At 45.4% G+C, this 121,896-nt stretch overlaps 5 protein-coding genes, 2 non-coding genes and 1 pseudogene across 13 annotated transcripts; 3 read left to right on the forward strand and 5 right to left on the reverse strand.

Annotated features, from left to right (window-relative positions):
• Window positions 1–34,954: 34,954 nt before the first annotated feature.
• LOC148683557 (DNA-directed RNA polymerases I and III subunit RPAC2 pseudogene) lies at window positions 34,955–38,014 on the reverse strand (annotated as a pseudogene). The gene has a single exon (XR_015947119.1). The product of XR_015947119.1 is annotated as a DNA-directed RNA polymerases I and III subunit RPAC2 pseudogene (transcript).
• A 7,992-nt stretch (window positions 38,015–46,006) lies between these two features.
• Window positions 46,007–53,849, forward strand: CHCHD2 (coiled-coil-helix-coiled-coil-helix domain containing 2). The gene is made up of 4 exons (XM_035139605.3): window positions 46,007–46,123; window positions 49,798–50,038; window positions 51,559–51,712; window positions 53,545–53,849. Exons 1-4 carry the CDS (start codon window positions 46,074–46,076, stop codon window positions 53,553–53,555), a joined length of 456 nt encoding a protein of 151 aa, XP_034995496.1. The 5' UTR covers window positions 46,007–46,073; the 3' UTR covers window positions 53,556–53,849.
• A 497-nt stretch (window positions 53,850–54,346) lies between these two features.
• Window positions 54,347–74,515, forward strand: PHKG1 (phosphorylase kinase catalytic subunit gamma 1). Of its 4 annotated transcripts, none has more exons than XM_088658237.1 (10): window positions 54,347–54,398; window positions 60,233–60,368; window positions 61,533–61,708; window positions 64,618–64,672; window positions 65,598–65,663; window positions 67,317–67,480; window positions 68,735–68,825; window positions 69,354–69,507; window positions 71,362–71,487; window positions 72,561–74,515. In XM_088658237.1, exons 2-10 carry the CDS (start codon window positions 60,286–60,288, stop codon window positions 72,810–72,812), a joined length of 1,167 nt encoding a protein of 388 aa, XP_088514363.1. In that variant the 5' UTR covers window positions 54,347–54,398; window positions 60,233–60,285; the 3' UTR covers window positions 72,813–74,515. The 4 variants fall into 4 exon arrangements, with proteins under 4 accessions (XP_088514363.1, XP_034995492.1, XP_088514361.1 ...); XM_035139601.3 differs by lacking the exon at window positions 54,347–54,398 and adding an exon at window positions 56,797–56,951; XM_088658235.1 differs by lacking the exon at window positions 54,347–54,398 and adding an exon at window positions 56,797–56,945.
• A 139-nt stretch (window positions 74,516–74,654) lies between these two features.
• SUMF2 (sulfatase modifying factor 2) lies at window positions 74,655–85,620 on the reverse strand. 2 transcript variants are annotated; one of them, XM_035139516.3, is made up of 9 exons: window positions 85,400–85,620; window positions 84,415–84,553; window positions 83,098–83,212; window positions 81,980–82,024; window positions 80,442–80,592; window positions 79,196–79,251; window positions 77,363–77,447; window positions 76,623–76,791; window positions 74,655–75,572 (listed from the first exon to the last, which is right to left on the reverse strand). In XM_035139516.3, the coding sequence occupies exons 1-9, from the start codon at window positions 85,497–85,499 to the stop codon at window positions 75,464–75,466; spliced, it is 969 nt and encodes a 322-aa protein (XP_034995407.1). In that variant the 5' UTR covers window positions 85,500–85,620; the 3' UTR covers window positions 74,655–75,463. The 2 variants fall into 2 exon arrangements, with proteins under 2 accessions (XP_034995407.1, XP_034995406.1); XM_035139515.3 differs by having other exon boundaries at window positions 84,415–84,556; window positions 85,400–85,610.
• A 3,026-nt stretch (window positions 85,621–88,646) lies between these two features.
• On the reverse strand, window positions 88,647–98,601 carry CCT6A (chaperonin containing TCP1 subunit 6A). The gene is made up of 14 exons (XM_035139514.3): window positions 98,452–98,601; window positions 97,031–97,094; window positions 96,190–96,324; window positions 94,937–95,110; window positions 94,471–94,574; window positions 93,477–93,587; window positions 93,151–93,310; window positions 92,935–93,017; window positions 91,816–91,912; window positions 91,340–91,487; window positions 90,825–90,958; window positions 90,427–90,529; window positions 89,365–89,437; window positions 88,647–88,984 (listed from the first exon to the last, which is right to left on the reverse strand). The coding sequence occupies exons 1-14, from the start codon at window positions 98,583–98,585 to the stop codon at window positions 88,912–88,914; spliced, it is 1,593 nt and encodes a 530-aa protein (XP_034995405.1). The 5' UTR covers window positions 98,586–98,601; the 3' UTR covers window positions 88,647–88,911.
• Window positions 94,059–94,196, reverse strand: LOC118097442 (small nucleolar RNA SNORA15). Its single transcript, XR_004694048.1, has one exon. It is a non-coding gene; the product is annotated as a small nucleolar RNA SNORA15 (small nucleolar RNA).
• On the reverse strand, window positions 95,502–95,633 carry LOC118097443 (small nucleolar RNA SNORA22). The gene has a single exon (XR_004694049.1). It is a non-coding gene; the product is annotated as a small nucleolar RNA SNORA22 (small nucleolar RNA).
• An 8,747-nt stretch (window positions 98,602–107,348) lies between the features above and the next one.
• PSPH (phosphoserine phosphatase) lies at window positions 107,349–119,845 on the forward strand. 2 transcript variants are annotated; one of them, XM_060283135.2, is made up of 6 exons: window positions 107,349–107,591; window positions 113,195–113,350; window positions 114,925–115,059; window positions 115,852–115,997; window positions 117,741–117,889; window positions 119,648–119,845. In XM_060283135.2, exons 2-6 carry the CDS (start codon window positions 113,211–113,213, stop codon window positions 119,756–119,758), a joined length of 681 nt encoding a protein of 226 aa, XP_060139118.1. In that variant the 5' UTR covers window positions 107,349–107,591; window positions 113,195–113,210; the 3' UTR covers window positions 119,759–119,845. The 2 variants fall into 2 exon arrangements, with proteins under 2 accessions (XP_060139118.1, XP_034995513.1); XM_035139622.3 differs by lacking the exon at window positions 107,349–107,591 and having other exon boundaries at window positions 113,089–113,350.
• The last annotated feature ends 2,051 nt before the right edge of the window (window positions 119,846–121,896 follow it).

Raw genomic sequence — 121,896 nt, forward strand, 5'->3', positions numbered from 1 at the left:
CCGCCTGTCATCAGCTGAGCTGTTGCTTACCATCCGGAGCTCCAAAACTGACCAGGCCAGCAGGGGCGCTGTCATGCATCTGCCCGCTACAGGGCAGTCAGGCCCCTGCCCAGTTAAGGATATGTCCAAGTTCTTGTCTGATAGGCCTGCTGGGGATGGCCCCCTGTTTTTGCATCAGGAGGAGATTGGCTTTCTTCCCCCCCCCCCGCGCCGCTCAGGGGCCGGATCAAAGTTATTGAGCTGGGGGGGGGGGCACTGACTTGTTGAGCTATTGGGGGGGGTGATGAAAAACACTCCAAAAAAATTCAATCCACCGTCACTCGCACGTAGCTTTCCACATTACATAACGTTCACTGCTGCTGCAGCACCAATGGAGGGACCAAGCACCGGGGGAGGAATAAGGGGACATTACTTGCCCGCGATCGACTACACTCGACCAGGATCATCCACGCGATCTACCTGTAAATCGCAGGCGATCGGTCGGACAACACTGCAATATAGCCAACATCTACCATGCATACATGTCCTTCGCATGAACACATTTTATTGCAAAAGCTATTATGCTTCTACCGGTATTGTGCTTTGTATTATGTGCACCGTGAACCTGCATGTATGTATAGCAACTTGTGTTCTTGAGTTTTACCTACTCTCTTCCCATGGGGGCTGCTACTTGCAAAGTGAAAGGCTTTCTCAGCCATTTAAATTCCCTTTTAACAGTCACTCCCAGGGGTCCACATTATCACAATTTTGGGGCCCCTTGGGGTACCCCTACACTGGGACCCTCATCCCCAGATTCCTCATCACTATCACTTTCAGCACGGTCTTTTTATCGTGGCTTTTCCTCCTCGGACCCCACAACTGGACCTGTATCATCTGAGGATGAAACGAACTTCAGAATTTTCATGCAGACAAGCCCAGCCATCTTGCTCACAGAACTCTGCATGTCCCGATACCACATCTCTACCACGTCCTAGTGAAAAACAATACCCTTTTTGACCTTTTATGGAGGTTCCAGACCCGTGGCAGTGATTAAGATACACGCGAGAGTTAACCCAGAGTCAAGACTGGAAGCTGTTCAGCGTTCTCAGGAGCGGGCTGCGAGACGCATCAGCAAAGGAGTGTCTGGGTAGACCAGGAGCCGAGCGAACTTCCAAGCCACGTTGTGTGAGTAACCCTGGGTGAAGGCTGAAAAGCTGGGAGATTGGAGCCATGGCTGGTGCTCAAGGTGGAGCGTCCCATTTTCCAGTGGAGTCCATCTTTCATGGAGTTTGCAATTGCAAACATTTCTTGAGAAAGAGCAGCGTGGTTCAACGCCGGGGGAGGGGGGTTTCCGCCGCCGCTTGCAAGTGGTCCCTGCAGCTATGATGGCTTCGCCGGACAGCGGCCTGGGCGGCAACAGCATCTCTTCCCTGCAGCAGCAGCAGGAGCTGCGCCAGCTGAGTGACCTAGCTGGCTCCATCGTGCCCGCCTGTGGCCTAGAAGCCACCAACACGCTGCTGCAGCTCTGCGAAGACAGTCACCACGAGGTGGGCGTCATACATAGCGCCTACGAGAGAGATCTGACCACGGTGCGCAAGACACGTGACAGGCAAGCCCTGGAGCGCGCCGCTCTGCAGGTTGAGCTGGAGAACCTGCGCAAAGAGCACCAGCAGCTTCTCGCCAGGAATTCTAAAAATGAGAATGATTTAAGCCTGGCATAATATTATCCCAGCTTCAAAAGGACTCCTGCTGCAGTGAGGCCTCAGACCATTGGCTGTGGTGAGGACTGCAGGGCCTGCTCACTTCCAAGGCCTTTTCCAGCTGGCCCAGGAGGCGGGGCCCAGGCCCTCACATTCCCAGCTTCAAAGGGACTCCTGCTGCAGGACTGTGAAGGACCTCGATGCTCAGCTCCACTAAAAAGAGGTCAAATTGGTGACATCCTTGAGTAGACAGCAAAGCCTGCAAAACTATCTTCAAGGGTCAGAGCATGAAATCGCCTCCCTCAAGGTGAATGGTTCCAAAAGCCATCTTCAAAATGATATGTTGAATAGAAAAGATCTAGAAAACCAAAGTGGTAAACCCTGAAGAAACAAGTGACATTTCCAAGGAACCTCCATGAAGATGAGCTAAATTTCCCCTGCCTTCTTGTTGTTGGCCTGTGGCCTCCCGCTGGATCGGGCCGCTTGCAAGTGGTCCCTGCAGCTATGATGGCTTCGCCGGACAGCGGCCTGGGTGGCAACAGCATCTCTTCCCTGTAGCAGCAGCAGGAGCTGCGCCAGCTGAGTGACCTAGCTGGCTCCATCGTGCCCGCCTGCGGCCTAGAAGCCACCAACACGCTGCTGCAGCTCTGCGAAGACAGTCGCCACGAGGTGGGCGTCATACATAGCGCCTACGAGAGAGATCTGACCGCGGTGCGCAAGATGCGTGACAGGCAAGCCCTGGAACGCGCCGCTCTGCAGGTTGAGCTGGAGAACCTGCGCAAAGAGCACCAGCAGCTGCTCGCCAGGAATTCTAAAAATGAGAATGATTTAAGCCTGGCATAATAATATTATCCCAGCTTCAAAAGGACTCCTGCTGCAGTGAGGCCTCAGACCATTGGCTGTGGTGAGGACTGCAGGGCCTGCTCACTTCCAAGGCCTTTTCCAGCTGGCCCAGGAGGCGGGGCCCAGGCCCTCACATTCCCAGCTTCAAAGGGACTCCTGCTGCAGGACTGTGAAGGACCTCGATGCTCAGCTCCACTAAAAAGAGGCCAAATTGGTGACATCCTTGAGTAGACAGCAAAGCCTGCAAAACCATCTTCAAGGGTCAGAGCATGAAATCGCCTCCCTCAAGGTGAATGGTTCCAAAAGCCATCTTCAAAATGAGATGTTGAATAGAAAAGATCTAGAAAACCAAAGTGGTAAACCCTGAAGAAACAAGTGACATTTCCAAGGAACCTCCATGAAGATGAGCTAAATTTCCCCTGCCTTCTTGTTGTTGGCCTGTGGCCTCCCGCTGGATCGGGCCCTCAGCTGAGTAACAGGTTAAGTCTGTGCGGGGGAGCGTGTGTGGCCGAGTTAACTCTGCATCTCCTGGCTGTGTTTATTTTGTACTGCCTGCCTCTTCATTGCCTGCTTCGTCTTGCTGCTTACGGTTGCTAGGGCAACCTGATAGCCGCCATTTTGTTGGTGTCACGTGCGCAGCGCCGTTTTGGACGCACCACCATGGCTCCCCCCCCCTAGTTTTGATCCTGGGTATGCCCATGCTAGGAGTCCTCAAAACAAAGCCAAGCATCTGAAAGCATTATCTACACAGTAAAGGAAGAAAATGGCATTGAGATGCACAGGGATGGTCACCTGTCTTATGGATCTCAACCAGGGCAATCGTCCCAGATGGCAGAGCAAGGATTTTGCTCCCACTGTTGATGCTAGGAAATGACTGGAACAAACAAAGCTCAAGCCTTTTAGCAGTAAGATACTTTACTTCACATTTAGCCTTCTTTTAATAAAAAATAAATTGGGGGAGGGAGGGAAGAAGGAATAACTGAGAGGGGAGAGACTTCATCAGGCAAGGCCTCCTTCCACCTGCCTTGCTCCACCCTCTAGACTCTGCTTCTCAATTTGTTATTATTTTATTTATTATGCCTTGTCGTTTTATTGATTATAGTTTAGAAATTATTATATCAATTATGTCTGTACTCCCCAAAACAAACTATTTTTTTCCAAAATTTACCAACATTGGGCGGGGCAAAATGCTTTAAAGATTGGGAGATTTATCTACATTTACTCAGAATGGCAGGAAGCCAAGAATTAAATATAAATTATTAATTGATCATAAAGGAAGAGGAGGATTTGAATTACCGGGTTTAAGCGTTGTACCACGATGTGGCGGGTTTGAATTGGATGAAGGAATGGCTGGAATTAAAAAATGACGAGGTATTGGATTTAGAGGGGGCAGGTCTGGGCTCCGGTTGGCATTGGTATCTAATGGAAGAAAATTTTAAAACCCAAAGTATTTTTATGAACAATATCATAAGGAAGTCCCTTTATAAAATATGGAGGGAACATCAAGGTATATTAGAACCCAAAATACTGGGATGGATATCACCCTTGGAAATTGTTGCTGTGAGAAGGCGGAATATGGGAACAAATTGGCCATCCTATAAAAATTTATTAGGAGAGGTGGATGGGAAATTAAAATTAAAGGAATATAATGTAATATAGTGTGGGGTCGCACTTTTTACCCAGAGCTTGCTGGTCAAGCTCGTGTGTCTGTCTTTCTTTCCCTGAACCCCATGCTTCTTTGTACTCACGCATCCCTATACCCCCCGGTTTCCCAGACTTTTCTACCTTTTTTTAGGGGTGGGACCCCAAAGTTGCTGGACCTTTTTAAGGAAAGGTTCCCCAGAGTTGTCAACCTTTTGGTCAATGTGGAAAGCACATATTCTGACCTCCTGCTCCACAAGGTCCAGTGGCTGTCCAGAGGCAAGGTGCTAAAACGCTTTGTCACATGTTTGGAAGAAGTAAAAACCTTCCTGGCCAGCAAAGAGCTCACCTTTGCTGAGCTGGAACAGCCAGAGTGGCTGGAAAAGTTACATTTTATGGTAGACATGACAGCCCATCTAAACACGCTAAATACAACCCTTCAGGGGAAAGGAGGCACAGCCCTGCACATGCTGGAGGAGGTTTTGGCATTCGAGCGCAAGTTGACAGTGTTTGTCAAAGATTTCCAGAGAGGTACACTGTCTCACTTTCCCTCTTTGAGAGAGTTCAAACAAAGTCATGATACGATAAATTTGGAATATTTCAAGTCTGCAATCACCGCAATGCAAAGCTCGTTTGGGAAACGATTCTGTGAGTTCAGAGAGGAAAAAACCACATTATCCTTCCCTGTCACTCCCCTGGCGACCGATCCACCCCTATTGAATATGACTGCATTTGCAGGTGTAAGTCAACCTGATCTTGAGATGGAACTGGCCGATATAGCCGACAAAGATATATGGGTGTCCAAGTTCAAATGCTTGACCGCTACTCTTGAGGATGTTGCCCGTCAGAAGGCCATTCTGGCTCAGAATCATAAATGGAGTGATATTGAAAACCTTCCCAAACAGGACAAACTTTTATTCGAAACATGGAATGCCATCCCCAACACTTATATAAACATGAAAAAGTATGCATTTGGAGTCCTGTCGATCTTCGGTTCCACATATGTATGTGAGCAGGTCTTCTCCAACATGAACTATATTAAAAACAAACATCAATCACACCTCGCAGATTTGCAAGCCTGTGTGAAAATGAAGGTGACGTCTTACAGCCCTGATGTGCAGACACTGAGCACTGAGGTTCAGGAGCAGAAGTCCCATTAACCAGGTAAATTAAATATTTTAATTAGCTATTAATTTGCAAAAATATATTTTGCATTGTTAAGTGAAAGTCCTTTTTTTCTTCAGATTGACAGCTGGCTGCACGATCCTGTATATATAGCATTAAGGTAAGAAACAACATATGCAGTGTTATATTTGTTTTAAATGTCGCAATGGTTTTGCGGCTCCGAGTTTTGTTTTTTTTCTTCGGAAACGGGTCCAAGTGGCTCTTTTTGTCTTAAAGGCTGCAGACCCCTGCTCTAGACTCTTCTTCTCAATTTGTTATTATTTTATTTATTGTGCCTTGTCGTTTTATTGATTATAGTTTAGAAATTATTATATCAATTATGTCTGTACTCCCAAAAACAAACTATTTTTTTCCAAAATTTACCAATATTGGGCGGGGCAAAATGCTTTAAAGATTGGGAGATTTATCTACATTTACTCAGAATGGCAGGAAGCCAAGAATTAAATATAAATTATTAATTGATCATAAAGGAAGAGGAGGATTTGAATTTCCGGGTTTAAGAGTTGTACCACGACGTGGCACGTTTGAATTGGATGAAGGAATGGCTGGAATTAAAAAAATGACGAGGTATTGGATTTAGAGGGGGCAGGTCTGGGCTCCGGTTGGCATTGGTATCTAATGGAAGAAAATTTAAAAACCCAAAGTATTTTTATGAACAATATCATAAGGAAGTCCCTTTATAAAATATGGAGGAAACATCAAGGTATATTAGAATCCAAAATACTGGGATGGGTATCACCCTTGGAAATTGGTGCTGTGAGAAGGCGGAATATGGGAACAAATTGGCCATCCTATAAAAATTTATTAGGAGAGGTGGATGGGAAATTAAAATTAAAGGAATATAATGTAATAGTGTGGGGGTCGCACTTTTTACCCAGAGCTTTCTGGTCAAGCTCGTGTGTCTGTCTTTCTTTCCCTGAACCCCATGCTTCTTTGTACTCACGCATCCCTATACCCCCCCCCCCCGGTTTCCCAGACTTTACTTTTTTTTAGGGGTGGGACCCCAAAGCTGCTGGACCTTTTCAAGGAAAGGTTCCCCTGAGTTGTCGACCTTTTGGTCAATGTGGAAAATGAATCAACCCACAAAAATGTCACTAAACATTTTCTCAATTGGAGCCACGGTTTGTTTGCTTTCATCTCATTAACACATACCGTATGCTTCAAATACCAGTTAAGAGACTTTGCGTACTATTGGTCAGATACAGCTCATTAACCCCATAAAGGGGAAGTGAGGGTTGCGGAAGGGCTGAAAGAAATCCTCTTTGTGTTTAAGGGGTGGGGTTAGGAGTGAGTGAGCCTGAGCAATTGGGGGCTGTGTGTTGCTGGGAGAAAAAGCATGTATCAACTTTTGATTGGCAGGTCGAGTCACTTAAAATCTTAGCGTCCCTCCATTTTAGTTTCACTCCTGCAACGTGTTCGAAAACCAAAAAAAAGGAGGTATTACGCGGGATTTAACGTTCCTGGAGTTTTTCCCAATTGCAGTAGCCGTTCACTTATGGGTAGAGGACTTCAAGGACCATCGGGTGTGTTTTTGGTCCGACAATCAGGCAGTGGTGGACGTGCTCGCAAAGCAGTCTTCGAGGTCTCCCAGGGTATCTGCCCTCCGGGCTTTTGTGTTGCAGTGCCTTCATTTTAATATAGTTTTTTCTGCACGTTTTATCCCAGGGATCTCTAATGATATATAGCTGACGCTCTGTCCCGTTTTCAGATGGAGCGGTTCAGGTCCCTGGTTCCAGACGCCCGGACACAACCAGTATTTTTCCCGGATCGTCTCTGGAACCTTGGCAGCTATTAGCAGCGTCCATTTCCCCCTCCACTTTGCGGGCTTATAAGAAGGCTTGGGCTGATTTTGAAATTTATCGTTTTTAGTCTTCTGCAGTTGAGGGGTCGGCACGTCCTTCCTCTTCCCAGGTGCTGCAGTATTTAGCGCACCTGTTCCAATTGGGGAGGGCGGCCAAGACGATCAAACTTCAATCTGTGGCCATTTCATTTTTTGGCAAATTATTCTTTGATAGGGACCCCTGCGCCAAGTTTGTGGTGTGAAAGGCCATGGAAGGTTGGGGCAGATTGTGCCCCCCTCTTGGTCCTAAGAGGAAACAAATTACTTTCGAGCTTTTGAGCCAGATGCGTTTGCAGTTGCGAGCAATATGCTGGTCCAAGTATGAGGTGCGTCTTTTTTCTGCTGCCTTTTCGGTCGCCTTTTTCGGGGCTTTAAGGATAGGCGAGGTGGTTCTGGAAGAAATCCATTCTGGAGTTTCTAGGGGCCTGCTTCTGCAAGATGTACGTTTATCGCCGGCTGAATTGTCGCTGGCCGTTAGAAGCTCCAAGACGTATCAAGGGGGCAGGGGCACCGTTATGCGCTTGCCTGCCACTGGGCAGAAGGGCCCGTCCTGTTAAAGATGTTTCTAAGTATCTAGCCGATAGGCCCCCTGGGGATGGCCCTTTTTAAAAACAGGTCGATGGGTCTCCTTTGATCAGACAACAATTCACTAGGGTGTTGAGGAAAGTGATAGCGGCCTGCGGTTGTACAGCCGCTGATTACGCTCCTCACTCCTTTCGGATTGGAGCTGCCCATTCTGGCCTGTCTGCCGATAAGATAAAGGACCTGGGCTGGTGGAAGTCGGATGCTTATAAGTTGTATGTGCGTAAACGTCGTTAATTCATTTTGTTCCTGCTGTTTCCTTCAGGATTAGCGGACATGCGGATTTGGATAGCGGGCCGTTCCATTGTCCATTGGGCAGGCATCCGGGCTGGCGAGTCGGAATTCGGTCTGCACTGGGGGGAACTCCTCCCATCGCTTAGACGCAGGGTTCTTGTGGAAGGTTCCCAGAATGCATTGGTGCTTCAGTTGGGAGAAAATGATCTGCCAGCTTGGGACTGTTTGTCGCTGCGCTTGACCATTCAGAATGATTTAATTGAGTTGCTGACTTTGATGCCGGGGGTGCAGTTGTTTTGGTCTCAGCTGCTGCAGCGTCGTGAGTGGCGGGGCAGCATTTGCCATGCTGCCACTGAATGAACTAGAAAACGCATTAATAGTGCAGTCTCTAAAAAGGTGATGGAACTTGGGGGGGGGGGGTCTTTGATTTTGCATGCCGAGATAAAAGTCTAAGGCCACCCCTCTCTATTGGGATGGTGGGGTTCATTTGTCACCGGCTGGGAATGACATCTGGTTGGGGGCTGTCGCTAGGGGTTTAAAAAGCTGGCTAGGGTTTTGAGTGTTGGCTGCGAGCCTGCAGCTTCGTATGGCGGTTAGGCTTTGGTTAATAAATTTGTTTGGTGGAGGGGTATGGCATGGACCTGCCTGCCCCTCAATGCTGCTCCTTATAAAGTATTCTGTTAAAGGAATCCTGGGGCTCCGGGGCTCTAGTCCATACACCCCCGCAATGGTGTGGGGCTGGGGCCATTACAGAGCACGAGCCTCAAGGGGAGACTGCCTGGGCACAGCTGTCTCCTCTCCCATGGGGTGTTTACTTGACTTCCCTATTTCGTTAGGGAAGTCGGAGCTGGTCCTGTCCCAAACGGGAGACAGAAGATTAACCAAAGCCTAAGCCAACACTCAAATTTAAATTCTAATTTAAATAAAGTTGTGGCCAAATTAATGCCAAAAACCCAAACCAAAATGATGTGTGTGGTGTGTTATTGGGGGGATTTCTGGTAGTCTCGGCACACAACGTTGTTAACAGCAATAGAATTCACAACAACAAAAATGCTTGCCCCTAGCACATTTCACAGCTTCAACTGCTACAGACTGTCACTGAAAACAATGCATTGGTCAGTCTGAACCATGTCAAGTAAACTATGGAAGTAGCATATCCACAACAAACTTTCTTTTCAAGTCTAATTCCATAGTAGGTACAATCTGAGGGAGCCACTACTCCCAGCCTGTGAAAAGTGGAACTTGGCTATCAGATATTTTGAAAATGTGAATTTACAGTACATTCTTGCAGCCCAACGCCAGGTTCTAGGCATTGCAGTGGGTTGGACTAGATGACCCTTGGGTCCATTCCAACTTCACAATTCTAAGATTTAATAAAAGGTCCCTACAACATAATGCAGTTTAGTCCCATATGATTAAGCAATTATAAACTAATCACACACCCCCGAGAATAATGCACTCAGATAAACTGGTTTGTGCAGATTTTTTTGGGTAAGATACTTCGGGTCATAGTAACAGGCTACGTCCAGCTTCTTAAATTGTTTTAAGATGCTGTACTTAAAAAGATGGAAAGTACTCTATTAATTGACAGCTTCTTTTTCTAGTGTAATGTTAATAAACTGACAGTGCAATGCCAAGCATGTCTACTCAGAAGTAAGCTCCGCTGTGTTCAACTTGACTTACTCCCAAGTAAGCAGGTGTAAGATTGCAGCCTCGTGTGCTGCTTCTCCTGCATTCTCACTGTTCCTTCTCACTTTCCTCAAAATGTGAAATCCTTGCATCTAATTGGGGGGGGGATCTACTGACAGGGTTAGGGTTAGGGAGGTCACGAAAAATCCAAGCAGCGAGTAGGAGGAATCTGGGCGGGGAAAAGCTCTTTGCAGCGACTCCATGCAGTAACGCTCGCCTTCCCCAGCCAACTGGTGAGAGGCAGCAGCCACAGTCGGTGCGCCCCCTCAGCAGGCGGCTGGGCAGAGCAGCTTGCCGCAGACCTCGGAGCTGACAGGTGGAGGGAGACGGGCGCAACCCTCAGCTCAGAGCCGCCGCCACCGTGGCTGCAGCCACAGCCACCATTCGGCCCAAGCCCTGCCCTGCTGCCTGTCGGGGTGCTCCTGGTCCTTCCCTCACCCTGACCATAGGAGAATGAAATATGGGAGAATCGTACATTGAAAATGTTTTCTATAAGAATAAAGGACGATGCTGTGACTGATCCACCCAAGATAGCGGCTTCGGAACAGGCTTCCCGATAGCTACATGAGGGCTGTTCCGCATTGGACATTTCTCAATTCAGCTTTCTCACTTTCTTTTTCGGTTCAGAACTCCGTGGTCCACAGTAGGAAGATTGAGTAGGAAGCATTCTGGCACTCTCAAGTCTCTCCCAGCTTCCCTCTTGCCTTCCTTTTCAGTTCAGCCTCACTTAGCTCCGGCAACAGCTCCTCAAAATCAGAGATTACTTCTAAGGTGACAGGCTTGTGACTGGCTTCTCCCGACTCGAAGCAAATCAACCCCCCTCATTTCCGAAACAGTCACGGGGTGCTTGATTGCAAAGACTCTTGTGGAAGCCACGCTCTCTCCGACTTTGCTGCATTTTTAAAGCCCTCATTTAAACACCCACCCAAGCTGGCAGCGCCCCCTGCTTTTGCCTGCCTCCACGGCAGGGGGCGCTGCAGGGAGGGATGAGACGGGCTTTGTTCTTTCTTTTCTCCCCCCCCCTTTTTTAGGCGGGCCCACGCTCAGCGTATTACCTGCCGCTCAGGAACCTGATCAAAGCAATTGAGATTTTTTGGGGGGTGGGGAGGGCACAGAGTTTTGAGCTGTTGGGGGGGGGGCATGAGAAAAAAAACCGACAAATAAAAGCCACTGCCACTCGCACGTAGCGATACAGCTAACTTTACTTTCGCTTTACAAGCCGCATGGTGTTACCCCACCCCACCCCCAGCATCCGGGAATACCCATTACTCTTCTAGTTTTTTCCATTCTGCAGTCCCAAAAGCTGAAAAGCCCTTTCCCTGAAGTGACAGCCTGACATTCGCCCATTTCATTTCAGCAACTGTCCTGGGGCGAGGCATTTCTCCATTGTCCCGGGCACCTGCTACGAGGACAAGGAAAGCCTTGCCTATTCAAAAGGGGTTGCTGTCCATGAGATTCTGGCAAGTGAGACGATTGGATAGAAATTCGGGAAACGCCCTGCAGATCTGACTGAGCTAATGGCTGTGAGGACATCTGATACGGACTTGCCAATGGTACTTGGAATCAAATAAGCCTGTCGTGTTGTGATGTCCAAGGAGAACGAACTTTCAGGGGTGTGGCAACGGGGGGCGATGGGGGCGGGCCGCCCTGGGTTCCGTGCAATCTGGAGTCCAGGCAAGGATTTGCAAACTTAATCCGAAAGCGTTATTTGTTCCGTGTACAAATCACTCTCTTAATCTGTGTGGAGTGCATTCTTTCGGAAGTGTTCTACAATGTGGAATTTTCTTTGGGAGCGTCTGTACTGCTTTTTCTCAGCTTCCACACACAGATGGAAGATCCTTCGAAATAAAGTTAGTGTTACAGTCAAGAGACTTGGGTGGCGGTATACACTCCAAATGGGAGTAAAGTCGCCTTATTTAAAAAGTTAGAAAAACAATTAATGAATTATTTCGGGGAGAAAATTGTGATATTGGGCAACTTGAATGGAGTTAGCAATCCAAATTTGGACAAATCAGGCACCTCACGGAAGAGGAAACAAAATAAACTTCCCAAAAATTTTGAAGATTTGACAGAAAATTTAAATTTGGTGGACTCCTGGAGACACAAGCATCCCTTCCAAAAAGATTTTACTTATTTTTCTTTTAGACATCAACTAGCATCCAGAATAGATGCTATTTGGATACCCAAGGAAGCTACGTTAAGGCTGGTAAAAGCGGAAATTGGACCACGCACAATATCGGATCATAGCCTGGTAACGTTAACACTGTCAAAAGAAGTTAAGGATAGAAGATGGAGATTAAACGTCTTCCTCTTGAAGAATTCAAAATTCAAGAAGCGTCAAAAAAAAAAAAGGATTATTTTGATTTAAATAGCAAAGGCGAGGTGGAACCGTTAAGAGTTTGGGATGCGGGAAAAGCCGTAATGCGCGGGTTCTTTATTCAACAAAATGCTAAATTAAGGAGAATTAGAGAGGGGAAAAAAGAAAATTTATTACAAGAAATTAGGAAAAAGGAAAAAAAATAATCAAAAAAGGAAATGAGGCCATAAAACAAGAGCTAAAAATCTTAAAGACGGAGTATGAGAAGTTAATTGATTATGAAATGGAACAATATATACAATTTTGGAAATATAAAATTTTTAAATGGGCTAATAAGCCAAGTAAATTATTAATTTGGCAATTAAAGAAAAGACAAAGGGAGAAAATAATTAATAAAATTGAATTTGAAGGTAGAACCCTAGTCGGAACAAGTGAAATTACGAAAGCTCTCCAAAAATATTATGATTCATTGTATCAGAAAGAGACAAATACCCAGAAAATAAATGAATATATCAAAAATCACAAATTACCACCAATATCATTAGAAAAATTGTCAGCTTTGAACAAAGAAATTACAGTCCCTGAAATAAAAGATATATTAAGAAAAATTGAAAAGTGCCAGGGCCAGATGGGCTTCCTATTGAATATTACAAAGCATTGGAAGACATAATGCTGGTACCACTTAAAAGATCTATTTAATGTAATATTAGAGAAAGGCATCATCCCACAAACCTGGGAGGAAGCACAAATTATATTAATATCAAAAACAAAAGCAGAAGTCGAAACACTTAGCAATTTCAGGCCAATTTCGCTTTTAAACAGCGATTATAAAATCTTTGCAAAACTTTTAGCAAATATATCAACCACAATATTAGAAAATATAATACATATCGACCAAGTGGGGTTCGTAAAAGGCAGACATGCTAAGGATAATATAAGAAACGTTATAAAAATCTTGGAATGTTTGGAAAATAGAAGACGCGGAAATAGCTTTCAATAGGGTGTCGTAGGATTTTATGTTAAAATTAATTGAAGATTTGAGATTGGGAGAAAAAATTGAAAGGGCAATCAAAGCTATTTATAGAACACAGAAAGCCAGTTTAATTATAAATGGAAGATTCACCAATAAAATTAGTATTAAGAGGGGCACGGGACAAGGATGCCCCTTGTCATCAATCCTCTTTATTATCACCCTTGAAATTTTGTTAAACACATTAGGAAGGAGGACAAAGTAAAAGGAATTGTGATTGGTAACAAAAGGTTCAAAGTCAAGGCCTTTGCTGATAACATCATCATCACAACAGAAGACCCAATCTCAAGCATTCCTAGTGCTATAAATAAAATAGAAGAGTATGGAGAGCTGGCAGGCTTAAAAATAAATTATAATAAAACAAAAATATTAGTAAAAAATTTGGAAGATGAGGAAGAAAAACAATTACAGGGTATTACAAAGTTGAAAATCAGTAAAAAGATGAAATATTTAGAAGTACAGATGTCAATAAAAGGAATATTTGATTCAAGATAATTATATTGAAATTTGGAAACAAATTAGGAAAAAATTAGAAGTATGGAAGAAATTGAAATTATCGTTCCTGGGCAAGATATCAGCGATCAAAATGTGTGTTGTCCCAAAGATGAATATCTCTTTCAAAATTTGCCATTGGTGGGAATGGAGAAGCATTTTAAAGATTGGAAGAAAGATATTGCTAACTTTATATGGAATGGGAAGAAACCCAGGATAAAGTATAAGATCTTAATAAACCACAGGGATAGAGGAGGATATGGGCTACCAGACCTTGAAATTTACCATGATGCGGCGGCACTAACATGGATTAAAGAATGGATATATAATTAGACTCGGGAGGGAGGGAGCGGGGGAGTCGAAGTCATGATCAAGATTTTAAAACATTGAGATTGTATTTTTCTTTTGTATTTTTTTCTTGGATTTTTCTCCAGTCTTTTTTTGTTTCTTTTTTCATTTTTATGTTTTTTTTTCTTTTTAAACAGAATTTAAGCAGGCTGGCTCCCTTGTGGATATTCTAAGGTCCCCCACTTTGAATGCTCAACAGGCTAAGGAGCTGTATGAGATTCTGTTACCATTTGAGTCTGTTTTTAGTTCAAAACCAGGTCGGACTCATTTGGCCCAGCACCACTTTGAAACTGGCACTGCTGCTCCCATCGCCTCACGGCCATATCGCATGAGTGAAGCCCATGCCCAGTGCATTGAGGCAGAGATTAAGGAAATGCTCGAGTTGGGAGTTATAGTTCATAGCACAAGCGCCTGGTGTTCCCCTGTGGTGTTGGTTCCGAAAGGGGAGGGGCAAATTAGGTTCTGTGTGGACTATAGGAAAATTAACATGGTGATGGTACCGGATGTCTTTCCCCTGCCTAGAGTGGACACTCTAATTGAAAAATTGGGTCTGGCTAAGTTCATCTCAGTCTTTGACCTGACGAAGGGGTACTGGCAGATTCCCTTATCACCTGAGGCTTCTGAGAAGTCAGCCTTTGTTACCCATATGGGTCTATACCAGTTCAAAGTCCTCCCTTTTGGACTTAAGAATGCCCCTGCCACGTTTCAGCGCTTGATTAACTCTCTGATTGCAGACATGAGCGCTTATTGTTGTGCCTACCTGGATGACGTATCGGTCTTTTCAGACACCTGGGAGGAGCACTTAGAGCATGTGCAGAGTGTGTTTGCTAGATTTAAAGAAGCCAACCTTACTGTGAAAATGGCGAAGTGTCAATTTGCCCAAGGAGAGGTGGTTTATTTGGGTTTTCAGGTTGGCTCAGGCTATATTAAAGCATTGGAAGCCAAAGTCCAGGGGATCCAGGACTGGCCCCGACCCCAGACCAAGCAGGATGTGTTATCCTTTCTGGGAGTGGCTAATTATTATCGTAGATTTATTGTACATTTTGCCACCATCGCTGCTCCTCTAACCAATCTTTGTAAAAAAGCGTTGCCTGTCAAAGTGACTTGGACGCCAGAATGTCAGCGAGCTTTTGTGTTGTTAAAACAAGCCCTGATTAGTTCCAATGTGATGCTAGCGCCGGACCAGCAGAAGCCCTTTGTGGTCCAAACGGATGCTAGTCATACAGGGCTGGGAGCAGTTCTGCTTCAGAAAGATCCCGAGGGGGAATTGAGACCAGTGGTCTACTTAAGTAAGAAGTTATTGCCCCGTGAACAAAACTACTCTACGGTGGAAAAAGAGTGTTATTCGCTCGTGTGGTCTCTCTCTAGATTAAAAGTTTATCTTTGGGGGGCGGAGTTTCGAGTGGAGATGGATCACTCGCCTTTATGTTGGCTATCACGTATGAAAAACTACAATCAGAAATTAAGGTGGAGTCTAGCCTTACAGGATTATAATTTCACAGTGGTTCATATCCCAGGAAAGCAAAATGTTGTGGCGGATGCCCTCAGTCGCTTGTACCAGTCTGTTGAGCAGCTGCTATATTTTCTGAAGGTACAATATTGTCCTGAAGTATTAAAACCCTCACAGGCTGGGTACCCCACCTCATCGGAGAGTGCGGGAATATGGGAAGCCTTGACCCCAGATTCCCGTTAGGGAAGGGGGTGTCATGGATCTGTGTATACTGTCTTTGGTCTGTACAGAGCACCATGGGAGTTGCAAAGCCTCATGGGACCCTGGCCATCGAGAGAGAGAATGGCCTGGGAATCTAAACTCTTGAACCCTGAGAAAGAGGATCTTTGACTCCTATTCTGTTCTTTGATCCCGTGTATAATTTCCCCAACCTGGCAGCTGTGAAATCTCCCATTCCTGCGTGATAAGAAATTAGGGAGGAAGGCTTGTCCGGTGTGCTCTGGGAACCGAAAGCGCTAATTGCCCTGCAGGTTGATTAATGGGTAAACACAAGACATCTGTGTAGCCTCTAATTGATTGACAAGACAAACGGTTGTGGAACTTTTGATTGGATTATTCAAACGCCAAACTAACCCAGATTGGATAGTGACCTATAAGCCCACGTGGAATACCTCAAGGCTCTGGGGGATTTAAGTCTGTAAGAAGTGGGCTCTATTGTCCTTTTGTCTTGCAAAATGGCCCAGCAAGGTACTGCTGTCCTGTTTCTCTTCAAAGAGCCTAAGAGAGACTGAGGTCTGCCGATGGCTCTTGACTGCAATTTGCCGAGATGGAGAAATGCAGTCTTGGTTCCAACTTTGCCTTAAGTTTGTATCCGTAAGTTAGTTATATTTTTCTTGTTTTATCTTTGTATTCCCTTTGCTTGAGAACTGTTGCATTTTACTTTGTTTAACTGTTTTACAATAAATAGTTGAAAGATATTTCTTTGTGGATCTTGGTCCTTTCTGGTTGCATTGCTAAACCCAGTCCTAGGCTGTTTTGCCCTCTACCAGGCTGAGCGTGTATTATTGGTCCCGGTGGCTTTAAGGAGACCCCGGGTGGTGGCAGCTTTACCACTTGAAGGAACTGTTTTTGAAACCCCGTTAGAGCCACTGAGTATAGCCAGACCCTTTCCCAGGTAACGTGGGGCAGCCCAGCGGACTCCGGAGGGAGAGCGGGCAGGCCAAGGGGGGAAAGAGGTTGAGGGTACTGCAGGGCTCTAACATCACAATTGGTACATGCAGAAGGAAAAAAATGAGGAAAAAGAATATTTTTATATTTAATATTATCAGAAAATCATTATTCAAAGTCTGGACGAAATACAGGAGGTTTTTGAGTCAAAAACCCCCTGGTGGCTTTCCCCAGTAGAATTATTAGCAGTGAAGAGACACAATATGGATGGAATCTGGCCGACCTATCGTATACTTTTAGAGGAGAAAGATGGAGTATTAAAATTAAAGGAGTATAAAGAAATTAAAAAATATATAAATAATTGGCTACAATATTTCCAAATTAATCAGATTCCAAATTGATAAAAAAAGTGGTGCTATGGTCCCAAGCAAACTTAAACGCCATCTCCAAACGAAACACCCTTCGCTTCAAAACAAGAACGCGGACTATTTTGTTCGCCTGCGTGAAAACACAGAGAAACAGGCAACTTTCATGAGAAATACCACAAAGGTAAATGAAAGAGCTCTTAAAGCTAGCTATCAAGTTGCTGAACTTATAGCCAAGACAAAAAAGTCGCACGCTGTGGCAGAGACATTAATACTTCCCACCTGCAAAGCTATTGTAGAAGAGATGCTCGGACCTGAAGCAGCTAAGGAAATAGCCGAATTCCCTCTCTGACAACACAATTTCCAGACGTATTAATGACATGTCTGCAGACATCGAAAGTGTGGTTTTGGAAAAGAACCGTATCAGTGAGAAATTTGCATTGCAACTTGACAAGTCTACTGATATCAGTGGACATGCTCAACTCTTGGCCAATGTGCGTTTTGTTGATGGTGATGCAATTAGAGAAAACTTTTTTTGCAAGGCATTGCCAGAAAAAACAACAGGAGAAGAAATTTTTCGGGTCACATCAGAATACCTTGAACAAGGAGGACTTAAGTGGGAAAACTGCACAAGTGTCTGCACCGATGGAGCTGCAGCCATGGTCGGGCGCACCAAAGGCTTTGTAAGCAGAGTGAAGGAAAGAAATCCAGATGTGATTGTTACGCATTGTTTTTTACACTGTGAGGCCCTCGTAGCCAAGACTTTACCAGCAGACCTAGTTCATGTGTTGGATGATGTTGTGCGCATGGTAAACTTTGTAAAGTCACGACCCGTGAAAAGTCGCATATTTGCAGCTTTGTGTGAGGAGATGGGAGCGAAGCATAAAACCTTGCTGTTTCATTTGGAGGTCCGGTGGTTGTCGCGTAGTAAGGTCTTGGCTTCGTGTGTATGAGCTGCGGGAGGAACTTAAAGTGTTTCTGACAAATGAGAGGTCAGATTACGCAAAGCTGCTTACAAGTGATGAGTGGTGTGCAAGGCTGGCATACCTGGCAGATATATTTCATCATCTGAATGAACTGAACACACGAATGCAAGGCCGAAATGAAAACCTGCTTACAAGTACAGATAAAATAAATGGATTCCGTTCAAAGGTGCAACTCTGGCATCAACACGTGGAAAGTGGCAATCTTGAAATGTTCACACTCACCAAGCAATGGCAAGGTGTTCACACTGCTGCACTGTGTGAGATAATAGTTAAACATTTAAAAACTCTCCAGAAGTTGTCATTTTATTTCTCTTCAGTCTCCACTGAATGCCTTGACTGGGTTAGGGACCCTTATAGCTCAGCATCAGTTGGTGGAAAGGACATGACTTTACAGGAGCAGGAGGAACTAACTGAACTGAGACAAAATCGTGGTTTCAAGCTAAGATTTGCTGATCTACCTTTGGACAGTTTTTGGTTGGATACTGCCAAGGAGTTCCCCCTTCTGGCAAACAAAGCTATTTTGACATTGCTCCCATTTTCCACTACATATCTGTGTGAGATGAGCTTCTCAAGCATGATTGCTATAAAAACTAAATACAGAGAGAGACTGAGAGCTGTTGGCGAAGAGCTACGTGTGTGTCTTTCTTCGATTCCAGCCAGAATATCAGCTTTGTGTTCAGCCAAACAGGCCCAGGTTGCGCACTGAATAAAGTATTTTATAATTTTTCATATTTCTGTTTACTTACTATTTCATAATAAAGTAATTATAAAATACTTTTTGTGTTTATTTGATTCCTATTCAAGAGAATTACTTTATATATAGTCAATATAGGCACAGTTAATTTTTTTAACATTTGCTAATGGTGGTGTGCCTCGTGATTTTTTTCATGAAACAAGTGTGCCTTTGCCCCAAAAAGGTTGAAAAACACTGTTCTAGTCAACCCTCAAAGTTTGCTGAGAGCCAGAAGGCCGATATAAGTTTACATTCTTGTTTTGAGGCAGATGCAAGTATTAAAGAATTAACCCCTGAGAGCCCTGAGCGTTTTGTGGTGAAAAGGGGATTGTTATACAGGGAAGTGTTTCTAAAACCAGAGAGGGGAAGAACTACACCAACAGCTAGTGGTACCCCAAGACTATAGGGGGGAAATAATGCAGCATGCTCATGGAAGTGTGTTTGGGGGACATATGGGCATAACCCGCACAAAAAAGATAGCCCAAAAATTTTATTGGCCCGGAATGGTAAGTCAAATCAAACAATTTTGTAAGGCCTGCCCACGTGTCAACTGCAAGGAAGTGGGCAAGATAAAAGAGCTAAACTTTGCCCCTTGCCGATAATATTGAACCCATTTCAGCGATTAGGGATCAATTTGGTAGGACCCCTTCCAAAAGCCACACGCAAAGGAAATCGATTTATTTTGACTATAGTGGATTACGCGACAAAATACCCTGAAGCTATAGCTTTTAGAAATATAGACACAGAGACAGTAGCCTCTGCCTTAATAAACTATATGTGCCGATTGGGTTTTGCCTCAGAAATTGTTACAGATCTGGGAGCCACATTCACATCCAGACTGATGCAGCAACTGTGGGAGAAATGTGGAATAAAAAACTTCCTCCGCTTACCATCCACAATGTAACGGTTTGACGGAAAATTTTAATGGAGTTGTGGTGAGGATAAGAGCATTATGTAGCAGAGCATCCTTACGATTGGGACGCTAACATTCAAGCACTATTATACGCATACAGAGCTGTTCCACAAGAAAGCACAGGCTTTAGCCCCTTTGAGTTGTTATTTGGAAGAAGAGTAAAGGGTCCCTTGGATTTATTGCGATTTAGTTGGGAAGAACAGGAGGATGACCCTGAGACTGCAGTAAATTATTTATTTAAGTTACAGAACACACTCCAAAGATCAATGCAATTAGCTGGGGAAAATTTCAAGCTAGCCCAGACTAAACAAAAGGTGTGGTACAATAAAAAGGCGCGCGTGAGAACGTTTGAACCAGGAAATGATGTGCTTTTACTTCAGCCCGTAAAAGGCAACAAGTTACAATTAACTTGGGAAGGCCCATATAAAATTATTGCCAAAATGAATGACATCAATTATATCATACAATATGGTGATGGAAGGAGAGTAGTTCATGTGAATATGATAAAACCTTATTTTAAGGCTGAAGGATGGACACTATATGCCATAAAGGAAGATCCCCAAGACATAAAAATACCATGTTGGGAAAGGGACACGGACGCCAATACAATAGCTGAAGTGAAATTAGATGCACAACTAACACAGTCACAACAAACGGAAATACAGCAGATTTTGTTTGAATTCAAGCAGTTATTCAGTAATAAACCAGGAGTAGCCAATGGAGTGTTGCATAGAATTGATACAGGAGATGCTAAGCCCATAGCAGTAAACCAAGAAATGCCAGTTGCTTCTGAAGCAAAAATTCCAAAGCCTAGATGCAGACTCAAAGTACTACCACCAGACTGTCCAGCTGAGGTTGATGTTATTCACGAGAGAGATAAAATTGACAGAGAGGGCAGCCTATTGCAGCCAAGCGCATCAGTCAGAGACGGAAACCGGTTTTACCGCGGAAGCAAGTCATCTCTAAACCATCATGGTCAAGTGCGTTATCATTTGGACCCGAAGAAAACTACAGCGAAACCAAAGACGTCTGAAAGCTGAATTGCATCCAAGTCAGTTGCGGCACATTATCCTGAGTGACAGCAGATATTTATTTTGTCGTTGGCGCATCATCAATAGACCGTAAAACATCCGGGGGTGCTGCGCAGGTCATGGTGACTGCGACAAAGTCCACCACATATGGTAAAAGGTCCCTTCCGATTTACATTTCCAACATTTGTTGTCCTTTTTATATATCTTCGCCAGTTTCACTGGCGTAAGATACCATCTATACATCATCTTATACAAATTTTCTTTTAGCACATTACAAGCAGTAAATTTCATATTACTCTTCCATAACCTTTCCCAATCTTCCATCATAATTTTATGTCCTATGTCTTTTGCCCATTCAATCATTACTCATTTTGTTTGTTCATCTTTATTTAGTATGCCATTCCAACAATAAATTATACATTCTTGAAAGATTTTTAATTTTTGGTTCTATTAATTCTGTTTCCAGCTTTGATTTTTCTAATTGAAAACCAATTTTTTTTGTCCATTTTATACATTTCATTAACTTGATAATATTGTAACCAATCGCTTAATTGGTTTTTCATCTGGTCATATGATTTCAACTTAATCTGCCCATTTTCTTCTGTCAATATATCATTATATGTCAGCCACTTGGCTTCCATGTTCAACTTTTTATTTCATTTTTTGTGCTTTTTGAGTTTCTGGAGTAAGGTCTTGGAGGAAGTTAACCAAACTCAAAAATACCTGCAGACTGCTGGGATCAGTTTAGAGAATTGTCTTCTAAAAATGAGAAGTTTGATTATCTTTTTGAAAGACAAGAGAGACGAGATCGTTGAAACAGCACTGCGGTTTGCAAACACTTGCAAAGAGCTGGACTAATGTTGCCTGGAGAAAAGGCTCAGAAGAGCCACTCACATTGCCAGAGGAACTGAAAAGATCAATGTTTGTCTGTATTGACAGGTTCTATCAAGAGATCAAAACCCAATGCAAAGATATGGAAAGCATAGCAGCTCGGTTTGCAGTTCTCAAGCCCGAGAACCTTATAACAACTTCCAACGACAAACTTCCTCAGCTAGTCCAAAACCTAGTTGTGACCTATGATGAACTATCTGAAGGTTACATGCTTAGAGAGATTCCAATACTAAGGATATATCTGCAAGCTGCGAAGATACCAAAAGAGGTTTCTCTGATGTGGTCTTCATTGAGATTTTTAGAGTTCCTTGTTCAATATGAACTCTTGGGAGATTTTGCCAAATCCGACTTTGGCCTTAAGAATGTTGTTAACAATTTGTATTGAAAATATAAGTTGCAAAGGGGATTGATTCTGAGGATGTAATTTGCAGTTGAAAGTTAGAAAGAAAGTTTAAAGAGCTTATGTTCACAATGTGAATAAAACAACGTAAATAAATAAAATAACTCTTTTAACTGTAAGTATCTTTCCTTTTTTTAGTAATTTCAATGGGGGAAGTGGCAAAAAAAAAAATGACCCCGGGTACCAAATTGCCTTCTTACACCCCCTGCTAACTTTTAATTTCTGCTCCTTGGTTCTCTCTGAACATCATGGAAAGAGGGCACATTTCAGAGAGCCCAAGATGATCTCGCAGAAGGCCTTGTGCCTTTGACATAAATAAGGACAATAGAGCTCTATGACACATCTTCACTGAGGGGCAGGGCCGTCTCTAGGCTGGGTGGCACAATGCGCCAGGGCACCAGGCCACCAGGGGCGCTGCTGCGCCCGCCAGACAGCTGATGCCTGAGCCCTATGGCTCCGCTGCCTCCTCCTCTCCTTCAGCCCGCAGGAATCCCCTCAGCCGCTGCCCGCCGAGCTGCTGTCACCTGCGGGAGCGGCTCCCGAGGGGCCTCCTCCACATCTGGTGCCCGCCGCCGCACCACCACCACTCCCGGGGCACAGGCGGTGGCATGGCAACCGCCTCCTGCTCCTCAGGCCTCTGGGAGTGCAGTGAGAGAGCGCAGGCAGAGGCAGTGGTGGACCAGTCAGCTGGCCGGGGAACAAGCGGCACACTGCAGGATCTGGAATTACCGCTCACGCTCATTTCCTCCGGTGCAGATGATAGTCGCTGGGCCACGCAGCCTCCGGGCTGGGAGGTGGCGGGAGTTGCCTGCGCCCTGGCTGGGGCAGAGAGGGGGCGGCGGCATGACCTGGGCTGACAGCGGGACACCGCACAGCAGGTGAGGGGCAGCAGGAAGCCTGGGCTGGTGGCGCTGGGGACCCTGAGCCAGGGCGAGAGAGAGCAGCTTGGGGAAAGGGAGGGGGCGCCGGAGGACCTTTGCGCCACGACGCTGGACGGCCCTGCTGAGGGGGTTTACCACAAGCTGTGCTGTGCCTCCTTGGTCCAGACCAACCGCGTGATTCTGATATGCTGCTTCCTCCCACAGAAGCTGAGATGTTACACTGCCTCTGAAAACACGAGACAGAAATCAGCTGACCAGCAGCATCCCTTTACAGCTAATCTATGCGAGGAAGATTCCCAAACCTGAACATAAGCATAAACTTTGTTTAATGATTTGGCATGCTAATATTCCACTTTATAGAGACCGTAGAGGCATGAAGAACCTTAGTCAACAAGTATGGCTGCCAGGGCAATTGTGGAGAGTGAGAAGCTGCATGAGATATCCAGGCGAGGTGGGCAGAAGAGGTCTAGGGCTATGATTTTGGGTGGAAGGAAAGCTTGTATGGGTATTTGACAGGGAATTGCCAATTCCTGTTGCAACTGTTTGGGGTTGGGGTTGGAGCAGTCCTCCTGATGTCCACAGGTTGACTGTTCTCCTATGCCCTCAAGCTGTCTTTCAGGTTATCCTTGAAAAGCTGGTCTCCTCTATGGAGCCCACAAATGTCCTCGACACCTAAGGCCTGTGATGGAAAAGTTTGTTCGCTGGCCAGTTTGGGTCACCAAGTAGTTTTTCCTGCCAGCAAATGATTGACTGGCAATAGCGTCTGATTGGCCAGAGTTCCTGGTGAGGGATATGATTGGTTTGGAGAGGTTAGACAGGTTTCTGGTTGGAAGAGTGGGTTAAGGGGTTCTGAGGGGGAAAGGAGATACACACTGAGGCGGCTGGGTTTAAAGCTATCTGAGGGGTCTTTTTGCTGCATTGTTTTATTGTGCCTCTTGCCAATCGTGGGGAATTGGCTCCTTTTGGCATTATTATAAGTTTTTTGAGTTATTGTCAATAATTAAATAGATAATTCAGTAAATAAAGAAATTTATCTAATTTTTCAGTTTAAATGGTCTAATTTCATTGGCTGAATTTAATTGCTTGTTGGCACCACTATTACCTTGCAATATTTGGTTTATTAAGCTTGGTTGTCAGCGTAAATAATACTGAACTAGGTGGCCATCCTACAGTACCTATAGTATAGGGGAACAGTAACAGTAACATGGCTTCAAAGAGGAAACATGTGCTGGCTCAGAATTGTCATCAGAGGATGAGGTGCAGGAGCAGCCAGGGGGTTCAGGACAACAGCCGGTGAGCAACGAAGGGCAGGAGAAGAAAAAGTTGAAGAAGCATTCCTCAAAGAAAAGCAAGAGAAGTAAGCCTTCGGATATGGAAGAGGAATCAGGTACTTCTTCCTCAGAATATGATAGTGATGCCCCTCCTTCATAGGCGTACCCAGCGAGGGGCAGGGGGGCAGCTGCCCCCCAGAAGCAAAAAAAAAAATTAAATGGTTATAAAGTGATGAAACAAAACAAAATTAGGTAGGGCGATGGCGAATAACCAGTTGTTTACCACACTGACATGGTGTAAAAACCGAGACGTATCTAGAGCCACCTAGCGACTGGTAGAGGAATCTATGTCAGCCAGCCATTGGGATTCAAGGGGAGAGGTCTCTAGCGGGCTAATATTGATATTAGTATAAGACATGTAACTAGAATAAAAAAAATTCAAGCAAATAATTGTAATAACTACCATAATAAAGCACTGCTATAATTATATATAACTTTCTTAAAATTTTTGTTTCATTCGCCTTTTCCGTGCTGAATTTCACAACCTGAACGACCATGGCTTGCCCCCCCCCTGTTTTGATCCAGGGTACACCCCTGGCCAGGGCCATCTCTAGGCCCGGGTCCGGTGGCGCGGGGCACCAGTTTGCCAGGCCACCAGGGCGCCAGGCCACCAGGGGCACCGCTGCACCCGCTGAGAGGCGCGGCGGAGACTGCCCTAGGCACGCATCTCGGCTGTTCAGGCTGCTTGGGCCTGGGGCCGCCTCCGCCGCGTGCGAGGGCATCGCAAGAGGGGCAGGTTGGATGGTGCTGGCCCTCCAGGCGGCAGCCACGCTGCGCGCTGCGCCCAACTGACCGTCGCGCCAGGGCGCCAGGCATATTTAAGACGGCCCTGCCCCTGGCCCCCTTAGAAGGGTATTGGGGAATTAGGGAGGATTTATCTGGGCTCCTCTTTTGGGGTCATAAGAGGATGGCAAACTCTCATTGTAAAACATTTAATAAGTCGCTTGAATGGAAGGGAGAAGCCTTGGTGGAGAATGTAAAGACCTTCACTTACCGGTATGTTTCCACGGATGTCATCCTTGGGAACCATCTTTCCAAAAGAAAAAGGGCTAAAATACTGAATGGGGATTATGTCAATATTTTCACCCTTCTTCCGGCAGCCAAGATCTCAGGAAAAGGGGAAAATAAGCACAAGAAAAGGGGAAAATAAGCAGTCACATGGGAGACGCAGGTACAGGGCTCCTTGGGCTGACAGGACATTTGAGAACTGGTTGGGCAGGTTCCAGGTTTTTAATGGGGGTTGTGGTTGCTGCTTACCCCAAGAGAGCTATGCATCTTTTGGCTGACATGTCTCACGTGAGGAGGGCCTTAATTTCTGGGTCCTGCTAGGGATCCTTGCTGTCGGGTATGCTGGGACTCAATGTGGTTACACACCATTGCGAAAATAATGCGCAGGTTCGGCCGGGGGGGCTCTACTGGCTAAGTGCGACATTGAGTCAGCCTTCCACCTCCTGCCAGTCCATCCAGAGGATTTTCGGTGGCTGGGGTTCATGAAATGGAAGTCCATCAACCTCACCAAGAAACTTGCACAGGTACAAACTGACATAATCTTTCTGACTAAATGCAAGAACCTGGACATTGTTCCTAAGGGTCTTAGAATTAAGAACCCTCTTCAATCAACTTATCCCACAGAATATGCTAGGAAACTTTGCCACACTTTATCCAAGAAGCTGCTCAAACATCTTATCGGCGTTCTCTATTCCAAACAGAAGCTTATAAAGGAGGAACTCTCTGCACTGGACAACTCTATCAGGGTATGCTGGGAGTTTAACAAGGGTTTGTGCCAGAGGTCAAATTAAGTATACGCACCATTGCGAAAATAATTCGCAGGTTCAGCCAGGGGGGCTCTATTGGCTAAGTGCGACATTGAGTCAGCCTTCCACCTCCTGCCAGTCCATCCAGAGGATTTTCGGTGGCTGGGGTTCAAAAAACAAACTTAAGCTTCAAAGTTAACGTACATGAATCAGCCATGATGGTTTGTACAGTATATTGGAATTTACAGAACTCCTTGAAGGCGTCATCCATCTGTGTCCTACAGTGATTGTTTTTGGGCCTACAGGATTTTTCATCTGAAATTGGGGAAGTAATATCACTGAAGCAGATATACCTATGCTTTTTTCATATGACACAACTTGGAGGCTTCTTCTACCTACTTTTATTATTTCAAAATGTGCTTTCCACTGAATCACCACTGGTTCCTGTAATGTTCATGATACATGACAACAGGCGAGAGGACAATCACAGGAGATTTTTGGAAACCTTTTCAAAGCAGTGTCCTTTGCTCAATTCAGATAAAGTTGTCATAGTGTCTGACAGAGAAAAAGGAATGGAAAAGGCTTTGGGATCATGTTTTGCTCAAGACACACAGTGTGCTACACTGGAGTTGCATCCACAGAGACATCGTGTTTTGGTTGAAAAAACATGGGGCCAGTTCATAAGATACCAAGGTATGCCTTGCTGGCTTTTTTGATCTTCTGAGGTCAAATTCTGAGCAAAGACTACACATGCAAATTAAATAAACTCAGTAGAAAGGTGGAGCACTTGGACTACTTTAATGAAGACCTGCACCAAGCAATAGTAACTCATGCTGGGACCTGGATTCTAAAGAGAATGAACATATATAATGAATAAAGTGGAATCACCACAAATGTCTCGAGTTTTCATGCAGCTCTAAAAAGACTTTCACAATGGAAAGAAATGAAGATGGAAGCAATGGTGTTATCCTTATATGCAATGCAAAAAATTTACTGGAGAAACTTTGAGTGGACTATGTAACACTGGAAACCTTCCATTTGCGGCCTCAGTTTATCAGGCACTCAAGATCACCAGAACATAGTCTTTCCTCACATAGCTTGTGATCCATCACAAATCATGGATCTTGTACAAAGGGGAGAACTTCCACAGCCTAAGAAAGATGAAAGCTATGATGTTTTAAGCAATGGAAAAAAGATTTAACAAAATTTATTTGGCAATACCTAAATATAAATTATTAAGAGATAGTAAAAGTAGGCGGATTGTCATTACCCGATTTAAATTTATATTTTGATGAAGCTTGCTTCATGTGGTTGAGAGAATGGCTAACACTAACTAAACAATGGAGATTTATTGGACCTAGAAGGGTTCGATAATCGTTTCAGCTGGCACACACACCTAGGGTATGAAAAAGTGAAGAGAAACAGGGGTTTTCTTAACCATATTATAAGAAAATTATTATATAAAGTATGGGGGAAATATAAATAACTTTTAGAACCCAAAGAACCTTTGTGGCTGTCTCCCATTGAAGCAGTAACAGGCATTTGCTATAGGAAAGGGGTCATAAATTAAAATTAAAGGATTACGAAGAAATAAAGGACCACCTGACAGGGTGGATTCAATACCACTAGTTATATGGTAAATTTAATGAAGACAAGATAAACAGGATTTGCGATAGAAGTCTCACTATTAGAGAAAAAGTTATTACAAGTAATGTTAAGGTAATTTCCAAAATGTATGGGATTATTATTACAAGGGGAAGTTAAGGACAAACTAATCAAGGAAGTAATGATTAAATGGGATATGATCTGGGCAAAAACATTCAAACAACACCATGGGAGAAGCTTTGGAGGGAAAATTGGAAATTCACAGCATGCAAAGCAATAAAAGAAAATATGATGGGGGGATGGTGACATAATCAACCAAGATGGTGCCTTAAATCGCTTTTGAGCTCCTTCCTGAGAACAATAACCAGCACAAACCGAGACAATGACGAGTAAGTATTTTAAAAATAATTCCCGCTATTAGGCTATGAGCTTTAAGTAAGCCTGGTTGCTAAAAAGGACCTGTGGATACCACAAGAGCTTTGTTCTGTGAAATATACCTTGTTTGACCAGGCAATAAAGCTAATTCGCAGGTTCGGCCGGGGGGCTCTATTGGCTAAGTAGAATGTGAATGTAAAAATACAACTAGCTTGGGGGAAATCATTGAAAGGAATAATTAGTCCAAGAAAAATATGAGCTAATATATTGGCCCCCTTCATGGATCAATGCCTTGTCGTGGCGAAGGGGCTTGAATAACTCGGAGAAGCTATGAGCTATGCCATGCAGGGCCACCCAAGATGGACAGGTCATAGTGGAGAGTTTTGACTAAACGTGATCCACCTGGAGAAGGAACTGGCAAGCCACTCCAGTATCCCTGCCAAGAAAACTCCATGGACAAAGACAACAGGCATATAAAAGTTATGACGCTGGAAGATGAGCCCCTCAGGTCGGAAGGCGTCCAACATGCTACTGAGGAAGAGCGGAGGACAAGTACAAGTAGATTCAGAGCTGATGAAGCGGCTGGGCCAAAGCCGAAAGGACGCTCAGTTGCGGATATGCCTGGAAGCGAAAGGAAAGTCCGATGCTGTAAAGAAAAATATTGCATAGGAACCTGGAATGTAAGAACCATGGATGGAGGTAAGCTGGATGTGGTCAAAAATGAGATGACAAGAATAAATATCGACATCCTGGGCATCAGTGAACTAAAATGGAAGGGAATGGGCGAATTCAGTTCGGGTGACTATCATATCTACTACTGTGGGCAAGAATCCTGTAGAAGAAATGGAGTGGCCCTCATAGTCAACAAAAGAGTGGCAAAAGCTGTATTGGGATGCAATCTCAAAAATGACAGAATGATCTCGATACGAATCCAAGGCAGACCTTTTAACATCACAGTAATCCAAGTTTATGCACCAACTACCGGTGCTGAAGAAAGTGAAATTGACCAATTCTATGAAGACCTACAACACCTTCTAGAAATGACACCAAAGAAGGATGTTCTTCTCATTACAGGGGATTGGAATGCTAAAGTAGGGAATCAAGAGATAAAAGGAATAACTGGCAAGTTTGGCCTTGGAGTTCAAAATGAAGCAGGGCAAAGGCTAATAGAGTTCTGTCAAGAGAACAAGCTGGTCATCACAAACACTCTCTTCCAACAACACAAGAGACGACTCTACACATGGATATCACCAAATGGGCAGCATCGAAATCAGATTGATTATATTCTCTGCAGCCAAAGATGGAGAAGCTCTATACAGTCAGCAAAAACAAGACCTGGAGCTGACTGTAACTCAGATCATCAGCTTCTTATAGCAAAATTCCAGCTTAAACTGAAGAAAGTAGGAAAAACCACTGGGCCAGTAAGATATAATCTGAATCAAATCCCTTATGAATACACAGTGGAAGTGAGGAACAGGTTTAAGGATTTAGATTTGGTGGACAGAGTGCCTGAAGAACTATGGATGGAGGCTCGTAACATTATACAGGAGGCAGCAACGAAAACCATCCCAAGGAAAAGGAAATGCAAGAAAGCAAAATGGCTGTCCAACGAGGCCTTACAAATAGCGGAGGAGAGGAGGCAAGCAAAATGCAAGGGAGATAGGGAAAGATACAGGAAACTGAATGCAGATTTCCAAAAAACAGCAAGGAGAGACAAGAGGGTCTTCTTAAATGATCAATGCAAAGAAATAGAGGAAAACAATAGAATGGGGAAAACCAGAGATCTGTTCAAGAAAATTGGAGATATGAAAGGAACATTTCGTACAAAGATTACCATAATCAAGGACAAAAGTGGTAAGGACCTAACAGAAGCAGAAGACATCAAGAAGAGGTGGCAAGAATACACAGAGGAATTATACCAGAAAGATATGGAGGTCTCGTACACCCCAGGTAGTGTGGTTGCTGACCTTGAGCCAGACATCTTGGAGAGTGAAGTCAAATGGGCCTTAGAAAGCACTGCTAATAACAAGGCCAGTGGAAGTGATGATATTCCAGCTGAACTATTTAAAATTTTAAAAGATGATGCTGTTAAGGTGCTACACCCAATATGCCAGCAAGTTTGGAAAACTCAGCAATGGCCAGAGGATTGGAGAAGATCAGTCTACATCCCAATTCCAAAGAAGGGCAGTGCCAAAGAATGCTCCAACTACCGCACAATTGCGCTCATTTCACACGCTAGCAAGGTTATGCTCAAAATTCTACAAGGCAGGCTTAGGCAGTATGTGGACCGAGAACTCCCAGAAGTGCAAGCTGGATTTCGAAAGGGCAGAGGAACCAGAGACCAAATAGCAAACATGCGCTGGATTATGGAGAAAGCTAGAGAGTTCCAGAAAAACGTCTACTTCTGCTTCATTGACTATGCAAAAGCCTTTGACTGTGTCGACCACAGCAAACTATGGCAAGTTCTTAAAGAAATGGGAGTGCCTGATCACCTCATCTGTCTCCTGAGAAATCTCTATGTGGGACAAGAAGCTACAGTTAGAACTGGATATGGAACAACTGATTGGTTCAAAATTGGGAAAGGAGTACGACAAGGTTGTATATTGTCTCCCTGCTTATTTAACTTATATGCAGAATTCATCATGCGAAAGGCTGGACTAGATGAATCCCAAGCCGGAATTAAGATTGCCGGAAGAAATATCAACAACCTCAGATATGCAGATGACACAACCTTGATGGCAGAAAGCGAGGAGGAATTAAAGAACCTTTTAATGAGGGTGAAAGAGGAGAGCGCAAAATATGGTCTGAAGCTCAACATCAAAAAAACCAAGATCATGGCCACTGGTCCCATCACCTCCTGGCAAATAGAAGGGGAAGAAATGGAGGCAGTGAGAGATTTTACTTTCTTGGGCTCCTTGATCACTGCAGATGGTGACAGCAGTCACGAAATTAAAAGACGCCTGCTTCTTGGGAGAAAAGCAATGACAAACCTAGACAGCATCTTAAAAAGCAGAGACATCACCTTGCCTACAAAGGTCCGTATAGTTAAAGCTATGGTTTTCCCAGTAGTGATGTATGGAAGTGAGAGCTGGACCATAAAGAAGGCTGATCGCCGAAGAATTGATGCTTTTGAATTGTGGTGCTGGAGGAGACTCTTGAGAGTCCCATGGACTGCAAGAAGATCAAACCTATCCATTCTTAAGGAAATCAGCCCTGAGTGCTCCCTGGAAGGACAGATCGTGAAGCTGAGGCTCCAATACTTTGGCCACCTCATGAGAAGAGAAGAATCCTTGGAAAAGACCCTGATGTTGGGAAAGATTGAGGGCACTAGGAGAAGGGGACGACAGAGGACAAGATGGTTGGACAGTGTTCTCGAAGCTACGAACATGAGTTTGACCAAACTGCGGGAGGCAGTGCAAGACAGGAGTGCCTGGCGTGCTATGGTCCATGGGGTCACGAAGAGTCGGACACGACTAAACGACTAAACAACAACAATATATTGGCATGAATTATTTAAAAACATTTAGAAAACTGGCGCAAATCAGAGTATTTGGATCATAATCTGGATCATTTTGCCGTCTCCTATGAGCATCTTTCCTTTTACCATCCTGGAGCCAGCCAGCCAGCCAGCCAATTTTATCATGTTCCCACGAAATCAGATTGCCATCTGCTCCTGCTCCTCCCTCCGTTAGTGCTTGGCTGATAATCAAAGCATCCAGGAGCTGCAAAAGATGCTAACTTATTCTTTATCTCAGGCAGGCCCAAGCAGAAGGTGGGCCATATGGGCCATTTGGCCCGGGCCTCTGATTCCGAAGGGGGCCTCCTCATCTCAGGGTCACTTGTCTTATCTCAGCCTATTGTACCACAGCTTCCTTTCTTGATTAGCTCCTGAACCCCAGAGACAAAGGCACAGGGCAGATTCATGTAAACAAATCCCCAAATCCCTTGTAGAATCCCAAAAAATTCCACTCCCACCACCACCACCGGTAGGTGGGCTTACCTGGCTCGTTGCCACCCATCTTTCTATAGCTGGGGGTGGGCAAAAGTTGGTAAAGGGCTTTTCGGCCCAAGCTCATCTTTGTTTTCTTAGCAGCTATACTGCTCTTGGTCTTCATTAGGTAAGTGTTTCTTACCTAATTCTGGGGCTGGGATGCGACCTGTTGGGCTTCCTGAGGATGCCGGGGGCTGGCTCCAGGCAGTTGTGAAGGCCTTGGAGGCCTCCCACGGCCTGGAGGCCGATCGCAGAGCCTCAGCAGGCCCAGGGGAGGTTGGGGCTTGCCTCTGGGAGGCTGCAAGGCTTCGGAGGCCGATCGCGGCCCACAGGCCCATCACAGAGCCTCCGCAGCTCTGGGGGAAGTCGCGCTAAACAACAAAATGCAGCTGTAAAACAATCAAAATCTATTACTGCATTTGTAGTCAGAAGTCAACAAGTCAATCCTGTTAATCATCTTGCTGAATCAGGAACTTCCATTATAGAGGTTAATAATATCGAAGAAACTGGCGATCAATCAACAGAGCGAGCCGTGGAACTACAAGCGCCTTCTCAACAATCTGAAGATAATACAGAATCTTCAGTTGAAATAATCCCTGCCCCAAAGCCACACATCAATATTGGATTAATTAATAAGAGGAATAGAAATGATACTGAGAGACTTTTAAAAGTTCAGGACTTTGAGGTACCAATGAATGTTCTGAGTGATAAGGACAATAATTCATTTCCAAGTCGTCTTTTTACTGTAATAATGAAAAATGGTGAAAAACATAAACGAGACTGGTTGTGTTGGAGCCAAGTTAAGCAATCGCTGTATTGTGTACCTTGTTTTTTGTTCTCTATAGGGGGAGTTACGACTAACAGATCATCCAGGATGGAGTATAGAGAAAGGATGGAGAAGATTAAAGGATCACATTCCTAGCCATGAAAATTCTAACTTACATAAAGAAAACTATATTGCGTGGAAAATGTCAAGTAGAGCTGCTCTGTGTGGTTCTGCAGTTCACAATTATGTTGTTGACCAGCTCAAGACTGAAAGTACTAAATGGAAGAAAATACTTCAACGCATCCTCAACATTATCCTGTTTTTATCTGAGAGAGTTCTCCCTTTCCTTGGTTCTTCTGAATGACCTGGTGATAGTCATAATGGTAACTTTTTGGGTTTAGTTGAGCTCCTTAGTAAATACGATTCATTATTAGCGGAACATGTTGCACAAGTACGAAATGCACAGGAGAATGGTGTAAGACTCCAGGTACACTACCTATCAAGTAGAATTCAAAATGAGTTTATTGAAATTTGTGGATCATTCATCCAGAGGAGTATCATTCAAGAAGTACTAGAAGCTAAGTATTTTGCGATTGCTGTTGATGCAACCCCTGATTGCGCTCACCAAGAACAGTTATCATTCATCATCAGATATGTGAGGAGGGAAGCTAAAAGTTTTGTAATTGAAGAGCGCTTTCTTGGTTTTCATGAATTTTCCATAAACACTGGAGAAGAAATTGCCACTGAAATATTAGAAGTCTTAGAGAGGCTCAATTTGAACTTTCAAGACTGTGTGGGTCAAGCATACGACAATGGGTCTAACATGGCTGGAAAGTACGCAGGTGTACAGGCTATCCTAAATGGAAAGAATGGGAACTGTATTTTCTCCGGTTGTGCCAATCATACTCTGAATCTCATTGGTACCAATTGCGCTGAGGCCTGTAACAAAGCTATTACCTTCTTTGGAACCATTCAGAAAATGTTCGATGTCTTCAGTGCAAGCCCTTCACGTTGGGAGGTACTAAGGAAAATGTTCCTGCCTCACTTCATGGAGTCTCGAAAACAATATGGTCAGCAAGAATTGATAGTGTAAAACCAATTGCAAACCATTTTGATGGTATTCGAACCGCAGTATCCGAGATCAGTGAATTAAAAATTTTAACTGCAGAATGTAAAGCTGATGTTCGTGGAATAAAAAAATACTTGAACACTTTTGAATGTGTTGTAATGTCAAGTATTTGGATCAGAGTCCTCACAATAATACATGAGATAAACTTGGTAATAGAATCACGCAATGCCACACTGGATGTTGAAAGGGACAACATAAATCAACTGCGTACAGACATTTCGAATTTTAGAGAGAAATGGAATAACATACTTCAAGAATGTCAACATGTATCAGTCAAACTAGGTGTTTCAGATACTTTTATTACTCGCAGGGGATGTCTAACTCAAGAGGATGCTGAAAAAGACTTCAGAGTGAATGTATTCTTCAAAATAATTGACTTTGTTATTGTTGGACTGACACGGCGATTTTCTGCTGTTAGGGAAATATGTGACCTTTCCAATTTTTTGTGGAAGTTCCAACACTTCAATAAGGACGAACAGATACAAAAATGCACTCGGTTTCACTTGCGATACTCAAAACATATTTCCCGTGATGAAATTCAGAGTGAAGTGCCCTTAAGCGGATTTTCGATACAAATTTCAAACTTATTTCTCCGTCACCGAAATAAATTGCCGATCAAATACTAAACTTGAATTTGGAAAACGTTTTTCCAAACCTTCTAATTGCATTACGCATTTTGCTATCATTACCAGCTACAGTGGACTCCAATGAGAAAGGTTTCAACATATTAAAACGGATTAAGTCTTTCTTTTGATCAACAATGGCTCAAGAACGCCTAAATGGTTTAGCAATGATAAACATAAACCACGATAAGGCGAAGTTGCTAGATTTTTCCTGTGTAATTCAAGAATTCGCAGAAAAGAAAGCATTTTTAAATGCAAATACTTAAAACAATCTTTTTCCCTATGTGTTTTGTTTTTTGGATTCCATCATCCAATGTTTATTAGGGGGGAGAAACCTTTAGTCCATAAAAAACAAGACCCTTTCTTTCACAACCCTACCCCCTCCGCACCGCTTGATTGTGATGCTGCAGCATTCTGCAATAACTGCAGCTTCCAGTTCAAAAGGCACCCTCCCAATATCACTCGGTCCTGAAGATGGGGTTGGAACCGCTGCCCCCGATTCACATTTGCTGGAGCCTGTCCAGGAGGATACCATGGTTAACGGCATCAAATGCCAATGAGATAACAAGAAGCAGGAGCAAGGTCACACTCCCCGTCCCACACTCTGCAAAGGCCATCCATCAGGACAACCAAAGCAGACAAAGTTCTGTGGCCAGGACTGAACAGCAGATTGGAACTCAAGACTATGCTTCCTCCATAGTCACATTCTTCTTGGCATTGTACTCTTCCACGCTTGCCTCAAATTTGCTGAGTATGCGCTGGCAAACACCCATGAGATCCTCCAGCCCCTTCTGGAACATTATCAACAGCCGGCAGGCCTCCTTTGGTCTGGATGCGGAGGTTTATTTTTCTTTCAGAAGGATGGGTGATGCTATATCCACAGAACTATATCTATATAGCTATATCTTCAGGGTTTTTCATGATCATGTTCAAGGGAGTTGCCATGGGTGTGGTCCTCATTGTGGAGCACAAACGTAAAACAGTTCCTATCTGTCCCATCTGCAGCACTCGCAGCTTCTTCCCGTCCTCCTCATCCCCCATCCTCTTCCTCGCAAGGCCGCCAAGCACAGAGGACCTAAAAAGCACTGTTGTATATCTATATTTTCCGTTTTGTCTTTATATGCAGATACGGTTCAAGCCTTGAAATAAAAGTATTTGTCAGCATAACTTTTGTAAAAATTATTTATAGACTTATTTATAAGACTTCAGTGATCCCCAGGGGGGGGGAAAGGGGGGACCACATTATCTACCTGGCCCGGGCCTCTGCCTGGCTCTGCAAGGGCCTGATCTCAGGAGAAAGATTTGTTTCTCTGCTGGGCGTTCCAGACACATTGTTCTGGGAAGGTTTAGATGCCTTTTCCTGCACTGGTTTAGGAGAGACTTTAATGGGGCGCGCTTTACTTTCTTTCCTAGGTCAGCCTCTGATTCAGAAGCCTGTCACCAACTCCAACGCTATTTTCATCACTGCTAAGCTTCATCAGGTTTAAACTCCATGTCTGAATACTTGTGTTCGTTATTGGAATCCATGATCTTTCTCTTTTTGGATTTCCCAACATGTTGCTTTCTTCCAATTTGCCTTTTTCTACGTTTCACTCCCCATTCCGTGGCCTGTTCTGACACATAACGCAAGGTTTCAGCAATTCCTTACTACTCTCTCTCAAGGGACTTTTCTTTGTGCTTAACCAAACTGCAACAAAGGCTCTTTGCCTTCATTTCACCCACTGAATGTGTGAGGTTATGTCAGGCTTGTGGAGTCGCCTTTTTTGTCAACTGTGGCTTTTTTCAGAAATGAAGTACAGTTCATGATGTACAGGATTCCTTCATAGTAATATCTCATATAACATACAAGGTTGCCCCCCCCCCCAGCGCACTATAAAGCATAATTACCACATTTCCTGCCTTCTTTCTTGGTGTTTTCTTTTAGTCTCTTGCCTACTAGGCCACAGGACCCATTGAGATTCTCTAGGGCAAAGAATTGGGGCCAAGCAGATAGAACTCACACAGACCCATGATGGGAGGAAAGTCTTCCCTGCCTTGGATCTGCTTCCATGTTCTTCTTTACCCATTATTTGTGGATGCTTTTCCAAAAGGCATCTGATCCAGCAATGGCAGACTGGCCAGGATGTCAGCTTCCTGATGGCACGTGGGGCCCCTTAATTAGACTATGTTAAAAATTTAAAAATGCAACAGCTTTAATGAAACAAAGTGCAGTGCGGGTTTACTTAGGTGGTTTAAGTAGGTTTAAATGCCACCCCTTAAACATACAACCTAGGTGCAAAGTGGACTCCTGGATATTGTGGTCAGACAGAGTGTGACAGTCTTCCAGCTGCTTGCCAAGATCAGCCTCTGCTGGTCCGGCGAAATGCCTTCTTTGTCCTGAATCTTGGCTCCTCATGAGGCCGGAGAAACATCGCCTGGCTCCGAGGCATGAAGGCCATTTCCCTGCAAGGCCCTTTCCACCTGGCATAGGGGGCTGGGCCTAGACTCACCAGCCCTACTGAAGAGGCTTCTCATGAGGCTGGAGGAACATCGCCCGGCTAGTTTTATTTATTTTGTTGCAGAATTTGTCCTAGTCAATATTATGAAAATGGAATGACAAATCAGAGTAAAAATTGCTTTCAGCTCATATTACAGTGTGCACAAGAAACTAAGCTGGACTTCAGTGTAGTCAGGACCTGGGTTGGCAACAAAAGAAGGAAGATGAGCAGCAAGAATGTAGTGGATTCTGGAGGCACCCCACCAGGGACTGCTGCCAGCACGTTGAACGTACCCCCAGTACCGAATGTCCGAAGCCTAGCCAAACTTGCTTCCCCCCAAACCCAACAGGCATCTTGGACGTCCTTCATCAATGATGTCATGGTGAATGGTGTATACACCCCAGCCAGATCTTCTCACAGGCTGGTGTCCACTAAGCAGTCCAATGCATCGGTGAGTGATCTGCATAAAAATTCTCTTCCAAGGCCACAAACAAAAAGTGAGCCTGAGTTTCAGCAGCAGCAGATTGCAGTGGCACAGCAAGCCCCCCTTCGAGCCACCACCACATACCCCGAGGTTGTGCCAATGTACCACCTGGGGAATGGAGAATACGTCACTGTCGATTATGTGAGGCAATGATTGGTTGTTACACAACAATATTGCCTCAGAGAGGGGACTGTTATAAAATCATATTGGGGGTGGGGGTTGCAGGACACCATTACTAATGAACAGAGAGGGGTGACCAAATCTGACAGCTGCAGTTACCCAGAATCCCTCGCAACACCACCTTCGCCTCTGCTCCCCTCCAGAGACCCGCACCCCTCCCGCTCGGATGCAACCCTGCCCTAAGGATCAGCATATGCAAACATCTCCCAACGATGCCATAAACTCACACATTTCCCCTCTCCACCTCCCCTCCGCCCAGACAGTTAAAGGACAGTTAAAACTTAAACCATATGAAGAATTAAAGGTATAGTGCACTAGCTGGCTTCAGTACTACCAACTAAACAATAACACTGCGCATAAGAAAATTGGCTTCTTGAAGGAAGAGTCTAAACTCCAATCAGAAATTCTACAAAACACAAATAAAAACCTTTCTAAAATATATAATTTGTTACTTGAGTGGGAATTAAAAGATGAACAAACAAAAGAATTTATGATAAAATGGGGTCAAGATCTGGGCTATGCAATTTGGTACGAGATGGAAAAAGTTACGTGGAAATGATAAAGAAACTATCATGAAGACGTGTTATAAGTGGGACATGACCCTGGTTTTAAAATTTTAAAAGATGATGCTGTTAAGGTGCTACACCCAATATGCCAGCAAGTTTGGAAAACTCAGCAATGGCCAGAGGATTGGAGAAGATCAGTCTACATCCCAATTCCAAAGAAGGGCAGTGCCAAAGAATGCTCCAACTACCGCACAATTGCGCTCATTTCACACGCTAGCAAGGTTATGCTTAAAATTCTACAAGGCAGGCTTAGGCAGTATGTGGACCGAGAACTCCCAGAAGTGCAAGCTGGATTTCGAAAGGGCAGAGGAACCAGAGACCAAATAGCAAACATGCGCTGGATTATGGAGAAAGCTAGAGAGTTCCAGAAAAACGTCTACTTCTGCTTCATTGACTATGCAAAAGCCTTTGACTGTGTCGACCACAGCAAACTATGGCAAGTTCTTAAAGAAATGGGAGTGCCTGATCACCTCATCTATCTCCTGAGAAATCTCTATGTGGGACAAGAAGCTACAGTTAGAACTGGATATGGAACAACTGATTGGTTCAAAATTGGGAAAGGAGTACGACAAGGTTGTATATTGTCTCCCTGCTTATTTAACTTATATGCAGAATTCATCATGCGAAAGGCTGGACTAGATGAATCCCAAGCAGGAATTAAGATTGCCGGAAGAAATATCAACAACCTCAGATATGCAGATGACACAACCTTGATGGCAGAAAGTGAGGAGGAATTAAAGAACCTTTTAATGAGGGTGAAAGAGGAGAGCGCAAAATATGGTCTGAAGCTCAACATCAAAAAAACCAAGATCATGGCCACTGGTCCCATCACCTCCTGGCAAATAGAAGGGGAAGAAATGGAGGCAGTGAGAGATTTTACTTTCTTGGGCTCCTTGATCACTGCAGATGGTGACAGCAGTCACGAAATTAAAAGACGCCTGCTTCTTGGGAGAAAAGCAATGACAAACCTAGACAGCATCTTAAAAAGCAGAGACATCACCTTGCCGACAAAGGTCCGTATAGTTAAAGCTATGGTTTTCCCAGTAGTGATGTATGGAAGTGAGAGCTGGACCATAAAGAAGGCTGATCGCCGAAGAATTGATGCTTTTGAATTATGGTGCTGGAGGAGACTCTTGAGAGTCCCATGGACTGCTAGAAGATCAAACCTATCAATTCTTAAGGAAATCAGCCCTGAGTGCTCCCTGGAAGGACAGATCGTGAAGCTGAGGCTCCAATACTTTGGCCACCTCATGAGAAGAGAAGAATCCTTGGAAAAGACCCTGATGTTGGGAAAGATTGAGGGCACTAGGATAAGGGGACGACAGAGGACAAGATGGTTGGACAGTGTTCTTGAAGCTACGAACATGAGTTTGACCAAACTACGGGAGGCAGTGCAAGACAGGAGTGCCTGGCGTGCTATGGTCCATGGGGTCACGAAGAGTCGGACACGACTAAACGACTAAACAACAACAACGACCCTGGTTAAATTGGAAAAAATTTATAGATTACCCGTCAAATCTATGCTGGAGATGTAAAAAGGCCAAAGGCTCGTTATACCACATTTGGTGGAATTGTGTCATTCTGGAACATTCTTTAAGTCATTCTGGAACAGTATTTACAATGAATTGAAAAAAATCTTTTAAAAACCTTCCAAGACAGACCTGAAGCGTTTCTTTTTGGACTAGTCTCAGAAGACATTCCCAAGAGTTTTTTGTTGTTGTTATGCTACAGCGGCCGCTATAATACTGGTGGCCAAATATTGGAAGAGCGAGGAGACTCCTTTAATCTCAGTGGCAAATTAAATTTTGTGAATATATTGAACTAGCCAAGATGACAGCATCAATCAGATTGCAATCAAAACAAAATTAAGAAAAGAATGTAAATGTGTTGAAGAATATATTGTACAAAATCATTCTATTAGAAATCTCTGGATAAGTATAGACTGAACCCCTCAAGTGAAGAAGTTGTGTTTTCCTCTTTTCTTTTTTTAATAGATGGAATGACTATCGTAATGAATAAAAATGAACACAATGTGTAGCTGAATAAAAAATGAACACTGAAGAAGTGTGCATGTACACAAAAGCTCATACCAGTGACAAATGTAGTTGGTCTCCAAGGTGCTACCGGATTTTATTTTGTTTCGACTACAGCAGACCAACAAGGCTACCTACCTATAACTAGAACAATGTGAAAGGATTTTATTAATTAATAAGTTGGGTATCACGAATGTGGGTAAAGGAAGTCACATGGGCATTTGGGTATAAGGGGAGATGGTTGCAGGGATAGATGTGAGGAATTTGCAGAAATAATAGATTCATGTTATGTACAATGATGAGAATGTATGGCAATTATTAACATGTAATGTGAATTAGTTCAAAATAATAAAAATTAATTTTAAAAAGTCAAATCACATTTTACAAAGGGGTTGCAATTGAGTCTAGTTGTTTGGAGAGCTGAACCAAATACAGGCCACACAAGCACTTAACAGAATATCTTGATCTTCCAGACTGATCCAGACTGCCCATACCACCATTGGAACAATGGTAAAGAAACTAAAACAAAGGGCACTGATTATCAAGAGATTTGACATTGCCAGATACCCAATTCCTTAGTATTGTGTATATTCTTTGTGGTAATGTGAGTATCCCCCCCCCCCAAAAAAAAACCATGTATGAAGTTATTGGGAAGCTTCCACAGGCGTAACCAGGATTTTTGCTACAGGGGCAGGCAGGCTTGTTAGGGGGAGCAGCTGACCCCCTGCTTGGCTATCACACATGAAAGTTTTTGCGATATTTGTAATTTTTTTGGGGGGGGGGTGTTGCTACTGTAACAGTTTGGTTTCTTTTAAGATTCAGCGTTTTTGAAATAATCACATCAAGGTACTGTATTTAAAACATTTTGTTTTTCTCATTGTTATTTTGTTAGTTTTCTTTATTAAAGCTTAGCTTACATTTAGGTAAGCCAAGAAAAGAAATTGCTGAGAAAAGGTGTGGAATATCCTAAACTGCAAGAGGGGATATTCCCAGTTTGGCAGGACTGATTTTGTTAATCATCCCTCCGCCTCCACAGCAGCGTATTGATTCTGACTTCCAGGTTACCGTGGAACAGCATCGGATGGCAAGCGCAATTCTGTGAACGGCTTGCTCATTGCGAGGCAATTCGGGGAAACACAAAGGCGCCATGCACTCCCAAGAAAGCCCAACGGTCTTTATGGTTCTGAAGGGTCCTAGCAGTGCAAATCTCAATCTCTTGCACCCACGTGTCGCTCTGAAAAGAACAGGGTGGTGCAAATTCAAGCTGAAAGCGTCAGGATCCAACACAGCTCCACAACAAAAAGCCTCAAGCTCCATGCTTCAAAATGGTAACTTTTCCAAAACGTGAAGATCTAAATTAATTTTTAAAAGAATGATTAACTATGCATTGAAATGGGAATCAATTCGGTAAATGTTGGGGGGGGGAGGTCCACCCCGGACATATTTTTGGGGGGAGGGGTGAAATCTGCATGGGAACAAACTAGTATAGAAGTAACTAAAGGGGCTATCCCTTTGGGAGCAGCACTTCAGTGGTGGAACAAGGTGGGGGCTGCCCCCTGGTAGGATGAACATTTTTAATAGGGTTGGGGATGTTTTACATTGTCAAGTTTTACTCGTTTCAAATCCTACAACTCTGACGCAAAATGATTGAGCAAATAGTCATTTAACAACTCCAGGCACTTCTGGATGGTGAACCCCTTGCAATCACGATTCAGGAGAAACAGCCTTGGCCACACTGAGGTGAAAGCGGTTTCCTATCTTCCTCAGACCATGATGGGGGCCCAGAGAAAAAGGTGCCCTTGTAGAAGATCATTGCAGATATCCAAGGCCCTCTTGACCATTTTCTTCCTCAATTTCCAATAATGACTACCAGAGCTGAAGTGTTGCAGAGGCCACCCCACACAGCCTATTGTGAAAAGCCTGCTTCCACTTGGACTTTGAGCTCAAAGAGGCCACCCCACACAGCCTATCATCAAAAGCCTGCATCCACCTGGAGCTCAAAGACCCCTCAAAACCTCATTGGCAAAGAGAGCTACTGTTGGTGGAAGCTGACCTCATCCCTACAGATTCCCTCAAGCTGCAGAACATGCCCATCTCCCAACAAGCAAAGTGGTCACCCGGGGCATTGGGCATTGTGTGCCCCATGGGCTCCCCCCTCATCCATCACCTCCAGACCTCTCCCATACACAGATCCCAGAGTCCCATCCAGGAAGCTTGTTAATAATGGACAACCACCTCGTCAGTCACAAATTGGTAACGCTCCTGCTCCATCTTGGCTGACCCTTCAAGAATTTCAGACCCAACCTCCTTCATGGTTCTTTGTTCATGTAACCCACCACGCCCTCGAACCATCTGCCTGTCCGGTCATGGTATGGAACCTCTTCTGGCAGGCCCTTTACACTTCAAAGGACTGTTGTCTTCACACACTCAACAGCCTGCCCTGTTACTCATGTTGCCCCCCCCCCAAGTCTGCTTATTGGGACCCTACTGCAACCGCCAACATCATGGATCTGGAGATTAAAGGGCTCTGGCTGCTCTGAATCTACTTTGATGGTTGCATCATACTGGGGTGGCTGGCTTGGGCATTTTTCTGTCCTCCAGCTATATTTCAGCCCACAGTTCTGGCCTATGGGGCTATGGCTTTTGGGGAACATCTGGTCTCCATTTTTGTCTATGATGCATTATGGCTTATTAGCAGTTTCAGCCAAGCCTAGCTGATACAAATATACATAAAGTAACATCAAATTAAAGGATGTAGTTTTGCAGCAAGATAAAATGTGCAGAAAATGCACAGTAATGAGATGGAAAGATGAGCACATAATAAACTATAGCTTTTACCTATTACTGCAGGAAAATTTCGGGAGGCAGAACTTAAGTAAGATCAGAAAATGAAAATGCAGATCTAGCATCAGAAGTGGCCATCACAGTACAGTCACTCAATTCGAACTGCATAGAAAATACGATTTTAAGGCGGCGGTTACAGCACCGGTTGGGGGATTGCTACTGGAACAGTTTGAAAAAGAAAACTCAATTACTGTATTGTACTTGATTTCTTTAAAAGATGCAGCATTTTTTTAAAAAAATCACATCAAGCTATTCAAAATATTCTGTACAGACTTATTTTATAAGTAAGCTGACTAGTTGCTGGCAGGGATGTTGGAAGCACAATTCTGATTTCTGAAAGCTTTTAGTTGAAACCCAGCTACTTCACACTATTCTTTAGTCACACCAATTGAAGAACCCAAGAAATTACTTTTTAAAAGAATGATCAACTATGCATTGAAATGGGAATCAATAAAGTAAATGTTGGGGGGGGGGGTAAGAAGGTCCACCCCGGACATTTTTTTTGGGGGGGGGGTGAAATCTGCATGGGAACAAACTAGTAGAAAAGTAACTAAAGGGGCGGGCTGCCCCCTGGTAGGATTAACGTTTTTAACTGGGTTGGGGATGTTTTAAATTGTCAAGTTTTACTCGTTTCAAATCCTACACTGACGCAAAATGATTTAACAACTCCAGGCAGTCGTGGATGGTGCGGACCATTTGAACCCCTTGCAATCACTGATCTCCCAGAGAAAAAGTTGCCCTTGTAACTCCAATAGGTTAAAACTGGGCAAGCATTGTGGTAAAAGCCTCCAATTAAGAGCTACATCGACTCAAGGTGATAGTTTGTGAGCACTGTTCACACCAAAGAAAGCAAGTCAATGATGTTATCAAGGCCTCTGGCAAATTGGACTGGGATTACTTAAGGTTCTCATATTATACCTACTCAAGTGTTACAGAAAAACAGTCAGGTCTGTATTTAAATTATGGTAGTTAATGACACAACTTTTAACAAGTTAAAGCCAAACAAGGGTGCCTTTTGTCACCAATATTCACATTCTTAGCAAATATAATTGTAAATTCTATTGTCAACCACTATCCGTTTCCCAAATACTGTACTGTATTCAAACTTATATTAGAACCTATCACACATTTTAAAGGTCTCCAAATAAGAGACACTATTAAGCATTTACTGTCCAGGTGCAATTGGCCTTGTACTGACCTAATTAGTAAAGCCCAGGTGCTGTTGGTTAGGTTGTGATAGGGGTCTAAAAAACACAACCTGTTAGTTCAATATGCCTGGGTGTTACTTTTTTTTAATCCAGTTGTGATTTGTTTTTAATTTATTATTACCATTTTCAAAATCACATCAAATATATATTTCCACTGTTTATTTCTTTATAATAAAACATTCTCAATGACTTCCCTTCTTCCCTGGTTCCTTTTGAGTTTCCCACCACTCCTGCATATTCTTACATACCCATATAGTACTGTATATTATGCTGTTGAATTTACTTTAATCCTGTTAGCGTTTTTCACTTGTTTTAAATTATTTTCCAAATACTTGACAAAATTTACCCACTCCTTATATACTTCATCTTTATCTTCCTTTTACTTGTTAGACCCAACAACTCTGCATATTCAATCATTTTTAATTGCCAGACTTTGTTAGGGACCTCACTCGAACACCATTTTAGAAGCATACTCATAAAAAATTTCTGACTTCTGTGTACTTCAACCATTTCACAAAAGGAATGCCTGTTGGGGAAGGGGATGCTTCTTAAATACTTTTTATCCCAATTATCGTTTATAATCATTTCCTCAAGTTTCAAGAACTTCTGCTCTCCCTTGTAACCCTGCTTTATGTGTTAACAGTTAATTAGAATGCCATTGTTTCACACTCTTGACTGAAAGTTTGTGATTGAAAAGCTCGATTTAAATATATTTTTGATACTGCTCTGGGATACTGCTCTCTAGTTGCTCCATTCTCTTGTACTATATTTGCCTTCTACTGCAAGTTAATTTTCATATTCCCTAGTCTGGAGAGGGCTTCTGCGTCCCTAATCCTTGCCAGCCACTTACTGTACCGTACTTTCTACTCTGGCAGTAGCCTTCCAGGATTTTAGGCGTGCTTTCTCCCATCCCCACCAAAATGCGTCAGGGATTGGGCCTTGAACCTTCTGCATGCAAAGCAGATGCTTTACTAACTGAACTACAGCCCTTACCCGTTTGAGCTGGATTTTTGTTCACAAACCCAATGAAATTCATTTCCTCCTCTCCCTGCCTGAAAACCCTTCCTCCTTTCCCAATCAGTTCTCTATTCTGATATAAAGCAGTTTTCCCCACAGCATTACTTTTATTGGAATCAATATCCATTATATTTATGAACTGTTAGGTACAAGAAACTTAAAAATTCAAGTAAATGAAACCCGGAATTGTATTAATGGGCATAATTTCAGCTAGTCTACTCTTCAGAACTTAGGTATGACTCAACATCTGTAGATTTTACACAATAGCGATTTGAGGAGCCGGTAATAATTTCTCTTTATAGGCACACTAGAACATGTCTTAAGTTTGAAAAGCTGTGGATTTAGAACCACCTTAATGAAACTAATTTCGCTATCTGAAATTAAATGCTAAAATGGTAGCTGGAGCAGCTTTCTTTAAACCGAAACAGACTGGCAGACTTGCCAAGCTACAGCTTGAATTCACTATAAAGTAAATGTACAAGCAGCCCTGACCCACCCAGTCCCAAAATGGCGACCGCATGGCCCTGACGCCTATTTCTAGCTCTGGAGCAGCAAAGCCCATCCCGCACCCATCAAAAACCCTCACAATTAGCGTACTCTTACGCTGAGGTTCGCCTATTTATAAAGCTCTCTAACCTTTTGGCTCCGCCCCCCCCGCTTGTTCATTGGTTTAGCTGCGGCCACTACTATTAAGCACAACCACCTAGTTCGACGCCCACGCTTCCCGCTCCGTCTGGCTCCGCCCTATTTAGATAAGGGGGCGAGGACAGCTGCAACAGCCTCGTTCTCGGCCATTGGCACCCAGTCGGCAGGACGAATGGTTTGCGCAGGCGTAGTGGGGGAGACACGCGACCTCTAGCGGTGACCTTGAAAGAGAACGAGAGAGAGAGAGAGCCGGAAGCGGAAATAGAAAAAAGCCGGACTGCGGAGCCCTTGGGAGACAGCAGCTGCAGCAACAGCAACTCGAGAGCCGTTCTTGTTATTGTCGCCACCATGCCGAGGGGAAGCAGGAGCAGAACGTCCCGGATGGCGCCCCCTGCCAGGTAAGGGGACGGGATGAGGCAAGGCGATTTGTGAGGGTGATCTGGGAAGGGTTTTGGGGTGGGGGAGGTGTGGTTGGAGATATAGGAGGAGGGCTGGGAATGAGCCACGTGACTCCTTCATGGCCTCCTAATTTCTCCCCCAGAACTGCCAACTCAGTAGAGATGAGGAGGGGGAAAGAGATATTAGGGAAGTGCCATAAAAGTTGGGGTGCTGGAGGAAGGGGGGGAAAGACAAAAAGTCCGGGATCAAAACAAAGGCGATGTTGGAGATTGCAGGGGACAGCTGTATGGGGGGGTGTATTATCTCCCTGCCACGTGTAGTAGTAAGGGGGGGGGAGTATCTACCCTTTATTAATAAAGGGTGTGAGAGAGTTGTAATATCATGTTAGGAGCAGATGCTGGAGGAAAGGGAAAGGAATGGGATGGAGGGAATCCAAAGTCTCCACGCGGATGTGGCAAGGTAGGGTGAGGATTACAGCAACACACGTGGAGGTGATGAAAGTTGGCAGAGAGGGAGTGGGTTGCCAAGTATAATACATGCCTTGCATTCCACTTGTGGAATGGAAGATGTGTTATGGATCCTTAAATCAGAGCTTATTTCTGGTGTTGTGTTTGGGGACAGGGTAAAACGCGGATCCAGATGATTTTAAACGGATCCTCATGAATTCATATGATTTTTTTATTCAAATAAAAAAAACACCATGATACTGTAGACTGTGTATTAGTCTGTAGGCAACACCAAAAAAATCACGCATCCACTGTTTCGTGTGGTCACAATGGCGCAAAAATGTGGGTTTGAAGCACGGATCCTCATGGATCCCCATGATTTCTGCATTGGGCCACCGCAAACTCACTGTCAAATCACATATCATGCCCAGGGGCACAGCCTGCACCACAAAAATCAAGGATCCACAGCTTCCTGGCGACACCGTGGCCCAAAAACGTGGTTTTGAAGTACGGATCCTCACGGATCTTCACCTTTTTGCATGCCCCCCCCCCCGAAATCACACTCAAATCACATATCATTCCCAGGGGTACAGCCTGCACCACCACAATCAAGGATCCACAGCTTCCTGGCGACACCGTAGCCCAAAAACGTGGTTTTGAAGCACGGATCCGCACGGATCCTCACCTTTTTGCATGCCCCTCCCGAACTCACCCTCAAATCACACACCATAGCCAGGCGCACAGCCTGCACCACAAAAATCAAGGATCCACAGCTTTCTGGCGACACCAGGGTAAAAAAACGCGAACGGCAGAAGATGAAAATATTGACAGATCAAGTACCGTGTTTCTCACATTTTAAGACACCGTCTTATATTTATTTTACTTAAGAAAATAGGCCTATGGCTTATTTTCGGGGGTGACTTATTTTTTAAAAAAATTACCTCCTCTTCCTGCTGTGGCTTGGCGCCCGGAACTGGCTGCTGCGCTGCTGGGCGCTTTGTTGGCGCTTCAGCAGGGCACGCTGCTGGGTCCCGCTGGGTCGGGGCTCCAAGCGGTGCACGCTGCGGCTCTTGCTAGGTCCCACCCCCCCCCCGGGTCAGGGCGCGGCGCGACGCGTGCTGCAGCTCTTGCCGTGCTTTGTGCTCTTGCGGCGTCCCGCCGCCGGGTTGGAGCTCGGCAAAGCGCGCACTGCTGCCTTTGCTGGCTCCCGCTCCATCGGCTCCCGACCCATTGGTAAAGCACTGCAAATGCGGGGTTTCCACAACAGACACGTGAAGCACTTTTAGACCGCTTTTAGCAGTCATTGAGATTTCTGAGAACTGTAGCTTGTTCCGGCTGCTACGAAGAGTACCAGAGTGCTTAAAATGCATAGGGTGGCTGTGACTAGTCTTTGGAACTGCAAAAGCAGTAACAATTGGTTTTGCCTTTCTTATTACCACATACATAAAGTCTGTAAATCCAATTTTACAAGTTGGCCTTTACTTACCAACAAGAGAGGCTGGAACAGGCATCCCCAAACTTCAGCCCTCCAGATGTTTTGGACTACAATCCACATCATCCCCGACCACTGGTCCTGTTAGCTAGGGATCATGGGAGTTGTAGGCCAAAACATCTGGAGGGCCACAGTTTGGGGATGCCTGGGCTAGAATGTGGTTGCTTCTTCCTTCCAAGCAGCTTAGATAGAATTGTAAAGGTGGAAGGAACCACAGGGGTCATCTAGTCCAATCCCAATGTGAAGCTCAAACCCATGACCCTGAGATTAAGCGTCACAGGCTGTACTATCCCAGTCCATTATCCCAGTGTTACTGCTATGTTAGGTTTATCAAATGTATACATTGCTCACCACAGAAGTATATATATATAAAAAATTGTTCCATCAGACAGGTCACTAGATTGGCAGGCAGTCACCAAAGAGACTACGTTTCAGTTGCAAAATCCAAATGCTGCAATAATCAGCATCCCATCCCACCTTCAAATTTGGGACAGGTAGAGATGGGGTGCTGGATTCCCAAGCCAAGGTGGCCAGGGATACAGGGAGATGTAGTCCAGCAACATCTGAAGGGCTGCAGGTCCCCCTCTCCTGCTCCAGACTGGCTCTCTATCAGCTCTGACCAAAGATCAGCAGTATCATGTTTCACTCCCTCTCAGTGTACAAGGCAGGTTTGATAAGAGGCTGTATCTTCCTCTGTGAATGTTTAGCCAGCTTAAGGACCAATTCAGTTTTGTAATGCTTTGTGTTGACACCCAGCTTCCAATTTAGCTCTTAGTAATATGTTTAATGCTGCATTCTTTGGTGGAAAGTGAGGACTCTATTCTTTGGGGATAGAGGTGGGCAAGAAGGTTGTGCATGCAAAGATTTAGAAACTTTGGATTCTTGAACCAGGGGCATTTTAGCAACTCTTCTCTGAACAGGAGCTCTATCGACCAGGAACTATCCTGCTTGCAGATACAAGTGTGTGGGCTGGAAAGCCCATGGAAGCTTATGTATCAGGTGTGTGGAACCTTTGGCCTGATGTTGCTGAGCTACAACTTCTGTTATCGCCAGTCATTGCCCATGCTTGCTGGGGCTGATTGGAGTCAGTAGGGGAAAGGTTCATGGCTGGTGTAGGTGGTGTTCACATGAACATAGGTGGTGCGGGAGCATAGCCCCAATGCTCACCTTTCTTCAAGGAGGGTATTTTTCTTACCCTGGAAGCATTCATAGGATCAGCATTCAGGAGAAAGGTACATCTGTACTGCCTTCCATTTCAGCAAAATGGCTGCATCAGGTGGCTTCAGACCATGCTGTAGGGAGATGTGTTAAACCAGGCTTCCCCAAACTGCGGCCCTCCAGATGTTTTGGCCTACAACTCCCATGATCCCTAGCTAACAGGACCAGTGGTTAGGGAAGATGGGAATTGTAGTCCAAAACATCTGGAGAGCCGAAGTTTGGGGGTGCCTGTGTTAAACTGAGGCAGCAAATCGCCTAGAATCAGCCTCCCCACCCCCTCTGGAGGGGGGACCAGGTTGGAGGAAAAACTATGGTTTGAAATTGCTATACTTGTTTATTTTTATTTGTATGATTATATTTTCATAATGCACCATGGGACCTTATGCTGAAGGACCGGTAAGAAGTCAAATAAATAAACACAGGCAGAGTAAATAAAAAATATCCCACACTAGGCCGCTGTAACAAATGTTTGCACCCAGGATTGCTTTTCAATGTGTTTCTTCTCCTGCCTTTGCAGCCGTGCGCCTCCTATGAGGTCTGCTCCACCACCAGCTTCTCATGCCCCTGTTCCTGCCCCTGCCCCTGCCTCTGCAGTGGCTTCTCCTGCCCCCAGGCAGCCTGGCCTAATGGCCCAGATGGCCACCACTGCTGCTGGCGTGGCCGTGGGCTCTGCTGTGGGGCACACTCTCGGGCACGCCATGACCGGAGGGTTTGGAGGTGGAAGCTCTGAAGCGGCAAGGCCCGACATCACTTACCAGGTGAGAGAGAAAATGATATATTTTTATTTATCTGAGCTTTTTATGTGCTCGGAGCAAGACCTTGAGCCATACAGATTCTGCTCCTGGATGATGAAACCCGTGTCAAGTTTTCTGGCCTGATAGGTGACGAGGGCAGAGCTGTGGCTCCTCCCCTCAAGTCAAAGAAGCGGGCTCAGACGTGGCTTATGAGTGAGCCTTGCTGGCAGGATGCAACTTAAAAGCTTTTCAGGAACAAAAGAATACATGCCACATGTGTGTTCCATTTGAGCACCTGCCAATCCAAGAGTAAAGCATATTTTTGTATAGTTATAGATTTGCATCGGTTCTGAAAGTCAAGAGTTGTGTATTGTGCAGTTGTGTATTGAGGAATCACACCCATTTCGTGATGTTAGTATGAGCATACAAAGCCATAAACTCTTGGGGACCCAAGTACTTGAAAGGGTGCCTTCACCATAAGAACATTGTTACGTGGGGAGAAGACGCTGCTTATGGTCTCCCATCCGTAGGAATAGCACAAAGAATCCAAAACAGGGCATTCTTGGTGGTGGCATCCCAACTACGGAACTGCCTCCCGATGAAGATCAGGCAGTGCCCTGCATTCAGGAAGAAAAACATAAAGGCTTTCTCATTTATCCAAGATTTGGGACAATGGTTTTTATGAAACTTTTCATACTGCTGATTTTAACTACTTTCAGCAGTATTTTATAGTGCTATTCTGTTTTTTTGTGGGTCATGTTTTTACTCTGAGACACCCTGGATTTCCTTTGGGGAGAAAGGATTGGTTATAAATTTGAAATAATACATAAAATAACCTTGACACCTGACAGAACTGAATGTAGAAATCCAACTAACAAGCCAGCTGGGCATCATGAGAAGGTATCATAGCGCTCCCCCCCCCCTCCCTTGGACCTCAGTTGTATTAGCAGCATATAAGAGCCAGTGTGGTGTTTCTGGACTACAACTCCCATCATCCCTGATCACTGGCTATGCTATCCAGAAACATCTGAAGGGCCTCAGGTTGTCCACCCCTGGATCAGAGTGTTGGACTACCACCTGTGAGACCACAGTTCAAATCCCCACTCGGCCATGGAACCTCGATGATCTTAGGCCAGGCCTACTTCACAGGGTTGTTTGTAAGGGTGAAATTGGGGGGGGGGGAGAACCATGTACAACAGCTTGAGCTCGTTGGACTTAAAGGTGAAAATATAAATGTAATCAACAAACATTGAAAACATTCTGAATGCATATGGTATGAAAAGAGTTGGTGGTCCTTAGTAACTGGAGGATTTAGCCAACTGACGGGAAGGGAAATTGTTGACATGCCTGGGATTTGGAAATTCCATCCTCCAGCAGTTGGGAATGAGTGTGCTGCTGTGCCTACTGATGCCTCCCCTTTTTGCCGGGGAGCCACCATACTCTGGCACCCTGAAAACATTGTTGAAGGCAGGTGGGGTTCTTGGCAAATATGATCTTTTAAAAAAACCTTTTCCCATCTTAATTGTGCTACTGTTCCTCCTCAGGAGCCTCAGGCAGCCCAGCCTGCGATGCAGCAGTCGCAGTTCAGGCCTTGCCAGTACGAGATGAAGCAATTCCTGGAGTGCGCCCAGAACCAGGCTGACTTGAAGCTATGCGAGGGGTTCAGCGAGGTGCTGAAGGAATGCCGGTTTGCAAATGGTGCGTAGCTCCTTTGGCCTCCCCGGAGGTCTGAGCAAAGCAGGTTTGCCTTTTGAAGCTCTGTAGGGCCAGTTAACTTAGGGTGCTGCAATTGATAAGGGCTGAGGCGTCTCAAGCCAGGCCGCAAGAGCCAGTGTAACACTTTTGAGGAGGTGCTTCTGGTTCTTCCAGACCCTGCCAGTAAACCTTAAGCCGGTTGAGGGGGAGAGAAAAAGTGCTGCACTAGTCACTATAGAGCAAATGAGAGAGTAATACAAAACTGACTTGCATAATTGTGTGCTATTTTAGTCCTTTTTTTGCGGGGAGCCCTTTGTACATGTTTTAGTTAGCTGCTAATATACTTTGCAGTAAAAGTATATACTGCAGTTCCTGGCAGAATACATGGTCTCTGAATAGGTGCTGTGATTTCTTTGAACCAAAGTGGGATCCCGGACAGGCTTCGTTCTCTCTGTGAATCACACTGAGGCTGTTTTGACATGGGGTTGTATTCAGTGACGCCTCCTGTCCTGCCCTAAGATTCTGCTGGGGAGGGTTTGGGGGAGCCTCGCACAGATTATGGGGGAGGGTTGTTGCTCCACAGTCTTGGATTAGGTCCTCTTTGATGGGTGCATTGTACCCAGGTGAAATATTGGTGCATAGACTCAACTTAATTTATACCCTGTATTGGATGAGCCACAAAGGCAAACAAGACAGTCAGGGGCGTAGGAAGATAGGGGCGGTGGGGGCGGGCCGCCCCGAGCGGCAGGCTCCAAGGGTTGCCATCGCGGGCACCCGTCCCGCCCCCGGAACGCGTGTCACGCCCCTCCAGGTGACGCACCACATCCCTGGGATGCACGCCACGCCCCCGGAACACGTGTTCCACCCCTCCGGGAGGCGCACCCAGAGCCAGAGCATGAAGCTCTGCCACTGAAGACAGTTCCTGCACATTTGCGCAAAAGGAAAAATGGATGAGGAGGGGGAGCCCAGCTCAGCCACCGTTTTTTGATGTTAAAAGGCGGTGCTTATCATCAACTAGCTCAGGCATCCCCAAACTGCGGCCCTCCAGATGTTTTGGCCTACAACTCCCATGAACCCTAGCTAACAGGACCAGTGGTCAGGGAAGATGGGGATTGTAGTCCAAAACATCTGGAGGGCCGGAGTTTGGGGATGCCTGAACTAGCTGTTGTCAAAGCGGTTCAGGGACAGGAAGTGTTCAGTGGAACCAGTTTTTCCAGCAGGGCTGATGGAATGAGACCTGCCTCCCACCTCTCCCACTGCAGCAGTCTCTCATTAATGGCTGATGCCAGATCAGTTGAAAGAGCTGGTCTTCCAGTTCGTTTGCTTTCAGAGCACCAGACTCTGAAGTGTGGGGAACAGACACTTCCTATAATCTGAAATGCGTGCCCTCCTGATGTTTTAGGACCTAGCTTCCGTTAGCAGGGCATCTAGAAGGTACTGGGTTAGCGAAGGCTGATCAACAAAAAGGCCACACCAGTATATTTGCATTAGGTGGGTTCCATCCTGGGCCCCTTTTTTGATACGCAGGTTCTGTCCTGAAATCCATGAACTCTCCTACCTGCTTCACCACCACCACCCTGCCGCAAAATAGAATAATACTGCTCTGAAGCTCAGTTTCAGCAAGGTGGACTGTGTTTAGGTTCTTGTGGAAATATCAGAAATGTTATTAGGGGCTTGGGGTGGCTGGGGAGGGGGCAGAAGCAGTCTTTGGAGAACACATTGAGAAGCCAGGGGTCTGCTGGACACAGCAAGACCTCTTCTGAATATTTGGCTTTTATGTGTGTCTTGATAGTAATCAGTTTCCTTTCCTCTCTTTTTCTCTTTCAAATACACAGGTTTAGCCTAACGAGCTCTGTGAGATGAATCTCACCCCCCCCCTCGTTGGATGACATGTCGCTAGTGAAACTCTTAACATCTTAAAAGCTGCCTGGCATTCCTTCATGTGTGGCCACTTGTCCGTCTCCCGAGGAAGGAAACCTGGAGTGCTTTTTACTGCAGGAAGGATGGTTGTGGCAGGAGAGTGTGGGGGATCAGTTGCGTGGGGAGAGATAAGACACACACAATGCTAGGATTGTGATTGTCCCCTGCCTGCATTTACCAGTGTGCGCCTCTGAATAAAAGTCAAATTCTCTCTAGGAAACATTGTTTTGAAGTGCCTGTTCTATAGCTCACATCATGGATCTCTGAAGAGTATTGGCTGAGCTGGGGGACAGAAGGTGGTGGGATCACTGGCAGTCTCCATTTTCCCTCTGTATGATGAATGGCATCCTTTCCCCGGTGCTGTTCAGTGTCACAGTAGAAAATATTAAGCATAGCATTGTAGAGTTGGAAGGGATCGACGGGGTCATCCAGCCCAGCCCTCTGCAAGACAGGAGGCAGAGTAGAGTATTGCTGGGTGGGAATCCAAATTCTGCAGCTCAAACAAATTGATGAAAGAAAGTAATGCCAATCCGCTGCAGCAGAGTGTCTTGATGCCAGCACTGTGCCAAGTGGTGGAGAACATTTTCTCAGAGGAGTGGTGAAAAGGGGCTTGACCAAAGGGGCTGCTCTGCATGGAGTGTAATAACTGTCTTCTCCACAAGGGGGAGCTTCCTGCCTGGTTTATATAGAGCCCTGATCTCCCAGGTCTCTCAGTCATGGAGAAAGCCTTCATGCTTGGAGGAAGAGTTCTACTCCAGAATCTGTAGAGGTGAGAGAGGAGGTAAACATTGGGGTGGGGGGAGCCAAATATATAGCCCCTTTCTGCACACTTGCCCTCTACATGTGCAGAGGCCTTATTTGAAGATGGAAGCAAGTACAAATTAAAATGGGCATCCTTCCAAAAACGGAATAGCAGGCTATGAAAACGAAATAAATCTCTGCCTGTGAGCCAAGGTAGGGCCTGTTCTGCTCTGGGCTGCAGCCAGGGTTATGTTACTGCCATGAATGGGTGTTTGCAGGCTGCAATGGTAAATACGTGGTTGGCTGGGCACAGTGCAGTTTTAAAAGTGGGTTGGAGAAGCAGGTGCCCAGGACTAGCCGTGAGCTACTTTACAACATGAGACAAGCTACCAGGGCACAACCCCTCTGTTCATGCTTGTCATGCATGAGCTTCCTTAATAGGCAATTCCACATGGCTATTTCCGGTCATTGTTTCGGGGAATGAGCACTACTGAAAGAGATACAGCCATATTGTTCCTGCAAGGCTGCCTTGACACCAGTAGCTACACGGTGTGTAATGTGATGCAACTAAAAGACTTGCGGTTCCCAAACTTTCAAGCCACTGCCCCCTTGGGTTCCATAAACTCATCCCCAGTGTTCCCTCCCCTAGAAAAAGCATGGCTTAGCTGTTTGCATAACCCACCAAAGCAGATAACGATAAAATTCAAAACTGCAGTGATTGCACCTTTATTCAAAATCCAATTAAAACTTTTAAGTTCCAAGTCGATAACATGGATGAACTGGATCCAGTGATGCTAACCTTTTGAAGTCTGATAGTCGTTTACACCTCTGTTGCCCCCCGCTTGCCTCTTAGCACCCCCAGGTAATCCCACTGCCCCTTTTGGAAGCTACATAGCTTGGCACTCCTAATAATTGCTAGTAAAGACTGAAGGGGGACATTTCTGCATCTCTTGCCCAAAGGTAGCTCTGTACCACCTTGTGGGGTTTTTACTGCTACATGTAGCTTGGGGTCTGGCCAGTGCCTGGATGCCACCTGGCAGAAGAAAGGCAAGATTTAAATGTGCAAAAAGAAAAACTTGTTGTTTAGTGGTTTAGTTGTGTCCGACTCTTCGTGACCCCATGGACCAGAGCACGTCAGGCACTCCTGTCTTCCACTGCCTCCCGCAGTTTGGTCAGACTCCTGTTCGTAGCTTCGAGAACACTGTCCAACCATCTCATCCTCTGTCATCCCCTTCTCCTTGTGCCCTCCATCTTTCCCAACATCAGGGTCTTTTCCAGGGAGTCTTCTCTTCTCATGAGGTGGCCAAAGAATTGGAGCCTCAGCTTTAGGATCTGTCCTTCCTAGAGAAACTAGACGAGTCAATAAGATGTGTGTATTGGTTGAATGTTATTTGATAAGTTTGGGTCCAGTTTTCTTCAGAAGTCATTCTGAATGTGAGTCCCTATGGGCAGATTTGATCATCGGCCATCTCAGTGTGCATCGCCCAGCTTATCTTTGTGTGCCAAATTATCTCCTTGGGGTGACCTTCTAGGAACGTGAGAAGAGCCTTCCCAATGGCCCATCCAGTCTAGCATTTTGTTCTCACAGTGGCCAACCAGGTGCAGGATCCAAGCACAAGAACTCTGCTGTGGTTTCCAGCAACTTGGTATTCTGAATAGAATAGAATAGAATAATTTATTGGCCAAGTATCAACCATACTAAGAATTTTGCTTCGACTACATTGCATTGCAATGTAAATAAAGAACATACCTCATACAACCACTATTCCGCTCACAATACAACAGCACAGCGTAAAGACCCCATACCACCAACTGGCCTCCCTTCCGCAGAGCATAGCCAACATGGCTAAGTAGCCACTGAGAGCTGTATCCTCAATGGATTTGTCTAATCCCCTCTTAAAGGTTGGGGCCATCACTGCCTCCTGTGGGAGCAAGTACCATAGTTTAGCTATGCTCTGCATGAACTTTCATTTATGAAACATTCAGCTTCATTAAATGCCTTTGAGTTCTAGTCTTATGAGATACGACGAAAAACTTTTCTCGACCCACTTTCTCAATGCCATGTGTAACTTTACACACCTCTATCATGTCTCCTCTAAACTAAAAAGTCCTAATGCTGCAGAATCTTCTAGGGGATCCACGTCATCCCCATTATCATTCAAGTTGCCCTTTCCTGAGCCTTTTCCAACTCTACAGTATCCTTTTAGAGGTGAGGATTTGAACACCCTGTTCAGTGATCTGTCCAGCAACTCGGAGACAGCTTTGTTGCCTCTCCTGAGCTGCTCCTTCACCTCAAAGCAGGGTCACTCCTAAATAAACACTCCAGCACTTCAGCGTGCTGAAACCGGAGGGCTGGACCAACTCCCAGGTTGCATGACAACTTTTATTTTGGGCATTGGTATTCCTGCAGCGGCGGAACGGCGCCCACAGCAAATTAACAGAGAATGCAGGAGGAAGGCTGGTTTGTTGTAGCCTCAACATAATCGAGGCAATTTGTTTCTGGAGTAGCCTGCTGGATTTTCTCACAAGGCATTTCCTAAGGCCAGATTAAGTGAACAGTTTCAGAGGAAGGAAGGTAATGGTGAGTGTCAAGTTTACTTCGTCCAGAAATTGCTCCTATTCAGCAAAGATATTTAAGGCGGGGGGGCCAGGAAAAGGCATTTCTTATGCTCAGGACAGGCCCCCCCCCCTTGAAAATGATGGGCATGATATACACGGGCCTGTTAATTCCAGTGGGCCTACTCTGCGTAGGAGTTAGTTGGAGACCATCCTATGTTGATGCAGATGTAATGATTACTTTCTAAGACATAAGTAGTATGTGTTTGTTGGGGGGGGGGGGCTGAGTATGCCTGGAAGCAGAGCTGAATTTGCACTTGGGTTCAGCTCCGAATTAAAGCAGAGCTTGGCCAGAGTGTGGCTTTTTCCTTGCTGCTCGGAAATCACAGACATCTGGAACCGAGGTCAGACTTTTGACCCTGAAGCTCTCTCAAAGCTGCTCGCTTTAAAACCCAAATGCATATGAGATGCCTGTGTGGCTATCAGAGGCTTGTACTCTGCACATGCCTCAAAGGATTATGTCCTGAGGTGGACTGGGCTGTCGGAGCCAATGTCCAGAGCCTATTTTGAAGCCTCATGCCACAATTGTGGGTGGGAGTGTGATTTTGTGTCACAGCACAAAATGAGGGGAAGGTTAACCCTCTCCTTCCGTGCCCTTCGGTTGTGACCATAGGCTTTTTTAAAGCTTAAATTGTTACTAATGGCTTGTTTGTTTTTAAGCAAGCCTAATTGTATGGGGGATCAGGGCATGAGAAAGGTGAGGAACCCTGGGCCGGCAGAATGAAGATCCCCTCCTTCCCCATAGAAGGCTGAGCCCATTGAAACCAATGAGATTCCAGATGTATGTATTTTTGCTTATTGCAATTATATCTCACCTTTTTCTTTTGAGGAGCTCAAGGTGGTGTCTTCCCTCTCCTCCATTAATCCCTACAACAACCCTGTAAGGAAGGTTAGGCTTAGGGGCAGCAACTGTCACCCAGGGAACTTCATGGCTAAGTGGGGATTTGAACCCCGGTTTCATCCCCAAACTGCGGCCCTCCAGATGTTTTGGCCTACAACTCCCATGATCCCTAGCTAACAGGACCAGTGGTCGGGGAAGATGGGAATTGTAGTCCAAAACATCTGGAGGGCCAAAGTTTGGGGATGCCTGTCCTAGTCCAACACGGCACTACTCTGGCTCTCACGAGACTTCACTGGCTTCATTCGTCCCATAGACTTCAATGGGAACTACAAGCCAATTTGACACAATCCTTATTTCTGCAAGATAAGTTGGTATAAACCTCAAAGCAGTTTATAAACAAACAAACAAACAAACTATCAGCTATTGAAGATTGCTATGGTCCAGGGGGTCACGAAGAGTCGGACACGACTAAACGACTAAACAACAACAATTGAAAACATTAGAAATAAATAAACAAATGATCCAATTAAAACATGCACCAACATTCTGCATGTCTGGGTAGACTTGCCTAGACGAAAATATTTTAGCAAGTGCCAAATACAGTACAGTGAAGTCACCTGCCTGGTGTCAATTGGCAGGGAGTTCCAAAGTGTGGGTGCTACCACACCAGAAGACTGATTTACAGTATTGCAAATCCGTAATGAATATAATCACCTGGCATGTGTAATGTTGTTGTTTAGTCGTTTAGTCGTGTCCGACTCTTCGTGACCCCATGGACCATAGCACGCCAGGCACTCCTGTCTTCCACTGCCTCCCGCAGTTTGGTCAAACTCATGTTCGTAGCTTCGAGAACACTGTCCAACCATCTCGTTGGCATGTGTAATATGCAGTGCCAATTCCGCAGATGGAAGCAGTTTAGTGGGCTTGTATATAGGACAGTGATGGCGAACCTATGACACGCGTGTCAGATGTGACACGCAGAGCCCTCATTGTTGGCATGTGCCCCATTGGTCCATTCGCACTGTTGTTTTTCCCCCATTTGTTCTCCCGCTCCTCCTACAGCTTGGCTCCGCTGTTAAAACCCGGATTCTTTTTTGTTGTTGTTGCTGCTGGTAGCCAGAGATTGGTTTTTAACCCTTTCTGTGCTGTTTTTTCTGGCGCTTTGGCAGACTATGATTGGGTGTAACAGCGTTCATTTTTTAACCCATTCTGTGCTGGGTTTTTTGGCGCTTTGGCAGACTATGTCGGTGCTGCGTGTTAGTTGTAGCGAAAGTATTATTCATCATTTATTTATGTTCTCTTCCCCCCCAAAAAGCGCAGCAGCTTTGGGGCATCCCCCCCAAAAGCAAAGCAACTTTTGCACCCCCCAAAAAAACCTCCAAAACTTTGGTCAGCAGCTCCCCCCCCAAAAAAAAAGCTCAACAACTCTGGGCACTTTGTGATAAATAAGGGGTTTTTGGTTTCGTTTCGTTTGGTTTGGTTAAATAATTAGTTTTTGGTTTATTAAATACAGTTATATATTACAATTATACATTTTTGTTATTTAAGCTATAAATATCGTGAAATTATGGTTTTTTTCTTGAAGTGACACACCACCCAAGTTATGCTCATTTTTTTGGCGAATTTTGACACACCAAGATCAAAAGGTTGCCCATCACTGATATAGGATATGGGAATATTGCATGCTGCAAAGGGCTTTGTATACTACTGTAATCGTAACATCTTTATCTTGGCCCTGGAGCAAATTGGCAACCAGTGCAGATCTCAGAGCACAGGTGTTAAATGCTGAAAAGACGCCACTCCTGTCAGCAATGGTGCTGCAGCATTTTGCACTAACTGCAAATTTGGAAATTGTATTTAGCAACAAAAACTGACTATACTGTACACACAATGGAAAAAACAAGCAGTGACAACAAAATAATACAAGATCAACAACACAAGGAGTTTTTGATAATAAAGTTGAAATAAAAACCTATTTTCAGTCCAAGGGCCACGTTCCCTTCTGAGCAACTTTTTGAGGGCCACGTCCCTGTGGTGCACTGGGCCAGTAGCAAAAGTGGGCAGAGCAAGGAATGTTAATTTTAACTTTTTAAGCAGGCAATTTTTCACACATACCCTTCTCTGTCCACCATCCAAGTAAGGCAAGTGCTATGATCAGAGTTCAAGGGCACATCCCAGTTGGTCAAAACACCTGAGGAGGATGCAGAGGACATTTCATGAGGGGCATGGCCTGTGAAGGGTGTGTGTGGAATGGAAAGAGCCCTGAGGGCCAGTTAGAGCAGTGTAGAGGGCCACATTCGACTCCCATGCCTTCTGAACCTGCTCTCCTGCAATAAGATTTGGTATATATTGGAGAAGATGGCTAATTTCCTGTGGATGTTTTTTTCTTGTTTGTTTCTTTACAGCTTTTTGTCATCTTGAAGTAAACCTCTAGAAGGTTGCTGGAAATCAGGCCAAGATGACCAAGACTGAGGAAGTGCCAGACAGCCATACATCTGGCGAATTTTATGAGAAATATGAGCCAAAGGAAATCCTGGGGAGGTAATGAAATGAAATAAAATGAAATATATGAGACTAATATTTCTTGTTAATATGCTGCATGTCCCTCAGAACCAGAATATGGATGTAAAATTAACCAGTTGTGGCAATTGGAAAGCTTTTGCCAGGACAATATTTCAATATTTTATATTTATACACACACACACACACACACACACACACACACACACATATATATATAGAGAGAGAGAGAGAGAGCACAAGTACTAGTACACAATACAAGCCTTTTTGAAACTGCCTTGTCAAGAGTCCTATTTCTAGCAACTGTAGTTCTCAGGTATACTGCTATTGGACACGGAGGTTCTATCCAGCCACCATGGCCTATAGCTGTTGCTGCACTATTATCTTTCATAGCATGGGGTGGAGGGCTTGATCTGTCTGATGGGCCCGATCCTGAGTTCCCCCACTTCTGGGCCAGCCACTTTGACAGGTGCAGGGGACTCCTATTGACCCTGCCAAATCACCTTTTTTGGGACCGGTTGGCAATTTGAGAAAGTGCCAGTAAAACAAAATGGCTGCCTGCAGCGGGGCATAATGCAAAATGGCTGCCATGCGTGTGTGCGTGGCATAATACAAAATGGTTCAAAATCCCCACCTAAAAGTGGATGGCCTTGGGAGCCAGTCACTGTCTCTCAGCCTAGCCTACCTCCCATGGTTGTCATTGAGTTCCTTGAAGAAATTGTAGTAATATTAGGATTGACTTTTTTATTGCATTTTCTCCAAGGAGATCAAGGTGGCATACCACATAGTTATCCCCCTCCTCAATTAGTCCCCACAACAACCCTGTGAGGTGGGCTAGGCCGGGAGGGGCAGTGCAGTGGATGGCACCCAAGGGTACCCAGTGAGCTTCTTGGCTGAGGATGGGGCGGGATTTGAACCCTGGTTTCTCAGACTCGTTGCCAGGCACCCCCAAACTTCGGCCCTCCAGATGTTTTGGCCTACAATTTCCATCATCCCTGACCACTGGTCCTCTTAGCTAGGGATCATGGGAGTTGTAGGCCAAAACATCTGGAGGGCCACAGTTTGGGGGTGCCTGCTCTAACCACTACACCACACTGGCCCTAGTACCTATATATTTGTAGATAGGGTGTAGATATAGGGTTTAATCCTTGCCTAAAACCTCTTTTGTCTACTCTGCCCTTCCAGGGGAGTGAGCAGTGTCGTCCGGCGCTGCATTCATAAAGTTACAAGAGAAGAATACGCAGTGAAAATCATAGATATCACGGCTGGGAATCTGTCTCCGGAAGAAATCAAGGAGTTGAGGGACGCCACTCTGAAAGAAATTGACATACTCCAGAAGGTGTCCGGACACCCAAACGTTAGTAAGTCAGGCTTTGGTTCCAGAAATTTCTGACGGAACAACAGCTATGAATTGGGGGGGGGGCGGCAAAAAATGGAGTCTGCTGGCTGTTATTTTCACTGAAGTGAAGGACCTAGACCTCAAGATCTTGCCTGTGGATTTGCTTTGTTTTTATGATTCTGAACTCTGCGTCCCACCATTTGTCAGGAGAAATGTGCTGCTGTCTTTCAAATGCTCAGGGTAAGAACATAAGGAGAGCCTGGCTGCTGGATCAGGCCAAGAGGGACCCATTTGGCCCAGCATTCCGTTCTCACAGTGGCCAGCCAGATGCACCCCACCCATTTCCCTGAAATGTCATCTTCTTCCCTTTTTCCAACTTTAAAAAGAACACACACCTCATTGGCATGCAAGAATAACAAATAAAAGAAAAACAATGCAACTTAAGTAAAATTAAATATATGTGCAAAATGTTTCAATGAGAATAGAAATCGCACTTTGAAAAATATGAATTGATGGGTGTGAGGAACGATGGGGGGGGGGAATCTGGTCTGGGGTCTTGTTATAAACACCTGTGCTGCAGCGTCTCGATTCCTTGTGTGACATTTGCAGTGCCGAGAGAGTAAAATTTCCGAGCCACAAAAAAAATCCTCGTTCTGCTTCCCTCGGTCATTCGCAAGGGTGGACACAGTTTTCTTCCCTGCGATAGATGGTGTTCTCATTTGACACCCCCTGCTCTAAATCCAGCCCCTGCGAGATCCCCACACACGGCCCCAGCTATCGTATTTTCGATCTGCTGATGAATCAGCAGTACCGTAACACACAGGCTATAACTTAAGGAGGACCAGGCACTCCCAGGAAAAGGCTTCCCTTTTCTTGCTATCTGCTCCTTGCCTCGTGACATTTGTAGAGAGGTGCCTAATGCGTTTCTGGGACCCATTTATAATTCCAGGGCTGATTCCAGGGAGTTTTGACAGCAAGGCGTTGACAACCTCTCCCTTGGAAGGTTTCCTAGGCATGTGCACAAGTGGATCAGCCAAGCAGAGGATCAGTTGGTTCCGGGGCCAGAACCACCTGGAGGCAGAGAGATCAGGGGTAACTTTTCATTAGTATGAAATGGCAGCAATTTCTCAGTTACAGCATCTGCTTTGCATGCAGAAGGCCCCACTTTCAATCCCTGGCGGCAATTCCGGGTAGGGATAAGAATGTCCCACACATTGTAGATAGCGCAGAGCTAGGTGGACCAACAGCCTGGGTAAATATAAGACTGTTTCTATCTTCTTATTCAAATAAGAACAACGGGGACTAGAATCATGCTTATTATTTGGGAAAGGGCCGTAGCTCAGTGGCAGAGTATCTGCTCTGCATGCAGAAGATCCTGGGTTCAATTCCTGACAGCATCTCTAGGTAGGGCTTGAGAAGACTAAATTTCTGAAACCCTGGAGTGCCACTGACAGTCATTGTTGACATTACTTACCTAGATCAATAGTCTGCAAGAGATAAGGCAGCTTCCTATATTCCTGTGCCCCCCAAAAAAGTGCATTGGGGGTGGGGGACCACAGCATGAAGTCACATGAGGTCAGGGCAACCGGGTTTGTGTGATGGAAAACAGGAAGACGGTGTCCTGGATTTTGGCTTCAAAGTGTTGGAGGGTATGCTAGCGTCCTTGAGCTATGGGGCCTGCCATTAAGCAGCTAGCAAACCTTCTGTATGTCATGTGACCTGTCCTTGCCCCTGGCCCCCTAGTCTCCCTCTGCCATCACTAGCCTGTTGGCCTCAGGTGTGTCGGAGACATCCATCCCATTGCCAGTGTTAAAATAAGTTTTAACTGCCAGTCCAGCCAGCTTCTGTACATGAAACCACCTTGCCTTTCGCCTCAGGCAGCCAAAATGTCCCAGACTGACTTTGCTGAGTTACGCCATCCACAAAGTATTTTTAAACAATCATACATTTCAACATTTTACAGGCATCACGGTGAAATTTATTTATTGCTCTCCTTATATGATCACGTCTATGTCGATGTGCTATTCATGCCCCATTTTAATTTAATTTAAATTATTTCATACCTGCCGTGCACCATCAAGTGTGTGACAATTATAATCTGCTCTATAGTGAAGGTGCTTAGATGCACATCTGTGGCAGGGAGTTTCCCGATCCAGGGGCTACCACAGAGAAAGCCCTGTCCCAGCCTGTCATTCCCCATACTTCTTAGGGTCCCCTCTGCAGATCTTAACATCTGAGAGGGTCTGTAGGGCAAAGGGGGGGTATTTGAGACAGTAATCCTTGGGGGACAATTATGCTTTGTGGTCTTCTGGATGATGCTGGACTCAACATCCCATCAACCCCAGGTGGCGGCTGGTGGCTTGGCTGGCCCCAGGTGACAGGTGAGGGAGAGCAGGCCTGGTGGAGCCGAACTACAATGGACCATTGCTCAGGGATCTCCAGTTAAATGGCCTTGGAAATCAAGGGGCAGGAAGGACCCTTCCCAGTCTCAAATCTGGGAGAGCCAGTAAAGTGATCTAGACCAGAGTTTCCCAAACCTTTTCAGGCCATCGCAATAAAATTCAAAACAATGAATTGCACATTTATTCAAAATCCAGTTAAATCTATTTAGTTTAACTAATACAACAAAACGAATGGACCTGATCTAGTGATGCCAGCTTTTAAAAGTTTAACTCACACTGGGTCAGAAAAGATATTAACCAGCTTCCCTGGTTGATCTTGCACAGATATCCGCGCTGATTTTTAACTACAGTTCCTAGGATATCTTGAAGGAAAGACATCAACAATGTTAGAGTGGTATAGAACACTTTGTAAAAAGAGCTGTCCGGGCCCTTCCAGCCCAATTCAGCTTTCAAGCCCAGATTTTGTGGAGGTGGTGAATGCTTCAAAGATGATCCCGCATTGCTAAGAATACCATCTTTTCTTTTGCAGTCCAGCTGAAGGACAGCTTTGAATCCAACACGTTCTTCTTCCTGGTGTTTGACCTGTAAGTACTGGTGTTTTTTAACCAACGCATCATACTGAAAGAGCGAGATTTTGCCATGGGCATCCGGGCTGGGGCTTACAAACAAGAGAATGCTTGGAAATGGTTTGGGGAGCATTTCAGCTAGTGAAAAATGCAGCTACTACTCGCCTGCATACGGGCTTGAGCCACCATATTAGTGGGTCGCCTGTTTCGAAATCTAAGAAGAGGCCTGCTGGATCAGAGCAAAGGTTCCTCCAGCCAAGCCTCCTGCTTCTCGCAATGGTCAACGATAAACGTTCCCATGGCACGAAGGGAGCAGCTGTCCTCCTCTCCACCTCTCTGTTGTGGGGCTGGCTCAGATTTCCTCGTAACCTTTGCTAAGGCCTCTGCTGCTGTCACAGATCCTTGGGGGTCTATTTTTAGCCACCCTGCATTTGTGTAATAGCTGGTGGGGTGGCTGTTTTAACCGGAGTTTTTCCTGCACGAATATTATTGACACATTTATAATGCACTCTGAGTAAGCAAATTCTCCTAACATCCTTTTTCAGACACACTTTTTCTTACTTCTCTTCACATATCAATTATCTGTTAAACCATATGCCATAATTCATTCATAATGATACAGTCATTAGAATTTATCCAAATGTATCTTCTGGCAGAAGTTCTGATTCCCATGAGTGCTTTAAATATGTATCCTGACCTGTGGAATTCATATCCCCATTTCTGACCAAGCTTATCTTTTGAACCATGAGGTCTAGAGGCTTAAGAAATACACCCCAAAACCCTGGGATTTGGAGGCCAGTTGAAGTATACCTTGGATGTTTTAGGAGCGCTGTTTGATCTGTAAAAGGGGAAAGAGGAGTTGTGAAGCCTTCAACCTTCCCCACATCAGCTAGTTTCCTTTGCTTATTATTTTGCTAATTTTGTTTTCCCTCCCTCAACTTAGAATGAAGAGAGGGGAGCTTTTTGATTACCTCACAGAGAAGGTGACCTTAAGTGAGAAGGAAACCAGGTAAGGCGTTCCAGCCCCCTCTGTTTCAACCGCCCTACAGAGGCAAAATGGGGGTGATAATACTGGCCTACCACACAGGGCTGTTGTGAGGCTTGATTAGAATTGTCAACGTGCATCCCAGGTCCAGTTTTTTGCATGGCAAAATATTGGGAGTTGGGTTTTCTAGAGACATGAACCACTGTAATAAGAGGTCTGGGACTGAGCCCGAGAGAGAGAACCGATTTGCTCTGAAGACAAGTGTCCTGTGAATTAATCTTTGGATAGGATTGATTAGAAAGGGTTGATTTAGGCATGATAAGTGGCTTAGTGTTCCCTGGAATGCCAGGATCTCTATGTTATCACCCAACTCCCCCATCTCTTCAAAGCATCTCATGTCCCTCCATCCTTACTTTATTCAAATCTCTCCTGTTGTTGAAAGCCACCATTTTAAAACCTGCCTTCTCTTTTTGCTCCCCACCTCGACTTCATGCCAATCTAGCACTACTGTTACTCCTTCACTACAAATCCTCCTTTGGAGCTGTGTGGTGACAGCCTTATATTTCTATGTCTATCGGGTGTATGTGTGTTATAATGATACAATTGTAAACAAAACAACTGATAAAAAGACGAGAGAAATATACTATGATGGCAGCTTTATCTGTTTCTCATTATCAATTTAGGGTACATTTCATTTCCCTCTAGCCTCATGTTTTGTAGCCTGTGTGTATATATATTGGTTTTATTTATTTCATAAAATTTATACGCCACTTGGTTGTACAAAAAAAAAAAAAACCCTCAAAGCGATTTGCAAAAATAGATAAAACAATGAAATTACAAATGAGAAGAATTAACAACAATAATTTCAGACTTTTGAAAAGGTAAGGTAATAATGGACTAAAAACAGATTAAAACTTGTGCCGGCTTTCTGAACAAATGGGTAGGGTTATCTAATCAATGTTAAAAGAAGGTACAAAAAAGAGTGAATTGAAGGCACTTAGTATACCTGAAGGAGCGTCTCCACCCCCATCGTTCTGTCCGGACACTGAGGTCCAGAGCCGAGGGCCTTCTGGCGGTTCCCTCGTTGCGAGAAGCCAAGTTACAGGGAACCAGGCAGAGGGCCTTCTCGGTAGTGGCACCCACCCTGTGGAATGCCCTCCATCAGATGTCAAAGAGAAAAACAACTACCAGACTTATAGAAGACATCTGAAGGCAGCCTTGTTTAGGGAAGCTTTTAAAGTTTAATAGATTATTGTATTTTAATATTTTGTTGGAAGCCGCCCAGAGTGGCTGCGGTATAAAGAATAATAATAATAATAATAATTATTATTATTATTATTATTATTAGGCGCCTAGTGTTAATAGGCAGGGAGTTCCAAATTGTTGGTGCTACCCCACTAAAATATCGAGTTGGTTTTGTTTCTGTTTCTCTCTGGGTTAGGCAATGTGGTGCCCTCCAGATGTTGCTGGACTTCATCAGGCCCAGCCAGTATGGCCAATGGTCAGGGATGATGGGAGATTCCAGTAACATCTGGAGGGTACCACACAGGCTCCCCTGATCTATCCATCCATGCATCTGCGTACTCCCAGACCACTGCAAAGCAGTAGGGAACAGTAGGGAATACCCAGTAGGGTGGTTTCCTTTCGATAAGAAGCGTCCGCTCTCTCTCCCTGCAGGAAGATCATGCGTGCTCTCCTGGAAGTCATCCAGTATCTCCACAGCATGAACATTGTCCACAGGGATCTCAAGCCAGAGAACATCCTTCTGGACGACGACATGAACATCAAACTGACCGACTTTGGCTTCTCCTGTCAGCTGCACAGAGACGAAAAGCTCAAAGGTGGCATGGCGGGCTTATGGCAAAGATTGGAAACTGTGGGGTGGTGAAGGTGGAGGCTGCATTCTAACCCTTGCCCCCTAAAAAAAAAAGTAAAAAAGTAGGAACTTAGGAAGCTGCTCCATATCAGGGGTGGGAACCTTTTTCAACCCAAGGGCCACATTCCCTTACAGGAAAACCACCCAGGGGTCAGTGGCTGGAGTGGATGGGGCCAGAGGGAAAAAGTGGGTGGAGTAACTAGTGGGACCCTTACCTTGGTACAATATGGAACCTTAAACACACACACACACACACACACACACACACACACACACACACACACCATTGTATCCGCACAAGCAAAAGGTTTTATATTTTTAATATTATTTGATTTGTTAACAAAAAGAAAGTGCAAACATGAAAGAAAACAAAGAATAGAAACTGTAAATCCTAAAGCGTCACAGCTTGGAAAGAGAAAATGTTCAAATTTATGGCAGAGCTCCAAAGGGAGGCCAGAGAACTCTGAGGGAAATTGCTGCATGTTTGCTTTTTCATCTTGTGTCCAGAATGGAAACAAATCCACAAATGTTATTGGTGTTCCCTGTTGCTGTTTTCTGCCCACAAACCATGTATTGTTGATGACTTTCCCGCTAATCTGCATTGTGTTCCTTTGCCCTGAAACGAATGGCGTGGAATTAGGTAAAATTATGCCATTGCTAAGAGATGAATAATGTAGTTTTTGCCAGAAGGTGAACTGCAGTGGAAAGGAAACAGTGCTGCATGCTGTGTAGACAGAGCGGAGCAGAAATAAATTCCTTCCTACAGCCTTAGTTCTAAGGAACGCATTCTGCTCCAGGGCCAGAAGATCCCCATCTGTGCTCTATACTGAGTCCATCTAGTTTAGTACTGTGCACACTGGCCATACAGGGTTTCAGACGGGTATTTTCCAAACACCTAAAGGTGCTGTAGGTTGAGCCTGGAAAACCTCACCATGCAAACAATGAGTCAAAGCCCTTTCCCATCTTACAAGCCCACAATCATACTGTCCAAAACTGCTGCATCTGTCTAGACAAAAAATCCTGAAACTTGCATGTTTCCCACACGCATCTGGTTGGCCACTGTGAGAACAGGATGCTGGACTAGATAGGTCTTGGCCCGATCCCACAGGCTCTCCTTAGGTTCTTAACTTGCTTTGAGCCAATGGGATTTTAATAATAATTAATAACAACTGATATTACTTTTAACAAGCATTTAGCTTTTTATTCCTTTTCTTTGCAGAGATCTGTGGAACTCCTGGCTACTTGGCTCCCGAAATACTAGAATGTTCCATGGATCCAGACCATCCAGGTTATGGGAAGGAAGTTGACATGTAAGCAGAACCAATATATCAGGAATCCCCAAACTTCGGCCCTCCAGATGTTTCGGACTACAATTCCCATCATCCCTGACCACTGGTCCTGTTAGCTAGGGATCATGGGACTTGTAGGCCAAAACATCTAGAGGGCCACAGTTTGGGGATGCCTGCAATATATCATCATGGGGTGGGGGAACAGACTTACCTAAAAGATCACACACCCCTCGAGGAACTTACCTGGGTGCTCAGATACTTGGGGAAGCACCTTCTCTTGATCCCATCAGCATCAGAAGCACAGCCCCTGACCCAGGAGAGAGCCTCCTCCGTGGCTGCTCCCAGATTGCAGCATTCCCTCCCCAAAGAGGCCAGACTGGCTCCCTCCTTGTTATCCACCCACCAGCACACTATTGGAATTACCCAACCCTTCTGTCTCCATCCACCCTTCGTTCTGCATGACTCTCGGTGCGCGCTGCGTCTGCTTTACATTACGCACGGCTCAGGCACGGATGCATTTAATTATGGGGGTGGGATTGCTTGTTCCAGGTGGAGCACCGGGGTCATCATGTACACCTTGCTGGCAGGATCCCCTCCGTTCTGGCACCGGAAGCAGATGCTGATGCTGAGGATGATCATGAACGGGGACTACAAGTTCGGCTCCCCGGAGTGGGACGATCAGTCGGACACCGTCAAGGACCTGGTGGGTGGTGTTTTGAGAGGGAGGGCGGAAGGGCCATAGCTCCGTGGCAGAGCATCTGCTTGGCATGCACAAGGCCCCAGCTTCAACCCACTGTATCTCCAGGTAGGGCCCCTCTGCCTGAAACCCTGGAGAGCTACAGCCATTCAGTGTAGCTGACAGTGAGCAAGGTGGACCCAATTGCCTGACTGCATATAAGGCCGCTTTCTAAGTTCCTGTGAACAACAGATTTAAAGTATAATATTTTGTTGTTTGGGATGCGGGTGGCGCTGTGGGTTAAACCACAGAGCCTAGGGCTTGCCGATCAGAAAGTTGGAGGTTCGAATCCCCGCGACTGGGGGAACTCCCGTTGCTCGGTCCCTGCTCCTGCCAACCTAGCAGTTCGAAAGCACAACAAAGTGCAAGTAGATAAATAGGTACTGCTTCGGTGGGAAGGTAAACGGCGCTTCCGTGCGCTGCTCTGGTTTGCCAGAAGTGGCTTAGTCATGCTGGCCACATGACCTGGAAGCTGTAGGCCGGCTCCCTCGGCCAATAATGCGAGATGAGCAAGCAACCCCAGAGTCGGTCACGACTGGACCTAATGGTCAGGGGTCCCTTTAGGTAAAGGTAAAGGGACCCCTGACCATTAGGTCCAGTCGTGACCGACTCTGGGGTTGCATGCTCATCTCACATTATTGGCCGAGGGAGCCAGCGTATAGCTTCCAGGTCATGTGGCCAGCATGACAAAGCCGCTTCTGGCAAACCAGAGCAGCACATGGAAACGCCGTTTACCTTCCCGCTGTAGCGGTTCCTATTTATCTACTTGCATTTTGACGTGCTTTTGAACTGCTAGGTTGGCAGGAGCAGGGACCAAGCAACAGGAGCTCACCCCGTCACAGGGAATTGAACCGCCGACCTTCTGATCAGCAAGCCCTAGGCTCAGTGGTTTAACCCACAGCGCCACCTGGGTCCCTTCAGGGGTCCCTTTACCTTTACCTTTATTTGTTGTTTAAGCGGAAGGGGCTGTAGCTCAGGGGTGGAGCATATTCGTTGCATGCAGAAGGTTTCAGGTTCATCTCCACATAGGGTGGGGAACGTCCGTCTTCTGAAACTCAAAGAGCTACTGCCAGTCAGTGTAGACAATACTGAGCTAGTTGCAGGGACAGACTTTGGTAGTATGGTGTCCTGAGCAAGGAGAATATTTGGTGGCCCATATATTTCTTATTTTCACAGCAATTCCTTTTTGTACTTGGGAGTAGGTACTTTTATTATTATTATTAGCCCCCTTAGCTTGGTGCCCCATGTGGGGGAACCACCCACACCACCCTATATCTGGCGCTGCTAGATGGCCTGACTCTGTATAAGCAGCTTCCTATTTAAATTGACCCTTTGTTTAGAATCAGGAGGACTAGAATCTTCCTTTTTCCCCAGTATAGGCAGCTTCCTATGTTCACTTGCCAGGTCTCCTGACCCTCAGGAAGAAAAGGCAACTCAGAAGTCAGAACAATTACAAACAGGGTGCAGAAACTGAATTGAGATCCCCACCCCTTCCACACTCATAACGGCCAGACCTTTAACTACACCACCTGAATTTTCTGGGGTGCAATTGAATCCCCCTTGAAAACAGAGACAGTCTAAAAGAGTCCACGGTCTCTAAACCCCCCGGGTGGCCCCTAATTCAAGGCCTGCACAATTTATAATCAGGCAAGCAAAAAAAAAAGAGTTTGATTGCTAGGTATGTGCCAGGCCATGATCTGCGGCTGGTGAGCTGTGACTCGCGCAGGGCAGATGGCAAATTGTCTGGGCCCCAGTTCATGCTTTAGCAGCCCCCGAAGCCTTCTTGCAGCCCAACCTCAGCTCTTCTTCCTCTGCCTACAGATCGCCCACTTCTTGGTGGTGAAGCCGCAACACCGCTACACCGTGGAAGATGCCCTCGCCCACCCCTTCTTCCAGCAGTATGTCGTGGAGGAGGTCCGGCACTTCAGCCCCTTCCGGAAATTCAGGGTAAGTGACTTAGCCAGGTCCTGCTGGGGGGCTCACGTGGCCCAGTGTCTGACTCCCAGATGTCGCCTTTCACCATAGATTTCCAGTCCCTTTCCCTTTCTTTAGCTGTGATTATTGCATTGCTGGGGGTTGAACTAAATGACCCTTGGGATCCTTTCCAACTCTAAAATTTTATGACATGGCCTGCTGTGCACTGGAAGCTCCCCCTTGTTCTTTTTATCACTTAACACTCATTTCCCCAGGCATCGTATAAGCTGTGCTGGCTGAGGCTGATGGGAGTTGAGAGTCCAAAACAGCTGGTGACTGCAGCTTGGCAAAGACTGGTCCTCTGTAGAAGCTGGGCCTGACCTAAACAGGTTTCCCCCTCCCAAAAGTCAATTATTGACGCTGAAGATCATTCCAAAGCAGTTAAATTGATACGAGATTCCTCAGTCAAAAGACAGGCAATAAGTCAATGAAATGCTCCCTAAACATAAGGGCCTGCTGGATGAGGCCAACAGCCCAGCTAGTCCAGCATCCTGTGCTCACAGTGGCCAATCCAGATGCCTCTTCTGGGAAACCTGCAAGCAGGATCCAAGCACAAGAGCACACTACCCTCCTCAGTTTCCCAGAAAATAGCCATCGTGGTTAGTAGTCATTGACACCCCTCTCGGAGAGCCAGTGTGGTGTAGTGGTTAAGAGCGGTAGACTCGTAATCTGGTGAACCGGGTTCGCGTCTCTGCTCCTCCACATGCAGCTGCTGGGTGACCTTGGGCTAGTCACACTTCTCTGAAGTCTCTCAGCCCCACTCACCTCACAGAGTGTTTGTTGTGGGGAAGGAAGGGAAAGGAGAATGTTAGCCGCTTTGAGACTCCTTCGGGTAGTGATAAAGCGGGATATCAAATCCAAACTCTTCTTCTCTCCTCCTCCATGAATTTGTCTAATCCTCTTTTAAAGCCATCCAGTTTGGTGGCCGTCACTGCCTCCTGCAGAAGTGAGTTCCGCAGTTTAACCTATGTGCTGTCCTTTCGTTTTATCAGCCTACAGCCCTCGTCACTGACGAGTTTCTAAACATGTTCCGTCTCCCTCTCCAGGTCATCTGCTTGACTGTCTTGGCATCGGTGCGCATCTACCTCAACTACCGCAACGTCAAGCCCGTCACCCGGGACGTGCTGCAGCGGGACCCCTACAGCCTGAAGCCTGTCCGCAAAATGATTGACGCTTGTGCCTTCCGGATCTACGGGCACTGGGTGAAGAAGGGTGAAGCCCAGAACCGGGCCGCTCTCTTTGAAAACACTCCTAAGGCTGTTCTGTTCAGCTTGGCAGCCGAGGAAGAGATGTTCTGAGTTCCAGCACACTCTGTGGTCAGGCGAAGCCTCCCAGCGTGTTAACAGCTAAAGCGAAACTTTATGATTTACTTTTAAAAAACAACTCATATTGCCTTTTCTCCATGGAGCTCAGCTACACTCCCTGCTCACCATTTTAATCTTCCCTACAACGATGTGAGATAGGCTAGGGTGAACAATCTCCAGCGAACTTTATGGCTGAGCTGGGTGGAGATTTGAACCCAGTCTTAGTCTGGCAATCTAACCACTGTACCACATGCTCTCATTATATATACTTTCCTTAATTACACAGTCTGAGACACACCAAAATTGTAACTATATAGTAGTGCTTTAGAAACTTGCAGAATTTTGTCTGGTTTTTCTTCCAGGACTTGGGGGGGGGGCATTGTTTAAATCTCTAATAGGCCCCATCCTGAGAGTGGCAGACAAAAATATGCAAGGTGATATATGCTCAGAAATTTAATGCAGGCATCCAATATCCCTACATTTCAGGGGCTTGGGCTCAATAACCCTTGAGGGCCCTTCCAGCTCTACAATTCTGATTCTGTTAACCATTTTGAAGCGGTAAACTCCAGCCACTGAAGGGTCATCTCCATGCAACGTAAAAAGGGGTGCATGACAGGAAGAAATTCAACAGAGCCTCTGGAGAAACTCAACAGGTGAAGCAAGCTTCTTTTCACCCCCAGCATATGGCTGTTTAAATGAGGAGGCAGAGAAGCTGCTGTATGGAAAGGAGGAGCCCCAAGGCCCTTAAACATCTTAGAAATATTGAGTTTGCTGCCCCAAGAAATCTTTTAAGACTAGACAAAAGCATGGCATTTTCCAGGAGCTGAGTGGTGAGAGATATACATGGAACCTCCAGGGTCAGAGGCTGTATACCTCAGAATACCAGATCATAGGGCACAAACAATGGGATTGGGCAGGAGGAGTGGGGGTTGCCTCTTGCTTTCAAGTTCGGCTTCTCGTGTTCCTGAAGGCGTCTGTGCAGCCAGCGTTGGAAACAAGGATGCTGGACCAGGAGGCAGGCCTTTGCATCCTCTGGTTGGCCTGCCATGGACTCTGGAACACAACTGCTGCTTCATGTCTGTGTTGCGATGCCCCGTGGCAAATTGAGTGTCCCGCAAGCCTTATAAAAGGTGCTGATGAACTACAACTCCCATCAGCCCTAGCAAGCACAACCAATGGTCAGGGCTGATGGGAGTTGTAGTTCAGCAACATATGGAGGGCAAGGGATGTCCCCCACACTTCCTGTTATATATAGCATCAGGGGTGTGAAATATTTATTATGACTGCACACATGGAAGGGAATGGATTAGTTTTCTAGGGGAGGGATTGATTTAAGAATGAATAAATGTGCTTTATTTATTGGAAGGGATTGATTTATTGGAAGGGATTGATTTAAGAATGAATAAATGTGCTTTATTTATTGGAAGTGGACTTTTGTTGCAAAGTTGCAGGGAACTAGGCAGAGGGCCTTCTCGGTGGTGGCGCCTGCCCTGTGGAACGCCCTCCCAACAGATGTCAAAGAGGAAAACAACTACCAGACTTTTAGAAGACATCTGAAGGCAGCCCTGTTCAGGGAGGCTTTTAATGTTTAATAGATTATTGTGTTTTATTTTTCTGTTGGAAGCCACCCAGAGTGGCTGGGAAAACCCAGCCAGATGGGCAGGGTATAAATAATAAATTATTATTATTATTATTATTCATTGCACAGAGACATCTTGCTTCCTCTAATCACTTGCTTAGCGACGTCTACAGGGTTCTTCATAGCAGGGGGTTCGACTAGAGGAACATTTGGTCTCCTTCCAACTCTAGAATCCTATGATAAAACAGGCACCTCTGTGCGCTTCCAAGTTATAATCCGTTTATTCTGCAGTGTTCTGCAGCTCAGCCTCCCACAATCTGGTACCCTCTGGATGTGGCTGGACTCGAACTCCCATCACCCTCCCTGGAACATTTGCAGGGAAGGGTGACCCAGACGATGAAGGGTCTGGAAGCCAAGCCTTTTACGGGGAACAGCTGAGGGTGTTGTTGGGCATGTTGAGCCTGGAGAGGTGAAACAAGACCCCTCTTCCAATATCTGAAGGGCTGCCACATGGAAGACCGAGCAAGCTTATTTCCTGCTGCTCCAGAGGGTCAGACCCGAAACAATGGATTCAAATGGCAGGAAAGGAGATTCCAGCAAAACATTACAAAGAAACTTTCTGACAGTAAGAACAGTTGGACAGAGGAACAGGCTCCCTTGGAAGGTGGTGGACTCTCCTTGGTGGGAGGTTTTTATAGAAAGGTTGGGTGGCCTTCCGTTGGTTACAGCACAGTGCTGATAAAGCCAAAGTTGTAGGTTCGATCCCCACGTGGGACAACTGCATATTCCTACATTGCATGGGGGTTGGACTAGATGATCCTCAGAGTCCAACTCTATGATTCTGATATAGAGCTGTAACTCCTGCATTGCAGGGGGTTGACCCTTAGGGTCCGACCACATGTGAAAGATACCAGGTTGGGGAAGGCGCCTTTGCTTCAAACTTGCAGCAGCATCAATTCAGCCCTTCCTAAACCTCATTTTTCTAGAGGCTCCTCCCCAGAACAAAAGCAGGGATCCGGTCTCTCCACGGGAGAAAAGATCTGTGTCCTTTTGGGAGGAAGCACCTTCAGAGCTCTGCTTTTTCGCTCCCAGTTGCTGGGGGCGGCTGCTCGGCAAGGTTGGCAGCACACCGGAAGCTCAGGTTGTCCGAGGCCGAGTCTGGAGTGTTCCCCATCCTAAGGAGCGAAAGGGGGAAAGGTTAGTTCCTGAGAAGCTGCTTCATACTTAGTCAGCCCACCAGCCCACGTCGCTCAGTACTGTTGGCACTGACTGGCAGCAATGGCTCTCCAGGGAGTCTTTTCTCAGTGCTACTTAGGCCGCTGGGACCTTCTGCATGCTAGGCAACTGCCCTCCCCCGAGCTCACAGCCCTTCCTTTGAAGGTCCCTAGTCCTCATGAAGGGACCCAGGTGGCGCTGTGGTTAAACCACTGAGCCTAGGGCTTGCTGATCAGAAGGTCGGCGGTTCGAATCCCTGTGACGGGGTGAGCTCCCGTTACTTGGTCCCAGCTCCTGCCAACCTAGCAGTTCGAAAACATGTCAAAATGCAAGTAGATAAATAGGAACCGCTACAGCGGGAAGGTAAACGGCGTTTCCATGTGCTGCTCTGGTTTGCCAGAAGCGGCTTTGTCATGCTGGCCACATGACCTGGAAGCTATACGCCAGCTCCCTCGGCCAATAATGCGAGATGAGCATGCAACCCCAGAGTCGGTCACGACTGGACCTAATGGTCAGGGGTCCCTTTACCTTTACCTTTAGTCCTCATGAACCTAAATCAAGGGCTCTACAAGAGGATCAGACAAATTCATAGGAATATAAGAAGCTGCCGTCAACAGAATCAAACCATCAGGTCCATCTAGCTCAGTACTGTCTACAGTACTGACTGGCAGCAGCACTCCAGTGTTGCAACCCCTAAGTTCTTCATCCCTGTTAGAATCAGTGTTATTTTACTCAGAAGTAAGCCCCACTGACTGCAATATGGACTACTGTCAAGTGAGTGTGGCTTAATACTTCGGCGAGAAATATCGCCCGTGCCTTTTTAAAAACCATTCCCACAAAAGCAAAATTTCAGATTTAGATTGTGAAACCTGTTACGACTGTCAAGATTCAGAAAATGGGAGTCCGTTTCGGACAGCTGAGACATTTAGTTTTCGAAATGAGTGCTAAATATTAATGGGTGGAGCAGGTGGGTGGGGCGATGCTAATGAGGAGCCCAAGGGCCAACCTACCTTGTTGTAAGCTGAGCCTTGTGATTGGCTGATCCGTCCACCGTGTCAATCCAGGAGGCTCCCCGCAGAACACGCATCCCTTGAGCAGGGTGGCGGACCCCGGTAGGCCCCTCTGGACTATACTCTGAGTCTGTCCATTCCCAGGTATTTCCTAACAGGTCATATAACCCTGGGATACAGAGCAACATCAGTTGGTTAGGCTACTTCCTGACCTCCTAGAAGCTCACTGGGGAGGAAAATGCACTCTACACATGTTCAGGAACCAAAACTACTGTAGCTCATTGGCCAGGGCTTTTCAAGTGGGTGGGATGGCTAAAGGGAGATTCGAACCAAGTCCTGGTAACAGAGTATGGAATCACAAAAACATAGAGTTGGAAGGCCATTTAGTCCAACAGCCCCTATCTTTTGCCCAACATGGGGCTCGAACCCACATCCCTGACCTTAAGAGCCACACGCTCCACCAACTGAGCGAGCCCAGGAAGCTTTGTGGGGTCTAGAAGGAGGAGTTGCCAGTGTGGCAGAGTAGTTAAGAGTGTCAAGACTAGGATTTGGGAGACCAGGGTTCAAATCCCTCCTCGGCTGCCACGAAGATAACTTTGCCAGTCTCTGCCTCTCAGCTTAAACCTACCTCGCAGGGTCGTTGTGGGGATAAAATGGGAGGCAGAGAACCATGTGTGCCACCTCGAGCTCCTTGGAAGAAAAAGTGTGATATATCAATGCAATAAATAAACTTTCCATACCGTAGTTGTTCTGAGGAGGGAACGCAGCCACTGGGGAGACCCCATGGAAGCCGTCTTCGGCTGTGTCGACAGCAGGAAAATCACCCTGTGGGGAGAAAGGGAAGGAGCATCCACTCAATATTTGTGTGTGTCTTTGTGTTGCACAGCTGGAGTCACCAGCCCCAAAGGACATCCCAGGGCATAAGCCGATTCAGTTGTAACTAAGGGCAGCAAAACGTGAGAACTGGCCTTGAAAAAACACTCAGGACTGCGTCCGTTAAGAAGCTGCAGAAATCTGGTAATCCTTTCAGGCTAATATCTCTGATATGTTAGGATACCATACGCCCTGGGAACCTAAGACATTTCTGCTTGGTTATCCTGTTATTGCAGGAAATGATCAAAAAAATAGTGTTTCAATGTTATAGCTGCTGCTGCTAGTAATTGGGGGGTGGCAATGACTGATTTAAGCACATCCAATTGATGTGCAGCCACACATGCATCGCAGTGACTGGGAAGTGGCCAGAAAAGTGGCCTCTGCATGCTCCATCATTGCGTAAGATGACCTGGTACTAGGGTTGCCAGACTCAATAGAGGACAGGACTTCTGTGCCTTTAATTGCCCTGCTCTCTTTTGAGTCTGGAAACCTTAAAGAGAAACCAGCAGACCCTTTGCTTGGAAATTAAACAAAGGGTCTGCTGGTTTCTCTTTAAGGTTTCCAGACTCAAAAGAGAGCAGGGCAATTAAAGGCACAGAAGTCCTGTCCTCTATTGAGTCTGGCAACCCTACCTGGAACAGATTGGGGGTTGCCTGCATAGCCAAATGGATCGAGGGAAAAAAAAATATTTACAGTAACTATGATTAAGTTGACTTATTGCAAAATAATACATATAAACCAGGTTTGTTTGTATTTTTCGTAATGTTTGTAACAACAAGTTCAATGATAATGTCCAACCGTATGCTGCTTTCAACGGGCTGTAATGGTCTTTCTTTATGCGCCTTCTCTTTAGCATATTTTGTTTATTGATAATAAAAAAGGATCAGAGGTTTAGACTAGGCAGGAAGTGGTCAAGCAGCTTTTTGAGATGCAGTTGCCAAAACTGCACAGAATATTCTGTGTGGTCATGCCACAAGCTTTTTATTTTATTTCATTTGGGGGGGAAACACCTCAAAGGGATTACAAAAATGATTAAACAGCAATGTTATTGATAAGCAAAAATAACAGCAATAATTTAAGGCTTTCGAAAAGCTGAAACAACAATAGACTAAAAACAGAATTAAAATTTTCATTAGCTTTCTAAACATCTAGGCGAGCTTGTCAAAACAGAAATGTTTTTTAGCTGGCACCAAAAAGAGTCCAGCCTGCCTGATGTCAAGAGGCAGGGAGTTCCAAAGTTTGGGTGTTGCTTTGTTGCTTTCCTAAGAATCCCCGGAGGCTGGGGAGATATTGCAGTCACAGAGTCTCCTGCAGAAGGGGCCAGTCTTTGACAGCCAGCTGTGGCATAGTGGTTAGCGTGTCAGACTAGGGCCTCAGAGAGACCAGGGTTCAAATCCCCACCCCCCGCATTTAGCCATGAACCTTGCTGGGCAACCACTCTGCCTCTCAGCTTAAATTTATCTCGCAGGGCTGTTGTGAGGAACAAACGGAGAGAGAACCAGATGTGCCACCATCAAGCACCTTAGAAGAAAGCAGGATATAAATGTACTAAATAAATAGGAATCATGACAAAATACAAATGGAAGACTAGTAGGCTGGATGCCAGGTGTTTCCAGCTACAACTCTCATCAGCCGGGGGTGCCAGGCTGGGGGAAATCTGGAACCAAGGTTCCCCAAGCCCCGCTCTCCAGTTTTCCTACCTGCCAGAGGTTTGTACGGTTGGCGAGGAATTTGTTCCCCCAAGGATACAACCTGCCTGGAAAAAGATAGGGAGGGAAAAAGAAAAGGTCAATTTTTTAAAGCCTGTTTTATCCGTTCCACACACAAACACCACCTTCTCTTATCAAACCAGGCGAGCAGGAAAGGGTGATTTTAATCCTACCCTTAAAATGCTAAATTAAAACGACGGATGATGATGCAGAAGGCTCCGGGGGGAACAGCAACAGCTCAGCCTGGAAATCTTACACACACACCCCATGCCGAGAGAGAGGAGAGAGAGAGAGAGAGAGAGAGAGAGAGAGAGAGAGAGAGAGAGAGAGAGAGAGAGAGAGAGAGAGAGAGATGGTCAGAACGGTTGCCTTTGGGCTAGGGTTGCCAGACTCAATAGAGGACAGGGCTTCTGTGCCTTTAATTGCCTTGCTCCCTTTTGAGTCTGGAAACCTTACAAGAGAAACCAGCAGACCCTTTGCTTGGAAATTAAACAAAGGGTCTGCTGGTTTCTCCTTAAGGTTTCCAGACTCAAAAGAGAGCAGGGCAATTACAGGCACAGAAGTCCTGTCCTCTATTGAGTCTGGCAACCCTACTTTCGGCTAAACTTTAATTGACTCCCCGATCCTGAATCTTGTTGTGCATGTACTGCAGCCATAGACTGGGGGGGGGGGAGTCCTCCTTATGCCACACTCCCCACTTTAAACAGAGAACCCCTCATAAATCTGCCGCCCCTTGTACTGCCTATGTGGTCCTAAAAGGCCTAATTTTTCACATGGATGGAATGGGGGGGAAGTGAAGGTAAAGGGGGTGGCACAGAGAGAGGGGAGAGAAAGAAAAGGAGATAGCAAAGAGAGAGAGAAGAAAGGGGAGGAAAAAATAGCCCCTGCTCCATTTATAGGAATCCAGGGAACAAAAACAGCTGCCAGCAATAACGAAATGCTTCTAAACCTCGTTTTTGTCTCTTCCCTGTGTCCTGACAATTTTTTTGAAGCTGTTCAAAGCAAGCTTTGTCCTCAGAGGCTGGTCTCCTTGGCATAGCTGCCAAGTTATCCCTTTTTTAAGGGATTTTCCCTTATGCTGAATAGGCTTCCTCGCGAGAAAAGGGAAAACTTGGCAGCTATGCTCCTTGGACGAGGGTTTCCCCCCAAAAAAAACTTAGCCTGCTCTCCCCTGGTCTGGATACGCTCATCGGATGAAGCTGTTGCCACTGCGACCCCAGGCCCTTCGCTTACGTACTCTCCAGGCCCCCCCTGGCAGCAAACTCCCACTCCTCCTCGGTCGGCAGCCTCTTCCCTCTCCACGCGCAGAAGGCCCGGGCATCGTTCCAGCTCACGTGCAGCACCGGGAAGTCCAGCCTCTCCTTGATGCCCGATCCGGGACCTGCGGGCTAGATTGGGGTTACCTTGAGTAGGCCTTGAACCAACCCACAATATCAGTAAACAACGATGGCACAGAGCACCAGCGCACACCCAGGATGGTGGCCACTGCTTCCAAATGCAAAGCCCTTCCCACCTTAAATTTGCATAGGGCAAGATGCCCTAAGCCAGTTTCAAATGACTACCAGAGAAGCTGGTATCCCTGGATCAAGTGCATCGATTTTGTTGAGTTAATTAAACTAAAATAGTCTTAACAGGATTTTTGAGTAAATGTGCAATTAGTTGTAAGTAAATGTGCTATTAGTTGTAACTGTTTTGAATGTCACCATGTTATGATGTTCTTTAGCGGGTCATGGAAACTGTTATTCTGAGCAATGCTTTTTATAATATAAGGTAGGAGACACGGGGGGGGGGGGGGAGTTTATGGGAACTAGGGGACCTGAGAAAGTTTGAACCATAGCCCTAATCTGGGTGGTGATGGGGTGAGCTCCTCTCTGGGGCAAACACCAAACTAGCTTCTTAGTGTAGCCAAGGGAGGCGGAGGAAGTGGCTTGCATTGAAAGAGCTCCCTTCAGCGCTTTGAAGAAAAACTGATTTCTCGGGGGGGGGGGAGTTCTGTTTTGGGGAGCAATTTCCCCTCTGCAGACTTCAGAGGGGCTCCCTGTAACTGACAATCATATAACTGACACTGACAGATGGATGCAAGTTAAAGCAACCTCCCTTGAACTTTGACAAGTGTCAATCGCCTGACATCATTATGGTGTCAGGCAACTGCAATAAGAACATAAGCAGAGCCTGCTGGATCAGGCCAGTGGCCCATTTGGTCCAGCATCCTGTTCTCACAGTGGTCTCTTCTAGGAAACTTGCAAGCAGGAGCTGAGCACAAGAGAACTCGCCCCCGCTGTGGCTTCAAGCTGCTATTCAGAATCATCACTTCCTCCGACTGTGGAGGCAAAGTGTAGCCATCATGGCTAGCAGCCATCAACAGCCCTCTCTTCCTCCATGAATTTGCCTAACCCTCTTTTAAAGCCATCCAAGTTGGTGGCCATCACCGCCTCCAGTGGGAGGGAGTTCCAAAGTTTAACTATGCGCTGCATGAAACAGGACTTTCCTTTACTTGTCGCAACAGGTGGATGGTCTTGTGGGTGATGGAAATAAGGATCTGGTGTGTCAGGTTGTGAACTGTGACATTTTTATTTCTTTATTTCACGAGTTCATACATCGCTTGGTTGCACGGAAAAGCCTCAAAGCGGTCTCCAAAAATAGGCTCTATGCTGATCTGCGGGCTCCAGCTAATGGCCACTTTTTACTCCCTTTCCTTGGATGTCAATGTGAACCATTTCAGTGACATCACTCTTATAGAAGGATGAGCACCCCCTGCCCCTACGTAAGGCTCACCTGTCTCCAAAATGCTTTCTCGATAGGAAGCCACCACGGGGCAGACTAAAAGGAGGAAGAAAAGTGGGTTCAAGGCAAAAATCTCACCAGTGCTAATGCAGCCCACCTCCCCCCCCAATTACAATAATTATGCCCCCGTTTTAGGAAAAAAGTATTACTAGTGACATCATGTTCAAATATATAAAAGGATGTCATATAGAGGAGGGAGAAAGGTTGATTTCTGCTGCTCCAGAGAAGCAGACACGGAGCAATGGATTCAAGCTACAAGAAAGAAGATTCCACCTAAACATTAGGAAGAACTTCCTGACAGCAAGAGCTGTTTGGCAGTGGAATTTGCTACCAAGGAGTGTGGTGGAGTCTCCTTCTTTGGAGGTCTTTAAGCGGAGGCTTGACAGCCATCTGCCAGAAATGCTTTGATGGTGTTTCCTGCTTGGCAGGGGGTTGGACTGGATGGCCCTTGTGGTCTCTTCCATCTCTGTGATTCTATGATCACAGAAGCTTGGCCAATGGCTTGAGAGCAGGGCAAACCATGGGCAGGTAGCATCAAGCTACCCTTTCACCCAGTTTCTCCTAAAATAAGACGTAGCCATAAAATAAGCCATAGCAGGATTTTTAAGCATTCAAGGAATATAAGCCATACCCCCAAAATAAGCCATAGTGATAGGCAGTTTAACTTTGTAGGTTAAACCAGGCACCCCAAACTGCGGCCCTCCAGATGTTTTGGCCTACATCTCCCATGATCCCTAGCTAACAGGACCAGTGGTCAGGGATGATGGGAATTGTAGTCCAAAACATCTGGAGAGCTGAAGTTTGGGGATGCCTGGGTTAAACTGTACCATACTTAATTTTTTAAAAAGACACCCCCTGAAAATAAGCCATAGTGGGTTTTTTTGAGGAAAAATAAATATAAGACGGTGTCTTATTTTTGGAGAAACACGGTATATAGCATGGCACAGAAACTTTAGGATTTGGAGAGTCTCAGTTTTTGGAGAGACAACATCCAGAAACTTTGGGAGGAGGAAACATATTGTTTGCAGGAACCGGTTTGTGATGGACATTTACCCCCATGACCTAAGGCCCCACCAGGAACACTGTTCATCTTTAGGGCTGTCCCCTACCTCCAGTTTCCGTGTCACTTTCTTCTTTAGTTCTTCAGGAACAAAATCCTCAAAGACAAAGCTCCACCCATATTGCTCAGCTTCTGTTTTGTATTTCTGGTCTCTCACAAACTCCCTGTTGGCAATTGAGGTAGGTTTTCAAATCAGAAACTTAGACACAAATCCCTAGATCAGGCTCCCCCAACCTGGTGCCCTCCAGCTGTTTTGGACAACAACTCCCATCAGCCCCGGCAAAGCCTGGCTTTGATCGACTGTCCAACTTTTCTCATCCAGCACATCTGAACACCTTTCTTAACCCATTTTCTTTTTCTACCTCCTAGTGTGGTTGTTTTCCCAACCATAAGCATCCGCGGAGACTAATGAATGGGAGATCTGAGATAGCAGGATCATTAAAAAGAACCTGCTGGATCAGGTCCATGGCCCAGCAACCTGGTCTCACGCTGGCCAACCAGATGCCCTTAATGGGAAACTCGCAAGCAGGACCTGAGCCCAGGAGCCCTCTCCCCTCCTGCAGCTTCCAGCAACTGGCATTCGGAAGCATTACTGCCTCCAACGACGGAGGCAGACTATGGCCATCACAGCTAGTAGCCACTGATAGCCCTCTCTTCCTCCATGAATTCATCTAATCCTCTTTAAAAGCCATCCAAGTTAGTGGGCATCAATGCCTCCAGTGGGAGTGAGTTCCACAGTTTAACTATACACTGCATGAAGAAGGACTTTCTTTTATTTGTCCTGAATCTTCTCACATTCACTTTCACTACATGCCCATGAGTTCTATTGTTACGAGAAAGAGGGAGAAAAGCTTTTCTGTGTCCGCTTTCTCAACCTCATGCATAATTTTATAAATGTAGAAGAAAGCAGCATCGTTTTTTGGCCATCAATTACACTGGTCCTAATCTGAACACTTCCCACTGGACAGTTCTACCTGTCGGTTAAACTATATAGAACATCATATATAGCCAGTATTTGAATTTTCTCAATATCTGCTTCAGGGAAGGGCCCTCGTAGCTCAGCAGCAGAGGATGTGCTTTGCATGCAGATGGTCTCGGGTTCAAATCCCTGACATCTTCAGCCAGAGCTGGAAATATCACCCTGTTGCTGCCAGCCTGTGTAGAAAAGGCATGGGGAACGAGTTGGCAGCTTAGAAATACTCTTATAAATGAAATAAAAAATAAACTGTGTGCAGAACATGTTGAACACTCTGAGTCCTATTCATATGTCCTATTAAGATAGAAATCATTGCAATTTTGCAACACCACATCCCCACGGACCCAGGAGCACAGCCAGCCTCAAGCAAGCGTGGGATTTATGCCTTACCGGAAGTCTTTGTTGGTGACTGGATATTTGTCCATCAGGAATGGTTTGACTATCCTGAAGGCTCCGTCTCCTTTTTTACCGTCCAAGAAACCTGCACCGATTTGGAACACCCCACCAGACAGCTGCACCACACTGTCGTCTGCTGAGAGGAGGGTGTAAATCAACAAGGAATGTAAATTGTATTTTAACCTGTATTTTAACTAATTGTTTTTTTCTTTATGTCTTATTGTAATTTTACTGGTGTCAGCCGCCCTGAGCCCGGTTTCAACCGGGGAGGGCGGGGTATAAATAAAATTTTATTATTATTATTATTAAGGAGAGAAGAGTCAACACAAAAATGGTGGTTGTGATTCCTACATTTCTGCTTTTACAGGGGGTTGGACTAGATGACCCATTGGTCCCCTTCCAACAGTACGATTCTATGAAATGGTGCCTCTGCAGAAAAAATATACTGTACCTGAATTACATCAGCATCTAGCAACAGGGGGCATAATTAAATGTTAGGGCACCAGGGGGAATCATTCCAGTGCCCATTTGCAGTGGTTGAAAACAGGGAAGGGAAAGATGATGGGTAACTCAGTCTGAAATAAGTTTGATGCCTCAGTGTCCGTGTGCTCACATGTGCGTTGCACAAGCACACTTAAAGATAGGGACACCCAATGCTCCTCACCACGCTCATTAACCACAGCGATCCTAATGAAGTCATGTCTGAGCAACCCCCATTGCTGAAGGTTCAAGAATAATAATTTCTATGCAAGGTTGAAATGAAATCTGTTTCATGCATCTTCAACAAGAATGATTTATTCAAGGTTGAAATCCGTTTCATGCATGAGATGCACCATCGATAATAATATTAATACATGCAACTTTCCCAGCGGGGCAGGCAAGGCATAGGTCTACCGATGAGGAGGAAGAGACCAGCCTGGAGAAACTCTCCTGCCTGCGATCCCGAGGAGGAAGTCGGGCGGGCAGGCGGGAGACTCACCGGGCTGCTGGGAGCTGCTCCCGGCCAGCGCCCAGGCGGAGATCAGGCCCGCCCAAAGCATTCCGACGCCGCGGCGCCCCGACGCCGGTCCGGACACCATGGCAGCGGGAGCGGGAGAGACGCAAGCCGACTCCTTCGCGCGCCCAGAATTGAGTTGCAGCTGAAGGCAGCAAAGGGAACCGAGGGCAAGGCGAGGATTCACTTCCGGGGTCAGCCGAGAAAAGAGCACGTGGGAAGCTTTCTTTACGTTTTCTCCCCACACCCCCACATAAAAAATAAAACTGCGCTTCCCTGTTTTGGAAGGATTTTTTTGAAATTAATTTTATTAACTTTTTATTAACTTTCTGCTTTACGATTTCAAATAAACATTTTACAAACTGTAAAATATCCAGTGACTTCCCTTCTCCTCTTTCCATGGTTCATTTTACATATTTCCCCTGCATATTTTACTATAACCATTCAAATCAGTTTTCCACTTTTACATCCGCCAAAAATTATTTAGCTACTCTGTTGCCAGCGTTTTCAGCTTGTTATAAGAATTTTGAGGTCATATCTATATATATATAATAATTGTTCATAAAACATGTACATGAATGTACAGGCACATGTCTGAAGCAGCACAGGAAGACAGGCCTTTCTGACACCATTTTGACTCTCTCTCTGACCAGGTGTTCCTCTGCAAGGAAGAAGTGGGGTGGGGGGAACCTTCTCATTGTCTCAGGAATTAAAGTGATAATCCCTGGCATCCTGATACCTGACTGCCAGACAAAAGGGTGTGATTAACTTGGCTGGGAAACAGGGAAATGTAAATATCTCTCAATTTTGTTGATTAGGTTTTGGGGGGCAGGGGGCAGGGTCCAGACTGCTCAGATTACTGCCACCAGACCTCCCCTTTCATGATGTACCTATGATGAATCTAGGGAGGGGGGTCTTGGGCTACACCCCTTCTGTGACATATGGATGATGCTTCTGGGGGGTGGGCTGAAACCAATTTCAAATTTCTTTTTAAGGGCAAGACATCTTTGTTTGGGGTTCCTTCCTTGTTCTCCTGTGTGAGAGGAAGGACCCTGTTGCAACAGCAAAAATAAAAGTGCCTTGCTTCGTACGTCCTGGTTTGGTCTCTGTTATTTGGTGGGCAGGAGACGCTTAAATTCGTCTGCTTGCCTGGATCCTTGAGCTCTCCCTGGGTCAAGATCCATTTCTCTGGGTTCATAGGAACCAGCTTAAATTTTACAACAAGCTGTATAATTTCCATATATTCAATAAATGTTTTCCACTCTTCTTTAAATGTATGTGGTTCTTGCTCTCTTATTCTATGTGTTAAATCTGAAAGTTCTGCATATTATGTCAACTTAAGTTGCCGATTCTCTTTGATTGGGACCTCGCGCCGTTTTGGGGCTAACAAAACACGGGCCAGTTGTTGCATACATAAATAACCTGAATTATTAGTGACAATGATTTTTAATAGGCCTCTCTTCCAAATTAATAACAGGTAAATGGATGGGCTGCATCAAAAGGCACCCATCAATATATCAAAGCATTCACAGAACTGGACAGGGGCCCCTAGGGTTATCTATTCCAACCCCCTTGCAATGCAGGAATCACAGCAAGCTGGAAAGACAATTGAAAATTTCTGTTGTAATATTCTTAAAAATACCATTTGTCTTTATTTATCCTCTGCTTTCTTACTCTGAAGTAAAATATTGCAGCAAAGGCTGCATGTGACACCCCCCCAACACTGCCTTATGGAATGACATGAGAATTAAAGGTCTCTGCCCCAAGGAGCAAGCTGGACAGATCATGGATACCAGTACAAAAACAAGGCCAAGGGGATGTGAGCAAAGAACGTTCTCTCAAAAGGAGGGATCCTGGCATTCATTTAGGGCAGGATTGCCTCACCTGCAGCCCTTCAGATGTTGCTCCCTAGGGTGGAAAATGGCCCTGGAGGAGCCCCAAATCTTATCAACACATGGATGGCCACTCCTGCTTTGATTCACATGGTCGCTGGTTGAGGCCTCTTGAAAAGGAGATTAGGTAAACACGTGGAAGATGGAGAGGTCTATTGGGCCACGTTAGGGTTGCTGCATAAATGGAACCTCCAGCTGCAGATGCAGTCTAAAGCAATCAGTTGCTGGGGATAAAGAGTACGGAAGGGTTGCCGGTTTCACATCCTCATTTGGGGACTTCCTAGCAGGCTTTGACTGCTAGGAAAGCAATCTTTAGACCAGTGCAATCTTTTTCAGGTCCCCAGTGCTTCAATTTCATAAACTCATCCCCAGTGCCCCATAGCCTACCCTTTAAAACTGTGGTTTGGGGCAGGGGGGCCGCTCAGAGATCAGGGGCTGCAGCAGAGGTTGCCTGGAGGGATCCCAAGGAGAAGGGAGAGGAGAAAAGGCTGAGGGAATACTACACAAGGGAGGGTGTTCAAAAAAGGGTGAGGGGCTGCTAGCTCTGCAGGCAAAGGGTGGCATAACTGGGCTCCTGAGCCCCACAGGGGTGCCACAGAAAGAATGCAGGTGGTCAAGGGAGCTGTGGACCCCAAAAGGTTGAAAACCTCACAATACACAAAGGAAAATGCTATAAAATTCAACAATTGCCATTTATTCAAAATGCAATTCAAACTAGTTAAATGAACTTGACTCAGTGACATCAGCTTTCCACCACCCCCTTAATTCTTAAGGTCCCCCCAGATAATCCCACCATCAGCTTTGAGAATCACTGGTTTAAAAATCAGTGTTCTTTTCTGTGGACCAAGCATGCCCTTCTCCGCTTAAGCTTCCTCTCTCTGGTTTTGGGGTTCTGTTTTAATCTCCCGGAGTCTGAAAAGAACATTCATCCACTGACATGAGGTAATGGGTAGCAGCCAAAACTCTCTGGTAGGGTACTGTAAGGAAAGCAGTCTCCATGCCAAAGGCAGTGATACACATTACAGAATAATCTTTCACCAGGCTCATTTGCCCATGGAGCAAGATGGACAAGTGACAGAGGACAAGATTCACCTCTGCAATTGTCTTGGAAACACCCCCTTCCCCACCAGCTAAAAATATGAACAAGACCTGAGAAAACACCCTCCTTGCTAGTGGTCAGAAGTCAACCTGGAAGGAGGGAGGCGGGGTGGGGTGGGGACACCTGCCAGAGAGTTTAACTCTTAATCTCCTGCCAACAACACAGAGAAAGAAGCCAGGAACAGCTACTGAGAAGAGACGAAAGAACAGACTGGCATAAATTGACATTGCTACAGTCGAAGCAGAGAGCAGAACTGTTTATTGGGTAGAAAGACAGTAACTTCAGATGTATTAAGTCAGTCAGTGCATGTAAAAAATAAATAGTAACAGAAGCTAACAATTTTCATCTGTGAGTGGCCAGAATTTCCCAAAGGCAGAGCTCCAATTCCTCATGCTGGCCTGAAAATCCACCTAAATTGTGCAGGGACTAATACAGGGGGACATCTTGAACTCATTCCAGAGGCTGCTTGTAAGAGACACACTCTGCCCTCAAGCCAGCTTTTCAGCTCAGCCTTTGAGAGAAGACATCCCGGCACGCATAATTTCATCAACCAAGAGAATGTTGCTTGCAATGACGGTGCTAGAAGAAAAAATGGGGTGGGGGGGGAGAAGAGAGATTTCATTGATTGTGGAATGCAACCAACATCCTGCCACCCTCCTTCATATTAGTTCCCATACAGCCTTCTGGATATGTATGCTTCATATTTGCCACCCCACAGAAACCCCTTCCAAGGCCAATCATTTGTTTACCCCATCCTTTGCCAACCAGGTTCCCCTCTAGCTGTTTTGGACTACAGGCAAAGTCTAGAGCAAAACCATCCCAGCCTGCTGAAAAGGAAGCATTACTAAATGCAACAGGACTTGACTGCTCAATGGATCTGTGAAGCACTGCATAGCCCTTTAAAAGCCAAGTGTTTCTTCTTTTAACTGCCAACTTCTGCTAGCTGTAAAAAGGTTTACCTTGAATGAAGCAGCTGCTTTTTAACATTGTAATTATCCCAAACTCCAGCTGCCGCCGCCAACATTGGCTCACCTGGAAAACACAAGAAAGAAATGTTTAAAAGGCAACGGCAATGCTGTAGCTGACTGACAGACTTCAAACAGTAATGGAGACTGAACAAATTTATTCACAGGCTCGTGCGTACTTTAGGCTGCTGAATTCTGCCTTGAGCATACAAAACCTGAAGCGAAGCCTAGAGAAGCTAAATGATGACCTACATCTTATTCCAAGAGAGGTGAAGGGGGGAAGGCAACTACCTTACACCTTCTACCAATGGCCCACCTGGTTCAGAACTGTAACAACCCTAAGTAGCTGATCTATGGCACCTTCAGTCATTCTTGGGATTCCTATGAGCCCAAACAGCCACAGCTCAGAGATGTTAGGGAGTGCTAGTCCAAAACCATGGAGCTGGGGAGGAGTAAGCAACCTTTGCTCTACACAGGTTGGCAGCGGCACTCCTTGGCTTCATATGGAGGCCTTTCCCAATCCTACCTGGAGATGGTGAGGACTGGATCTGGGAATGGATATTTGCCATAGTCCTCAATGCCCAGGTTTTCTATGGTTTAGAATTCACTCTGTTCTTTGGAGGTCGGACAGTCAAGAAAGAGCCCCTCACACAGACAAGTTTGACTTTTTTAAAAAAATAAAAAACCCAACCCATTTCATGCCTGCATAAAGGAAGAGCAGATCCCCAACTGCGGCTACCAGTTCATACAACTAACCCCATCTCAGTGGTTTCCAGAGATAAGCATGCCAAATGAACCGGTTTAGACCGAGCTGGAATTCTGAACAGCTCTCCAGAGGCTGGGTTCTGGGTGAGAATTTGTTTCTCCTTAAATAGTTACTCAAGAGCCACACGAAGAATACTTGAAAGTCAAATAAGCTGTTTTGGGGGCTCCTCAGCCAACCTCTCCTCCACTTCCACAAAGTCTGAAATCCAGAAGGGCTTCCAACAACACATCAGGGTCCCAACCCTTCTTGAGATCAAGCCAACCTCTATTTTACTGCATGCTCTCCCTTACCAGAGTTGAGGTCCACACCAGTCAGCTGCCCTGACTCTGCGTACTCGGCCTGAACTTTCACAAGTGTTTCTTGTGAATCATAGCCAGAGTTCTGAGCAAGTACCTGAGAAAGAATCACAACACAAAGAAAATTCAGGTTTCTCCCCACAACTGCCAACACTCATGAAACATGTCTACCTATCCTCATCTTCCTTTTAACCTGCCCTTCCAGCTGCATTCTTCCCTCTGCAACTGAAGCACCGCCGGGAGATTTTATTGATGGTTCTCCCCTTAACCCAGCCTTTGTCAGCCTGCTGTATTCCAGATGCAACTTCCATCAGCCCAGCTGCCTTAACCACTGGGTAGAAAACTAAGTAAATTTAACACCTTAAATTGATTAATTTTCCCATCAAGCAGACCTTCGGAATGATAAGCAGAGCATCAGCAAAAGCTTGGACTCCCAGCTGGGCTCTTCCTTTCACACTGGGCTTAAACTTCATGAGGGCATCAGCTATAGCCACCTCCACAGCTCCGGCACCCGGGACCACACACCCTGTAAAAAGGACAATGTGACACAGCATTTAAACACCGCACTGGCTTTGAATTCAAGGCAATATGTGCATCCTTTTGACTATTATATGTTTGTTCCAACTTCCTTTCAATTGTAACATTCTGTTCACAGTTTTACAAGGGGTTGCACAGGACTGTTCAAATTACATATTTTGGACACTCTCTTATATTATTAACAATACAGAATTTGTATTCTTATTTCCACACCAACTAGGGCATTTTGTGGGGGGGCCCTCCTCCCTTAGGTATTGAACCACCACCACCACCATTGCTAGAGAAGATGTAGCAAAATCAAAGTTTCCCCTTTTAACCCACCATGCCCTGCCCATCAAAGCCTTATGAAGTGCTTCTAATACCCACTCACCATCCTCAATGGCATTTTTGACAGCACGTAATCCATCCCGGACGGCGTCCTTGATTTGTGTCAGCGTGTGCTTATTCGGCCCCTTGATCAACAGCGTCACAGAACGAGGGTTGTCACACTTTTCAACGAATGTGAACTTCTCCTCACCCTGGGGCCAAAAAGATGAGGAAATGAATTATTGAGTGTTATAAATGCCACAGCAATCTACCAGGCTCCAGTTATTTATTTTTAACGCAGTGGTCCAAGTTGCATTTTCCAATTAACTGAGCAACAAAACAAAATTGTGTAGCTGCAATCCAGGTACTACATAGGGGGTGGGGAATCTTACCACCATTTGGCAAAACTTAAGCAGGTACTGAAGCCTTCACTGATCCAGAAGGCATTATGATACTTCATTTGGGAGTTTCCCAATTTGCAACACTTGCCACAGAAACAAAACTGTTGCCAGGAATGTGAAAGGGGAAAGTGACACATACCAGTGTGTATTCGTAGACGAGTCCTGCATGTCCCAGGCAGTCCACAGAGAGGTCGTCCACAGAATTCATAGCAACGCCTCCACAAGCAAGGGTCAACCTGGGAGGTAGGAAAAAGCCATGTTTCAGCATTTAAGGTCACGCTGTTGAACCTAACCAATAACACTGGTTGATTGGCTTCTTGAAAACTGCCTGCACTATCCCGGAGGTGGTGTTGAACCTCCACCATCCCTGACCACTGGGCCATCCCTGATGGGGAGTTGCAGTACAACATCATCTGGAGGGCACTAGGTACCCACTCCTACTAAAGAATAAATTCAGCTTGGCTAAACACAACTGGAGTTGGCAGTGCTAATTAAGTTATATTGGAAGCAAAGATTCACTGAAACCAATGCTGATGGTATTACAATTGCATTTAGAATCATGGCACAAGAGAAGTCTTCCCCTCCTCCCAGAGCTGCTGTGCATCACTCCAGCACAACGAGTATCCCTTTTCGCAATTGTCTTATGGCAGTTCCATCAGGCCTTCTCTCCCCCGACCAGAGACCAGCTCAGCAGCAACCAAGACAGCTGGCTCCATGTGGGAGAAGTGGGCCCTTTCCAACAACTCTCCCCAAGACCAGCTCTCTCAGGCTCTTCCTCAGGCTGTACCTCAATTGTTTCCAGAACAGCTGATCACTGTAAGAACTACTATATGCTCAGATCTGCACTGCCTGCTGATTTGCCACCAAAGTCGTCAATAATTTGGGACCAATCTACTTGTAAGATTGCCTTTCTCATATATGCCTTGAACTGGCACTGCTACAGATGCCCCAAAATATCCATTCCACATTTTTAACTCCCTGACTGCTGACATCCAGCAGGTGCCTGTACTGTCTTCTTGGCACCTGCTAAAAACATTTTTATTTACACAAGCCTTACCAAATATTTAGAATGCTGATGTTTTTAGTTTACTATTGATTTTAATTTTTTTATTGTTTCATTTTTACTAAAAAAAATCTTATTGTTTTATTCTTTTTGTAAATTGCTTTGAGAACTTGCACAATCAAGTAGTAGATAAATCTTATGAACTTTATAAAACTGGTGCCCGAGATATTTCCTCCAACCCTTCCAGAAACTGACCTCTCCATGTTCCTTCGTTTTGCTCTGCGCAAAGCGACGATTCCTTCTTTTGCAAGAGCATCTAGGGAAAAAGGGTCAATCCCCTGAAAAAAATAGAAATTAATCTTATTTTGAAATGTTACAGATTGTAGTTTGAAAGGCAACTAATGCAATGAGAAGGCTATTCTTAGAAAACTGTCCCAATCAATTCTGAGCGCCTCACTCCAACTCTCTCACCTTTTGGTTGATTACTACAAAACCTTTATTTGTCTCTCCAACCACAGTTCTTTTCAAGTCTATTATTTTAGCCACTCTATCTTCAATGAACTTCCGTTCCGCTTTAACTAGCTTCTCTCTTTCTTCTGCGCTTTTATAGAAAAATCCAGAATTCACCTCTCTGCGAACAGAAAAAAACGTAATTGGAAACTCAACACAGTAAGCACATAGGTGGAAACACACTCAGGCCCAACACACTCAGGTGATACCAAAAATCTCCTCCCATGAATGTGAAGACCAGACCAGCCTACAGCCAATTAACCTTGCCACCCTCATCACATACGTACGTTTTTTCATATTCTAGTGATACATTGCAAGTGAGAATGTAAGCATCTTCAGCTCTCTTCTTCATGTCTGGATGGCGAGCACCGTGATCCAAGACAAGTCCCCTGATCAGCCTGTTAAGAAGCAGTTTTTATTTTATTTCACGTATTACGATATTTAACTGAGAATTTTGTCCTAGGTTAATTAATTTTACATTTAATTCTGCTGGTCTAAGGAAAAGCCATATTACAAAGGACCCCCCCCCCAAAAAAAAATCTTTCTTGCTCTTCTCTGAATGTTTCCAATCCCAGAGTGGGGAAACACAGAATAAAAACAAACAGAGGAAAACAATACACACTAACTACAAAATAATTTAAATACCAATAAACAGCTAAACAATTCTATTGTAAAAATGCAAAACTACAGCAACAACAATTAGTATTTCCAACTTCACCAAATACCTAGGTAGGAACAAAGACTTAGGGTCCCTTCCAACTCTGTGTTTGAATCATTGAATCACTGAATCTTTGTGTCCTGTTTATCCTATGCGCAGCCACCTGCTTTCTACTACCATCCTGACTCCTAATATGTGGCAAACAATTTAGACTTGTATCCATTCCAGACCTGGGCAGGCTACCGAATATGCAGCACACCGCTAGGAGTGTCAACAGCAGGAACTTTCATTTTGCATGGTGTCTGACTCCATTGGCCACTGTCAAAGCCAACACAGAATTCATCCATGCCCTCAAGCTTATGCCAGCTTGACTCTCACAGCTCAGAACCTCTAACTGAGACCACTTGGAGAATGGCATCCTTGGCACAGACAAAGGGGAGGCTGCTAGCCACGGCATATATGCCTTCTGTCTCTTTGCCGCATGGAAAGAGTTAAACACGTTGCCATCTCCTCAGCAGCAGAAAATGCAACACAGTGGCAGCTGTGTGATTTCCAGTATGAAGGCAGTGGAAGAAGAAATGTAAAGACCGATTTAAAGAACAGACCCCTTCCATTGTACCTACGCTGTGTCTGTTTCAGATTTGTGCTTCATCTCCATTATCTCCACCATGTACAGATCTATTGGTTCGTCTGGTTTTCTGATGGCCAGAATGGCATCTACGACGGCCTTGAAAGAGAGAAAAAGCAGCCCCCATCAAAGGCCACTCCAAGACCTAGCAAGCCTCTCCCCAAATATCTACCCTCTGCTAATGCAGTGGGAGCTGGTGGCCATAAGATTGGGAGGAAGTCCAGAACACCAATGGTAGGTGGAGCCAGAGGCAATGAGAGGCAGAGCCACCTCCTGATTGGCTGCAGGTAAGAAGGCTGGCAGGTGTGTGGCCAAGCTGAGTAGAGGCTGGTGGAGCAACACCCCACCCCCCGTCACCCTAATGGACCAGCCTCCACTACTGCTCTCCTCCTGATCAAAACATGAAAGCTCGCCTTTTTTTCTCCTGAAATGGAAAACAAAAAGGTCTCTTGAATGCTCACCTCTGTAAGGATATCGGCAAGCTCAGCGTGGACCTTTGTGCGGAGGGAGGTCCGGGCCACATCTAGGAGAGTCTCCCGATCCATTTCCTTGACCACTTTGACTTGCTCCAAAACCTGGAGGGCTTTTTCCTTGGCAGCTTCAAACCCTTCTGTGACTATTCGAGGGTGCAAACCCTAACATCAAAGCAAACAATTAAAAAATTAGTGCACACTTCCATCACCCTCTCAATATTTTCAGTCATGCACTACTGAGCAAAGGGAGGGGAAGCATCAACCATACTGGAATCTCACAACGTAACAGATCCACAAGATGATTTTAAAAAAGGATTGAATGGAGTAGGGACAAAAATATACATCCTTTCCTAACTCCCCGGGTAATGAGTATATCCTTAAAACCTTAATAGGGAAAGAAGCCTTCCACAAGAGCATCATCCAACTTCTGCCATAACTTTACCCTGGAGATCAGAATCAAAACCTGCCTTTAAATCTGTGAAGGCCGTAAAAAGTTTCCCCTGCAAGAATCTGGTCAATTTTTCATCACGGAATAAGTCTGCTCCCAAGGATCAACTGTCCTGCCCTTTTGAATACATTTGAAAGGAAATATGTTCCTTCCAATGCAGAGGGTAAAGCACAGGTTACTCTAGCACAGAGTTATGCCAAGGGAACTACAGAGCTCACTTGGGTGTTCACCGTGCAATGGGATTTGAAGGCTCCACACATTTTCACACAGCCAACTGTTGATTACACCACAAAGAAGCAGATGTATGAAGAAAGCAGCCTCCCCCAAACTGCTGCCCTTCAGCTGTTTTGGACTACACCTCCCATCGGCCCCTAGTCTAAAGCAGTGTTTCTCAACCAGTGTGCCTCCAGATGTTTTGGGACTACAACTCCCATCATTCCTGACCACTGGTCTTGCTAGCTAGGGATGATGGGAGTTGTAGTCCCAAAACATCTGGAGGCACACTGGTTGAGAAACACTGGTCTAAAGAAACATAGAAGTCCAGCTCTGCAGTAAAGATGCCAGGCAGATGAGCTCCACCCCTTCCAAAAATATACATTCTAGTGTCAGAGACTACAAGAGAAATTCCTCCTGTATCATCCATTTCACCTTCATCCAAAGGCTTGAACCAGCATCACTAAAATGATGAAACCTCACAAGTGAGCTCATTTAATCTGAAACTAAAGAGTAGCCAAGCACCTTGAAAAAAACCCTGCATAGGGCAAATAAAAAAGTAAGCTAAACTGCCACACACCTCTGAAATGTAGAGATCAGCCTGCTTGAGCAATTCCCCAATGATGAGAACATTGGAAGTGGTCCCGTCACCAGTGATGTCATCCTGTGCTGTCGCTACTTTGGCAATCAAGGAGGCTGTCGGGTGCTGGATTTGCTGCAAGGTACAAGGGGAGCAATAGCCAAAAGAGTTATCCCTCACCAGTGTGCTTTCCCATCAGCCCAACACTGAACCTTCCATAGGTATTTTCGGCATCTTATGCATGATCCGAACCAGAGAAGGTTTGGGCTTTGATGGTGAACAGTCACTTCAAAACTGCATGTTAATTTTCATATGCTCTGAGGTAAACAAAGATATATCCCAATACAACCATGTTAAACAGTTGAAAGAGGAAAATGAATAAAAACTATGTTTCAAAGAAAAGAAAAAGACACACACTAAGATTGATCCTGCCCTTCCCTAATCTGGAGGAGCCTTCCAGTTATTGTTGGGATCCCCATCATCATCCCCAACTGTTGACCATGGTGGCTGTGGCCGATGGGAGCCAGAACTCAACAGCAACTGAAAGGCTGGACTAGACATCTGGGGTTGTACCCAACTAAAGTCATATGCAATTAAGTTACTGGTATCAATGGAACCAAGTCAAGATTATCAATTTAAATGGGTGCACTCTGCGGACTTACTGGTAGTTGGATACACCTCTTGGTTTTAAGGTTGCCTATTCTCTTCCAAGTTATAAGCCTCTGATGGGCAGTTATGTTCAACCTGCTGCCAATTTTTCGTGCCTACAGTTACCACCACAAACCTCCAGATTATGCCAATGTTATGTTCTTAGTGGACTCCAGGGGAGGGAAGAACTCACCATCTCGTGAAGCAAGACATTGCCATCTTTGGTAAGTTTGATATCTCCAGCGCCAGACACAAGCCTGTGGGGGACAGAGCACATCTATCAACCCTCTGGTCCCAGCCTCCTCTTGCTGGGGACAGGGGCTGGTTAGAGCTTTGTAGCTGCTGTGCCTTACCAGACAACAACAGATGACACCAGTACTCTTTGTAGTTGTGCAAGAGAGGAAACTCTTGTCACATGTGAATTACCATCACATATGGTCAAGTCGGATTATGGATGCATCAAGCCCACTATTGTCTCATTCAAATGGCAGCAGCTCACCAAGACCAGGTTTGCAATTGTGAATGGATGGCCAAGATGAGATCAGCCTGAGGTACTAAAACAAATTCTTTGGCTGAGCACATGCTCAGAGGCACCCTGCTCCATTATTTTGTTCTGGCTCTAGCTGACAGATCTCAATGCTAGGTAGTAAAAATCTTAAGCAAATCCATCATATGGAAAGCTATTCACTGCTGTTGTGGGCAATACAGAGCCAGGTAGGCTAATGGCCTGACTCTGCTTCACCTCATACACACAGCCACACCCGGATAGTGGCAGATGCCATAGTATTACAGTTCAACATTTCGAGGGTAGGGGGAGGTTAGGAACCGATCAATACCGTGTTTCTCATATTATAAGACATGTCTTATATTTATTTTTTCCTCAAAAAAACACACTATGGCTTATTTTCAAGGGATGTCTTATTTTTTTCCTCCTCCTCCTGCCACAGCCGGCATTGCTGCTGCGCCTATCACTATGTCTTATTTTGGGGGTATGGCTTATATTCCTTGAATGCTTAAAAATCCTGCTATGGCTTATTTTATGGGTATGTCTTAAAATATGAGAAACAGGGTAATAATAATAACATTAATGATGAGTCTGATATCTAGTTGTGTCATCATTATTACTATTTTTATTTATTACCCGCTCTTCACCCTAAGATCCCTGGGCGGATTACAACATTAAAGCATAGTATTTAAAACAACTTAATTCAATGGGTCTACTCCAGGCATCCCCAAACTTCGGCCCTCCAGATGTTTTGGACTACAATTCCCATCATCCCTGACCACTGGTCCTGTTAGCTAGGGATCATGGGAGTTGTAGGCCAAAACATCTGGAGGGCCGCAGTTTGGGGATGCCTGGTCTACTCCGATTAGGGCTAACCCGGGATACAACCGAGTCATTGTACACATGCACACGCTGGTCTAGAGCCCGTAGCCGGCTTGGGGACTCACTGGCGCGCTCTGCGCACGCGCCGCCATTTCCGCCCTCGAGCGCCACGGGGGTGGGCGGAGATCTATGTGGCCCCTCCCATCCCATCATCCACGCTCCTTCCCCCTCCCCCCCTGCGCGCCCACCGGCCTCCCCCATCTCCCCAATTCTTCCCCTCTCCTCACATCTTCATGGTTCCTTTAGGGCCGAGGTTGGTCCTGAGCACGTCCTGCAGGCCCCGCGCCGCGCTGATGTTGACGGCCAGAGCCGCCTGGGCCCTCGCCACCTCGGCCTTGGGGTTCAGCGCCTTCACCGCCATGTCGGCCGCCTGCCTCGAGGAAAGGGAAAGGGAGTGATAAGAGAAAGGGGCGTCCCCGCGCATGCGCAGGCGCCGACAGGGCGGGGATTGTGGCGTCCCAGCCCCTTCTAGAATACTCCGCCGTTTCGGGGGCCCGCCTCTCAGCTTCCATTGGTCCGGCGTACCCGTCGCTCAGGAGGAAGCCGCCTCGGCCGCAAACGGGGGCAGCCTGGATGGCAGTTAGAGACGGTTGCTATGCAAAATCGTGGCAGGCCTCAGCCCCGGCGTTGGCAAACTAGGCTATGAATATGCATAAGCGCCTCATGTTATATTCATGATTTCTTACTCTGAGGCAAATTAAGTGTTTCCGTTTAAGGAGCTAAATAATTTAATATAAATAATATAAATAATTCATAGCACTAGTATTTATTTTTAACCTATGTTTAGATAGAGATACAGATAGATATAAAACATCGTACTGATAAAAGTTTTTAAATAAAATACACTAATATATGTACAGTATAGCATAATGATTTAATATATAGTATCTCATAGATTATAGACAGTAGTCATGCTGTGTCTATAATTAGTTGTGCATATTACTACATAATATGTTATATAAAGTATTGTATTGGTGTAATACGTAACACTTTTTAAATCCTACGTAGATTAAATACTAGAATTACGGGTTATATGTCTAATTTTATTTATTTATTTGCAATTCTTCGTGTCCCACTTGTTCTCTTATAAGTAAAAACACAACAAAATACCAAATAATTGAGAGCAGTGAAACTCAGGAGCAGTCCAAACAACTTGTGTCATTTTAGATCAAGGGTACGTATGTATATTTTAACTTTTCCATCTGGCTTTCTTTATCAGTTAAATTTGCATCCTGATTGTTGAGCAGGGTCTCCAAAGGGACTCACAACAGCATTTCTAATTTTATAGATTTACTTAAAATGTTTCTGCCTTGCAGTTCATTGTGAAGGCATATAAAATTAATTGCAAACTTTTTCATGCGGCAGCAGAGTTAAACTATGGAAGTCGCTCCAACAGGAGGTGGTGATGGCCACCAGCCTGGATGGCTTCAAGGGCGTACCCACCATGCGGCAAGTTAGGGCAGCTGCCCTACTCTAGAAGCAGGGCTGGTGGGCAGAGGCGGAGCACAGCCCGGCGGAGCGCGAGTTCGCCATTCCCGCCGCACCGCGCCGCACCCTCCCTCCAGCTCCCCGGCGCGCCCTCAGGCAAGGCCAAGCGCGGCGGGGAACCAGGGAGCGCGGCGCGGTGGGCGGGAACGCCGAACTCGCGCTCCGCTGGGCTGGGCTCCGCCTCCGCCCACCAGCCCTGCTGCTAGGGAGGGGCACAGCCCGGCGGAGCGCGAGTTCGCCGTTCCCACCCACTTTGTGGCCCCTCCCCTTCCGTGCCTTGGCCCCTCCCCTTGCCCCCCCCTAGTTTTGATCCTGGGTACGCCCATGGATGGCTTTAAAAGAGGACTGGACAAAATCATGGAGGAAAGGGCTTCTAGCCACAATGGCAGATCCTCCCAAGTGTCCCTATTTTCCAGGGACGTCCCTGTTTTAGATGAACTGTCCCGGTTTCTGATTTGATCCCAGAATGTCCCACTTTTCCCTAGGATGCTCCTATTTTCATTGGAGAAATGTGGGAAGGTATGGAGTTATCCGACCCCCGAGCCGTCTGAAGGCAATCCTGTATAGGGAAGGTTTTTTAAAAGGTTTAATGTTTTATTGTATTTTTATATATGTTGGAAGCATAGCTGTCAAGTTTTCCCTTTTCTCGCGAGGAAGCGTATTCAGCATAAGGGAATTTCCCTTAAAAAAAGGGAGAACTTGAAAGCTATGAAGTGGTTGGGGCAACCCAGTAAGATGTGTGGGCTATGAATAGTAAAATTATCATTATGGAATGGGATATTTTCATCAAAGAAAAGTTGGAGGGTATGCAATGGTTCTTCTCTGCCTCCACTGTTGGAGGGATCAATGCTTCTGAATACCAGTTTCTGGAAACCACAGGATGGGAGAGGGCTCTTGTGCTGAGGACCTGCTTGCAGGTTTCCCACAGGCATCTGGTTGGCCACTGTGAGAACAGGATATTGGACTAGATGGGCCCCCTGTGGCCTGATCCAGCTGCATACTTTACCCCAAAGAATCATGGGAACTATAGTTTGTTAAGGGTGCTGGGAATAGTAGTCTCCAATTGATAAATTTCAGGATTCTTTGGGAGGAAGTTGATTGCTTTAAATGTAGGGTGTGGATGTGGCCTTAATAGTCCCATTTTGGCACCAGTCGTGTCAGCTCTCACCATCTGAGGTCACTAGCAGAGGGTGTGATATTTTAGAGATGTGATTTCACAGCAGATATTAATATTTAATATCTCATAAAGTAATATTCAACTTTTCTATAGCAGGTGTCAGTGTACACCTTTTTAGCAATTTCCTGTGTACTTTCAGCTTAGAATTCCATTGTGGTCCCTCTTCAAGGTGTGATGTGCTTCAAGAAAAGAAACAGGTACCAAAATCTCTCCTCCTAACTTTTCAGTAAGTTACATTGGTTACATTTTTATTGATATTTATTCCTTCTGTTTTCTGCCTTTGTTTGTGTAAAGGCTCCAATAAATAAGCAACCCTGTAAAGTTGGCTACTGTTGTTATGCCCATGGATCAGGAATGGGAATCCTATGGCTCTCCAGGAACTGTTGGACCATTTTTCTTAATCATTGGTCATGTTGGCTGGAGGTGAGGGGAGTTAGTGTCTGGAAGTCCACAGGTTAGTCACAGCTGTGATAAAAACTTTGTAAAATTAACTTAGATTCATTGCCATTCAGTTGGGCCTCATTCTGAGGCAACATGATTGCAGTTGCGATGTTTGACTAACTTAGAAGGAATATTTTTTTTCCAGGATGTGGTTGATGTTTTCCTAAATCTTCCTTGCCCTCCCAATCTGCAAACTGCCCCCACATACTTTGTCTATGATGGGTACTGGGTTTATCTGACCTGTGTGTATAGCCAACCAGTAGAGGGCAATGCAGCCATACCCAGTCAGGAAGTTTGTGTTCATACTTGGTTTACTGCGCACTTACTGCGCTTCCAGTGCTGGGTTTTTAATGTACTGTATGTTCACATGAGGTTGTCCAAAATGCAGGTTGTTATAAGATACTACTGTTTGAGGCTCTTTTTCTCAAACCACCTTCATGATTGCTGGAATAGCCCAATAGGCAGATTGAGCATGAGACTATAATCTCAGGGCCGTGGGTTTGAGCCTTATGTTGGGCAAAAGATTACTGAATTGCAGGGGTTGGACTAGATGACCCTCCCAATATTTTCTAACTCTACAAGGTTATGATTCTGTGATTCATACCAGTTGTAGTCCTTAAGCCATTCATCTCTTTTTGCATAGGGAAAAACATCAGTGCCCTCTAGGTTGCTAATGTGAACACTCCCTTGGTCAGAACATCATATCCCTCTCTTATAATGCTAGAGGGATGGGGCCATTCAATGAAGCTGAATGTTGGAAGATTTAGAACAGACCAGATGAAGTCTTTATACATGCAGCACATAGCTGAACTATGGAACGAACCCACTCTTGCAGGAGGCAGTGATGACCACCAACTTGATGGCTTTAAAGCAGGATTGGACAAATTCATGGAGAAAAGGGTTATCTTCTTTAGTGATCACTCGTAGCCAAGTAAGATTGTCTTCCATGAACATGGTCTTAACGGCGTGTCCATAGGTGACTGTGGAGGCCAGTTCTGGATCCACACCTCTTTCCACAGTGGGGACATAGGTTTCCGGGTGGGAGTTGATCATGGAGAGGGCTTGCCAAACATGGCTTCCTCTTAGTTCTTTTCTCCCTTTCATCCTGAATTCGAGAGTCTTCAAAATCCATGACACCTTGGGTAAAGGCTCACAGGCCAGTGTTTTCCAATTGTCGGTGTTTATACTACATTTGTTTAGATTTGCCTTGAGAGAGTCTTTAAACCTCTTTTATTGACCACCAAAATTACGCTTTCCATTTTTAAGTTCGGAATAGAGTAGTTGCTTTGAAAGATGATAATCAGGCATCTGAACAACATGACCAGTCCAATGAAGTTGATGTTGAAGAATCATTGCTTCAACATTGGTGATCTTTGCTTCTTCACATTAGTTCACCTGTCTTCTCAAGTGATATGTAAAATTTTTTGGAGACACCGTTGATGGAATCTTTTGAGGAGTTGGAGATGGCATTTATAAGTTATGGTAACCTTACTCTTTGCTTTCAGCCTACTTAAGTTAAAGAGCTTTCCATCTGTTCGATATATGATATCTACCCCGGTGGGGAGTTTCCCTTCAACAATGTGTAGGATCATAGCAATGAAAATAATAAATAAGAGTTGTGGCGATAACACATCCCTGTTTAACACCTCATCCTGCTGTAAATGGTTCACTTTGAGAGCCATTGTTATCTGTGATTGTTGCTGTCATAATATCATGGAGGAACCGAAGGATGTTCACAAATTTATCTGGGCAGCCGATTTTCAGGAGGACATGTCACAGGGCATTATTATTTACAGTGGCTATAATTGGCTACTAGCCACATTCTGGAGACAGTATGCCTCTGAATATTGCTTGCTGAGGAACACAAGTGTGCCGTTGCACTCTGGTTCTGCTTCCAGACTTCTGAGAGGTATTTTTATGTATACTGCTTAGAGATTTTGATGATTAAGTGGTATATAAATCCTGTCTATATAAATTATCTGCCTGTGTAGGAACAAGATGCTGGATTAGATTGACCCTTGGTCTGATCAAGAAGCAGGACTCTTATTGTACAAGCATTTGATTCAAAAACGCAGTTTTCTACCTTCCTCCCCTTCTCTGGCTAATAACAGCTTTTGGGGGCCAGAGAACAATTGATATTTGCTTGGGATGCGGTGTAGGGAAATGAGTTGAAAAGGCCTCCCTCCTTGGGACTGCAGCACTAATTAAAATTCTCCCTCTCTTATAGATTCTTTTAATCATTAATAAAATAGTGGTACAGGGAGATTGGGAGATCCAATCACAGATTTTCTACATTACATCTAGTTTTGTCCGAAGTCCAAAACAAAGCTGAACTCTGGAATCAGTTTCAGGGCCAAACCTAAGCTCTGGAAGACTTAGCAAGCAATAAAAGAGCTTTTCATACATGTGCAGAGTGCTCTTAGGTTCCAAGAGCTGCTTATGTAGATCAGTTATATTGCATTCTAAAAGACACAATGCGAAAGGAAAAGCAATTGGGAGGCAGAAAGGGGAGAAAGCAACCTCAGACACTAGCTCTTAGTTACAAAGTTCTCATAAGGAGCAGCTGCTGGAATGGAAATAATTCAAGGAGCCCAATGCTAATGGATTGGCCTTGCAATGCTTCCTTGTCCTCCCTCTGCTGTGTCCTGTTGAAGCGGCTGCTTCTGGGGGACAGTTGGTGGAGTGAAGGTCCAATGGAGCTGGTCTTTTAGCAGAACTGATGGAGCAGGCCTGTTTTCCTCCTCTGCCACTACTGCAGCCAGGCAACAGCTGAGAGAGAGTGAAGCCTGATGGAGTTGGCTTCTCAGCAGAGCCAATGGCCACCTAAAACTTACAAACAGGGACTCTTACTTGTAAGTAAGACAGAGATCTTTATTAATGCAATTATCAGTACAGGCTCAGCAAGAGACACAGTGCTCAGGAGTCATGATCCAGGAACAGGGTGAGAAGTTCCAAACCGGAAAGAAGTAACAAAGATGTCCCAACAAGTTTCCCTTGCGCCCCCCCCCAACTTGTAAATACAAGGTGTGGCATGGTCACTCCCTGTTCCTTGCAGCCTGCCACCCTGTGGGGGGGGGACCTTGGCCCTCCAGTGGTCTCTAAACTACAGCTCCCATCGGCCCCACCAAGCATGGCCAATGGCCAAGGGTGATGGGAGTTGGAGCTAAGCAACAACTGGAGAGCCCAAAAATCCCGACACCCATATTCATACAATCATCTTAGCGATGCTGGGAAAGTTATCTGCAATCTTTACTGTAATAGGTGTGCCTGTTTAAGACACATGTAAACTCTAATTATCACTGACTGTAATCTTTGCATCTCATTTCAACTCCCAACTTATTATTCTCTCCATTACCGTATATACCTGCCAACTAAGATTTTGCTTCCTGCATATGAAAAAATGGGTGGGAGTCCACAAAAGTTTCATACTGTAATAAATTGGTTAGTCTTTAAGGTGCTACAAGGCTCTTTGTTGCTTTCACATGCAAAAGTGGGCCCTTTAAGAGTGACAATGACAAGACACCCATTGCCATGGCATTATTAAAGCGCAATACAGCTAAATTTCCAGTCCTGTTGATTTCAGTGGGGTATGCTTTCATAGTGAAATCAACAACATTTATAATTCCATTAACCATGTGTGGGATCATGTCCTACATCAAATACAGGAGGTGTCTGATTGGTATGAGTTTTGCTCTGATACACAAAGCGGGGGGTACTTCCCTAAAAGGCAAGGGGGCTGCAGGGTGGTGCTGGAGGCATAAATGACTATCAGACTTCAAAAAGCTGGTATCACTGGATCCTGTTCAGTTTTGTTGAATAATTAAACTAAATGTAGGTGTAATTGGATTTTGAAAAACTGTGCAATTAATTGTTACTGTTTTGCATTTTCCTGTGTTATTATCTTCCTTAATGGGTCATACAAACCGCTATTCTGCATAATGTTTTTATAGGGGAAGAGGCACTGGGAATGAGTTTATGGGATCAAAATTTTTGAGAACCACTGCTTTGATACACAGTATGTCTTGAAGAATGGACTGCAGTGATAATTCATAATCCATCCAATGACTGGTGGATTTTCTCCTCAGATTGCCCAGTATACCTGGATCCTCTTTCATTTATTTGTTGGCTTGTAGGAATGACATAGAGCTAGTTGTCCCATAGGAACTTTGCATAGCTGCCAAGTTTTCCCTTTTCTCGCGAGGAAGCCTATTCAGCATAAGGGAAAATCCCTTTAAAAAAGGGATAACTTGGCAGCTATGACTTTGTCCTATAGAGGAAAAAAAGTTTTGATCATGAAAAAGAAAAGATTAGATAAATTCCTGCTCCAATAGTTCCTGTTTATTAGCCATGATAACAGGAATTGAGCTTCCATGTCCAAACAGGCAGTAAACCTCTGGATACCCAATGCTGGGACCTAGTACATGGGGTGGCCATTACCTTGGTGCCTTCCTGGTTGCCATCTGCTTCCAGAGTGCCTGGGTGGCCTTTATGAGAATTCTGGCTTTTGTGAACCTTTCTTGCAGTGCTGTTTGGTCTGAAAGAAGCAAGTTGATGGTGAATGTCCTGTGCTGATATCCTGCCTCAAAACAGGGAGCTGAATTAAAAGCACCTTGAAAGACAATCTAAGGGGCCACTGCCTCAAACTGAAATTTAGTTTCAAGATGTTTTCAAGCTGTGTTCTGAGCAGCTCTGAAGCACCTTGGAAGCTTTTTGGGGATTTGTCTGTAGGAAGAAGAAGAAGAAGAAGAAAAAAAAAGCAGGAGCAGATAAGCTTTCCTTCCTTGGTCCTGAGTTGCAAGGGAGGGGTTGAGGGTGTTTATGGGTAGCCCAAGACACTTGGTCAGGTAATGTGACTGTGTTCCACAGAACATATCCCAGGATTTTCTCCAGTGCATCTGCACTCCTGTATCTCAGTTCACTGGAGTTAGAAAGAAAGTTTGGAAACTTCCAAGTGGAGGGGCAGATCCCCAGCTGCTGAGCTAGCTTTGCTGCTACTTAAGACCAGAGCTTCCCAAACTGTGTGTCACGCAACACGTTAGTGTGCAGGCTGCAGTGAGTAGGGGCTGGAAAGGGCTTAGTTTAACCTCTGGTTTGCTAGTAAAACTGAATTGCAGTGTCACGAAATGATGTGTGTGTCACCAGCATGAGAAGTTTGGAAAGCTCTGCTTTAGACCTTCTAGCCTCCTCAGATAAAACATCCCTAAGTCCTTCACTTGACCTTACCACACATGTATGTGCCCACTCTCCTGCCTCTATGGAACAGGCACTTTGACAAGGGCCATATCATATTCATTCCACACTTGCAAAGAATCAGTCCTGCAGTGTGGCAGCACTTCGAACTTTCTGTCTATTGACATCAGGCAGGAGCCTTCACTGTATTGTTTTCAGTACCTGCTGGAAAAAAAAGTTTAGGCAAGCACATCTAAGCACGTATGTATGTTTGTTTAAAAGTTGCTGGCTTTATATATTTTTAATATCACTTCAATATCAGCTTATTTTGAATGCTTGACAAATGGTTTCTGCAAACTGCTTCAATGGCATTGTTGATTAAGTAGTATAGAAAACTTGTTAGATAAATAAATATGACTTCGTCTTGCAGGGCTCAGCATAACCACCCTTGAACCCTGCAGCCAGTTGCCTTTTCTGCCCATCAGCCTTTCCCCGCAACTCTATTTGCGATATCCCATCCTGCGTCATCAGCAAAGGCCTTAAGTCTGATGGATTGGAATGTATCCAATATTCACCCTACTCAGAGTAGACCATTCAAACGAATGGTTGTGACTGAGCTTAGCTCTGTCCATTTCATATGGCTATCACCTGACAATCTCGCTTGCAGACTTTGCAAGTTCAAGGTGACTTATTCCAAGAAGAGATCTGGAGCCTATTCTTTCTAATCTCCACCTCCTCGCCTTTCTCTCTCTGCCGGCTCCTCCTGAGCCAATCAGGGAGCTTCCAGGGCTGGGTTTGAGGGGCTCCTCCCTCCCAAAGTGCAAAATTACACCTCTCTTTCCTAAGCCTCGCTCTGTAAACAGCAGAGCCCTTTGCTTTCATGTGTGCAGCGATTAAAAAGGGGGAAAGGAAAAACAGAGGAGGATTGTCGCTTACTCAGCAAAAGCTGGTTTAGAAAATGTGGCCGGCTTCCAGATTGCTGGGTGCATTTGCATCGATGTGACTGAAGGGCTTCACTGAGCCTTCTCTCGCCTGCACTGCCAGGAGGTGCCCGGTATTGACATCTAAAATTGCAGCAGGCTCCACAGTCCTGTAAGTTGCCGGCTGTTTGAATTTGGGGGTGAGGGTGGTGCTTTCCTTTTTTCCTCTTTCGCAGATTTTCTTTCTGTCTTGCTCCCTCCAACTTTGTGGTTCTGAGTGTGCTCCTTAGAACTGACAGTTGGCACAGGGACTCGCCTTCTGGACCCCTCTACTGGTGGCTGTCTTTTTTGCAGGAATAAAAAAGGTGCAGGGCCTCTCTGTGATGAAGGGATGAATGAATGATGCAATCCTGGACAGGCAAAGCATCAGCATCTGCCCTGATGCATGCAGGATGTACAGGATGCCTCGCTCTGAGGTTCCTCTTTCCCTCTGAGGAAGGATGGGTCAGAGAGAAGCTAAATTCAAACTATCAATGGTACTGGTTAGAAACAAACAGAAATTTCAACTTCCATATAAATCGCCTGAGGATGGCAGGTGGTTCCTGCTTCTTAACACTTAAGAACAGCTGGATCAGACAAAAAGTCCATCTAGTCGAATAATGTCTAGCCAGACAATCTTTCCAGGAAACCCACAAGAAGCGATGACAATTGCAGTGATTTGGCTGTCAGAGGTATGCACTCTCTGGCCATGGAGGTTCTCTAAGTCAACTTTTGCCAACTTGGTGGCGTCCAGTTGTTTTGAACTACAACTCCCTTTGGCCCCAGCCAGCATTCAGGCTGGGGCTGATGGAAATATACTGTAGTCCAAAACAGCTGGATGCCACCAAGTTGGCAAATACTACATTAAGCTATTGTCACTAAAAGTTCTGTTATCTTTTATCTTCCATTGAATTTCCCTATCATCTTTAATTTTTAAAAGCCACACACCGTGCAGTCCTAACCATCCTACTCAGAAGTAAGTCCCAATGAATCCAGTGGGGCTTACTCCCAACAGGTAAGTAGGGTTAGGACCACAATCTTAAGCTAGTTAGTTAATTGCACACTGAGTGAAGAAATTCTGTATTTTATTGGTGGTGAGGAAAGCAGTTCAGGTCTTTTACCCACAAGAGTGAGTGCATTAAAAGCCGATCTGAGTGAGGTCATCCGTGCCAGAGAGAAAACACAAGCTAATGTGGAGGTGAGGCTTTTTAAAAGGAAGACTATTCTTCTGGAATAATAAATTATGTAAGAGCCCTCCCATTTCCCAAGGCTGCAATCCTGTACTCAGTTATGTATGCACACAGAAGGGCCCTCTTGTTCCAGCGGGAAGCATATGATGTAACTTGGTGTAGGATTGCAACATCTGTTTGTATATGCTCTCTTCTCACTGAACTGTTTGCCCTTCTCAGCCTTTCAGCACTAAGGACAATGCCCCAGACTGGTCAGCAGTTCAGTGAGAGTCTAGAAAGTGTGGGGCAGGGGAGATAATGGACACCCAGCAAACTAGGATTCATAAGTAGAGCACAGAACCACTCTGATTACAGGAAGCCTTTTCCAGATCCTTCTGATTCCAAGCTTCACGCATACCAGTACCTACTTGCATACAGGCTATTTTATGCATCCATCAGGCCTAGAAACTTGAAGGTTTTCTTTTTAAATCTAAAGTTCTCAGGAAGCTGGGTTTTTTCCAGGGGCAGATACCAGATGCCACACAGAAAGCTTGCAGCCTGGCTGGAATCAGATTGTATGACTAGCATGGTATGACTTGTTTTCTGAAGATAGAAAAGGGGGAAATGAACTCTTCTTATGCAATCTGTCAAATGCAAATCATAAGCTGAAGTGTGCTGTAATCACTGGTTCACTTCAGAAGCTTGTGGTTGTTGCTTTTTACCCAAGATCTGGTCCCAAAGTGGTTTATTTATTTAAAATTATTGTGTTCATGTCCTATTTCTGGGCTTCTCTTGAGGAATCTGGCTGGTCCTTGTGGAAACAGGATGCTAAGCTCACTCTTCCTAAACACCATATGCCAGAACAAACAAACAAACAAAGCAATCCAATTCATTCTCACTTTCCCCCATTCTGTTTTCTTCTTTCATCTCCACCACTAGCAGACCAGGAATGGGACCATCACCTTGATGCAACTAAATAGGTTTGGGTCTGGCCATTGTTTGTGGGAGACGGCTTAGGAACCGCATGTTGACCACCTTGGGTTTCATGATGGAAGAAAAGTGGGATATAAATGTACAGAAATAAACAAAAATAAAGAAAATATAGTGAAACCACATTGCAAGAGGTAGTGACGCTCACCAGCTTGAATGGATTTAAAGAGGGTTAGACAAAGGGTTTGTCCACACTTCTGCTTGTTCCGTGCCTAGAAAGCAAGGGTCTAAGAGGTTTTCCGATTGCCCCAGGAAAACCCACCCTTTACCACTGGATCAGAGCAAACGTCAATCTGCAGAAAACCTGATCAATGTTTGTTCTGATTCAGTGGTAAGAATCGGCATTTCCCGGGGGGGGGGGGGAGTGGTGAGATGAGAAGGTGTGGACGAGCGGAGGATAAGGCTAGCAGTGGCTACTAGCCACAGTGGCTATGTCCTACCTCTGCTGTGTGCCTCTGAATGCCAGCGAGACTGATGGGAGTTGTGGTCCAAAACACCGGGGGGGGGGCAGGTTTGTGAAGTCTGCCCTAAGGTCATTTCTACGAAGGCATAAATAATAATAGTGAAGCAAAACGCTGACCCCAAACCACATCTTTTTATTACTGTGTTAATAATAACGCTTCTTATTTCTACAAATCACAGCCTGTGACTTTGTAACATCTCTGTGTGCCCCATGAAATCCTGATCCTGCCCAACTCAGGGAGACACAAAACTAAATGCAACCCGCAATCCATGGATCATGGCCATTGAAGCGGTTGGCAGTTTCCCTCTTATCGTAATCCCAGGCAGCCAGCAAAAATCGGGAAGGGATTATCAAGGTCCTGGTTGGCCATTGGACATGGCTGTAGGAGCAGCATATGGTTTGGTGGGTTGCATTGGCTCTTGCTATTGCCTGCACAAGCTCCTACTTTTCCCATATACCGTTAGCTGAGTTGCTTTTGATACCACAGAATGCTCCTACACATCCAGAGTTCTCAAGGGAAAGACCTAAGCAGAAGGGTGTTGACAGTGCAGTTGCTGTGAAGGAAGTTTAGGGAAAGGACCATTTGGATAGGAGAGGAAAAAATCCAACAGGGCTTAGGGGTAGGAGGGGCTGACTGCTGTTGATAGAAAGGAAGGTTTGGGGATGGATGAGCAGGAAGTGAAGGAAAAGACAGTCCAAAAGAATTTCAGGGGAACTAGAATTGGATTCATTTGCATATTGGTCATATGCAGCCATGTTTAGAGGTCAATATGAAATACAGTTCATGAAACAGCACTATCTGTGTAAGCTTTGAAGCCAGGTGTGCATTTCTAAAATGAGAAGAGTCTTGCTTGTAGATTTCCTGAAGCCATAGCCTCCACTTTGCAAAATCTCAAAAGTGTTTTGTATGCACCAGCTAGGGCTGATGGGAGTTGTAGTCTAACAGTATCTGGAGGACACCAGGTTGATGTTAACCCTCGATGTCCATGTTTGGAAAAATGAAAAATCCAGACTCATCGTTCTGACTGAGCAGCAGGACCTGTTAGGTCTCCATAAGCTTCTCAACTTTTGCAAGAAGGATTGGCTTATTGAAGAAGATCCTCTTGCAGTATGTTTGGGGCCAACGTCACTTTCTGGCAACCTCATCCTTGCCTTGCATCATACGGTCCTGTTGCAACCCAGCCTTGGACGGTGGGCGTTCCATCATGATTTGAGGACATTATGACGCAGATGTCTTGGCACTGCCCTCCCGGGTGGCTCTTTCAAAACTGGCAGCCCAACACAGAGCTCCGAGTTCTGGTTGGATGTTCAGCATTTCCTAGGGCCTGGAAAAAACCTCAGGCAGCTGGGCCTGTTCCAAAGATGTCAACACGTGCCTCGCTCACTCCATTGTGCAATGATGCACCACTGCGCAAGGTGTCCCAGCCCTGCCCCAGAGTCAAAGCTCCCCTCTCCTGCCCACTGCAGCTCTGCCTGGCTCAGAACCAACAGGCAAGTCAAGGCTGCAAAGCAGGCTATGAGGCCTACCAGGATAGCAAGACTGTTTGAGAGTGTCTGCATCCACACCACAACATAGCTGCACCCTACCCAGGAAACCCTGAGAACTGCAGTGTACATCTGGAGGGCAGAGTAGTGCCCTCCAGATGTTGCAGAATCACAACTCCCATCATCACCCCTGTCCGTCAGCTGTGCTGTCTGCCGGGGCTGATGGGAGTTGTGGTCCAACAACCACCATGTTGCCTGCCCCTGTATAGAATTCTGAAGACCAAATGATGCTTCAAAATATTCTTGGGCTTAGCTGTGGCAGTAAAAGTGGTGTGACAGCCAGTTCCTAGTCTGTTGTAGTGGTATCATCAGGGTATCATCAAGGGGCAATACAAGGGAACTGGAAGCCTCTAAGTCAGTCTTTCTCAAGCTTAGGGCCCCAGATGTTGTTGGACTACGACTCCATCCCTAGCTACGAGGGTCAGGGAGTTGTATTCCAACAATATCTGGGGACCTCAGTTTGAGAAAGGCTGTTCTAGGTACATGGGTAGTTGGCGCCCTCCATAAGTTGTTAGACTACAACTGCCATCACCCCTGACCAACTGGTCATGCATGCTGCTGAGAGTGTTGGGAAATGGGAGTCCAACAATATTTGGAGGGAATCATATTGGCTACCCCTACTCTAAGAATATTCCCCAGGCAAAAGCCATCCCTGGGGGATTTAGTATGGAGGGGTGTCCTGCCTTGATCCGTGGGGTGCTTATATAGAAGGGGAGACATCTGATTGAGTTCACATTTAAAAGTGAACGTACCTAATTTACAATTTCTGAAACAAAATGTGAACCTATGCACAGCCATGCTTTAAAATTCACACTTTCCCGTATATTGCAATGCAGTTTTCCAGTCAAGTAATGTGTACAAAAATGCATTTACTGGAGTAAAGTAAAAGCATATATTAGTGGAGATAACATTTTAAAAGTATTTTATAAGGGGAATTATTCTGCAAAAATGTGCTTTCTTTGGGCATAATTTGTGGCACCAAGGTGTGCCTGGCACCTTCACTATACAGCTTTCATCCTATGCTGAAGACAGACCTCTTCACCCTGTCCTTAGACAACTGATAAAAATTTAAGATCCACTCTATTCGTGGCTGTACTGTAGTTAATTTTTAAGCTGTTTTTATTATTGCATTTTACACGGCTATGATTATTCGATGAAAGCATTTGCACTGTGATTGCAGGGGGTTTGGATGGCAGTGAAGACAGGAGAGGAGGCAGCCAGCACTGGAGGGAATAGCATTATCTTTCGTGGGGTTCATTAAATGCCAAAAAAATCTCTTATATGACTCCTTACGTCAGTGAAGGCAGCAGCTCCCGGAAGGGTTAACTCAGCCAGGGAGCCAACCTTGACTGATTGCCCACTCCTGTGCTGCCCCCATGGCCAGCAAATCAGCAGCCACTTCCGCCCCCCTCCACTGCCACCCACTCCCTCTCAAAAAGGAGCCACACGGCTCGCTGCTCCCTCTCTACACCAAGCCACCAGCCCCACAGGACCCTCTTCCAAGATGGCTCAACACAGGGTTCAGTGTGCCGATATACAGAATGACCTCATCTTCCTCTCCCACAACAGGAAGCCCCTTAAAAGGATGTCCTCTCTTATGGAGCTGAAGGAAGTCTTCCAAAACGCTGATGCCGTCTGCTTTGATGTGGACAGCACGGTCATCAAAGAGGAAGGCATCGACGAGCTGGCGAAATTCTGCGGCGTCGGAGACGCAGTGGCCGAAATGTACGTAAGGCTGTTGCTCATTTGCTTCTGCAGAGATCTGTCCCCTTTCTTCCCAAGGGGCAAAGGCGTTGAGCTCCATCCCCGGACTCAGATCATGCCATAGCTGATACCAGCTGGCTGTCAGGGAAGCCTTTTTTGTAAGCAGGCTAATGAGAATTTGTAAAGGCTAGTCTTTGGGGTGGGCGACCTAAATGCAAGAATGAACATTTGGGGGATGCTGCTGAGAAGTGGCTCAGAGACAACTCTGGGTCTGGCCTCTACGGCATCCTTTCAGGACAGAAGCCTCTTGCGGGGGGGGGGGGAGCTCTGAGGCTGGGCATGGGCCACCACTGGCAAACCTTGTTACCTTGCATTAGGCAGAGAAAGCAGCCAATCCTTGCATGTTTGTGTAAGGTGCCATGAAGTTGCTTAAAAAACCTTTCCTTTTTTGCACTTAGACTCTGACTTCTATGTGCTGTGAGGCTCTACAGTGGTCTCCCATCCACATTCTGGACCAAGACCATACCTCCTTAGCTTTGCCACAAGGTTATGTGAGCAGAGAGCGCTTACCAACTTCCTTTCCCTGACATAATGAACTAGCAGGCAACTATCCTTCCTTCCCAACCAATCAGGAATCTTCTCTCCAACCTGAAAAACCTGTCTCCTTGTGGTTCAGTCTGAAACTCCTGGCAGGCCTGAGGTTGGTTTAGCTCATCCCTCCAGATGTTTTGAGCTACATTTCCCACCAGTCATAGCTAACGCAGCTAGACTGGCTAGGACTGATAGGAGGTGTCGTCCAAAACATATGGAGGGCACAAAGGTTAGGGATGGCAGGCTTAGTGGGGTCATTCTGTATGGTGACCCCAAACCGTAGGAAACACAACTAAATCATGTGCTTCCACATCTGGTGTGGGAGAAGCCACCTTTTGGAGTTTCACAGAACTCATCAGGTAGAATGGAATGCAGCATTTCCTGATTCACACAGAACACTTGGGATCCAGCTGGCTAAATCTTCACCCCGCACAGCAGTCCCTAGGAAACCACCTTGATTTATCCATCTGGGACTGATAGGAGTTGCTATCCAAATCATCTGAAGAGTTTAAGGTTGATTTGGGCATTATAGCAGCAGATAGAGGAGGAGGGAGCGACAGCATCAATCAATTTAATCCTCTTTTAAGGCCATCTAACGGTCAAAATAACTGTGCCATTAATGGGCTACATGTGTAGTTTTAAACATGTAAATAGCAGCAGCAGAGGATCATGACTGAGACTGCAGTAAACACAGATTATTATTTTTAAGGGGGGGCAGGGAGGAGCAGCTGCCCCTGTAAATACATAAAAATACATAACTAACTGAGGTTCTGCTCCCTTCCCCCCCCCCCACAAAAATCCTGGCTACGCCCACGAAGGTGGACAACCCTTGATTTGATCCAGCGGCCATCCTCTTAAATGAGGAACTGAAGCAGACTTCATTTTACCCTGATTTAGCATAACTGCTTCTGTATGTAAAGCAAATATACACAGCTGGATGGCTTTATTTTTGCCCTTAAAAAGCCTGGTCTGTATTTCTCAGATTTCTCTGAATCTCAATTTAGGACTCGAAGAGCGATGGGTGGCACTGTAACGTTCAAGGCTGCTTTGACTGCCCGGCTAGCCCTCATCCGCCCCTCCTATGAACAAGTGCAGAAATTGATATCAGAGCATCCGCCCCAGTTAACACCGGGAATAAGGTAAGAGGCATTCTGAACAGTTGGACTCCATGTCCATCCATGGAGACGTCTTCCACATTATCTCCTCCTCATGGGTTATGATTCCTGAAGAATTAGCTGTAGCAGCACTTGAAGTGGGTAGGGAGCATCAAAGGCCTACTGTACAATTACGAATTCCACCTTCTTAACCAGGCAGAAAGAGGCTGGAAGGCATCCTTTTCAGTGGAGGAAACCTGTATCAGTCTCTCCCTTTCCCAACACTGTCTGGGACAAGCTTGAGAAAGGAGCCACTGAACTGCATCAAGGATTCCTCACCTTGTGGCGAGATCCCTCTGTAAAAAGCAATTGTGAAAACTAACGAAAGGGAGAGCATGTGGATCCATACTCCTGGCATTTAATGCCACCTTTGTTTGCTCCAGTTACCTTTTAGCAGCAGCTGCTCCCCAGTCAATTGCACCCTAGTCCTTATGGGTCCCAGAGAAAAGCCTGACAATGTAGAATTGGGAGGAACAAAATTGGGGGGGGGGGGTTGTCATTCAGCTCCCTGCATATTAGCAAGACTCTTCTTCACACACCAACATCCTATCTAAAATGGCTCAGCACAGAGGAAGACCTGTGAGGAAGTCCATGGCTACTTACTTTCCTGGGCCATTCATTTATTTTAAGCCTGTTACTGAGCCTAGGAGCCTTTCTTGCACTGTGCTGCAGCTGTGAGTGAAGGGGATGGATGCAGGGCAGAAGGCAAAAGAAAAGCATCTTAATTAATCCTGCCCTGACATGGGGGCCTTGGCCACCCACTCCTGTTCCTCACAGGGAACTGGTCAACCGGCTCCACCAGCGAGGTGTCCAGGTCTTCTTAATCTCCGGGGGGTTTCAGAGCATCGTGGAACATGTGGCTTTGCAGCTCAACATCCCAACAGCAAACGTCTTTGCCAACAGGTTGAAGTTCTACTTCAATGGTAAGCTTTACCAGGCAGGCTGAATGTGGCCCTGCAGGGCTCTCTACCTGGCCCTTGGAACTCTCCCCAGACCATCCCCTCTCTCCCCCTTGCTGCTTTGCGCTCAAGTGTTTTCTACCTCGCTGGAATGTGTCCTTGAACTCTGTATGCACAGCAACATCAAAACATCTGAAAGCAATACAACATGCTTTTATGTTGATGTACCCTGTGCCCTAATGTTTTGTGAGAGGGCAGTATATAAATACTTTTATAAAAAAATATATAAGATTAAATAATGCTTCCTGCTTGCCTGGACGGAGGATAGAAAGGGGTGCAGGAATGAGTATAGAAACTAGCTTACAGTACTGTATAAATTTAAATTCACTACCCTGCTCTTTTTTTGCCTCTGACCTGTGGCTCCCAGAATGTTGCCTGGAAGGGACTGTGCGTCTCTCAGCCCAAAAAAGGTTCCCAGATTGAAAAGAAGCAAAGTGTCACCAATGAACTGCTGCTTCTGATAAGCCCCCGTTTGCCCAGCTGCTTTGGAAAGAACTGTTCCTTTCCATGGTTAAGCTTTAACTCTCAGATGCACTGGCACAGAGGAGGGTCAAGGAGTGCAGCTCTGAGAGAGTCAGCACATTGAGAGACAGATCTCTTATCCACCAAGTGGGTTGTGCAGCTTGATAAAACGGCTCTTCAAGGTTAAAGACTTTGTCAGCTAACTATAGCACAGCTTTGCAGCCAAACTCAACTTTCAGGGTTACCAGGATAAATAGGGTCGCTCAAGGGACACGTCTGGAGCTAGGCTTTGGCAGTATTCCTCAGGATTGCCCACTAGAGGAAAAAGATGGGTGGATCTCTTACTATATGAATGGGTTTTAGGTTGCTGGCTTTGGTGAAAGCCCTCACTCTATCAACAATATCCAAATAAGGCTCTTTGGACATGACTTTGCCCCTTCCTTCACAGCATGTGGAAGGTCCACTCTGGAAGATTTTATTTGAACGTGGAATATCCTTTACCGTGAATCTTGATGGGGCTGAGAGTGTGGGAGCCAAAGGGCGTCTGTGTGGAAACAGTAGTTCCCCAAATTGCCCTTATGGAGCTATAGAGCCAAAATACCACACACTGGTGTCAGCAAGGAAGGTTTCCACATCAGAGGGTACATCTCCCAGATATTGGAAATTCTGTGAATTGCCCTGAGATCTTATGATGAAGGGCAGTATATAAATCTAATAAAGAAAAATATATAAACTAAAAACAAACCCTTAGACTGAGGATGGTCAATGCAGTACCCTCCTGGTGATGTTGGACTACAATTCCCATTCTTCTTGGTCATTGACCATGCTGGGTTTCAGGGTCCTAACAACATCTGAAGGGCCACAGATGCCCCCCATTCTTGCTCTAACTTGTTGCAGGATGGAAGATCTGTGTACATACACAAACAGGCAGAGAGAGAGAAGATTCTGCTTTGCAATAGAATCCATCTCCTAACCAGGACCGTGGATCACTCTGCAAATAATCCTTCTGATACACTGAACTGTCACCCTCCCTCCTTCCAGAATAGGGAGGGGAACCTGTGGCCCTCCAGATGTTCCACACCCATCATTCCTGACCATTGACCATGTTGGCTATGGCTGTTGGGAGTTGGATTTCAGCATCATCTGAAGGGTACCAGGTTCCCCCCCCCCCGCCCTCCTTTGCCTTCAAACATTGACTTTCCTTGTGATTCTCTATGATTGACTTTCTCTCTGATGTGCCTCTAGGAGAATACGCCGGTTTTGATGAGACACAGCCAACTGCTGAGTCGGGTGGCAAAGGACAAGTCATTAGTTACCTGAAGGAGCAGTTTCAGTTTAAGAAGGTGGTGATGATTGGAGACGGAGCAACAGATATGGAAGCCTGCCCGCCTGCAGTGAGTAGTGACTGTGGGGTGATGGCATTTGCCTTCTACCCCTTCCTCCTCTCAGCCCAGGGCTGCTTACTTGGGTTCTCCCAGCTATCCTGTGGGGTCGGTTAAGCTGAGAAAAAGGAGGAGAGAGGCTGTCAAAAGAAAGACCACAGCTTAGTCATCAAGCACCTGCTTTGCATGCAGGAGGTGCTCCCAGGTTCAATCCCAAGGAATGTCTCCAGTCTGAAACCTTGGAGAGCTTCCGCCAGTCTGCTCTCTAGTAGTCTGACTCAGTAAAAGGCAGCTAATGATCCTATGTTCAAAGGAAACCCCGTGAACAATGCTGTTGGATATGGATTTGAAGCCAGGACTCCAAATTCAACAGCTTAGCCAACAGTGAATGGACCTCACTGGGTCATAGGAGTTAGCTCAGAGTTGACTTCTATATGGTTGATTCTTTCTGGCATCGGAATGCCCCTAATTTGTGCAGATCCACTAGGTTACCTTTCTGCAACCACAAGAAGACCACCCAACCTAGCGCCTGCTGGGAGACAGAATCACGCACCCCATCAGCCCTCTCTGCCCAAACCAATCTATTTTGTGATTCAAATCACAAGCAATGTAGACGAGTCACATAGCACATCATTGCAAGGCACCCACTCTACAGTTGCAGCCAGCCTGCCCTAAGGAACAGGATCCTGAACTGGGTGGGCCTTTGGCCTGATCCAAGCTACAGAGCTGTTCTGATGTCCCTGTGATAAAGAGCTTGTACAGCAACCAGTCAGACCCTAAGCCTAAGCAAAACCAATCTGCCACATGTTCCCAAAGAAAAAGGGCATCTCTCCACTCCCCCAGCATCTGGTTGCTGGATGTGGCAATCCCAAAAGAAGCAAGGGGAGGGCAGGTAAAAAATCAGGAGCATAAAAAACAAAACAAAAGTCTGCAAGTCTTCCATAAGAACCAGACAGATGCTTGCTCCGGGTTAATGATTTCAGCTGCCTGTTAATGATTGTTTTGGAATCTACCAAGGGAGGCGAATCAGATCCAAATTAATAGGTCAAGGCAGGCAGCCAATACATCAGGAACTGGCATTAAGGAGCACGACCATGGCTGTTGTCCTGTGTTGCAAAGGCGTTTTCCAGCAAAAGCCTATTCATCACATCACATGATTGATTAAAAAAAAAGGAGGGTGATACTGTTGGCAGCAGCTTCTGATTCACTGGCAACTGGGTAGCAAGCAGATTATGCTGAGCCAGGAAAAGGTCACTTACCAAACCCAGCCAGATTTCTGCAAGGATTTGCAGGGAATCTGCTTCGTTGAATTAGCTGAGTAGTTGGTTTTCTCTGAATAGTCCAGCTGGGGCTGATGGGAGTTGTAGTCCAAAAGCTCTGGGGAGCACCAGGTTGAGGAAGGTTGGGCTAGTCTGCACTCTCCCCATACTCCCCATCTGTCCTTGCCCACTGAAGCCTAAGCAGCTGCCTGTGACTGTTCTGCTTCCCCCAGAGTCTGACTTCATTTCATGCAATGCCAGCAGATGGAGGGTGCCTTTCCCCTCCATCTCACATCCGCTTTCATCAGTGACAAGAAATCCTAGAATGGCAGAGTTTGAAGGGACCCTGAGGGTCATCTAGTCCAACGCCCTGCAATGCAGGAATCTCAACTGAAGCATCCATGACAGGTGGCCATCTAATCCTCCAATGGAGAATAATCCCGATAGTCCTCTGCATTTTCTGAAATGGAGGCATAGCCAGCCCATCTCTTCTTCTTTTATGTTTCCCCAGGACTGTTTCATTGGCTTTGGAGGCAACGTCGTGCGGAAACAAGTCAAGGAGAAAGCCAAGTGGTACATCACCCATTTTGACGAACTGCTGAAAGAACTAGAGGAACGATAAATTATGAACTAGGCTTATTTTATTAACATGTATCGTAGCTAGATGTATAACTATGCAATTAAACATATTCTTATTGTTGTTTGCAAACAGAGGCATTTGGGATTTTTAATTTCTGGCTACACAGTGTACCTCTGTTGCATGTTGGGTGTTCCGATGGCAAATGGCTCTGTTCCATGCACCTTGATAAACTCATAGCAAAGGGAAAGGAAGGGAAGGGTGGTCCAGATGTGACCAGAGGTTATCTGTGGCCTTCCAGGTGTTGCTAGACCAGTTGCCATCATCCCTGACCATTGGCCATGCTAGCTGCTGGAGCTGATGGGAGTTGGAGTCCAGTAGTATCTATGGGGGCTTCCACAAATGACAGCAATGGTCTCTTTCTAAGAACAGAATGTTTGGGACCCAAATGTCCCAAGAACAACTCCATCTTATTACTTTACTTCATAAAACATATATACCACTTGATTGTCAGAAAAGACCTCAAAGCCTAGTCTCTTAATCCAAGAAGGTTGGTTCTGTAGCTACACAATGGGAGGGAATGGAAATAATTTGGATTCTCTTTACATTTAAATTCCAAATTCACACTTTCTGAAGCAATGCATGTACCAAAACACAGCCATCCTTTGAAATTTTGCAATGCAGTTTGCCAGCAAAGTAACATGTACAAAAATGCATATACTAGACTAGACCAACACATTGAAAGCAACATAAATAAAATTTGTTACATCCCCAGAGTTAAAACACAGGTTTTCAAAATGGAGTAGTTATCTAAAGCACCTGTGTTTAGATCCCTTACAAATTCACTCCATAAGTGATAACCCCAGATTGCTATGCTGAGTTTCTCACCACAAAGTTTAGGTATCCCCTAGCCTGCTCCTCTAACCCCTAGGTGCTACTGCCCAAACATACGATCTCCCAGGATGGGGAGCTCTTTTCCCCTCATCTGGCCCCCCATGTTGCCCAACAACCCCTCGGTTAGGGGATGGGGAAAACACAGCATACATTATAAGTTCCTTTCTAGGACCTCTTCTGACTTGATAAAAGGCAGCTATATATGTTCATTCACACACATATTGGACGAGCCCAATGCCCATTGGTAGAGCAGGGTGGAAGAGTGCAGAAATCTAAGTTTAGAGTGATGTGTACAGATTCCCCTACAGTCTATCTATTCCTCAGGAAATCTGGTAATTCGCTGCTGAACTTTGAAAAAATAAAAAGATCCAACTTTTCTAGTGGAGAACAGCAATATTCCAATTATGGTTTGGGGGGGATGCACCCCTCAACACAAACAACTATTTGACAACTACATCCTCAGAGATATCCAAATCAGTGCAGTTTGGAATGGTTCAGTCTGCCACCTTGAATCAAAATGGCATCCAGCAGTTTCCAAGCACAGATGAAAACTAGCTCCTCCATATCAGGAGGTAGTGTGCAAATTGGGCAGCGATATCTCAAGAGGCATCCAAAAGCATACAGAACTGACAGAAAGACAAACAGCTTTCCAAAACAGATGGCAGAAGAAAAAGCTATTGTAATCCAATAGTAAAAAATTCTTTCAGTAGCACCTTAAAGACCAACTAAGTTTTTATTTTGGTATGAGCTTTCGTGTGCATGCACACTTCTTCAGATACACTGAAACAGAAATAACCAGACCCTTATATATATTCAATTGCAGTCATTAACAGTCGTTAACAGTCATCAACAGGTTTACCACTCTTATCAGCCCATCACCCATCCCCATCACACACACACCCCGCCCTCTGAATATACATAAGGGTCTGGTTACTTCTGTTTCAGTGTATCTGAAGAAGTGTGCATGCACACGAAAGCTCATACCAAAATAAAAACTTAGTTGGTCTTTAAGGTGCTACTGAATTTTTTAATTTTGTTTTGACTCAGACCAACACGGCTACCTACCTGTAATCCAATAGTGTACAATAGTGGGCTAGGCAAGTTCATAACCCAGCCCATGAAGGGCTTGAGAGGTCACTGACTGTAAGGCACAAACTCTTTAAAAAAACTTCAGTTTTTTACAATCCCCTCCCAAACCTTTCTTGCATTTCTACCCTTTGCTCTTCTCCACCAACAATATTTGAGCAACAATCTCACACACACAACCAAAACATATGGAGCAGCAGCCT

This window comes from Zootoca vivipara, chromosome 14, assembly GCF_965207765.1.
Source record: "Zootoca vivipara chromosome 14, rZooViv2.hap1.1, whole genome shotgun sequence".
In the NCBI taxonomy this organism is placed as follows: Eukaryota; Metazoa; Chordata; class Lepidosauria; order Squamata; family Lacertidae; genus Zootoca; species Zootoca vivipara.

Bases quoted from the DNA above. Each gene is read 5' to 3' on its own strand.
- CHCHD2 (XM_035139605.3), top strand. From the start codon at position 46,074: ATGCCGAGGGGAAGCAGGAGCAGAACGTCCCGGATGGCGCCCCCTGCC. The intron at 46,124-49,797 runs GTAAGGGGACGG...CTGCCTTTGCAG, and splicing joins CGGATGGCGCCCCCTGCCAG to CCGTGCGCCTCCTATGAGGT. The intron at 50,039-51,558 runs GTGAGAGAGAAA...GTTCCTCCTCAG, and splicing joins GGCCCGACATCACTTACCAG to GAGCCTCAGGCAGCCCAGCC.
- PHKG1 (XM_088658237.1), top strand. From the start codon at position 60,286: ATGACCAAGACTGAGGAAGTGCCAGACAGCCATACATCTGGCGAATTT. The intron at 60,369-61,532 runs GTAATGAAATGA...CTGCCCTTCCAG, and splicing joins CCAAAGGAAATCCTGGGGAG to GGGAGTGAGCAGTGTCGTCC. The intron at 61,709-64,617 runs GTAAGTCAGGCT...TTTCTTTTGCAG, and splicing joins GTCCGGACACCCAAACGTTA to TCCAGCTGAAGGACAGCTTT.
- SUMF2 (XM_035139515.3), bottom strand. From the start codon at position 85,499: ATGGTGTCCGGACCGGCGTCGGGGCGCCGCGGCGTCGGAATGCTTTGG. The intron at 80,593-81,979 runs GTGAGCCTTACG...ACCCCAATCTAG, and splicing joins AGAAAGCATTTTGGAGACAG to CCCGCAGGTCCCGGATCGGG. The intron at 75,573-76,622 runs GTAGGTTGGCCC...TTCGCTCCTTAG, and splicing joins AAGGCTCAGCTTACAACAAG to GATGGGGAACACTCCAGACT.
- CCT6A (XM_035139514.3), bottom strand. From the start codon at position 98,585: ATGGCGGTGAAGGCGCTGAACCCCAAGGCCGAGGTGGCGAGGGCCCAG. The intron at 95,111-96,189 runs GTGTGTGGCAGT...CTTTGATGTTAG, and splicing joins CTGATCTCTACATTTCAGAG to GGTTTGCACCCTCGAATAGT. The intron at 88,985-89,364 runs GTAAACCTTTTT...TTTTTCTTCTAG, and splicing joins AAGCAGCTGCTTCATTCAAG to CACCGTCATTGCAAGCAACA.
- PSPH (XM_035139622.3), top strand. From the start codon at position 113,130: ATGGCTCAACACAGGGTTCAGTGTGCCGATATACAGAATGACCTCATC. The intron at 115,060-115,851 runs GTAAGAGGCATT...TGTTCCTCACAG, and splicing joins CAGTTAACACCGGGAATAAG to GGAACTGGTCAACCGGCTCC. The intron at 115,998-117,740 runs GTAAGCTTTACC...ATGTGCCTCTAG, and splicing joins GTTGAAGTTCTACTTCAATG to GAGAATACGCCGGTTTTGAT.